Source organism: Pristiophorus japonicus, chromosome 13 (assembly GCF_044704955.1).
Source record: "Pristiophorus japonicus isolate sPriJap1 chromosome 13, sPriJap1.hap1, whole genome shotgun sequence".
Taxonomy (NCBI): domain Eukaryota; kingdom Metazoa; phylum Chordata; class Chondrichthyes; family Pristiophoridae; genus Pristiophorus; species Pristiophorus japonicus.
In genome coordinates this window covers 97,821,780-97,965,958 of record NC_091989.1, presented here as the reverse complement: position 1 = coordinate 97,965,958, position 144,179 = coordinate 97,821,780, and positions in this window count along the sequence as shown.

The following is a 144,179-nucleotide window of genomic DNA, read 5'->3' as shown; positions in this document are numbered from 1 at the left end:
ACGCCAGCTGCACATTTAGTGAGTGGTGGCCTTTGCAGTTACGGAATACCTCAGGATTGTGATGCAGTGCCTACAAAGTGACATGGGTGCGGTCAATGGCGCCCTGCACCATGGGGAAGCTCGCTACCCTGGCAAAGCCACATGCACACTCGTGCTGATTCTCTCTGGTCATGGGGAAGGAAATGTAGTCACTTCTCCCTCTGTAGAGATCATCTGTGACCTCGCGGATGCAGCAATGGACGACAAACTGAGATGTCTCCTGTTGCACACCGGAAGAAATTAAGTGCAATGGTGACCTTGACTGCCACTCAGAGAGCCATCCTCACACTGGTCTGTGGCTCGAGGTCTGGTTGCAGGGGGTGCCAGAGCTCTGTGACCATGTCATTGCCGAACACACTGTTCCTCAGTCAAATTAATGTAGGAGAACAACTGCCGGAATACCCTGGGAGAGTAAGGTCTCCTGTTGAGAACCCTGTTGGCCCTCTGGCCACATTTTGCTGCCTTTCTCTCGGCCTAAGTTGCCTCCGACAGTGACGTCGGAGCAGGAGGTCGAATGCTAACACAGCCCCCATGAAACGGTATAAATCTTGGACTTTCAAATCTGCCCTCAGTGAAAATCACGAATATTTGACAGGCAGAACAGCCTTTCAACTGAAAATCGCTGAAATCTGCTTCTAACAGCTATCTGTCTCTGGGAAGTAAGCACCAACCATTATTGGCTGACTAAAACATTTCCTGAAAATGGCACCTTTAAAATAGCGCTCCTCCAACCGACACCCGACTGAAACACGACAGCTGAAGCTGTCATTGTCGGTGCCAGGCGGGAACTCGGGGCGAGAGCGAATTTAGCTTCTGGGGCAGTAATGGGGTGCTGTGCACATTTAGCGGGAGGCGCTGTTCTCTCCATACCCGAGCAAAAACTCATTTGTGCTTCGTTAGCGCCCCGGGGGCACTACGGGAAGAGCAAACTACCCCAATTTTGCCCCCACAGTCTCTTCTATATTCTACTTAATAAAAATCCTACAATTGTACTACAAATGGTATTCATGCTATATACCAAGGTGGGGCATATGAATCAAATGTCTTGCTCCTGATTGCTGTTCCATTAGCACTGTTGGACTGTACACATATGTAGATACTGAGGGATGACAGTATGTGATAACTCCCATGGTCAAGTAGCTTACTGACATTCACGATCGAGGCTCTTTATGCTCTGACACCACTATATTTGAGAGTCTCCAAATCAAACTTTGAGAATTCCATGTAGGGTAGACTTTCTGTTTTCTAAAGGAATACACAGGCCCCACTTACCAAAGCCAAGATAGGTGAGGCAGGGGTGCAGCGCTAATGCTTGGGGGGGGGGGCGGGCGGACTCCCAAGTATGCATTGGTGTGCTGCTGGAGTTTAACATGCTAAAACAGCAGTGCTTACCAGCACAATGCACTGAAATGTATGTACATTGGTTTCTCACACTGAAGGGGTATTTAAGGCACTGTACAGTGCAGTGGGATGAGGTGAATGGGCAGGTGTTGCATCTCATGCCAGAAGATAAGGACAAGGGACCTTGTACCTCATCAACTTCTGCATTCGGCAACCCATCTTCTGCCATCTCCAATACACTCCCATATCTCCGCCCAGCCCCCAGCATTCCAACACCACCGGTCCTTATGTGACTCTCTGGTTCATTTTTCCAACACAACTGCCACTTGCTCTCCTCTGCCTGTATCGTCCCGTGCAAGAGAAGGAGATGCAAGACCTGCCCATTCATCGTGTGCTCCTTCCGGCCTAGTGCACGGTATTTGCTGCTCGCGGTGCAGTCTCCTCCACATCCCGAGACCAAACGCCGATTCGGGGACTAGTGTTTTTCTAAACACCTCTGTTCTGCCCTCAAGTCCGAACCTGAGCTCCCTCTCTTTTGCCATTTCAATTCTCTGACTCTGCCCGTCCTGTCTTTAGGTATTCGCGTGCCCTGTGTCTCATACAGCTCTTCAATGTCCCTCAACGTGCATCCTTTTGTCTCCTGCTAATAGCACATCTGCCACGTAACCACTCCCCACCGGAGCACGTCCCAGGCAATTCCACTCCCGCTGTGTGCCTGCGTGTGTTGTCGGCCCCTTTGTTCTGTTCCTTTTTAAAATGCTGCTCATCTGCATATTCTTCCAAGCCAGGACGCCTGAGGAAGAGTGGAGGAGTCTAATCACCCGTCTCTCCAGAAATGCCGAGTACTTAATTTATTATGAAAAGGACAATGTTTTCATGTTTTTGTATGCAAGTTATGCCAAATTCAGATAACGTTAAATATTTTACGTTCTAAAATGCAAAGGTTTGTAGATTTCTCTTCAGGGAGTGGATCTTGAATTAAAATAGCTGTGCAGCTTTAATAGTGGGCTAAATCATAAAACATGTTCTTTTGAAAGCCTTTTCTCACAGTTTCAAACCGAGGAACCTAAACTGGCTACTCTGCTACCCGTAGTTTGTGTTTGTGCATTGCTGAGGTGACTGCCTTAAGATAAAACAAATACAGTGTTTACTGGGCGCTTTTAGAGCCGTGCAGGCGGCATCATATTGGGCCAGTATTTGGTGGCTTTGGGCTACAAAGGAACAGTGATTGTAGTTTCTAGGAACCCTGGCCCATTGCCCCCTCTTTGGCTGCAGTCTAACTACAGCCCCAGAGACCACCTGATCGGATTCCCGGCATTGGCTGGGTCAAGAACAGACACAATAGGATGGGGGAGGGGATGTATAGTCTGGGGGAAAGGAGGCAGGTACATACATTACAGTGTGTAAAACAAAAAACAAACTTCAACTGCTTCATTTGTGAGATCATTTCCGCATTTAAACAGTTACTTAACAAATAAATGTCAGCATCAAAATAATCAGAGCGATCTCCTGTGGCAAAATTAGACTCACGAGTGCAGAAAAACTTTGTATAAAACGTCCGTCCCTCACAATGGCCCATCTGCCGGTTGTTAAATGAACAAATTGTTGGACAATGCCGATCTGCACAGCGCAGGACGGGACTCGCTCCCACAATAAGCGATCCCCCCATTTCTCTATTTCTCACATATACACACACGCGGTCGAAGGGCTGGTGCTCAGTCTCCCTCGGTCAATGAGACACCCCTTGCTTATAACCGCGGTCCCATCTGCCGCAGATGTTTCCCGAATATGGGCACAAACAGCGGCAATTACACTAAAAATATCTGTATAACAAAAAAAACCCCAACAGTCAAACGTGTGTCTGGGGCAAAGTGCTTTCACATCTGGGCTACTTTCTTTGGTCGAATGGCATCCCCCCGAAAGGCAGAAATAAAATCGTCCAACTTACATGTCAGTCGTTAAAAGAGCGTGTTGCCAAAATACACACACACAGACACAGACTGGGAGGGTGTGTCTGGTTTAAATGCCTTACATTGCAGTCCTTATCTTCTTCCCGTGGGCTGTGGAGGCTGCTGGAAGCGGCGGAGGTGCTGATCATGGACAGACCAGGGAAGGGATATAGAAGCGATAGCAGCTGACCCTCTGGCTGACAGCCCCAGCCACACTCGCTATTATTAACCCAGCCTGCGAGCTGGCGGTCGCACTGCATTCAGTTGCATCTTCGCAAAGCAGCGGGACTTGGGAGAAAAGGGAAGCGGGCGGCACTGAGGACTTGCGCTGAGATGGTTGATCCCACCACACACACACTGCCCGGGGTGGGGAGAGGTGCTGCTGCTGGGTGAATGGAGAGCGGTAACCAACAATAAAACTGAGCCCGTGTCACGGGTTCGAGCTCAGTCCGGCCTGGGCAATGTGCTGCTGATTCGCCTTTCTCACCGAGCACCATCTCTCATTCTCAACTGGTACCAGCGCATCGGCCACAAGCTGCTGGCATCACAATGACGCATTAACGCATTAACACATTCGGCAATTTGAGATACGCTGCGAGTTCCGATTCGCCACTCCTTTGCTGGACAATTTGCGCCAGTCCGCCGTTCACTCCGCCAAAGCCCACCTTATCGCGGTGAGACTCCCAGGGTGGGGGGGATCTGCAACCACAGTGGCCCAGAAATTAATGGGCCGGAATTTACAGTCTCGGTGTCTGCGGCCGCTCAGAGTATGCCGACATAAGCCTTCAAAGGCTCCGCAAGTTATGCGTTTCCCTGTGCGCTGCAACCTGGAACTTGCGATCTGTCAAAGGTAGCCTTGACTGATCATAGAAATCATAGAAATTTACAGCACAGAAGGAGGCCATTTCAGCCCATGTGTCCCTCCCGCGACGAAGAGCTATCCAGCCTAATCCCACTTTCCAAATCTTGGTCCTTCGCCCTGGCGCTTCAGGTGCACATCCAAGTACTTATTAAATGTGGTGAGGGCTTCTGCCTCTACCACCCTTTCAGGCACTGAGTTCCAGACCCCTACCATCCACTGGGTGAAAAAAGTTCTCCTCAAATCCCCTCTAAACCGCCAACCAATTACTTTAAATCTATGCCCCCTGATTGTTGACACCTCTGCTAAGGGAAATAAGTCCTTCCTATCAACTCCAGCTATGCCCCTCATAATTTTATGCACCTCAGCCTCCTCTGTTTCAAAGAAAACAACCCCAACCTATTCAATCGTTCCTCATAGCTAAAATTCTCCAGTCCAGGCAACATCCTTGTAAATCTCCTCTGCACCCTCTCCAGTGCAATCACATCCTTTCTGTAATGTGGTGACCAGAACTGCACGCAATACTCCAGCTGTGGCCTAAGTAGTGTTTTATACAATTCAAGCATCCCAACCGAATGGAAAGTCACTTTTGCTGGCATAGAGTTCTGCCCAACAATTGACCATAAAACTTACGGCTGGTAAAAGCAGGCTAGGGCCAGCTTTCACCAACATAAGGGTTATTATAAATCTTAAATTAAAAATGTTAAAATAAAAAATGATGCACAGACACTTAAAATTAGTTTATGCAAATATTGGCCTGGATTATAATGTAAAATTATTTTTCAAAAATGAAATGTTTATTGTATTTGCTGTAATGAAAGGACTGTTAATTACATTTGAAAATCAGATCATTTATTTTAATTGCAGTCTATTTCAGGATTCCATTAAGGTTTATGAGGATTCTTTTCAGAAATGGAATCCTCCTTTCTCATTGGAGGACCTGGCCCACTTGATTCCTGGGATGCTTCTGTACTGCCTGCATCCCTGGGATCCACACGTCTTTAAGCAGGCGTATGCCTGGAGGCCCAGGACCCAAACTCTCCATAGCTTTGGAGCCACGGGGCAAGTTTGTAGATCTCTTGTGGGTCAGAGGCACACTACGGAGGTATGCCTCCGACCGCACATTTAGGGCCAGTGAAGCATGCGCTGTGAAATGGATATTTTCCTCTCACCCGTCAGATCATATTTTTATGCTGCAAGTTGCTGGAAGTGCAAGCTTCTAACAGCACGGCGAGGTCAGCGGGCATCTGGGATCTCCGAAATGTCAGGTCCAATGGTCTATCTCCTTAACCAATTAAGTTTCCGGATAGAGAAAGAAATGGAGCAAATGGCAGCGATGAATTAGAGTCAAATTATATACAGAAAGAGAAATACAGAGAGGGAAAGAAAGAAAGTGGATTAAGAGAGAGATTAAAAACAGAGAAAGGAAAAGTAAGAAAAAATTTTAAAAACTTTAAAATTTAACATTCACAAAACCTCCAGCAACAATTTATTACCTGCTAGAGAGAGACTCCACAGTTTCAATTGTTCCCTTTCTGGGCCTGCAAGGTTGAGTTTCATGTCAAGACTATAAATCATGTCATTAATAGGGTCCTTACAACATGAAATATCACCCTAAATCTCTGCGGCGAGATTAGTATTTACTGTGCAAATCCAGCAATTTCTGATACATGTTGATGGTGAGCTCATGTTTTTGCAAGGCTAACAGCAGAGCGATGTAAATCGTCCAGCAATTTGTGATGATTCGCAACTTATGGCGCATCTCTTCCTCGCCACAAATTGCTGGGCTTTTATGCATTAATACTGGTTGGTGCCATGAACTCACCGTTATTTTCCAGCAAGCTCTGGACCAATAGGCTATCCTGGATCTGACTTTATCAACGGTTTTAGTTCATTATTTAGCATATTGATATTTATAATGATTGGGAAGATTCAAGCACTGCTTGGGCTGTATTTTCTGCATTCTGCTGCCCCTGTTAGTGCCCCAGAGGGGTGGCAATGGCGGCGGTAATCTCTTCCGGGCAGACGACCAGCTTCCAGCGCCCCGCTGTACCTTCAGTGCCGGTTTTGACGGGGAGCGAAGCATTACCGCCTGGAAGTGGCGAGCCGGTCTGCAACGCCCCTTGTGGCGACGCCGGCTCGAATTTTGGCTGCTGCCCGACTCTTAGTGCTCCATAGAGCTCCCTGGTGGGAACACCTGTGAAAACTGGTGTTCTGAGCTGTAGTGGCTGCAGTGGGATAAGTAATGTTGACCTCAGGTATGTGTGATTGCTTTTTATTTTTATTTTTTTGCAATTTATGTTGTGATGGTGTGCGTTATTTATTTGGAATGTTTTTGGTGTTTTTTATTCAGGTACCCCCACCCACCTCCTCCCCCCCCCCCCCACTCTCACAGAACGCTCCGAGGCAGGCTGTTTAGCTCGGGATTTTCGCATGCTCAGCCGGCCTAGCGCCCTGAGAGGTGTGTGACACCTCCCTTAGCGCTCCGCCCCACACTCAGGGCCCAGCTGATGAATTTTGCTGACTGAGGCGCAAACTTTACCGCCCCGTCGCCATTGCTGCCCCGAAATGAGCAGAACTGAAAATCCAGCCCTTTGTATTTTCTTCATTTGTTGAATTCAGTTGTAGCACTCCTTACAATATTTTTTAGTGAATGCTTTGCACTCATTCAGGTTGGGGTTGTCAGTGCTGGAGATTTTCTAATCTGAGGCAATCAGTGTCAACTAGAAATGTGCTCACATCAGACAGGGCACTGGTCAGTGGCAGTACAACTCCTTCTACACAAATAACACACCTTAACTTCCACATCAGAAAATAACTAGTATGATATGATCCAATTCCCACACTCGTCATCTGCCCCCTCTGAGTGAGATGGCTCGTTTAGCACCAATCAGTTCTGAATTAGGGGCCATTTTGTGTTACGTGTCAGCACCCATGAAGAACTGTATTATGGCTACTCACCACATTTCACATAGAAACCTTACAACCAGCACAGAGGAGACTTTTGTCATATCAGTCTGGGCCACATTTAAAATAATATTGCCCCAAATTATGGGGAAGTTTTGAGAGACAGGCCAGTACTCACAAGGAACTACTCCAACTTATTTTGCACCCTTAAAGCCAACAGATTGAGAAATCTTTCATCCCATCCGTCTGGGTTGGACTCAAACCCACGTTTCTGAGGTGAAAAGTCAGTTCGGTAACTCACCATACCACTCAATCTCCCTCTGCACTGTCATGGTAGAATGGGACATCAATCCACTTACAATACAGATCTTAGTGCTTCATATACATAAGAACATAAGAACATAAGAATTAGGAACAGGAGTAGGCCATCTAGCCCCTCGAGCCTGCTCCGCCATTCAAAAAGATCACGGCTGATCTGGCCGTGGACTCAGCTCCACTTACCCGCCCACTCCCCATAACCCTTAATTCCCTTATTGGTTAAAAATCTATCTATCTGTGATTTGAATACATTCAATGAGCTAGCCTCAACTGTTTCCCTGGGCAGACAATTCCACAGATTCACAACCCTCTGGGAGAAGAAATTCCTTCTCAACTCAGTTTTAAATTGGCTCCCCTGTATTTTGAGGCTGTGCCCCCTAGTTCTAGTCTCCCCGACCAGTGGAAACAACCTCTCTGCCTCTATCTTGTCTATCCCTTTCATGATTTTAAATGTTTCTATAAGATCACCCCTCATCCTTCTGAACTCCAACAAGTAAAGACCCAACCTACTCAATCTATCATCATAAGGTAACCCCCTCATCTCCGGAATCAGCCTAGTGAATCGTCTCTGTACCCCCTCCAAGGCTAATATATCCTTCCTTAAATAAGGTGACCAAAACTGCACGCAGTACTCCAGGTGCGGCCTCACCAATACCCTGTGTTGCAGCAGGACCTCCCTGCTTTTGTACTCCATCCCTCTCGCAATGAAGGCCAACATTCCATTCACCTTCCTGATTACCTGCTGCACCTGCAAACTAACTTTTTGGGATTCATGCACAAGGACCCCCAGGTCCCTCTGCACCGCAGCATGTTATAATTTCTCCCCATTCAAATAATCTTCCCTTTTACTGTTTTTTTTCCAAGGTGGATGACCTCACATTTTCCGACATTGTATTCCATCTGCCAAACCTTAGCCCATTCACTTAACCTATCCAAATCTCTTTGCAGCCTCTCTGTGTCCTCTACACAACCCGCTTTCCCACTAATCTTTGTGTCATCTGCAAATTTTGTTACACTACACTTTGTCCCCTCTTCCAGATCATCTACGTATATTGTAAACAGTTGTGGTCCCAGCACTGATCCCTGTGGCACAAAACTAACCACCGATTTCCAACCCGAAAAGGACCCATTTATCCCGACTCTCTGCTTTCTGTTAGCCAGCCAATGCTCGATCCATGCTAATACATATCCTCTGACTCCGCGTACCTTTATCTTCTGCAGTAATCTTTTGTGTGGCATCTTATCGAATGCCTTTTGGAAATCTAAATACACCACATCCATCGGTACACCTCTATCCACCATGCTCGTTATATCCTCAAAGAATTCCAGTAAATTAGTGAAACATGATTTCCCCTTCATGAATCCATGTTGCGTCTGCTTGATTGCACTATTCCTATCTAGATGTCCCGCTATTTCCTCCTTAATGATAGCTTCAAGCATTTTCCCCACTACAAATGTTAAACTAACCGGCCTATAGTTACCTGCCTTTTGTCTGCCCCCTTTTTTAAACAGAGGCGTTACATTAGCTGCTTTCCAATCCGCTGGTACCTCCCCAGAGTCCAGACAATTTTGGTAGATTATAACGAATGCATCTGCTATAACTTCCGCCATCTCTTTTAATACCCTGGGATGCATTTCATCAGGACCGGGGGACTTGTCTACCTTGAGTCCCATTAGCCTGTCCAGCACTACCTCCCTAGTGACAGTGATTGTCTCAAGGTCCTCCCTTCCCACATTCCTGTGACCAGCAATTTTTGGCATGGTTTTTGAGTCTTCCACTGTGAAGACTGAAGCAAAATAATTGTTTAAGGTCTCAGCCATTTCCACATTTCCCATTATTAAATTCCCCTTCTCATCTTCTAAGGGACCAACATTTACTTTAGTCACTCTCTTCCGTTTTATATATCGGTAAAAGCTTTTACTATCTGTTTTTATGTTTTGCGCAAGTTTACTTTCGTAATGTATCTTTCCTTTCTTTATTGCTTTCTTAGTCATTCTTTGCTGTCGTTTAAAATTTTCCCAATCTTCTAGTTTCCCACTAACCTTGGCCACCTTATACGCATTGGTTTTTAATTTGATACTCTCCTTTATTTCCTTGGTTATCCACGGCTGGTTATCCCTTCTCTTACCGCCCTTCTTTTTCACTGGAATATATTTTTGTTGAGCACTATGAAAGAGCTCCTTAAAAGTCCTCCACTGTTCCTCAATTGTTTAGTCTGTGTTCCCAGTCTACTTTAGCTAACTCTGCCCTCATCCCACTGTAGTCCCCTTTGATTAAGCATAGTACGCTCGTTTGAGACACTACTTCCTCACCCTCAATCTGTATTACAAATTCAACCATACTGTGATCACTCATTCCGAGAGGATCTTTTACTCGGAAATTGTTTATTATTCCTGTCTCATTACACAGGACCAGATCTAAGATAGCTTGCTCCCTTGTAGGTTCAGTAACATACTGTTCTAAGAAACAATCCCATATGCATTCTATGAATTCCTCCTCAAGGCTACCCCGTGCGATTTGATTTGACATAATCGATATGTAGGTTAAAATCCCCCATGATTACTGCCATTCCTTTTTCACATGCCTCTATTATTCCCTTGATTATTGTCCGTCCCACCGTGAAGTTATTATTTGGGGCCCTATAAACTATGCCCACCAGTGACTTTTTCCCCTTACTATCTCTAATCTCCAAAAACAATGATTCAACATTTTGTTCATTAGAGCCAATATCATCTCTCACAACTGCCCTGATATCATCCTTTATTAACAGAGCTACCCCACCTCCTTTCCCTTCTTGTCTAACTTTCCGAATTGTCAGATATCCCTGTATGTTTAATTCCCAGTCTTGGCCACCCTGCAACCATGTTTCTGTAATGGCCACCAAATCATACCCATTTGTAATGATTTGTGCCGTCAACTCATTTATTTTATTTCGAATGCTGTGTGCATTTAGGTAAAATGTTTTAATACTAGTTTTTAAACCATGATTTTTAGTTTTGACCCCTCCTGCAGCCCCTTTATTTTCATACATATTGTCCCTTCCTATCACCTTGAGGTTTACACTTACCCCAGTGCTACTCTGCTCTGTTGCCTCCTGCCTTTTGCATTCTTTCTTGGGGTCCTGTTCATCTGCGCTCTCACCCACTCTAACTATCTCAGAGCCCTCTCCTGGGTTCCGAATACTCCTCGCATTGAGGCACCGAGCTTTCAGGCTTGCCTTTTTATTACACTTTGACCCTTTAGAATTTTGCTGTACTATGGCCCTTTTTGTTTTTTGCCTTGGGTTTCTCTGCTCCCCACTTTTACTCATCTCCTTTCTGTCTTTTGCTTCTGTCTCCATTTTGTTTCCCTCTGTCTCCCTGCATTGGTTCCCATCCCCCTGCCATATTAGTTTAACTCCTCTCCAACAGCACTAGCAAACACTCCCCCTTGGACATTGGTTCCGGTCCTGCCCAGGTGCAGACCGTCCGGTTTGTACTGGTCCCACCTCCCTCAGAACCAGTTCCAATGCCCCAGGAATTTGAATCCCTCCCTGCTGCACCACTGCTCAAGCCATGTATTCATCTGCGCTATCCTACGATTCCTACTCTGACTAGCATGTGGCATTGGTAGCAATCCCGAGATTACTACTTTTGAGGTCCTACTTTTTAATTTAGCTTCTAGCTCCTTAAATTCGTCTCGTAGGACCTCATCCCTTTTTTTACCTATGTCGTTGGTACCAATGTGCACCACGACAACTGGCTGTTCTACCTCCCTTTTCAGAATGTCCTGCACCCACTCCGAGACATCCTTGACCCTTGCACCAGGGAGGCAACATACCATTCTGGAGTCTCGGTTGCGGCCGCTGAAACGCCTATCTATTCCCCTTACAATTGAATCCCCTATCACTATCACTCTCCCACTCTTTTTCCTGCCCTCCTGTGCAACAGAGCCAGTCATGGTGCCATGAACTTGGCTGCTGCTGCCCTCCCCTGATGAGTCATCCCCCTCAACATTACTCAAAGCAGTGTATCTGTTTTGCAGGGGGATGACTGCAGGGGATCCCTGCACTACCTTCCTTGCACTGCTCTTCCTGCTGGTCTTCCATTCCCTAGCTGGCTGTGGACCCTTCACCTGCGGTAAGACCAACTCGCTACATGTGCTACTCACGTCATTCTCATCATCATGGATGCTCCAGAGTGAATCCACCCTCAGCTCCAAATCCGCAATGCGGTCCGTCAGGAGCTGGAGGCAAATACAATTCCCGCACACGTAGTCATCAGGGACACCAGAAGTGTCCCTGAGTTCCCACATGGTACAGGAGGAGCATATCACGTGACCGAGCTCTCCTGCCATGATTAACCCTTAGATACGCTTAATTTGGCGACAACAATGTTAACAGGTTACTTACTGATATAAAAAAGAAAAAGAAAACAATGTTAACGGCTTACTTACTGATATAAAAAAGAAAAAGAAAAGCTACTCACCAATCACCAGTCAATCACTTACAACTTTGGCTGTGACGTCACCTTTTGATTCCTTTCTACTTCTTTTTTGCTTTTTCTCCCGTCTGGAGCTGTACAAGTTGGGCCTTTGTCGGCCTCATCACGCACCCCGGACTCGCGCTGCTCGAACTGCCGCTCCTCCTCCGACATTGGGCCTTTATAGGCCTCTCCACGCACCCCGGACTCGCGCTGCTCGAACTGCCGCTCCTTGTCCGACGTTGGGCCTTTATAGGCCTCACCACGCACCCCGGACTCGCGCTGCTCGAACTGCCGCTCCTTGTCTGATGTTGGGCCTTTATAGGCCTCACCACGCACCCCGGACTTGCGCTGCTCGAACTGCCGCTCCTCCTCCGATGTTGGGCCTTTTTCGGCCTCACCACGCACCCCGGACTCGCGCTGCTCGAAATGCTGTAATATATTAATTTCTTTCTGTAACCATCTGTGAATAACTTTTTCTATTTCATGCGGTTTCACTCAGTCTCATTTCAGATGGTATCAGCTGCATCTCGTCCGTGCCTGTGTTGTATTGATACTTTGTCACTTGTGAGTTGGCTCTGGCTTTGTGTGCTTGATTCTAAGAAAACACTTCACACTGAATGAAATGGTGTGAAATGTAAGATAACAGAAATGGTAATGTTTACAACAGTCTGTGCGGAGATGCCAGAAATGTTGTCCCAGTGAAGCATAAGCATCTGTCAGGGACTGGTTGTCCTTCAATAATCAAAGGAAGCCATAACGATCTGTTCACAAGGTCATGGGTTCAAGTCCCACTGCAGAGACTTGGGCACATAATCTAGTCTTTCAGATGACATGTTAAACTGTGGTCCATGCTGCCTGCTCAGATGAACCTAAAAGATGCCACAGCACTATTCGAAGAGGAGCAGGGGAGTTATCCCCAATGTTCTGGCCAATATTTATTCCTCAACCAACATCACTAAAACAGATTATTTGGTCATGATCACAATCCTATGAGTGGGAGCTTGCTGTGTGCAAATTGGCTATCGCATTTCCCATAATGCAACCATGATAACACTTCAAAAGTACGTCATTGACTGTAAAGCACTTTGGGATGTGCTGAGGTCATGAAAGTCGCTATAGAAATGCAAGTTGTTTCTTCTCTAAGATTGATGGAAACCCCCAGGGAACCAGTTTTTACATCGTTTCTGCAAGGCTTCCGCTGATGGTACGAAATGGAGATCAGGAAAATGCATGAAACTTCCACCTCTAGATCTTTAAAAGCTTTGGTATTGTGAAGAGTTATCCCCTCACTGTCTGATGTCCCTTTTCCTTTATGACATTTCTGCAACATTTTAATTTGATGTGTGACATCCTGAATATAGTAAAAAGCTGAGAAGGTGTTTGGTGAAAGGCATAGAGGATTAGTGGTGGTGGTCTTTTGAAATTCTTTGGGCCAGACTTTCCATAATGGCCCTCAACTCCCGATTGCCCGCTGAGAAGGATCGCTAACACTCGGCAAAAAAAGTGGGCGAGAATTTCCATTTTGAGGGTAAAGGTGTGCAGAACTGATCATCCGGCGAAAAGAATCACCGTTGCACACTCATTCTCGACGGTTTTCTCAGCAGGTAAGTGGAAAGTTAGCCAAATGGGCGATCGTTACCGGAATGGACGGTAAGTGCAAAAATTTAGGCCGAAGCTGCAGTTGGCCCACGGAGAGGGTAAAACCTAAAGAAAAAATTATCATTAATACTTAAAGGACCAGATGTTCGGCTTCATTATCGGCGATTTTCTTGGCCTTACCGCTGGTTTTTCACCCGGTGAGAGTGTGCACGTAAGTTTTTTCCTTGATATCGCCCACATCTGAACATGCCCGCTGGGACCAAACCGCCCACGTACAACGTCAAGAATAACCACCAATAATGTAAGATTTGGACTCAACCGCCGACGTCCAGATCGCCGAGAGACCTGCCCTTAAAAAAAACACATACAAAGCATTCCCGACAGTTTTAACCCTAATCGCCATGGTAAAATGTTTTAAAAAGAATGAAATAACCTTTAACTTACCTTTCTTTGCAGGGTCCCCCCTTACCGCCCTGTTTAAGCAGCTTTTACAGGCCGGGTCCCTCGGCGATCTGGACGCCGGCGGTTGAGGCCAAACTTACGCACTGGCAATTGTTCCCGGAGCTGCACGTGGGCGGTCTGGTCCGGGCAGGCAACTTCAGATGTGAGCGATACCAAGGAAAAAACTTACGTGCAAACTCTCGCCGGGCGAAACACCAGCTGTAACGCCGAGAAAATCGCCGACAATGAAACCGAAAGTCTGGCCCTTTAAGTATTTTTGTACCAAGTGCAAAAATGAAATGATAATCAGAAAAAATATCAGTTAACCTCTGGAGTATGTCAGTGTCCTGACAAGTGACAAGATTTGGAGACGATATTGATCAGGCTGTCAATCTCACTCATCGACATAAGTGAGCGCAGACCTTAGCCCCCCCAGGACATTTGCTTTCAACACTGAAAAACAAAAAAGAGAAAGAAAATGAGGAGTTCCCCAGGCGACTCAATCGGTCGCAAGTTCCCTGACATAACGTGTAGGACAAACCCCCAGGGATACGATCAGGTAACGTGACATTTGTCTGCCTATTTCCTGAAAAAAAATCCCTCAGAATAATTGTTTATGGTAGCAATAACTATATCATAGCACGGGGCGTTCATTTAAGTGAGAAAATTCAGCTGTTTTTCTTACAGAAAGAGGGAAGGAGAAAGAATGAGACAGAGAGTCAGGGACAAATAGAGAGATGACAACAAGAGAAATAGTCTGAGCAGCAGAGAGAGAGAAAGAGGACAATGGTAAGAATGGAAGACAGAGAACAGGAGACAGTTAACTTTTAAAAACTTTTGTCCCTGAACATTATCATGAGAGACGAACTAGTTAATAATATATCTCAATATTAATTATTACGACTGAACAGCTGAAATCAGTTCCAATCAATAACTTTACGTACTGCACTGCCTGTATATCATCATTATAGGCGGTCCCTCGAACAAGGATGATTTGCTTCCACGAGAGTTCGCAGATGTTTCAATGAAGGACCCGATGTTCCAGTCCTGAACTCCAGTTGAAGGGGTGGAAGATCCCTGTGCGTGGATTGCTTTAACGTGTGGTGACCGTTGCACACCAGCCACCACACGGGCTTGACAGAGCTGGGCCTTTATCCAGTGGCAAGGGTTAACAGGACGACTGGAGACCTGCTCTGCTGCATAATGCCTGTGCTAACTGAGCTTGGCACAGCAAACTCTATAGGATAAAGCTTCCACTTGTTTACGCTCGTAATATCAGTGTAATCCGGGCGGAATCGACCGAGCTAGCGCAAGAGATTGAGGAATCTTAAATATAAGTCAGATACGGCTCAACTCAGTTAACTTTGTGTTTTCCGTGATCTTTTACACTGGTTCAAGTTTCAATTCACCTGGGTCAGGAAACACCCACAAAACCGGCTGCACACCGAAGTCAAAATTGTAAGATTCTGCCGATTGCGCTGGTTCGGGAAGGCTCTTCAAATTGCCTTGATTTTCTGAGGCGCACAGACACCAATAGTAAAGTTTTTAAAGTTTTATCATATCAAAACATATTTAATTTACCAAGAAACTGACTAGTATACACCAATGAAACTATTAAATAGTTCAGTTTAGTGTTTTTTAAAGTAATTTTCAGTGATTTTATATCAAGTTACTCACAGAGGACTGGACACCCTTATTAAAAATGCTTATTTTTGCTGATAAACCCATTTTCAGCTGTACCAACTTACCACTCCTAAATACATCAATGAATACTTTTTAATGCAGAGAAAAAAAGAAACAATGATATTTTATTACACTGCTGATTGCGCTGTGAATGGAAGGTTTTACATTTGTGATTATGCAAATGATTTTTAGCGGAAACTTGCATTGTAACCTAATCAGTGCAATTTCATGCGCATTTTGGCCGCAATGTCCCGGTTGCACCCAAACTGGAAAGTCTACCGCAATGTAGTACCAATACCAGCAACTCAACAAGGGCTTGTTTAATGGAGCCACTGAATTTATAGACATGAAATGAGGACATGACTCAGTCAGCTATAATTCCACCCCCCCATGGTTGACTTTTCCAATGATGCTCATAGTCCATGTTCAGACATGAAGAACGGTCACTGGGGTGAGGTAGCCGAGGCTGACTGGTTCCTGTGGAAGGATACTCTTCACTGCCTTTGGCAGAGATCGAGTACTATACGTCTGTATTCTCTGCAGTTTAGAAAAGTGAGAGGTGATCTCATTGAAATGTATAAAATTCTTGGCGAGCTTGATTGGGAAGATGCTGAGAAGTTGAGGTTGGAGAGTCTAGAACTCAGGGCCATAGTCTCAGGATAAAGAGTCAGCCATTTAGGACTAAGATGAGGAGACATTTCTTCACTCAAAGGGTTGTGAACCTTTGGAATTCTCCATCCCAGAGGGCTGTGAATGCTCAGTCATTGAGTATATTCAAGACTGAGATCGATAGAACCTTAAGCACTAAGGGAATAAAGGGATAGGGCAGGAAAAAGGAGTTAATGTAGAAGATCAGCCATGATCTTTTTGAATGGCGGAACAGGCTCAAGGGGCCGAATGGCCACCTCCTGCTCCTAATTCTTAGGAAGGTATAACAAAAGAAAGGGAAAAAAAACAAAGGTACTCATACCACAGAGACAGTGAGTGAACAAGATCACATTCAATCTACTTTGATTATCAAAAGTTTCTTCATGCACAGTAAATGCACAGCATGGACCAAGAGTATTTTGCTATGTTCCATTTAGCACCAAGAATGAGCTCAGAAAATGTTCCAAAAATAAACATTTCAAGAGTTTGAGATAATCTATGTTATAAATCCAGCACTTCAGGAAAGAACTCAAACAGGGAAAGCATCATTGTTAATGGCGCTTAGCAGAAGTGCAACAGGCCATTACTGATGATATATGGGTTAGACTTTCCACTTCACATTGCTGGGCTAGTGCCCATATATCGCCCAAAAAGGTCTGATATTGCCCAAAGATGGAAAGTTGGACACATCGCCGAGCTTATCGCTGAGTTGATCGCCCGGCCCAACTTTCGGCACATCGCCGGCACATCGCCGGGCTAATCGCTCACCGAGAACATCGCTGGAGAATAATTGCTATTGCCTGGCCTTCCTCACAGACCTCGGCACTACGGACGCCATTTTGAACATTAGAGGAAGAAAGGAGGTCTCTTACACAGGGGCTTAGATAGTTTGTGAATTATTTAAGGGCCTTTTAAAGATAGATACACTCACAATTAGATGTTTTATTATATTTATATAAATAAGTAATGTTTCATACTTTCTTGGTCTGGCCTGGACATTGTTTAACAACAGTTACACTAATGTTCTATTTTAACTTACATTATTAGAAGACACTGCACAACAATTGTAAAGTAAAATAAAATGGTTTTAATAAAATTACAACTTTTGAATGTTAATTTTCAATTACAAACACCAAAACACCCTCCCAACCCCCACCCCTCACCCCACCCACACCTCAACAGTGAAACGACAACACTAACAATAAATGTGAACAATATTAAAAAGAGTGCACCCCCCCTTCCTACCTACGGCCACGTTTCCCTCCAGATCCTGGACTCCCCGTGTCGTTGCCTCACCCACGCGTTTTGGTCCCCGGAAACTGCTTCGACGCCGGCGTGCAGTGGGCGATGGCAAGACTTCCTGCATGGTGGGGGACATGCTGGGACGATCGCCTATAGGGGGGGCTGTTGGAGGGGAAGACAAAACAGCGGGATCGCCTTCCGAGTCAGGAGGTGCTGCATCCTCCTGACCCACCTGTGAGCCGGTGCTTGTGGTCATGGGAGCTCGGGGTACAGCGCTATGTACCACCAAGAACGCATGCCGCAATGCATGGTTGGAGGCAGAGATTTCATGCAACTCCAGGATCATCTGCTGCGTTGCCTCCGCTTGGCGAGCAGACACCCGGCAGAATTCCTGCGTCAACCCCACAAACAGCTGGAGCTGCTCGCGCAGGATCGCAACAGACTCCTCACACAGTCATGCCAGGCGCCCCACGTGGTGGTCCAGGGTAGGCCTTTGCTCAAGCCGCTGACCCGGCCTCCGTGGGGTCTGCGACAGCAACAATGTGTGCCTTGTCATCGCCAACTGCATGCCGCTTGGTGCTGGTACCCCATCAGGGCCGCAGGTTCCCCAGACAGAGGGATGCAAGGGGCATCCTCCTCTGTCTCCAGATATTCTTCCTCCTCCTCGAGCTCGGTGGTCTCCTCCTCTTCACCACCTGTGGTGAATGACACATGCCGTGGGTCAGGTCCATGTGAATGTCTGTCCTGCCGGTGCGCCTCTGGAGCTGGTAAAGCTGCAAGACACAATTGAGATTATTCGAGCAGAAAGCATTGTTGCGCTGCGCTGGCATATGTCGGAGGAGCAGCACTAATCACATAAATGTGACCGAGAAATGTTACATATTATTGCATCAGATGGTGGTATCTCAGTACATCGATGTGGAAATCACTGCGCCAGAGAGCTGTGGAGGCTGGATCAGTCACAGATAGACTGAATGATAAGGGAGTGAGGGTTTATGGGGTGTGGACAGAGAAGGGGACAGGTGGCCAGATGGACTGCTCTTATGTTCTTATGTTGTCGACCTGAGCGTGTCAGAGAGTCGCACAGAGGCTGCATGCATAACATGACATCATTCGTCTATGATATGAGAATGAAATGATGTCACATAGCTTTTCCACGGTTTGACACATTACTCACGTGGTGCATGGGAGGGTCCAGCAACACCACTCAACTGTGGGCCCCCACCAGTGCTGCAGCACGTTCCTCCAGGTTGGTGAGAGTCTGTATTACAGCAGGGCCTCCCCCGGTGCACCTTTACTGAGCCCGATTATGAGATATCTTCCTCTGCAAATGTGAATAGAGCATGGCATAAGCTACTTAACGAGGTTATGTTATTTATACACAACAGTTTCAAACGTTATATGCTAATAGGGGTTGTGTCCACAATTGATGCATGGTTATAATAAAGATTGGCATGTTTAGAGGCTAACGATTGCCACATACATCTCTCTCGAATACAATCGACATTGAAGTCGGCAATGACAGTATCTAATGTCCAGAAGTGTCCCAGGCCAGACAGTGAGCAAAGGCAGCTCTCCCCCAGTCCCTGTGTAAGTGACAGCAGCTAGAGAGACTTCAACAGGCACAGGTTCATGGCCCTGTCCAGTGCTTAGTAGGGATGATATATGTTATCTAAGTTAGAATAACAAGTTTACATTCAATCCAGGAGAATTACCATTATAATGATTATTATACTTAGAACGTGCATCATTAAAATATAAATATGTACTTACTCTTGCTGAAGCAACGAGGCTGTTCCAGCGTTTGCGGAACTGGTCGGAGCCCCTGGGCTCATGGGACGCAGATGATACGACATCGGCTATCTCGCCCCATAACCTGCGGTACGCCCATGGAGGTGCTCCTCCCCGGTCAATTGGGCCCAGCAGGTATGCACCTCCACCACGAGGGCCTCATTGGCCTCCTCGGAGAAGGGTTTGGCCTGCTTCCTCCTCGTCTCCACACCTCTCCCACTTTCATCGCTGTCAGATATATTTCTCTGTCTTTCTTTCTCTATTTCTCTGTCTTTCTTTCTCTCTCTCTCTTTTCTCTCACCTCTCTGTCTCTGCCTTCCTCCTCTCGCTCTATCTCTCTCTCTCCCCATTTTGTGCACGTGTGGATGACCCCCGACCTCCTGAAATGCGGGAAAACATGGTTACCACAAAAAAAAATTGCGCTTGCGCAGAAGGCCGTTGCTAGGGAAGCTTTTGCCTTCACCATCACTGAGCTATCGCTGGCCGATATAGCATCGCTAGGCTCTCACGTTGCCCATTTCACATCGCTGGGCTGTCGCCGAGCCGAAAGTCACGATCCAAAAAATGAGTGATGGTCCAGCGATCATGAAGGCTGCAACATCGCTAAGGCTGGAACATCGCCCATTTTTTGGGCCCTAGCGAACAAAGTGGAAAGTCTAGCCCATCGACTTTTATTTTTGTAGTACAGTGCAGTTTTGTACCGCTTATAGCAGGTACGCTCGTGTAAACTCGATCTGCCCTCTATTGGCACCATCTGGTATAACGGCCATCACGTATATGTGCTATGTGGCTATTTTGTAAGCAGCGAACAAGAAATGAAAGATTTGCATTTATATTGCACCTTTCATGACCACCGGACGTCTCAAAGGGCTTTACAGCCAATTAAGTACTTGTTGAAGTGTAGTCACTGTTGTAATGTAGGAAACACGGCAGCCAAGCTCCCACAAATAGCAATGTGTGAATGACCAGATAATCAGCTGAAATGGGACACATTTATATAACAGAATATATTTTCCAGCAACAGTTTGGATCCACAGTTTATCTCCACAAACTATACAAGTTCTAAAACGTTCACTAAATGACAGACTTTTAGTGGGAAAGCAAACAAAGATAATTGTGATGGCCAATGATTGATACCAACTGACAACAGATTTACCAGGAAGGGAAAGAGTACTGGGAGATGAAGCTCTTTGTTTCGATACATATTCTGCAGCAGTCACAATGAAGTCCTGCAGTGGATTGGAAAGCCTCAGATTTACCTGCAAGCAAAACGTACCCTGCTATCATCAGACCGAACCATCTGCTTTACAGAAGACTTTCATAAAACTTGTGAATAAGGTGACTAGACACAAAAAAGCAATTTTCCATTGGAGGTTGTCAGCACCCATAGCCTGCAGTGGTGGCATCAGTCATTGGCTTATTACTAATAAAACACTGGCCTCCAGCTGTTTTTACCCAAAGTACGCAGAGCACTAATGACGCTATAATCCTCAACTTTGAAATTGGTGTTAATGCAAATGGTAAATGGTTTTGGCCGATATAAGGGATAGCCCGTTTTAAATGTGGACATTTTATGTGGTGTGGACTGAATTGCCAGTCCATGATGTTGGTCCCGGGTAGTCTCAGGTCTGAGATATTTAGCTGTGAACTGTGCCTGTGCCATTGAGGTTACTGCTCTAAATAGGTAAATCGAGATAATTACTGTGGTCAATCAGAGGGCAGCTGTAACTGCTTGTACATTTCAGCCTCCAGGTCATCGACTGGCATTCTTTTTTTCTTAAGATTGCTTCAAATCTATAAGAAAGTTGGGTATACCTGCTACATAGAAAACGCAAACCAAATGCAAAACATTTATGTATAGATTCGTGGATCTCCCAGAATATTGGTCATGATGAAGTTATGGGGAGGAGGGCAGCTCAGGGATGTGGCAATGGGGAAAGAAGAGTGCACATTTCTATTCAAAGGATTTGGAAAGGAGTTTGTAGCAGATGTGCACAGAGACAGCGACACAATTGTTTTGTGATTGGGTCCTGGAACAGTAAAAACTCAGAAGGCAATTTTCATCTTCACTGCATGGGACCAATCACTGGTCTATACAGAACCCGTCTGACTTTCATTACCAGTTATTTCAGTGGAACTGTGGGCAGGTTCCATAATGGGAAGATTCTACAATGGGAATGTTCCATAATGGGAAGATTCTATAACGGGAAGGTTCCATAACGGGAAGGTTCCATAACGGGAAGGTTCTATAATGGGAAGGTTCAAAAACGGGAAGGTTCTATAATGGGAAGGTTCCTTAATGGGAAGGTTCTGTAATGGGAAGATTCTATAATGGGGAGGTTCTATAATGGGAAGGTTCATTAATGGGAAGGTTCCATATGGGAAGGTTCCATAACGGGAAGGTTCTATAATGGGAAGGTTCAAAAACGGGAAGGTTCTATAATGGGAAGGTTCCTTAATGGGAAGGTTCTATAATGGGAAGATTCTATAATGGGGAGGTTCTATAATGGGAAGGTTCCATAATGGGAAGGTTCCATATGGGAAAGTTACATAATGGGAAGGTTCTACAATGGGAAGGTTCCATAAAAGGAAGGTTCTATAACGGGAAGGTTCTATAACAGTAAGGTTCAATAATGGGAAGGTTCTATAAAGGGAAGGTTCTATAACAGGAAGGTTCTATAACGGAAATGTTCAATAAAGGAAAGGTTCTATAAAGGGAAGGTTCCATAACGGGAAGGTTCTATAATGGGAAGGTTCTATAATGGGAAGGTTCAATAATGGGAAGGTTCTATAAAGGGAAGATTCTATAATGGGGAGGTTCTATAATGGGAAGGTTCCATAATGGGAAGGTTCCATATGGGAAAGTTACATAATGGGAAGGTTCTACAATGGGAAGGTTCCATAAAAGGAAGGTTCTATAACGGGAAGGTTCTATAACAGTAAGGTTCAATAATGGGAAGGTTCTATAAAGGGAAGGTTCTATAACAGGAAGGTTCTATAACGGAAATGTTCAATAAAGGAAAGGTTCTATAAAGGGAAGGTTCCATAACGGGAAGGTTCTATAATGGGAAGGTTCTATAATGGGAAGGTTCAATAATGGGAAGGTTCTATAAAGGGAAGGTTCTATAATGGGAAAGTTCCGGAATGGGAAGGTTCTATAACGGGAAGGTTCGATAATGGGAAGGTTCCTTAATGGGAAGGTTCTATAACGGGAAGATTCTATAATGGGGAGGTTCTATAATGGGAAGGTTCCATAATGGGAATGTTCCATATGGGAAGGTTCCATAACGGGAAGGTTCTATAATGGGAAGGTTCAAAAACGGGAAGGTTCTATAATGGGAAGGTTCCTTAATGGGAAGGTTCTATAACGGAAAGGTTCTATAACGGGAAGGTTCAATAACGGGAAGGTTCTATAATGGGAAGGTTCTATTACGGGAAGTTTCAATAATGGGAAGGTTCTATAAAGGGAAGGTTCTATAATGGGAAAGTTGCGTAATGGGAAGGTTCTATAACGGAAAGGTTCTTCAATGGGAAGGTTCTATAATGGGAAGTTTCAATACGGGAAGGTTCTGTAATGGGAAGTTTGTATAACGGGAAGTTTCAATAACGGGACCGTTCTATAATGGGAAGGTTCAATAACGGGAAGGTTCAATAATGGGAAGGTTGTATAACGGAAAGTTTCAATAATGGGAAGGTTCTATAATGGGAAGATTCTATAATGGGATGGTACAATAACAGGAATGTTCTATAATAGGAAGGTTCTATTAGGGGAAGCTTCAATAACGGGAAGGTTCTATAATGGGAAGTTTCTATAATGGGAAGGTTCTATAATGGGAAGGTTCTATAGTGGGAAGGTTCCATAACGGGAAGATTCTATAATGGGAAGGTTCCATAACCGGATGGTTCTATAATGGGAAAGTTCTATAATGGGAAGTTTCAATAATGGGAAGGTTCTATAATGGGATGGTTCTAAAACAGGAAGTTTCAATAACAGGAAGGTTCTATAATGGGAAGGTTCTATAATGGGAAGGTTCAATAATGGGAAGTTTCTATAATGGGAAGGTTCTATAACGGGAAGGTTCAATAACGGGAAGGTTCTATAATGGGTAGGTTCCATAACAGGAAGTTTATATAATGGGAATGTTCTTTAACCGGAAGATTCAATAACGGAAAGGTTCTATAATGGGAAGGTTCTATAACGGGAAGGTTTCATAATGGGAAGGTTCTATAATGGGAAGGTTCCATGACGGGAATGTTCTATAATGGGATGGTTCCATAACAGGAAGGTTCGATAATGGGAAGGTTCCACAACGGGAACGTTCTATAATGGTAAGGTTCCATAACGGGAAGGTTCTCTAATGGGAAGGCTCTCTAATGGGAAGGTTCTATAATGAGAACATTCTATAACGGGAAGGTTCTATAATGGGAACATTCTATAATGGGAAGGTTCTATATCGGGAAAGTTTCACAACAGGAATGTTCTAAAATGGGAATGTTCCATAATGGGAAGGTTCTATAATGGGATGGTTCCATTATGGGAAGGTTCCATAACGGGAAGGTTCTATAATGGGAATGTTCCAATGGGAAAGTTCCATAATGGGAACGTTCTATAACGGGAAGCCTCCACAATGGGAAGGTTCCATAACAGGATGCTTCCATAATGGGAAAGTTCTATAATGGGAACATTCTATAAAGGGAAGGTTCTATAACGGGAATGTTCAATAATGGGAAAGTTCTATAATGGGAAGGTTCAATAATGGGAAGGTTCTATAAAGGGAAGTTTTTATAATGGGAAAGTTCTGTAAAGGGAAGGTTCTATTATGGGAAGATTCTATAACGGGAAGGTTTCATAACCGGAAAGTTCTATAATGGGAAGGTTCTATAATGGGAATGTTCAATAACGGGAAGGTTCTATAATGGGAAGGTTCGATAACGGGAAGGTTCAATAACAGGAAGTTTCTATAATGGGAAGGTTCTTTAAGGGGAAGGTTCTATAACGGGAAGGTTCTATAATGGTAATGTTCAATAACGGGAAGGTTCTATAATGGGAAGGTTCTATAATGGGAAGGTTCTATAACGGGAAGGTTCTACAAAGGGAAGGTTCCATAACGGGAATGTTCTATAATGGGATGGTTCCATAACAGGAAGCTTCTATAATGGGAAGGTTCCATAACGGGAAGGTTCTATAATGGTAAGGTACTATAAAGGGAAGGTTCTATAACAGGAAGGTTCTATCACTGGAATGTTCCACAATGGGAAGGTTCTATAACAGGAAGGTTTTATAATGGAAACATTCTATAACTGGTAGGTCCTATAACGGGAAGGTTCTATGTTCTATAATGGAAACATTCTATAATGGTGAGCTTCCATAACGGGAAGGTGCTATACCGGGAAGGTTTCATAACGGAAAGATTCTATAACGGGAAGGTTCCATAACGGGAAGGTTCTATACCGGGAAGGTTCCATAACGGGAAGGTTCTATAATGAGAAGGTTCCGTAACGGGAACATTCTGTAACAGGAAGGTTCCATAATGGGAATATTCTGTAACATGAAGGTTCTATAAAGGGAAAGTTCTATAACGGGAATGTACCACAATGGGAAGGTTCCATAACAGGAATGTTCCATAATGGGAATGATCCATAATGGGAATATTCCATAAAATGAAGGTTCTATAACAGGAAGGTTCCACAACAGAAAGGTTGCATAATGGGAAGGTTCTAAATGGGAATGTTCTATAATGGGAAGGTTCTATAAAGGGAAAGTTCTATAATGGGAAAGTTCGGTAATGGGAAGATTCAATAATGGGAAGGTTCTATAATGGGAAGTTTCTATAATGAGAAGGTTCTATAAAGGGAAGGTTCAATAATGGGAAGGTTCTATAAAGGGAAGGTTCTATAATGGTAAAGTTCCGTAATGGGAAGCTTCTATAACGGGAAGGTTCTATAACGGGAAGGTTCCATAACCGGAAGTTTCTATAATGGGAAGGTTCTATAATGGGAAGGTTCAATAACGGGAAGGTTCTATAATGGGAAGGTTCGATAATGGGAAGGTTCAATAACAGGAAGGTTCTATAATGGGAAGGTTCTATAATGGTAAGTTTCAATAACAGGAATGTTCTATAATGGGATGGGTCAATAATGGGAAGGTTCTATAATGGGAAGGTTCCATAACGGGAAGGTTCTATAACGGTAAGATTCGAATAACGGAAGGTTCTATAACGGGAAGGTTCTATAACTGGAATGTTCTACAATGGGAAGGTTCTATAACAGGAAGGTTCTATAATAGGAACATTCTATAACGGGAAGGTCCTATAATGGGAAGGTTCTATAATGGGAACATTCAATAACGTGGAGGTTCCATAAAGGGAAGGTTCTATAGCGGAAATGTTCCATAACAGAAAGGTTCTATAACGGGAAGGTTCCTTAATGGGAATGTTCTATACCGGGAAGGTTCCATAACGGGAAGGTTCTATAATGGGTAGGTCCCATAACAGGAACATTCTGTAACTGGAAGGTTCTATAAAGGGAAGGTTCTATAATGGGAATGTTCCACAATGGGAAGGTTCCATAACAGGAACATTCTATAACGGGAAGGTTCTTTATTGGGAAGGTTCTATAATGGGAACATTCTATAACGGGAAGGTTCTATATCGGGAAAGTTCCACAGTAGGAATGTTCTAAAATGGGAATGTTCCATAACGGAAAGGTTCTATAATGGGATGGTTCCATTATGGGAAGATTCCATAACGGGAAGGTTCTCTAATGGGAATGTTCCATAACGGGAATGTTCCATAATGGGAATGTTCTATAACGGGAACATTCTATAACAGGAAGCTTCCATAATGAGAGGTTCTATAATGGGAAACTTCTATAACGGGAATGTTCTATAATGGAAACATTCTATAATGGGAAGGTTCTATAATGGGAACATTCTATAATGGGAAGGTTCTATAACGGGAAGGTTCCATAACAGGAATGTTCCATAATGGGAATGATCCATAATGGGAATATTCCATAACATGAAGGTTCTATAACAGGAAGGTTCCACAACAGAAAGGTTCCATAACGGGAAGTTTCTAAATGGGAATGTTCTATAATGGGTAGGTTCTATAAAGGGAAGGTTCTATAATGGGAAAGTTCGGTAATGGGAAGATTCAATAATGGGAAGGTTCTATAATGGGAAGTTTCTATAATGGGAAGGTTCCATAACGGGAAGGTTCTATAATGGTAAGGTTCTATAATGGGAAGGTTCAATAACGGGAAGGTTCTGTAATGGGAAGGTTCTAGCAAGAGAATGTTGTATAATGGGAAAGTTCCGTAATGGGAAGGTTCAATAATGGAAAGGTTCTATAAAGGGAAGGTTCTATAATGGGAAAGTTCCATAATGGGAAGGTTCAATAATGGGAAGTTTCTATAATGGGAAGGTTCTATAATGGAAAAGTTCCGTAATAGGAAGGTTCTATAAAGGGAAGGTTCTCTATCGGGAAGTTTCAAGAATGGGAAGATTCCATAATGGGAAGGTTCCATAACGGGAAAGTTCAATAACAGGAAGCTTCTATAATGGCAAGGTTCAATAACGGGAAGGTACTTTAATAGAGAGATTCTATAATGGGAATGTTCTATAATGGGAAGGTTCTATAACGGAAAGGTTCTGTAACGGGAAGGTTCAATAACGGGAAGGTTCTATAATGGGAAGGTTCTATAAAGGGAAGTTTCAATAATGGGAAGGTTCTATAAAGGGAAGGTTCTATAATGGGAAAGTTGCGTAATGGGAAGGTTCTATAATGGAAAGGTTCTTTAATGGGAAGGTTCTATAATGGGAAGTTTCAATAACGGGAAGGTTCAGTAATGGGAAGTTTGTATAACGGGAAGTTTCAATAACGGGACCATTCTATAATGGGAAGGTTCAATAACGGGAAGGTTCTATAATGGGAAGGTTCTATAATGGGAAGGTTCCATAACAGGAATGTTCCATAATGGGAATGATCCATAACTGGAATATTCCATAACATGAAGGTTCTATAACAGGAAGGTTCCACAACAGAAAGGTCCCCTAACGGAAGGTTCTAAATGGGAATGTTCTATAATGGGAAGATTCTATAAAGGGAAGGTTCTATAATGGGAAAGTTCGGTAATGGGAAGATTCAATAATGGGATGGTTCTATAAAGGGAAGGTTCAATAATGGGAAGGTTCTATAACGGGAAGGTTCTATAACTGGAATGTTCCACAATGGGAAGGTTCTATAACAGGAAGGTTCTATAAAAGGAACATTCTATGACGGGAAGGTCCTGTAACGGGAAGGTTCTATCATGGGAACATTCAATAACGGGGAGGTTCCATAACTGGAAGGTTCTATATCGGGAAGTTTCCATAACGGAAAGGTTCTATAACGGGAAGGTTCCTTAACGGGAAGGTTCTATACCGGGAAGGTTCCATAACGGGAAGGTTCTATAATGGGAAGGTTCCATAACAGGAACATTCTGTAACAGGAAAGTTCTATAAAGGGAAGGTTCTATAACGGGAATGTTCCACAATGGGAAGGTTCCATAACAGGAACATTCTATAATGGGAAGGTTCTATAATGGGAAGTTTCTATAATGGGAACATTCTATAATGGGAAGGTTCTATAATGGGAACATTCTATAATGGGAAGGTTCTATATCATGAAAATTCCACAGTAGGAATGTTCTAAAATGGGAATGTTCCATAATGGGAAGGTTCTATAATGGGATGGTTCCATAACGGGAATATTCCATAACATGAAGGTTTATAACAGGAAGGTCCAAAACAGAAAGGTTCCCTAACGGGAAGGTTCTAAATGGGAATGTTCTATAATGGGAAGATTCTATAAAGGGAAGGTTCTATAATGGGAAAGTTCCTAATGGGAAGATTCAATAATGGGTAGGTTCTATAATGGGAAGATTCATTAATGGGAAGGTTCTATAATGGGAAGGTTCTATAATGGGAAAGTTCCGCAATGGGAAGGTTCTATAACGGGAAGGTTCTATAACTGGAATGTTCCACAATGGTAAGTTTCTATAACAGGAAGGTTTTATAATAGGAACATTCTATAACGGGAAGGTCCTATAATGGGAAGGTTCTATAATGGAAACATTCAATAATGGGGAGGTTCCATAATGGGAAGGTTCTATACCGGGAAGATTCCATAAGGTAAATGTTCTATAACGGGAAGGTTCCTTAACGGGAAGGTTCTATCCCGGGAAGGTTCCATAACAGGAAGGTTCTATAACGGGAAGGTTCCGTAACAGGAACATTCTGGAACAGGAAGTTTCTATAAAGGGAAGGTTCTATAATGGGAATGTTCCACAATGGGAAGGTTCCATAACAGGAACATTCTATAACGGGAAGGTTCTATAATGGGAAGGTTCTATAAGGGGAACATTCTATAAAGGGAAGGTTCTATAATGGGAACATTCTATAATTTGAAGGTTCTATATCGGGAAAGTTCGACAGTAGGAATGTTCTAAAATGGGAATGTTCCATAACGGAAAGGTTCTATAATGGGATGGTTCCATTCTGAGAAGGTTCCATAACGGGAAGGTTCTATAATGGGAATGTTCCATAACGGGAATGTTCCATAATGGGAAGGTTCTATAACGGGAACAATCTATAGCAGGAAGCATCCATAACGGGAATGTTCCATAACGGGAAGCTTCCATAACGGGAAAGTTCTATAATGGGAACAATCTATAACGGGAAGGTTCTATAACGGTAACATTCTATAATGGGAAGGTTCCATAATGAGAAGTTTCTATAACGGGAAACTTCTATAACGGGAATGTTCTATAATGGAAACATTCTATAATGGGAAAGTTCTATAATGGGAACATTCTATAATGGGAAGGTTCTATAATGGGAAGGTTCCATAACAGGAATGTTCCATCATGGGAACGATCCATAACGGGAATATTCCATAACATGAAGGTTCTATAACAGGAAGGTTCCACAACAGAAAGGTTCCATAACGGGAATATTCAATAATGGTAAGGTTCTATAATGGGAAGGTTCTAGAAAGGGAAGGTTGTATAATGGGAAAGTTCCATAATGGGAAGGTTCAATATTGGGAAGGTTCTGTAAAGGGAAGGTTCTATAATGGGAAAGTTTCATAATGGGAAGGTTCAATAATGGGAAGTTTCTAGAATGGGAAGGTTCTATAATGGGAAAGTTCCGTAATGGGAAGGTTCTATAAAGGGAAGGTTCTCTAACGGGAAGTTTCAAGAATGGGAAGGTTCTATAATGGGAAGGTTCCATAATGGGAAAGTTCAATAACGGGAAGCTTCTATAATGACAAGGTTCAATAACGGGAAGGTTCTTTAATGGGGAGATTCTATAATGGGAAGTTTCTGTAATGGGAAGGTTCTATAACGGGAAGGTTCAATAAAGGGAAGGTTCTATAACGGGAAGGTTCAATAACAGGAAGGTTCTATAATGGGAAGTTTATTAATGGGAAAGTTCAATAACGGGAATGTTCTATAATGGGAAGGTTCTATAACGGAAAGGTTCTATAACGGGAAGGTTCCATAACGGGAAGATTCTATAATGGGAAGGTTCCATAACCGGATGGTTCTATAATGGGAAAGTTCTATAATGGGAAGTTTCAATAATGGGAAGGTTCTATAATGGGATGGTTCTAAAACAGGAAGTTTCAATAACAGGAAGGTTCTATAATGGGAAGGTTCTATAATGGGAAGGTTCAATAATGGGAAGTTTCTATAATGGGAAGGTTCTATAACGGGAAGGTTCAATAATGGGAAGGTTCTAAAATGGGTAGGTTCCATAACAGGAAGGTTATATAATGGGAATGTTCTTTAACTGGAAGATTCAATAAGCAAAGGTTCTATAATGGGAAGGTTCTATAACGGGAAGGTTCCATAACGGGAAGGTTCTATAATGTGAAGGTTCCATGATGGGAATGTTCTATAATGGGATGGTTCCATAACAGGAAGGTTCGATAATGGGAAGGTTCCACAATGGCAACGTTCTATAATGGTAAGGTTCCATAATGGTAAGGCTCTCTAATGGGAAGGTTCTATAATGAGAAAATTCTATAACGGGAAGGTACTATAATGGGAACATTCTATAATGGGAAGGTTCTATATCGGGAAAGTTTCACAACAGGAATGTTCTAAAATGGGAATGTTCCATAATAGGAAGGTTCCATAATGGGATGGTTCCATTATGGGAAGGTTCCATAACGGGAAGGTTCTATAATGGGAATGTTCCAATGGGAAAGTTCCATAATGGGAATGGTCTATAACGGGAACATTCTATAACGGGAAGCCTCCACAATGGGAAGGTTCCATAACGGGATGGTTCCATAATGGGAAAGTTCTATAATGGGAACATTCTATAAAGGGAAGGTTCTATAACGGGAATGTTCAATAATGGGAAAGTTCTATAATGGGAAGGTTCAATAATGGGAAGGTTCTTTAATGGGAAGGTTCCATAACGGGAAGGTTCTATAATGGCAAGGTTCTATAATGGGAAGGTTCAATAACGGGAAGGTTCTGTAATGGGAAAGTTCTAGCAAGAGAAGTTTGTATAATGGGAAAGTTCCGCAATGGGAAGGTTCAATAATGGGAAGGTTCTATAAAGGGAAGGTTCTATAATGGGAAAGTTCCATAATGGGAAGGTTCAATAATGGGAAGTTTCTAGAATGGGAAGGTTCTATAATGGAAAAGTTCCGTAATGGTAAGGCTCTATGAAAGGAAGGTTCTCGATCGGGAAGTTTCAACAATGGGAAGGTTCTATAATGGGAAGTTTCCATAACGGGAAAGTTCAATAACGGGAAGCTTCTATAATGGCAAGGTTCAATAACGGGAAGGTATTTTAATGGGGAGATTCTATAATGGGAAGTTTCTGTAATGGGAAGGTTCTATAATGGGAAGGTTCTATAACGGGAAGGTTCAATAACGGGAAGGTTCTATAATGGGAAGTTTATTAATGGGAAAGTTCAATAACGGGAATGTTCTATAATGGGAAGGTTCTATAACGGAAAGGTTCTATAACGGGAAGGTTCAATAACGGGAAGGTTCTATAATGGGAAGGTTCTATTACGGGAAGTTTCAATAATGGGAAGGTTCTATAAAGGGAAGATTCTATAATGGGAAAGTTGCGTAATGGGAAGGTTCTATAACGGAAAGGTTCTTTAATGGGAAGGTTCAATAATGGGAAGTTTCAATAACGGGAAGGTTCTGTAATGGAAAGTTTGTATAACGGGAAGTTTCAATAACGGGACCATTCTATAATGGGAAGGTTCAATAATGTGAAGGTTCTATAATGGGAAGGTTGTATAACGGGAAGGTTCCATAACAGGAATGTTCCATAATGGGAATGATCCATAACGGGAATATTCCATAACATGAAGGTTCTATAACAGGAAGGTTCCACAACAGAAAAGTTCCCTAATGGGAAGGTTCTAAATGGGAATGTTCTGTAGTGGGAAGATTCTATAAAGGGAAGGTTCTACAATGGGAAAGTTCGGTGATGGGAAGATTCAATAATGGGAAAGTTCCGTAATGGGAAGCTTCTATAATGGGAAGATTCTATAACTGGAATGTTCCAATATGGGAAGGTTCTATAACAGGAAGGTTCTATAATAGGAACATTATATAACGGAAAGGTCCTATAACGGGAAGGTTCTATAATGGGTACATTCAATAATGGGGAGGTTCCATAATGGGAAGGTTCTATACCGGGAAGGTTCCATAATGGAAAGGTTCTATAACGGGAAGGTTCCTTAATGGGAAGGTTCTATACCGGGAAGGTTCCATAACGGGAAGGTTCTATAATGGGAAGGTTCCATAACAGGAACATTCTGTAACAGGAAGGTTCTATAAAGGGAAGGTTCTATAATTGGAATGTTCCACAATGGGAAGGTTCCATAATAGGAACATTCTATAACGGGAAGTTTCTATAATGGGAAGGTTCTATAATGGGAACATTCTATAACGGGAAGGTTCTATATCGGGAATGTTCCATAGTAGGAATGTTCTAAAATGGGAATGTTCCATAACAGGAAGGTTCTATAATGGGATGGTTCCATTATGGGAAGATTCCATAACGGGAAGGTTCTATAATGGGACTGTTCCATAACGGGAATGTTCCATAATGGGAAGGTTCTATAATGGGAACAATCTATAACAGGAAGCTTCCATAATGGGAAGGTTCCATAACGGGAAGCTTCCATAACGGGAAAGTTCTATAATGGGAACATTCCATAACGGGAAGGTTCTATAACGGTAACATTCTATAATGGGAAAGTTCCATAATGAGAAGGTTCTATAACGGGAAACTTCTATAACGGGAATGTTCTATAATGGAAACATTCTATAACGGGAAGGTTCTATAATGGGAACATTCTATAATGGGAAGGTTCCATAATGAGAAGGTTCTATAACGGGAAACTTCTATAACAGGAATGTTCTATAATGGAAACATTCTATAACGGGAAGGTTCTATAATGGGAACATTCTATTATGGGAAGGTTCTATAACGGGAAGGTTCCATAACAGGAATGTTCCATAATGGGAATGATCCATAACTGGAATATTCCATAACATGAAGGTTCTATAACAGGAAGGTTCCACAACAGAAAGGTCCCCTAACGGGAAGGTTCTAAATGGGAATGTTCTATAATGGGAAGATTCTATAAAGGGAAGGTTCTATAATGGGAAAGTTCGGTAATGGGAAGATTCAATAATGGGATGGTTCTATAAAGGGAAGGTTCAATAATGGGAAGGTTCTATAAAGGGAAGGTTCTATAATGGGAAAGTTTCGTAATGGCAAGGTTCTATAACGGGAAGGTTCTATAACTGGTATGTTCCACAATGGGAAGGTTCTATAACAGGAAGGTTTTATAAAATGAACATTCGATGACGGGAAGGTCCTGTAACGGGAAGGTTCTATCATGGGAACATTCAATAATGGGGAGGTTCCATAACTGGAAGGTTCTATATCGGGAAGGTTCCATAACGGAAAGGTTCTATAATGGGAAGGTTCCTTAACGGGAAGGTTCTATACCGGGAAGGTTCCATAACGGGAAGGTTCTATAATGGGAAGGTTCCGTAACAGGAACATTCTGTAACAGGAAAGTTCTATAAAGGGAAGGTTCTATAACGGGAATGTTCCACAATGGGAAGGTTCCATAACAGGAACATTCTATAACGGGAAGGTTCTATAATGGGAAGTTTCTATAATGGGAACATTCTATAATGAGAAGGTTCTATAATGGGAACATTCTATAATGGGAAGGTTCTATATCGGGAAAATTCCACAGTAGGAATGTTCTAAAATGGGAATGTTCCATAATGGGAAGGTTCTATAATGGGATGGTTCCATTATGGGAAAGTTCCATAACATGAAGGTTCTATAACAGGAAGGTTCCACAACAGAAAGGTTCCCTAACGGGAAGGTTCTAAATGGGAATGTTCTGTAATGGGAAGATTCTATAAAGGGAAGGTTCTATAATGGGAAGGTTCGGTAATGGGAAGATTCAATAATGGGAAGGTTCTATAATGGGAAGGTTCAATAATGGGAAGGTTCTATAAAGGGAAGGTTCTATAATGGGAAAGTTCCGCAATGGGAAGGTTCTATAACGGGAAGGTTCTATAACTGGAATGTTCCACAATGGTAAGTTTCTATAACAGGAAGGTTCTATAATAGGAACATTCTATAACGGGAAGGTCCTATAATGGGAAGGTTCTATAATGGGAACATTCAATAACGGGAAGGTTCCATAATGGGAAGGTTCTATACCGGGAAGATTCCATAACAGAAATGTTCTATAACGGGAAGGTTCCGTAACAGGAACATTCTGGAACAGGAAGGTTCTATAAAGGGAAGGTTCTATAACGGGAATGTTCCACAATGGGAAGGTTCCATAACAGGAACATTCTATAACGGGAAGGTTCTATAATGGGAAGGTTCTACAATGGGAACATTCTATAACGGGAAGGTTCTATAATGGGAACATTCTATAATTTGAAGGTTCTATATCAGGAAAGTCCGACAGTAGGAATGTTCTAAAATGGGAATGTTCCATAACGGAAAGGATCTATAATGGGATGGTTCCATTCTGGGAACGTTCCATAACAGGAAGGTTCTATAATGGGAATGTTCCATAACGGGAATGTTCCATAATGGGAAGGTTCTATAACGGGAACAATCTGTAGCAGGAAGCATCCATAACGGGAAGGTTCCATAACGGGAAGCTTCCATAACGGGAAAGTTCTATAACGGGAAACTTCTATAACGGGAATGTTCTATAATGGAAACATTCTATAATGGGAAGGTTCTATAATGGGAAGGTTCTGTAATGGGAAGGTTCTAGAAAGGGAAGGTTGTATAATGGGAAAGTTCCATAATGGGAAGGTTCAATATTGGGAAGGTTCTATAAAGGAAGGTTCTATAATGGGAAAGTTTCATAATGGGAAGGTTCAATAATGGGACGTTTCTAGAATGGGAAGGTTCTATAATGGGAAAGTTCCGTAATGGGAAGGTTCTATAAAGGGAAGGTTGTCTAAAGGGAAGTTTCAAGAATGGGAAGGTTCTATAATGGGAAGGTTCCATAACGGGAAAGTTCAATAACGGGAAGGTTCTATACCGGGAAGATTCCATAACGTAAAGGTTCTATAACGGGAAGGTTCCTTAACGGGAAGGTTCTATCCCGGGAAGGTTCCATAACAGGAAGTTTCTATAACGGGAAGGTTCCGTAACAGGAACATTCTGGAACAGGAAGGTTCTATAAAGGGAAGGTTCTATAACGGGAATGTTCCACAATGGGAAGGTTCCATAACAGGAACATTCTATAACGGGAAGGTTCTATAATGGGAAGGTTCTATAATGGGAAGTTTCTATAACGGGAAGGTTCCATAATGGGAAGGTTCTATAATGGGAAGGTTCCATGACGGGAATGTTCTATAATGGGAAGGTTCCATAATGGGAAGGTTCTATAATGGGAATGTTCCATAACGGGAATGTTCCATAATGGGAAGGTTCTATAACGGGAACAATCTATAGCAGGAAGCATCCATAACGGGAAGGTTCCATAATGGGAAGCTTCCATAATGGGAAAGTTCTATAATGGGAACATTCTATAATGGGAAGGTGCTATAATGAGAAGTTTCTACAACGGAAAACTTCTATAACGGGAATGTTCTATAATGGAAACATTCTATAATGGGAAGGTTCTATAACGGTAACATTCTATAATGGGAAGGTTCCATAATGAGAAGTTTCTATAATGGGAAACTTCTATAACGGGAATGTTCTATAATGGAAACATTCTATAATGGGAAGGTTCTATAATGGGAACATTCTATAATGGGAAGGTTCTATAACGGGAAGGTTCCATAACAGGAATGTTCCATCATGGGAACGATCCATAACGGGAATATTCCATAACATGAAGTTTCTATAACAGGAAGGTTCCACAACAGAAAGGTTCCATAATGGGAATATTCAATAATGGTAAGGTTCTATAATGGGAAGGTTCAATAACGGGAAGGTTCTGTAATGGGAAGGTTCTAGAAAGGGAAGGTTGTATAATGGGAAAGTTCTGTAATGGGAAGGTTCAATAATGTGAAGGTTCTATAAAGGGAAGGTTCTATAATGGGAAAGTTCCATAATGGGAAGGTTCAATAATGGGAAGTTTCTAGAATGGGAAGGTTCTATAATGGGAAAGTTCCGTAATGGGAAGGTTCTATAAAGGGAAGGGTCTCTAACGGGAAGTTTCAAGAATGGGAAGGTTGTATAATGGGAAGATTCCATAACGGGAAAGTTCAATAACGGGAAGCTTCTATAATGGCAAGGTTCAATAACGGGAAGGTTCTTTAATGGGGAGATTCTATAATGGGAAGTTTCTGTAATGGGAAGGTTCTATAATGGGAAGGTTCAATAACGGGAAGGTTCTATAATGGGAAAGTTCAATAACGGGAATGTTCTATGATGGGAAGTTTCTATAACGGAAAGGTTCCATAACGGGAAGGTTCAATAACAGGAAGGTTCTACAATGGGAAGGTTCTATTACGGGAAGTTTCAATAATGGGAATGTTCTATAAAGGGAAGGTTCTATAATGGGAGAGTTGCGTAATGGGAAGGTTCCATAACGGGAAGGTTCTATAATGGGAAGGTTCCATAACCGGATGGTTCTATAATGGGAAGGTTCTATAATGGGAAGGTTCTATAATGGGAAAGTTCCATAATGGGAAGGTTCTATAAAGGGAAGGTTCTCTAACGGGAAGTTTCAAGAATGGGAAGGTTCTATAATGGGAAGGTTCCATAACGGGAAGGTTCTATAAAGGGAAGGTTCTCTAACGGGAAGTTTCAAGAATGGGAAGGTTCTATAATGGGAAGGTTCCATAACGGGAAAGTTCAATAACGGGAAACTTCTATAATGGCAAGGTTCAATAACGGGAAAGTTCTTTAATGGGGAGATTCGAAAATGGGAAGTTTCTGTAATGGGAAGGTTCTATAACGGGAAGGTTCAATAACGGGAAGGTTCTATAATGGGAAAGTTCAATAACGGGAATGTTCTATGATGGGAAGGTTCTATAACGGAAAGGTTCCATAACGGGAAGGTTCAATAACGGGAAGGTTCTACAATGGGAAGGTTCTATTACGGGAAGTTTCAATAATGGGAAGGTTCTATAAAGGGAAGGTTCTATAATGGGAAAGTTGCGTAATGGGAAGGTTCTATTACGGAAAGATTCTATAATGCGAAGGTTCTATAATGGGAAGTTTCATTAACGGGATAGTTCTACAATGGGAAGTTTGTATAACGGGAAGTTTCAATAACGGGACGGTTCTATAATGGGAAGGTTCAATAACGGGAAGGTTCTATAATGGGAAGGTTGTATAATGGGAAGTTTCAATAATGGGAAGTTTCTATAATGGGAAGGTTCTATAATGGGATGGTACAATAACGGGAATGTTCTATAATAGGAAGGTTCTATAAGGGGAAGAATCAATAACGGGAAGGTTCTATAATGGGAAGGTTCTATAACGGGAAGGTTCTGCAATGGGAAGGTTCTATAGTGGGAAGGTTCCATAACGGGAAGGTCCTATAATGGGAATGTTCCACAACCGGATGGTTCTATAATGGGAAGGTTCTATAATGGGAAGGTTCAATAACGGGAAGTTTCTATAATGGGAAGGTTCTATAACAGGAAGGTTCAATACTGAGAAGGTTATATAATGGGAATGTTCTTTAACGGGAAGGTTCAATAACGGGTAGGTTCTATAATGGGAAGGTTCTATAACGGGAAGGTTCCATAATGGGAAGGTTCTATAATGGTAAGGATCCATGACGGGAATGTTCTATAATGGGATGGTTCCATAACAGGAAGGTTCGATAACGGGAAGGTTCTATAATGGGAACATTCTATAATGGGAAGGTTCTATAACGGGAAGGTTCCATAACAGGAATGTTCCATAATGGGAATGATCCATAACTCGAATATTCCATAACATGAAGGTTCTATAACAGGAAGGTTCCACAACAGAAAGGTCCGCTAATGGGAAGGTTCTAAATGGGAATGTTCTATAATGGGAAGATTCTATAAAGGGAAGGTTCTATAAAGGAAAGGTTCAATAATGGGAAGGTTCTATAACGGGAAGGTTCTATAACTGGAATGTTCCACAATGGGAAGGTTCTATAACAGGAAGGTTCTATAAAAGGAACATTCTATGATGGGAAGGTCCTGTAACGGGAAGGTTCTATCATGGGAACATTCAATAACGGGGAGGTTCCAGAACTGGAAGGTTCTATATCGGGAAGGTTCCATAACGGAAAGGTTCTATAACGGAAAGGTTCCTTAATGGGAAGGTTCTATACCGGGAAGTTTCCATAACGGGAAGGGTGTATAACGGGAAGTTTCTATAATGGGAACATTCTACAATGGGAAGGTTCTATAATGGGAACATTCTGTAATGGGAAGGTTCTATATAAGGAGAATTCCACATTAGGAATGTTCTAAAATGGGAATGTTCCATAATGGGAAGGTTCTATAATGGGATGGTTCCATTATGGGAAGGTTCCATAACGGAAAGGTTCTATAATGGGTATGTTCCATAACGGGAATATTCCATAACATGAAGGTTCTATAACAGGAAGGTCCAAAACAGAAAGGTTCCCTAACGGGAAGGTTCTAAATGGGAATGTTCTATAATGGGAAGATTCTATAAAGGGAAGGTTCTACAATGGGAAAGTTCGGTAATGGGAAGATTCAATAATGGGAAGGTTCTATAACGGGAAGGTTCCGTAACAGGAACATTCTGGAACAGGAAGGTTCTATAACGGAAAGGTTCTATAATGCGAAGGTTCTATAATGGGAAATTTCATTAACGGGATGGTTCTACAATGGGAAGTTTGTATAACGGGAAGTTTCAATAACGGGACGGTTCTATAATGGGAAGGTTCAATAACGGGAAGGTTCTATAATGGGAAGGTTGTATAACGGGAAGTTTCAATAATGGGAAGGTTCAATAATGGGAAGTTTCTATAATGGGATGGTACAATAACGGGAATGTTCTATAATAGGAAGGTTCTATAAGGGGAAGAATCAATAACGGGAATGTTATATAATGGGAATGTTCTTTAACGGGAAGGTTCAATAACGGGTAGGTTCTATAATGGGAAGGTTCTATAACGGGAAGGATCCATAATGGGAAGGTTCTATAATGGGAAGGTTCCATGATGGGAATGTTCTATAATGGGATGGTTCCATAACAGGAAGGTTCGATAACGGGAAGGTTCTATAATGGGAACATTCTATAATGGGAAGGTTCTATAACGGGAAGGTTCCATAACAGGAATGTTCCATAATGGGAATGATCCATAACTGGAATATTCCTTAACATGAAGGTTCTATAACAGGAAGGTTCCACAACAGAAAGTTCCCCTAACGGGAAGGTTCTAAATGGGAATGTTCTATAAAGGGAAGGTTCTATAATGGGAAAGTTCGGTAATGGGAAGATTCAATAATGGGATGGTTCTATAAAGGGAAGGTTCAATAATGGGAAGGTTCTATAACGGGAATGTTCTATAACTAGAATGTTCCACAATGGGAAGGTTCTATAACAGGAAGGTTCTATAAAAGGAACATTCGATGACGGGAAGGTCATGTAACGGGAAGGATCTATCATGGGAACATTCAATAACGGGGAGGTTAAATAACTGGAAGGTTCTATATCGGGAAGGTTCCATAACGGAAAGGTTCTATAACGGGAAGGTTCCTTAACGGGAAGGTTCTATACCGGGAAGGTTCCATAACGGGAAGGTTCTATAATGGGAAGGTTCCATAACAGGAACATTCTGTAACAGGAAAGTTCTATAAAGGAAAGGTTCTATAACGGGAATGTTCCACAATGGGAAGGTTCCATAACAGGAACATTCTATAACGGGAAGGTTCTATAATGGGAAGTTTCTATAATGGGAACATTCTATAATGGGAAGGTTCTATAATGGGAACATTCTATAATGGGAAGGTTCTATATAAGGAAAATTCCACAGTAGGAATGTTCTAAAATGGGAATGTTCCATAATGGGAAGGTTCTATAATGGGATGGTTCCATTATGGGAAGGTTCCATAACAGAAAGGTTCTATAATGGTTATGTTCCATAACGGGAATATTCCATAACATGAAGGTTCTATAACAGGAAGGTCCAAAACAGAAAGGTTCCCTAACGGGAAGGTTCTAAATGGGAATGTTCTATAATGGGAAGATTCTATAAAGGGAAGGTTCTATAATGGGAAAGTTCGGTAATGGGAAGATTCAATAATGGGAAGGTTCTATAATGGGAAGGTTCAATAATGGGAAGGGTCTATAATGGGAAGGTTCTATAATGGGAAAGTTCCGCAATGGGAAGGTTCTATAACGGGAAGGTTCTATTACTGGAATGTTCCACAATGGTAAGTTTCTATAACAGGAAGGTTCTATAATAGGAACAATCTATAACGGGAAGGTCCTATAATGGGAATGTTCTATAATGGGAACATTCAATAACGGGGAGGGTCCATAACGGGAAGCTTCTATACCAGGAAGATTCCATAACGTAAAGGTTCTATAACGGGAAGGTTCCTTAACGGGAAAGTTCTATCCCGGGAAGGTTCCATAACAGGAAGGTTCTATAACGGAAAGGTTCCGTAACAGGAACATTCTGGAACAGGAAGTTTCTATAAAGGGAAGGTTCTATAACGGGAATGTTCCACAATGGGAAGGTTGCATAACAGGAACATTCTATAACGGGAAGGTTCTATAATGGGAAGGTTCTATAATGGGAACATTCTATAACGGGAAAGTTCTATAATGGGAACATTCTATAATTTTAAGGTTGTATATCGGGAAAGTTCGACAGTAGGAATGTTCTAAAATGGGAATGCTCCATAATGGAAAGGTTCTATAATGGGATGGTTCCATTCTGGGAAGGTTCCATAACGGGAAGGTTCTATAATGGGAATGTTCCATAATGAGAAGTTTCTATAACGGGAAACTTATATAACGGGAATGTTCTATAATGGAAACATTCTATAATGGGAAGGTTCTATAATGGGAACATTCTATAATGGGAAGGTTCTATAACGGGAAGGTTCCATAACAGGAATGTTCCATAATGGGAACGATCCATAACGGGAATATTCCAGAACATGAAGGTTCTATAACAGGAAGGTTCCACAACAGAAAGGTTCCATAACGGGAATATTCAATAATGGTAAGGTTCTATAATGGGAAGGTTCAATAACGGGAAGGTTCTGTAATGGGAAGGTTCTAGAAAGGGAAGGTTGTATAATGGGAAAGTTCTGTAATGGGAAGGTTCAATAATGTGAAGGTTCTATAAAGGGAAGGTTCTATAATGGGAAAGTTACATAATGGGAAGGTTCAATAATGGGAAGTTTCTAGAATGGGAAGGTTCTATAATGGGAAAGTTCAAGAATGGGAAGGTTCTATAATGGGAAGGTTCCATAAGGGGAAAGTTCAATAACGGGAAGCTTCTATAGTGGCAAGGTTCAATAACGGGAAGGTTCTTTAATGGGGAGATTCTATAATGGGAAGTTTCTGTAACGGGAAGGTTCTATAACGGGAAGGTTCAATAACGGGAAGGTTCTATAATGGGAAAGTTCAATAACGGGAATGTTCTATGATGGGAACGTTCTATAACGGAAAGGTTCCATAACGGGTAGGTTCAATAACAGGAAGGTTCTACAATGGGAAGGTTCTATTACGGGAAGTTTCAATAATGGGAAGGTTCTATAAAGGGAAGGTTCTATAATGGGAAAGTTGCGTAATGGGAAGGTTCTATAACGGAAAGGTTCTTTAATGCGAAGGTACTATAATGGGAAGTTTCATTAACGGGATGGTTCTACAATGGGAAGTTTGTATAACAGGAAGTTTCAATAACGGGACGGTTCTATAATGGGAAGGTTCAATAACGGGAAGGTTCTATAATGGGAAGGTTGTATAACGGGAAGTTTCAATAATGGGAAGGTTCTATAATGGGAATGTTCTATAATGGGATGGTACAATAATGGGAATGTTCTATAATAGGAAGGTTCTATAAGGGGAAGAATCAATAACGGGAAGGTTCTATAATGGGAAGGTTCTATAACGGGAAGGTTCTGCAATGGGAAGATTCTATAGTGGGAAGGTTCCATAACGGGAAGGTTCTATAATGGGAAGGATCAATAACCGGATGGTTCTATAATGGGAAGGTTCTTTAATGGGAAGGTTCAATAATGGGAAGGTTCTATAATGGGAAGGTTCTATAACAGGAAGGTTCAATAACGAGAAGGTTATATAATGGGAATGTTCTTTAACGGGAAGAATCAATAACGGGTAGGTTCTATAATGGGACGGTTCTATAACGGGAAGGTTCCATAATGGGAAGGTTCTATAATGGGAAGGTTCCATGATGGGAATGTTCTATAATGGGATGGTTCCATAACAGGAAGGTTCGATAACGGGAAGGTTCTATAATGGCAACATTCTATAATGGGAAGGTTCTATAACGGGAAGGTTCCATAACAGGAATGTTCCATAATGGGAATGATCCATAACTGGAATATTCCATAACATGAAGGTTCTGTAACAGGAAGGTTCCACAACAGAAAGGTCCCCTAACGGGAAGGTTCTAAATGGGAATGTTCTATAATGGGAAGATTCTATAAAGGGAAGGTTCTATAATGGGAAAGTTCGGTAATGGGAAGATTCAATAATGGGATGGTTCTATAAAGGGAAGGTTCAATAATGGGAAGGCTCTATAACGGGAAGGTTCTATAACTGGAATGTTCCACAATGGGAAGGTTCTATAACAGGAAGGTTCTATAAAAGGAACATTCTATGACGGAAAGGTCCTTTAACGGGAAGGTTCTATCATGGGAACATTCAATAACGGGGAGGTTCCATAACTGGAAGGTTCTATATCGGGAAGGTTCCATAACGGAAAGTTTCTATAACGGGAAGGTTCCTTAACGGGAAGGTTCTATACCGGGAAGGTTCCATAACGGGAAGGTTCTATAACGGGAAGTTTCCATAACAGGAACATTCTGTAACAGAAAAGTTCTATAAAGGGAAGGTTCTATAACGGGAATGTTCCACAATGGGAAGGTTCAATAACACGAACATTCTATAATGGGAAGGTTCTATAATGGGAAGTTTCTATAATGGGAACATTCTATAATGGGAAGGTTCTATAATGGGAACATTCTATAATGGGAAGGTTCTATATTAGGAAAATTCCACAGTAGGAATATTCTAAAATGGGAATGTTCCATAATGGGAAGGTTCTATAATGGGATAGTTCCATTATGGGAAGTTCCATAACGGAAAGGTTCTATAATGGGTATGTTCCATAACGGGAATATTCCATAACATGAAGGTTCTATAACAGGAAGGTCCAAAACAGAAAGGTTCCCTAACGGGAAGGTTCTAAATGGGAATGTTCTATAATGGGAAGATTCTATAAAGGGAAGGTTCTATAATGGGAAAGTTCGGTAATGGGAAGATTCAATAATGGGAAGTTTCTATAATGGGAAGGTTCAATAATGGGAAGGTTCTATAATGGGAAGGTTCTATAATGGGAAAGTTCCGCAATGGGAAGGTTCTATAATGGGAAGATTCTATAACTGGAATGTTCCACAACGGTAAGTTTCTATAACAGGAAGGTTCTATAATAGAAACAATCTATAACGGGAAGGTCCTATAATGGGAAGGTTCTATAATGGGAACATTCAATAACGGGGAGGGTCCATAACGGGAAGGTTCTATACCAGGAAGATTCCATAACATAAAGGTTCTATAACGGGAAGGTTCCTTAACGGGAAGGTTCTATCCCGGGTAGGTTCCATAACAGGAAGGTTCTATAACGGGAATGTTCCGTAACAGGAACATTCTGGAACAGGAAGGTTCTATAACGGGAATGTTCCACAATGGGAAGGTTGCATAACAGGAACATTCTATAACGGGAAGGTTCTATAATGGGAAGGTTCTACAATGGGAACATTCTATAACGGGAAGGTTCTATAATGGGAACATTCTATAATTTGAAGGTTCTATATCGGGAAAGTTTGACAGTAGGAATGTTCTAAAATGGGAATGCTCCACAACGGAAAGGTTCTATAATGGGATGGTTCCATTCTGGGAAGGTTCCATAACAGGAAGGTTCTATAATGGGAATATTCCATAACGGGAATGTTCCATAATGGGAAGGTTCTATAACGGGAACAATCTATAGCAGGAAGCATCCATAACGGGAAGGTTCCATAACGGGAAGCTTCCATAACGGGAAAGTTCTATAATGGGAACATTCTATAATGGGAAGGTTCCATAACGGTAACATTCTATAATGGGAAGGTTCCATAATGAGAAGGTTCCATAACAGGAATGTTCCATAATGGGAACGATCCATAACGGGAATATTCCATAACATGAAGGTTCTATAACAGGAAGGTTCCACAACAGAAAGGTTCCATAACGGGAATATTCAATAATGGTAAGGTTCTATAATGGGAAGGTTCAATAACGGGAAGGTTCTGTAATGGGAAGGTTCTAGAAAGGGAAGGTTGTATAATGGGAAAGTTCCGTAATGGGAAGGTTCAATAATGGGAAGGTTCTATAAAGGGAAGGTTCTATAATGGGACAGTTCCATAATGGGAAGGTTCAATAATGGGAAGTTTCTAGAATGGGAAGGTTCTAGAATGGGAAAGTTCCGTAATGGGAAGGTTCTATAAAGGGAAGGTTCTCTAACGGGAGGTTTCAAGAATGGGAAGGTTCTATAATGGGAAGGTTCCATAACGGGAAAGTTCAATAACAGGAAGCTTATATAATGGCAAGGTTCAATAACGGGAAGGTTCTTTAATGGGGAGATTCTATAATGGGAAGTTTCTGTAATGGGAAGGTTCTATAACGGGAAGGTTCAATAACGGGAAGGTTCTATAATGGGAAAGTTCAATAACGGGAATGTTCTATGATGGGAAGGTTCTATAACGGAAAGCTTCCATAACGGGTAGGTTCAATAATGGGAAGGTTCTACAATGGGAAGGTTCTATTACGGGAAGTTTCAATAACGGGAAGGTTCTATAAAGGGAAGGTTCTATAATGGGAAAGTTGTGTAATGGGTAGGTTCTATAAAGGAAAGTTTCTATAATGCGAAGGTTCTATAATGGGAAGTTTCATTAACGGGATGGTTCTACAATGGGAAGTTTGTATAACGGGAAGTTTCAATAACGGGACGGTTCTATAATGGGAAGGTTCAATAACGGGAAGGTTCTATAATGGGAAGGTTGTATAACGGGAAGTTTCAATAATGGGAAGGTTCTATAATGGGAAGGTTCTATAATGGGATGGTACAATAACGGGAATGTTCTATAATAGGAAGGTTCTATAAGGGGAAGAATCAATAACGGGAAGGTTCTATAATGGGAAGGTTCTATAACGGGAAGGTTCTGCAATGGGAAGGTTCTATAGTGGGAAGGTTCCATAATGGGAAGATTCTATAATGGGAAGGTTCCATAACCGGATGGTTCTATAATGGGAAGGTTCTATAATGGGAAGGTTCAATAACGGGAAGGTTCTATAATGGGAAGGTTCTATAACAGGAAGGTTCAATAACGAGAAAGTTATATAATGGGAATGTTCTTTAACGGGAAGGTTCAATAACGGGTAGGTTCTATAATGGGACAGTTCTATAACGGGAAGGTTCCATAATGGGAAGGTTCTATAATGGGAAGGTTCCATGACGGGAATGTTCTATAATGGGATGGTTCCATAACAGGAAGGTTCAATAACGGGAAGGTTCTATAATGGGAACATTCTATAATGGGAAGGTTCTATAACTGGAAGATTCCATAACAGGAATGTTCCATAATGGGAATGATCCATAACTGGAATATTCCATAACATGAAGGTTCTATAACAGGAAGGTTCCACAACAGAAAGGTCCCCTAACGGGAAGGTTCTAAATGGGAATGTTCTATAATGGGAAGATTCTATAAAGGGAAGGTTCTATAATGGGAAAGTTCGGTAATGGGAAGATTCAATAATGGGATGGTTCTATAAAGGGAAGGTTCAATAATGGGAAGGTTCTATAACGGGAAGGTTCTATAACTGGAATGTTCCACAATGGGAAGGTTCTATAAAGGAAGGTTCTATAAAAGGAACATTCTATGATGGGAAGGTCCTGTAACGGGAAGGTTCTATCATGGGAACATTCAATAACGGGGAGGTTCCATAACTGGAAGGTTCTATATCGGGAAGGTTCCATAACGGAAAGGTTCTATAACGGGAAGGTTCCTTAACGGGAAGGTTCTATACCGGGAAGGTTCCATAAAGGGAAGGTTCTATAACGGGAAGTTTCCATAACAGGAACATTCTGTAACAGGAAAGTTCTATAAAGGGAAGGTTCCATAACGGGAATGTTCCACAATGGGAAGGTTCCATAACACGAACATTCTATAACGGGAAGGTTCTATAATGGGAAGTTTCTATAATGGGAACATTCTATAATGGGAAGTTTCTATAATGGGAACATTCTATAATGGGAAGGTTCTATAATGGGAACATTCTATAATGGGAAGGTTCTATAAAAGGAAAATTTCACAGTAGGAATGTTCTAAAATGGGAATGTTCAATAATGGGAAGGTTCTATAATGGGATAGTTCCATTATGGGAAGGTTCCATAACGGAAAGGTTCTATAATGGGTATGTTCCATAACGGGAATATTCCATAACATGAAGGTTCTACAACAGGAAGGTCCAAAACAGAAAGGTTCCCTAACGGGAAGGTTCTAAATGGGAATGTTCTATAATGGGAAGATTCTATAAAGGGAAGGTTCTATAATGGGAAAGTTCGGTAATGGGAAGATTCAATAATGGGAAGGTTCTATAATGGGAAGGTTCAATAATGGGAAGGTTCTATAATGGGAAGGTTCTATAATGGGAAAGTTCCGCAATGGGAAGGTTCTATAACGGGAAGGTTCTATAACTGGAATGTTCCACAATGGTAAGTTTCTATAACAGGAAGGTTCTATAATAGGAACAATCTATAACGGGAAGGTCCTATAATGGGAAGGTTCTATAATGGGAACATTCAATAACGGGGAGGGTCCATAACGGGAAGGTTCTATAATGGGAAGATTCCATAACGTAAAGGTTCTATAACGGGAAGGTTCCTTAGCGGGAAGGTTCTATCCCGGGAAGGTTCCATAACAGGAAGGTTCTATAACGGGAAGGTTCCGTAACAGGAACATTCTGGAACAGGAAGGTTCTATAAAGGGAAGGTTCTATAACGGGAATGTTCCACAATGGGAAGGTTCCATAACAGAAACATTCTATCACGGGAAGGTTCTATAATGGGAAGGTTCTATAAGGGGAACATTCTATAACGGGAAGGTTCTATAATGGGAACATTTTATAATTTGAAGGTTCTATATCGGGAAAGTTCGACAGTAGGAATGTTCTAAAATGGGAATATTCCATAACGGAAAGGTTCTATAATGGGATGGTTCCATTCTGGGAAGGTTCCATAACGGAAAGGTTCTATAATGGGAATGTTCCAGAACGGGAATGTTCCATAATGGGAAGGTTCTATAACGGGAACAATCTATAGCAGGAAGCATCCATAACGGGAAGGTTCCATAACGGGAAGCTTCCATAATGGGAAAGTTCTATAATGGGAACATTCTATAATGGGAAGGTTCTATAACGGTAACATTCTATAATGGGAAGGTTCCATAATGAGAAGTTTCTATAACGGGAAACTTCTATAACGGGAATGTTCTATAATGGAACATTCTATAATGGGAAAGTTCTATAATGGGAACATTCTATAATGGGAAGGTTCTATAATGGGAACATTCTATAATGGGAAGGTTCTATAACGGGAAGGTTCCATAACAGGAATGTTCCATAATGGGAACGATCCATAACGGGAATATTCCATAACATGAAGGTTCTATAACAGGAAGGTTCCACAACAGAAAGGCTCCATAACGGGAATATTCAATAATGGTAAGGTTCTATAATGGGAAGGTTCAATAACAGGAAGGTTCTGTAATGGGAAGGTTCTAGAAAGGGAAGGTTGTATAATGGGAAAGTTCCGTAATGGGAAGGTTTAATAATGGGAAGGTTCTATAAAGGGAAGGTTCTATAATGGGAAAGTTCCATAATGGGAAGGTTCAATAATGGGAAGTTTCTAGAATGGGAAGGTTCTATAATGGGAAAGTTCCGTAATGGGAAGGTTCTATAAAGGGAAGGTTCTCTAACGGGAAGTTTCAAGAATGGGAAGGTTCTATAATGGGAAGGTTCCATAACGGGAAAGTTCAATAACGGGAAGCTTCTATAATGGCAAGGTTCAATAACGGGAAGGTTCTTTAATGGGGAGATTCTATAATGGGAAGTTTCTGTAATGGGAAGGTTCTATAACGGGAAGGTTCAATAACGGGAAGGTTCTATAATGGAAAAGTTCAATAACGGGAAGGTTCAATAACGGGAAGGTTCTACAATGGGAAGGTTCTATTACGGGAAGTTTCAATAACGGGAAGGTTCTATAATGGGAACATTCTATAATGGGAAGGTTCTATAACGGGAAGGTTCCATAACAGGAATGTTCCATAATGGGAATGATCCATAACTGGAATATTCCATAACATGAAGGTTCTATAACAGGAAGGTCCAAAACAGAAAGGTTCCCTAACGGGAAGGTTCTAAATGGGAATGTTCTATAATGGGAAGATTCTATAAAGGGAAGGTTCTATAATGGGAAAGTTCGGTAATGGGAAGATTCAATAATGGGAAGGTTCTATAATGGGAAGGTTCAATAATGGGAAGGTTCTATAATGGGAAGGTTCTATAATGGGAAAGTTCCGCAATGGGAAGGTTCTATAACGGGAAGGTTCTATAACTGGAATGTTCCACAATGGTAAGTTCCTATAACAGGAAGGTTCTATAATAGGAACAATCTATCACGGGAAGGTCCTATAATGGGAAGGTTCTATAATGGGAACATTCAATAACGGGGAGGTTCCATAATGCGAAGGTTCTATACCGGGAAGATTCCATAACGTAAAGGTTCTATAACGGGAAGGTTCCGTAACAGGAACATTCTGGAACAGGAAGGTTCTATAAAGGGAAGGTTCTATAACGGGAATGTTCCACAATGGGAAGGTTCCATAACAGGAACATTCTATAACGGGAAGGTTCTATAATGGGAAGGTTCTATAATGGGAACATTCTATAACGGGAAGGTTCTATAATGGGAACATTTTATAATTTGAAGGTTCTATATCGGGAAAGTTCGACAATAGGAATATTCTAAAATGGGAATGTTCCACAACGGTAAGGTTCTATAATGGGATGGTTCCATTCTGGGAAGGTTCCATAACGGGAAGGTTCTATAATGGGAATGTTCCATAATGGGAAGGTTCTATAACGGGAACAATCTATAGCAGGAAGCATCCATAATGGGAAGGTTCCATAACGGGAAGCTTCCATAACGGGAAAGTTCGATAATGGGAACATTCTATAATGAGAAGGTTCTATAACGGTAACATTCTATAATGGGAAGGTTCCATAATGAGAAGTTTCTATAACAGGAAACTTCTATAACGGGAATGTTCTATAATGGAAACATTCTATAATGGGAAGGTTCTATAATGGGAACATTCTATAATGGGAAGGTTCTATAACGGGAAGGTTCCATAACAGGAATGTTCCATCATGGGAACGATCCATAACGGGAATATTCCATAACATGAAGGTTCCACAACAGAAAGGTTCCATAACGAGAATATTCAATAATGGTAAGGTTCTATAATGGGAAGGTTGAATAACGGAAAGGTTCTGTAATGGGAAGGTTCTAGAAAGGGAAGGTTGTATAATGGGAAAGTTCCGTAATGGGAAGGTTCAATAATGGGAAGGTTCTATAAAGGGAAGGTTCTATAATGGGAAAGTTCCATAATGGGAAGGTTCAATAATGGGAAGTTTCTAGAATGGGAAGGTTCTATAATGGGAAAGTTCCATAATGGGAAGGTTCTATAAAGGGAAGTTTCTCTAACGGGAAGTTTCAAGAATGGGAAGGTTCTATAATGGGAAGGTTCCATAACAGAAAAGTTTAATAACGGGAAGCTTCTATAATGGCAAGGTTCAATAACGGGAAGGTTCTTTAATGGGGAGATTCTATAATGGGAAGTTTCTGTAATGGGAAGGTTCTATAACGGGAAGGTTCAATAATGGGAAGGTTCTATAATGGGAAAGTTCAATAACGGGAATGTTCTATGATGGGAAGGTTCTATAACGGAAAGGTTCCATAACGGGAAGGTTCAATAACGGGAAGGTTCTACAATGGGAAGGTTCTATTACGGGAAGTTTCAATAATGTGAAGGTTCTATAAAAGGAAGGTTCTATAATGGGAATGTTGCGTAATGGGAAGGTTCTATAACGGAAAGGTTCTATAATGCGAAGGTTCTATAATGGGAAGTTTCATTAACGGGATGGTTCTACAATGGGAAGTTTGTATAACAGGAAGTTTCAATAACGGGACGGTTCTATAATGGGAAGGTTCAATAACGGGAAGGTTCTATAATGGGAAGGTTGTATAACGGGAAGTTTCAATAATGGGAAGGTTCTATAATGGGAAGGTTCTATAATGGGATGGTACAATAACGGGAATGTTCTATAATAGGAAGGTTCTATAAGTGGAAGAATCAATAACGGGAAGGTTCTATAATGGGAAGGTTCTATAACGGGAAGGTTCTGTAATGGGAAGTTTCTATAGTGGGAAGGTTCCATAACGGGAAGGTTCTATAATGGGAAGGTTCCATAACCGGATGGTTCTATAAAGGGAAGGTTCTATAATGGGAAGGTTCAATAACGGGAAGGTTCTATAATGGGAAGGTTCTATAACAGGAAGGTTCAATAACGAGAAGGTTATATAATGGGAATGTTCTTTAATGGGAAGGTTCAATAACGGGTAGGTTCTATAATGGGAAGGTTCTATAACGGGAAGGTTCCATAATGGGAAGGTTCTATAATGGGAAGGTTCCATGACGGGAATGTTCTATAATGGGATGGTTCCATAACAGGAAGGTTCGATAACGGGAAGGTTCTATAATGGGAACATTCTATAATGGGAAGGTTCTATAATGGGAAGGTTCCATAACAGGAATGTTCCATAATGGGAATGATCCATAACTGGAATATTCCATAACATGAAGGTTCTATAACAGGAAGGTTCCACAACAGAAAGGTCCCCTAACGGGAAGGTTCTAAATGGGAATGTTCTATAATGGGAAGATTCTATAAAGGGAAGGTTCTATAATGGGAAAGTTCGGTAATGGGAAGATTCAATAATGGGATGGTTCTATAAAGGGAAGGTTCAATAATGGGAAGGCTCTATAACGGGAAGGTTCTATAACTGGAATGTTCCACAATGGGAAGGTTCTATAACAGGAAGGTTCTATAAAAGGAACATTCTATGACGGAAAGGTCCTTTAACGGGAAGGTTCTATCATGGGAACATTCAATAACGGGGAGGTTCCATAACTGGAAGGTTCTATATCGGGAAGGTTCCATAACGGAAAGTTTCTATAACGGGAAGGTTCCTTAACGGGAAGGTTCTATACCGGGAAGGTTCCATAACGGGAAGGTTCTATAACGGGAAGTTTCCATAACAGGAACATTCTGTAACAGAAAAGTTCTATAAAGGGAAGGTTCTATAACGGGAATGTTCCACAATGGGAAGGTTCAATAACACGAACATTCTATAATGGGAATGTTCCATAATGGGAAGGTTCTATAATGGGATAGTTCCATTATGGGAAGTTCCATAACGGAAAGGTTCTATAATGGGTATGTTCCATAACGGGAATATTCCATAACATGAAGGTTCTATAACAGGAAGGTCCAAAACAGAAAGGTTCCCTAACGGGAAGGTTCTAAATGGGAATGTTCTATAATGGGAAGATTCTATAAAGGGAAGGTTCTATAATGGGAAAGTTCGGTAATGGGAAGATTCAATAATGGGAAGTTTCTATAATGGGAAGGTTCAATAATGGGAAGGTTCTATAATGGGAAGGTTCTATAATGGGAAAGTTCCGCAATGGGAAGGTTCTATAATGGGAAGATTCTATAACTGGAATGTTCCACAACGGTAAGTTTCTATAACAGGAAGGTTCTATAATAGAAACAATCTATTACGGGAAGGTCCTATAATGGGAAGGTTCTATAATGGGAACATTCAATAACGGGGAGGGTCCATAACGGGAAGGTTCTATACCAGGAAGATTCCATAACATAAAGGTTCTATAACGGGAAGGTTCCTTAACGGGAAGGTTCTATCCCGGGTAGGTTCCATAACAGGAAGGTTCTATAACGGGAATGTTCCGTAACAGGAACATTCTGGAACAGGAAGGTTCTATAACGGGAATGTTCCACAATGGGAAGGTTGCATAACAGGAACATTCTATAACGGGAAGGTTCTATAATGGGAAGGTTCTACAATGGGAACATTCTATAACGGGAAGGTTCTATAATGGGAACATTCTATAATTTGAAGGTTCTATATCGGGAAAGTTCGACAGTAGGAATGTTCTAAAATGGGAATGCTCCACAACGGAAAGGTTCTATAATGGGATGGTTCCATTCTGGGAAGGTTCCATAACAGGAAGGTTCTATAATGGGAATATTCCATAACGGGAATGTTCCATAATGGGAAGGTTCTATAACGGGAACAATCTATAGCAGGAAGCATCCATAACGGGAAGGTTCCATAACGGGAAGCTTCCATAACGGGAAAGTTCTATAATGGGAACATTCTATAATGGGAAGGTTCCATAACGGTAACATTCTATAATGGGAAGGTTCCATAATGAGAAGGTTCCATAACAGGAATGTTCCATAATGGGAACGATCCATAACGGGAATATTCCATAACATGAAGGTTCTATAACAGGAAGGTTCCACAACAGAAAGGTTCCATAACGGGAATATTCAATAATGGTAAGGTTCTATAATGGGAAGGTTCAATAACGGGAAGGTTCTGTAATGGGAAGGTTCTAGAAAGGGAAGGTTGTATAATGGGAAAGTTCCGTAATGGGAAGGTTCAATAATGGGAAGGTTCTATAAAGGGAAGGTTCTATAATGGGAAAGTTCCATAATGGGAAGGTTCAATAATGGGAAGTTTCTAGAATGGGAAGGTTCTAGAATGGGAAAGTTCCGTAATGGGAAGGTTCTATAAAGGGAAGGTTCTCTAACGGGAGGTTTCAAGAATGGGAAGGTTCTATAATGGGAAGGTTCCATAACGGGAAAGTTCAATAACAGGAAGCTTATATAATGGCAAGGTTCAATAACGGGAAGGTTCTTTAATGGGGAGATTCTATAATGGGAAGTTTCTGTAATGGGAAGGTTCTATAACGGGAAGGTTCAATAACGGGAAGGTTCTATAATGGGAAAGTTCAATAACGGGAATGTTCTATGATGGGAAGGTTCTATAACGGAAAGCTTCCATAACGGGTAGGTTCAATAATGGGAAGGTTCTACAATGGGAAGGTTCTATTACGGGAAGTTTCAATAACGGGAAGGTTCTATAAAGGGAAGGTTCTATAATGGGAAAGTTGTGTAATGGGTAGGTTCTATAAAGGAAAGTTTCTATAATGCGAAGGTTCTATAATGGGAAGTTTCATTAACGGGATGGTTCTACAATGGGAAGTTTGTATAACGGGAAGTTTCAATAACGGGACGGTTCTATAATGGGAAGGTTCAATAACGGGAAGGTTCTATAATGGGAAGGTTGTATAACGGGAAGTTTCAATAATGGGAAGGTTCTATAATGGGAAGGTTCTATAATGGGATGGTACAATAACGGGAATGTTCTATAATAGGAAGGTTCTATAAGGGGAAGAATCAATAACGGGAAGGTTCTATAATGGGAAGGTTCTATAACGGGAAGGTTCTGCAATGGGAAGGTTCTATAGTGGGAAGGTTCCATAATGGGAAGATTCTATAATGGGAAGGTTCCATAACCGGATGGTTCTATAATGGGAAGGTTCTATAATGGGAAGGTTCAATAACGGGAAGGTTCTATAATGGGAAGGTTCTATAACAGGAAGGTTCAATAACGAGAAAGTTATATAATGGGAATGTTCTTTAACGGGAAGGTTCAATAACGGGTAGGTTCTATAATGGGACAGTTCTATAACGGGAAGGTTCCATAATGGGAAGGTTCTATAATGGGAAGGTTCCATGACGGGAATGTTCTATAATGGGATGGTTCCATAACAGGAAGGTTCAATAACGGGACGGTTCTATAATGGGAACATTCTATAATGGGAAGGTTCTATAACTGGAAGATTCCATAACAGGAATGTTCCATAATGGGAATGATCCATAACTGGAATATTCCATAACATGAAGGTTCTATAACAGGAAGGTTCCACAACAGAAAGGTCCCCTAACGGGAAGGTTCTAAATGGGAATGTTCTATAATGGGAAGATTCTATAAAGGGAAGGTTCTATAATGGGAAAGTTCGGTAATGGGAAGATTCAATAATGGGATGGTTCTATAAAGGGAAGGTTCAATAATGGGAAGGTTCTATAACGGGAAGGTTCTATAACTGGAATGTTCCACAATGGGAAGGTTCTATAAAGGAAGGTTCTATAAAAGGAACATTCTATGATGGGAAGGTCCTGTAACGGGAAGGTTCTATCATGGGAACATTCAATAACGGGGAGGTTCCATAACTGGAAGGTTCTATATCGGGAAGGTTCCATAACGGAAAGGTTCTATAACGGGAAGGTTCCTTAACGGGAAGGTTCTATACCGGGAAGGTTCCATAAAGGGAAGGTTCTATAACGGGAAGTTTCCATAACAGGAACATTCTGTAACAGGAAAGTTCTATAAAGGGAAGGTTCCATAACGGGAATGTTCCACAATGGGAAGGTTCCATAACACGAACATTCTATAACGGGAAGGTTCTATAATGGGAAGTTTCTATAATGGGAACATTCTATAATGGGAAGTTTCTATAATGGGAACATTCTATAATGGGAAGGTTCTATAATGGGAACATTCTATAATGGGAAGGTTCTATAAAAGGAAAATTTCACAGTAGGAATGTTCTAAAATGGGAATGTTCAATAATGGGAAGGTTCTATAATGGGATAGTTCCATTATGGGAAGGTTCCATAACGGAAAGGTTCTATAATGGGTATGTTCCATAACGGGAATATTCCATAACATGAAGGTTCTACAACAGGAAGGTCCAAAACAGAAAGGTTCCCTAACGGGAAGGTTCTAAATGGGAATGTTCTATAATGGGAAGATTCTATAAAGGGAAGGTTCTATAATGGGAAAGTTCGGTAATGGGAAGATTCAATAATGGGAAGGTTCTATAATGGGAAGGTTCAATAATGGGAAGGTTCTATAATGGGAAGGTTCTATAATGGGAAAGTTCCGCAATGGGAAGGTTCTATAACGGGAAGGTTCTATAACTGGAATGTTCCACAATGGTAAGTTTCTATAACAGGAAGGTTCTATAATAGGAACAATCTATAACGGGAAGGTCCTATAATGGGAAGGTTTTATAATGGGAACATTCAATAACGGGGAGGGCCCATAACGGGAAGGTTCTATAATGGGAAGATTCCATAACGTAAAGGTTCTATAACGGGAAGGTTCCTTAGCGGGAAGGTTCTATCCCGGGAAGGTTCCATAACAGGAAGGTTCTATAACGGGAAGGTTCCGTAACAGGAACATTCTGGAACAGGAAGGTTCTATAAAGGGAAGGTTCTATAACGGGAATGTTCCACAATGGGAAGGTTCCATAACAGAAACATTCTATCACGGGAAGGTTCTATAATGGGAAGGTTCTATAAGGGGAACATTCTATAACGGGAAGGTTCTATAATGGGAACATTTTATAATTTGAAGGTTCTATATCGGGAAAGTTCGACAGTAGGAATGTTCTAAAATGGGAATATTCCATAACGGAAAGGTTCTATAATGGGATGGTTCCATTCTGGGAAGGTTCCATAACGGAAAGGTTCTATAATGGGAATGTTCCAGAACGGGAATGTTCCATAATGGGAAGGTTCTATAACGGGAACAATCTATAGCAGGAAGCATCCATAACGGGAAGGTTCCATAACGGGAAGCTTCCATAACGGGAAAGTTCTATAATGGGAACATTCTATAATGGGAAGGTTCTATAACGGTAACATTCTATAATGGGAAGGTTCCATAATGAGAAGTTTCTATAACGGGAAACTTCTATAACGGGAATGTTCTATAATGGAACATTCTATAATGGGAAGGTTCTATAATGGGAACATTCTATAATGGGAAGGTTCTATAACGGGAAGGTTCCATAACAGGAATGTTCCATAATGGGAACGATCCATAACGGGAATATTCCATAACATGAAGGTTCTATAACAGGAAGGTTCCACAACAGAAAGGCTCCATAACGGGAATATTCAATAATGGTAAGGTTCTATAATGGGAAGGTTCAATAACAGGAAGGTTCTGTAATGGGAAGGTTCTAGAAAGGGAAGGTTGTATAATGGGAAAGTTCCGTAATGGGAAGGTTTAATAATGGGAAGGTTCTATAAAGGGAAGGTTCTATAATGGGAAAGTTCCATAATGGGAAGGTTCAATAATGGGAAGTTTCTAGAATGGGAAGGTTCTATAATGGGAAAGTTCCGTAATGGGAAGGTTCTATAAAGGGAAGGTTCTCTAACGGGAAGTTTCAAGAATGGGAAGGTTCTATAATGGGAAGGTTCCATAACGGGAAAGTTCAATAACGGGAAGCTTCTATAATGGCAAGGTTCAATAACGGGAAGGTTCTTTAATGGGGAGATTCTATAATGGGAAGTTTCTGTAATGGGAAGGTTCTATAACGGGAAGGTTCAATAACGGGAAGGTTCTATAATGGAAAAGTTCAATAACGGGAAGGTTCATTAACGGGAAGGTTCTACAATGGGAAGGTTCTATTACGGGAAGTTTCAATAACGGGAAGGTTCTATAATGGGAACATTCTATAATGGGAAGGTTCTATAACGGGAAGGTTCCATAACAGGAATGTTCCATAATGGGAATGATCCATAACTGGAATATTCCATAACATGAAGGTTCTATAACAGGAAGGTCCAAAACAGAAAGGTTCCCTAACGGGAAGGTTCTAAATGGGAATGTTCTATAATGGGAAGATTCTATAAAGGGAAGGTTCTATAATGGGAAAGTTCGGTAATGGGAAGATTCAATAATGGGAAGGTTCTATAATGGGAAGGTTCAATAATGGGAAGGTTCTATAATGGGAAGGTTCTATAATGGGAAAGTTCCGCAATGGGAAGGTTCTATAACGGGAAGGTTCTATAACTGGAATGTTCCACAATGGTAAGTTCCTATAACAGGAAGGTTCTATAATAGGAACAATCTATCACGGGAAGGTCCTATAATGGGAAGGTTCTATAATGGGAACATTCAATAACGGGGAGGTTCCATAATGCGAAGGTTCTATACCGGGAAGATTCCATAACGTAAAGGTTCTATAACGGGAAGGTTCCGTAACAGGAACATTCTGGAACAGGAAGGTTCTATAAAGGGAAGGTTCTATAACGGGAATGTTCCACAATGGGAAGGTTCCATAACAGGAACATTCTATAACGGGAAGGTTCTATAATGGGAAGGTTCTATAATGGGAACATTCTATAACGGGAAGGTTCTATAATGGGAACATTTTATAATTTGAAGGTTCTATATCGGGAAAGTTCGACAATAGGAATATTCTAAAATGGGAATGTTCCATAACGGTAAGGTTCTATAATGGGATGGTTCCATTCTGGGAAGGTTCCATAACGGGAAGGTTCTATAATGGGAATGTTCCATAATGGGAATGTTCCATAATGGGAAGGTTCTATAACGGGAACAATCTATAGCAGGAAGCATCCATAATGGGAAGGTTCCATAACGGGAAGCTTCCATAACGGGAAAGTTCGATAATGGGAACATTCTATAATGAGAAGGTTCTATAACGGTAACATTCTATAATGGGAAGGTTCCATAATGAGAAGTTTCTATAACAGGAAACTTCTATAACGGGAATGTTCTATAATGGAAACATTCTATAATGGGAAGGTTCTATAATGGGAACATTCTATAATGGGAAGGTTCTATAACGGGAAGGTTCCATAACAGGAATGTTCCATCATGGGAACGATCCATAACGGGAATATTCCATAACATGAAGGTTCCACAACAGAAAGGTTCCATAACGAGAATATTCAATAATGGTAAGGTTCTATAATGGGAAGGTTGAATAACGGAAAGGTTCTGTAATGGGAAGGTTCTAGAAAGGGAAGGTTGTATAATGGGAAAGTTCCGTAATGGGAAGGTTCAATAATGGGAAGGTTCTATAAAGGGAAGGTTCTATAATGGGAAAGTTCCATAATGGGAAGGTTCAATAATGGGAAGTTTCTAGAATGGGAAGGTTCTATAATGGGAAAGTTCCATAATGGGAAGGTTCTATAAAGGGAAGTTTCTCTAACGGGAAGTTTCAAGAATGGGAAGGTTCTATAATGGGAAGGTTCCATAACGGGAAAGTTTAATAACGGGAAGCTTCTATAATGGCAAGGTTCAATAACGGGAAGGTTCTTTAATGGGGAGATTCTATAATGGGAAGTTTCTGTAATGGGAAGGTTCTATAACGGGAAGGTTCAATAATGGGAAGGTTCTATAATGGGAAAGTTCAATAACGGGAATGTTCTATGATGGGAAGGTTCTATAACGGAAAGGTTCCATAACGGGAAGGTTCAATAACGGGAAGGTTCTACAATGGGAAGGTTCTATTACGGGAAGTTTCAATAATGTGAAGGTTCTATAAAAGGAAGGTTCTATAATGGGAATGTTGCGTAATGGGAAGGTTCTATAACGGAAAGGTTCTATAATGCGAAGGTTCTATAATGGGAAGTTTCATTAACGGGATGGTTCTACAATGGGAAGTTTGTATAACAGGAAGTTTCAATAACGGGACGGTTCTATAATGGGAAGGTTCAATAACGGGAAGGTTCTATAATGGGAAGGTTGTATAACGGGAAGTTTCAATAATGGGAAGGTTCTATAATGGGAAGGTTCTATAATGGGATGGTACAATAACGGGAATGTTCTATAATAGGAAGGTTCTATAAGTGGAAGAATCAATAACGGGAAGGTTCTATAATGGGAAGGTTCTATAACGGGAAGGTTCTGTAATGGGAAGTTTCTATAGTGGGAAGGTTCCATAACGGGAAGGTTCTATAATGGGAAGGTTCCATAACCGGATGGTTCTATAAAGGGAAGGTTCTATAATGGGAAGGTTCAATAATGGGAAGTTTCTATAATGGGAAGGTTCTATAACAGGAAGGTTCAATAACGAGAAGGTTATATAATGGGAATGTTCTTTAATGGGAAGGTTCAATAACGGGTAGGTTCTATAATAGGAAGGTTCTATAACGGGAAGGTTCCATAATGGGAAGGTTCTATAATGGGAAGGTTCCATGACGGGAATGTTCTATAATGGGATGGTTCCATAACAGGAAGGTTCGATAACGGGAAGGTTCTATAATGGGAACATTCTATAATGGGAAGGTTCTATAATGGGAAGGTTCCATAACAGGAATGTTCCATAATGGGAATGATCCATAACTGGAATATTCCATAACATGAAGGTTCTATAACAGGAAGGTTCCACAACAGAAAGGTCCCCTAACGGGAAGGTTCTAAATGGGAATGTTCTATAATGGGAAGATTCTATAAAGGGAAGGTTCTATAATGGGAAAGTTCGGTAATGGGAAGATTCAATAATGGGATGGTTCTATAAAGGGAAGGTTCAATAATGGGAAGGTTCTATAACGGGAAGGTTCTATAACTGGAATATTCCACAATGGGAAGGTTCTATAACAGGAAGGTTTTATAAAAGGAACATTCTATGACGGGAAGGTCCTGTAACGGGAAGGTTCTATCATGGGAACATTCAATAACGCGGAGGTTCCATAACTGGAAGGTTCTATATCGGGAAGGTTCCATAACGGAAAGTTTCTATAACGGGAAGGTTCCTTAACGGGAAGGTTCTATACCGCGAAGGTTCCATAACGGGAAGGTTCTATAACGGGAAGGTTCCATAACAGGAACATTCTGTAACAGGAAAATTCTATAAAGGGAAGGTTCTATAACGGGAATGTTCCACAATGGGAAGGTTCCATAACAGGAACATTCTATAACGGGAAGGTTCTATAATGGGAAGTTTCTATAATGGGAACATTCTATAATGGAAAGGTTCTATAATGGGAACATTCTATAATGGGAAGGTTCTATATCGGGAAAATTCCACAGTCGGAATGTTCTAAAATGGGAATGTTCCATAATGGGAAGGTTCTATAATGGGATGGTTCCATTATGGGAAGGTTCCATAACGGAAAGGTTCTATAATGGGTATGTTCCATAACGGGAATATTCCATAACATGAAGGTTCTATAACAGGAAGGTCCAAAACAGAAAGGTTCCCTAACGGGAAGGTTCTAAATGGGAATGTTCTATAATGGGAAGATTCAATAATGGGAAGGTTCTATAATGGGAAGGTTCAATAATGGGAAGGTTCTATAATGGGAAGGTTCTATAATGGGAAAGTTCCGCAATGGGAAGATTCTACAACGGGAAGGTTCTATAACTGGAATGTTCCACAATGGTAAGTTTCTATAACAGGAAGATTCTATAATAGGAACATTCTATAACGGGAAGGTCCTATAATGGGAAGGTTCTATAATGGGAACATTCAATAACGGGGAGGTTCCATAACGGGAAGGTTCTATACCGGGAAGATTCCATAACACAAAGGTTCTATATCGGGAAGGTTCCTTAACGGGAAGGTTCTATCCCGGGAAGGTTCCATAACAGGAAGGTTCTATAACGGGAAGGTTCCGCAACAGGAACATTCTGGAACAGGAAGGTTCTATAAAGGGAAGGTTCTATAACGGGAATGTTCCACAATGGGAAGGTTCCATAACAGGAAGGTTCTATAACGGGAAGGTTCCATAACCGGAAGGTTCTATAATGGGAATATTCTATAATGGGAAGCTTCAATAACGGGAAGGTTCTATCATGGGAAGGTTCGATAACGGGAAGGTTCCATAACGGGAAGGTTCAATAACGGGAAGGTTCTATAATGGGAAGGTTCTATTACGGGAAGTTTCAATAATGGGAAGGTTCTATAAAGGGAAGGTTCTATAATGGGAAAGTTGCGTAATGGGAAGGTTCTATAACGGAAAGGTTCTATAATGCGAAGGTTCTATAATGGGAAGTTTCATTAACGGGATGGTTCTACAATGGGAAGTTTGTATAACGGGAAGTTTCAATAACGGGACGGTTCTATAATGGGATGGTACAATAACGGGAATGTTCTATAATAGGAAGGTTCTATAAGGGGAAGAATCAATAATGGGAAGGTTCTATAATGGGAAGGTTCTATAACGGGAAGGTTCTGTAATGGGAAGGTTCTATAGTGGGAAGGTTCCATAACGGGAAGGTTCTATAATGGGAATGTTCCATAACTGGATGGTTCTATAATGGAAAGGTTCTATAATGGGAAGGTTCCATAACGGGAAGGTTCTATAATGGGAATGTTCCATAACCGGATGGTTCTATAATGGGAAGGTTCTATAATGGGAAGGTTCAATAACGGGAAGGTTCTATAATGGAAAGGTTCTATAACAGGGAGGTTCAATAACGAGAAGGTTATATAATGGGAATGTTCTTTAATGGGAAGGTTCAATAACGGGTAGGTTCTATAATGGGAAGGTTCTATAACGGGAAGGTTCCATAATGGGAAGGTTCTATAATGGGAAGGTTCCATGACGGGAATGTTCTATAATGGGATGGTTCCATAACAGGAAGGTTCGATAATGGGAGGGTTTCTATAATGGGAACACTCTATAATGGGAAGGTTCTATAATGGGAAAGTTCGGTAATGGGAAGATTCAATAATGGGATGGTTCTATAAAGGGAAGGTTCAATAATGGGAAGGTTCTATAACGGGAAGGTTCTATAACTGGAATGTTCCACAATGGGAAGGTTCTATAACAGGAAGGTTCTACAAAAGGAACATTCTATGACGGGAAGGTCCTGTAATGGGAAGGTTCTATCATGGGAACATTCAATAACGGGGAGGTTCCATAACTGGAAGGTTCTATATCGGGAAGGTTCCATAATGGAAAGTTTCTATAACGGGAAGGTTCCTTAACGGGAAGGTTCTATACCGGGAAGGTTCCATAACGGGAAGGTTCTATAAGGGGAAGGTTGCATAACAGGAACATTCTGTAACAGGAAAGTTCTATAAAGGGAAGGTTCTCTAACGGGAATGTTCCACAATGGGACGGTTCCATAACAGGAACATTCTATAACGGGAAGGTTCTATAATGGGAAGTTTTTATAATGGGAACATTCTATAATGGGAAGGTTCTATAATGGGAACATTCTATAATGGGAAGGTTCTATATCGGGAAAATTCCACAGTAGGAATGTTCTAAAATGGGAATGTTCCATAATGGGAAGGTTCTATAATGGGATGGTTCCATTATGGGAAGGTTCCATAACGGAAAGGTTCTATAATGGGTATGTTCCATAACGGGAATATTCCATAACATGAAGGTTTTATAACAGGAAGGTCCAAAACAGAAAGGTTCCCTAACGGGAAGGTTCTAAATGGGAATGTTCTATAATGGGAAGATTCTATAAAGGGAAGGTTCTATAATGGGAAAGTTCGATAATGGGAAGATTCAATAATGGGAAGGTTCTATAATGGGAAAGTTCAATAATGGGAAGGTTCGATAATGGGAAGGTTCTATAATGGGAAAGTTCCGCAATGGGAATGTTCTACAACGGGAAGGTTCTATAACTGGAATGTTCCACAATGGTAAGTTTCTATAACAGGAAGATTCTATAATAGGAACATTCTATAACTGGAAGGTCCTATAATGGGAAGGTTCTATAATGGGAACATTCAATAACGGGGAGGTTCCATAACGGGAAGGTTCTATACCGGGAAGATTCCATAACGTAAAGGTTCTACAACGGGAAGGTTCCTTAACGGGAAGGTTCTATCCCGGGAAGGTTCCATAACAGGAAGTTTCTATAACGGGAAGGTTCCGTAACAGGAACATTCTGGAACAGGAAGGTTCGATAAAGGGAAGGTTCTATAACGGGAATGTTCCACAATGGGAAGGTTCCATAACAGGAAGGTTCTATAACGGGAAGGTTCCATAACCGGAAGGTTCTATAACGGGAAGGTTCTATAATGGGAAGGTTCGATAACGGGAAGGTTCCATAACGGGAAGGTTCAATAACGGGAAGGTTCTACAATGGGAAGGTTCTATTACGGGAAGTTTCAATAATGGGAAGGTTCTATAAAGGGAAGGTTCTATAATGGGAAAATTGCGTAATGGTAAGGTTCTATAACGGAAAGGTTCTATAATGCGAAGGTTCTATAATGGGAAGTTTCATTAACGGGATGGTTCTACAATGGGAAGTTTGTATAACGGGAAGTTTCAATAACGGGATGGTTCTATAATGGGATGGTACAATAACGGGAAGGTTCTATAATGGGAAGGTTGTATAACAGGAAGATTCTATAATAGGAACATTCTATAACGGGAAGGTCCTATAATGGGAAGGTTCTATAATGGGAACATTCAATAACGGTGAGGTTCCATAACGGGAAGGTTCTATACTGGGAAGATTCCATAACGTAAAGGTTCTATAACGGAAAGGTTCCTTAACGGGAAGGTTCTATCCCGGAAAAGTTCCATAACAGGAAGGTTCTATAACGGGAAGGTTCCGTAACAGGAAAATTCTGGAACAGGAAGGTTCTATAAAGGGAAGGTTCTATAACGGGAATGTTCCACAATGGGAAGGTTCCATAATGGAAAGGTTCTATAATGGGTATGTTCCATAACGGGAATATTCCATAACATGAAGTTTCCATAACAGGAAGGTCCAAAACAGAAAGGTTCCCTAACGGGAAGGTTCTAAATGGGAACGTTCTATAATGGGAAAATTCTATAAAGGGAAGGTTCTATAATGGGAAAGTTCGGTAATGGGAAGATTCAATAATGGGTAGGTTCTATTATGGGAAGGTTCAATAATGGGAAGGTTCTATAATGGGAAGGTTCTATAATGGGAAAGTTCCGCAATGGGAAGGTTCTATAACGGGAAGGTTCTATAACTGGAATGTTCCACAATGGTAAGTTTCTATAACAGGACGGTTCTATAATAGGAACATTCTATAACGGGAAGGTCCTATAATGGGAAGGTTCTATAATGGGAACATTCTATAATTTGAAGGTTCTATATCGGGAAAATTCGACAGTAGGAATGTTCTAAAATGGGAATGTTCCATAACGGAAAGGTTCTATAATGGGATGGTTCCATTCTGGGAAGGTTCCATAACGGGAAGGTTCTATAATGGGAATGTTCCATAACGGGAATGTTCCATAATGGGAAGGTTCTATAACAGGAACAATCTATAGCAGGAAGCATCCATAACGGGAAGGTTCCATAATGGGAAGCTTCCATAACAGGAAAGTTCTATAATGGGAACATTCTACAACGGGAAGGTTCTATAATGGTAACATTCTATAATGGGAAGGTTCCATAATGAGAAGTTTCTATAACGGGAAACTTCTATAACGGGAATGTTCTATAATGGAAACATTCTATAATGGGAAGGTTCTATAATGGGAACATTCTATAATGGGAAGGTTCTATAACGGGAAGGTTCCATAACAGGAATGTTCCATCATGGGAACGATCCATAACGGGAATATTCCATAACATGAAGGTTCTATAACAGGAAGGTTCCACAACAGAAAGGTTCCATAACGGGAATATTCAATAATGGTAAGGTTCTATAATGGGAAGGTTCAATAACGGGAAGGTTCTATAATGGTAAGGTTCTAGAAAGGGAAGGTTGTATAATGGGAAAGTTCCATAATGGGAAGGTTCAATAACGGGAAGGTTCTGTAATGGGAAGTTTCTAGAAAGGGAAGGTTGTATAATGGGAAAGTTCCATAATGGGAAGGTTCAATATTGGGAAGGTTCTGTAAAGGGAAGGTTCTATAATGGGAAAGTTTCATAATGGGAAGGTTCAATAATGGGAAGTTTCTAGAATGGGAAGGTTCTATAATGGGAAAGTTCCGTAATGGGAAGGTTCTATAAAGGGAAGGTTCTCTAACGGGAAGTTTCAAGAATGGGAAGGTTCTATAATGGGAAGGTTCCATAACGGGAAAGTTCAATAACGGGAAGCTTCTATAATGGCAAGGTTCAATAACGGGAAGGTTCTTTAATGGGGAGATTCTATAATGGGAAGTGTCTGTAATGGGAAGGTTCTATAACGGGAAGGTTCAATAACGGGAAGGTTCTATAATGGGAATGTTCAATAACGGGAATGTTCTATGATGGGAAGGTTCTATAACGGAAAGGTTCCATAACGGGAAGGTTCAATAACGGGAAGGTTCTACAATGGGAAGGTTCTATCATGGGAAGTTTCAATAATGGGACGCTTCTATAAAGGGAAGGTTCTATAATGGGAAAGTTGCGTAATGGGAAGGTTCTATAACGGGAAGGTTCTACAATGAGAAGTTTGTATAACGGGAAGTTTCAATTACGGGACGGTTCTATAATGGGAAGGTTCAATAACGGGAAGATTCTATAATGGGAAGTTTGTATAACGGGAAGTTTCAATAATGGGAAGGTTCTATAATGGGATGGTACAATAACGGGAATGTTCTATAATAGGAAGTTTCTATAAGGGGAAGAATCAATAACGGGAAGGTTCTATAATGGGAAGGTTCTATAACGGGAAGGTTCTGTAATGAGAAGGTTCTATAGTGGGAAGGTTCCATAATGGGAAGGTCCTATAATGGGAAGGTTCCATAACTGGATGGTTCTATAATGGGAAGGTTCTATAATGGGAAGATTCAATAACGGGAAGGTTCTATAATGGGAAGGTTCTATAACAGGAAGGTTCAATAACGAGAAGGTTATATAATGGGAATGTTCTTTAACGGGAAGGTTCAATAACGGGTAGTTTCTATAATGGGAAGGTTCTATAACGGGAAGGTTCCATAATGGGAAGGTTCTATAATGGGAAGGCTTCATGATGGGAATGTTCTATAATGGGATGGTTCCATAACAGGAAGGTTCGATAACGGGAAGGTTCTATAATGGGAACATTCTATAATGGGAAGGTTCTATAACGGGAAGGTTCCATAACAGGAATGTTCCATAATGGGAATGATCCATAACTGGAATATTCCATAACATGAAGGTTCTATAACAGGAAGGTTCCACAACAGAAAGGTCCCCTAACGGGAAGGTTCTAAATGGGAATGTTCTATAATGGGAAGATTCTATAAAGGGAAGGTTCTATAATGGGAAAGTTTGGTAATGGGAAATTCAATAATGGGATGGTTCTATAAAGGGAAGGTTCAATAATGGGAAGGTTCTATAATGGGAAGGTTCTATAACTGGAATGTTCCACAATGGGAAGGTTCTATAACAGGAAGGTTCTATAAAATGAACATTCTATGACGGGAAGGTCCTGTAACGGGAAGGTTCTATCATGGGAACATTCAATAACGGGGAGGTTCCATATCTGGAAGGTTCTATATCGGGAAGGTTCTATAACGGGAAGGTTCTATAACCGGAACATTCTGTAACAGGAAAATTCTATAAAGGGAAGGTTCTATAATGGGAATGTTCTACAATGGGAAGGTTCCATAACAGGAACATTCTATAACGGGAAGGTTCTATAATGGGAAGTTTCTATAATGGGAACATTCTATAATGGGAAGGTTCTATAATGGGAACATTCTATAATGGGAAGGTTCTATATCGGGAAATTTCCACAGTAGGAATGTTCTAAAATGGGAATGTTCCATAATGGGATGGTTCTATAATGGGATGGTTCCATTATGGGAAGGTTCCATAACGGAAAGGTTCTATAATGGGTATGTTCCATAACGGGAATATTCCATAACATGAAGGTTCTATAACAGGAAGGTCCAAAACAGAAAGGTTCCCTAACGGGAAGGTTCTAAATGGGAATGGTCTATAATTGGAAGATTCTATAAAGGGAAGATTCAATAATGGGAAGGTTCTATAATGGGAAGGTTCAATAATGGGAAGGTTCTATAATGGGAAGGTTCTATAATGGGAAAGTTCCGCAATGGGAAGGTTCTATAACGGGAACGTTCTATAACTGGAATGTTCCACAATGGTAAGTTTCTATAAAAGGAAGGTTCTATAATAGGAACATTCTATAACGGGAAGGTCCTATAATGGGAAGGTTCTATAATGGGAACATTCAATAACGGGGAGGTTCCATAACGGGAAGGTTCTATACCGGGAAGATTCCATAATGTAAAGGTTCTATAACGGGAAGGTTCCTTAACGGGAAGGTTCTATCCCGGGAAGGTTCCATAACAGGAAGGTTCTATAACGGGAAGGTTCCGTAACAGGAACATTCTGGAACAGGAAGGTTCTATAAAGGGAAGGTTCTATAACGGGAATGTTCCACAATGGGAAGGTTCCATAATGGAAAGGTTCTATAATGGGTATGTTCCATAACGGGAATATTCCATAACATGAAGGTTCTATAACAGGAAGGTCCAAAACAGAAAGGTTCCCTAACGGGAAGGTTCTAAATGGGAATGTTCTATAATGGGAAAATTCTATAAAGGGAAGGTTCTATAATGGGAAAGTTCGGTAATGGGAAGATTCAATAATGGGGAGGTTCTATAATGGGAAGGTTCAATAATGGGAAGGTTCTATAATGGGAAGGTTCTATAATGGGAAGGTTCTATAATGGGAACATTCAATAACGGTGAGGTTCCATAACTGGAATGTTCCACAATAGTAAGTTTCTATAATAGGAAGGTTCTATAATAGGAACATTCTATAACGGGAAGGTCCTATAATGGGAAGGTTCTATAATGGGAACATTCAATAACGGGGAGGTTCCATAACGGGAAGGTTCTATACCAGGAAGATTCCATAACGTAAAGGTTCTATAACGGGAAGGTTCCATAACAGAAAGGTTCTATAACGGGAAGGTTCCGTAACAGGAACATTCTGGAACAGGAAGGTTCTATAAAGGGATGGTTCTATAACGGGAATGTTCCACAATGGGAAGGTTCCATAACAGGAACATTCTATAACGGGAAGGTTCTATAATGGGAAGGTGCTATAATGGGAACATTCTATAACGGGAACGTTCTATAATGGGAACATTCTATAATTTGAAGGTTCTATATCGGGAAAGTTCGACAGTAGGAATGTTCTAAAATGGGAATGTTCCATAACGGAAAGGTTCTATAATGGGATGGTTCAATTCTGGGAAGGTTCCATAACAGGAAGGTTCTATAATGGGAATGTTCCATAACGGGAATGTTCCATAATGGGAAGGTTCTATAACGGGAACAATCTATAGCAGGAAGCATCCATAATGGGAAGGTTCCATAACGGGAAGCTTCCATAACGGGAAAGTTCTATAATGGGAACAATCTATAACGGGAAGGTTCTATAACGGTAACATTCTATAATGGGAAGGTTCCATAATGAGAAGTTTCTATAACGGGAAACTTCTATAACGGGAATGTTCTATAATGGAAACATTCTATAATGGGAAGGTTCTATAATGGGAACATTCTATAATGGGAAGGTTCTATAATGGGAAGGTTCCATAACAGGAATGATCCATCATGGGAACGATCCATAACGGGAATATTCCATAACATGAAGGTTCTATAACAGGAAGGTTCCACAATAGAAAGGTTCCATAACGGGAATATTCAATAATGGTAAGTTTCTATAATGGGAAGGTTCAATAACGGGAAGGTTCTGTAATGGGAAGTTTCTAGAAAGGGAAGGTTGTATAATGGCAAAGTTCCATAATGGGAAGGTTCAATATTGGGAAGGTTCTGTAAAGCGAAGGTTCTATAATGGGAAAGTTTCATAATAGGAAGGTTCAATAATGGGAAGTTTCTAGAATGGGAAGGTTCTATAATGGGAAAGTTCCGTAATGGGATGGTTCTATAAAGGGAAGGTTCTCTAACGGGAAGTTTCAAGAATGGGAAGGTTCTATAATGGGAATGTTCCACAATGGGAAGGTTCCATAACAGGAACATTCTATAACGGGAAGGTTCTACAATGGGAAGTTTCTATAATGGGAACATTCTATAATGGGAAGGTTCTATAATGGGAACATTCTGTAATGGGAAGGTTCTATATCGGGAAAATTCCACAGTAGGAATGTTCTAAAATGGGAATGTTCCATAATGGGATGGTTCTATAATGGGATGGTTCCATTATGGGAAGGTTCCATAACGGAAAGGTTCTATAATGGGTATGTTCCATAACGGGAATATTCCATAACATGAAGGTTCTATAACAGGAAGGTCCAAAACAGAAAGGTTCCCTAACGGGAAGGTTCTAAATGGGAATGTTCTATAATTGGAAGATTCTATAAAGGGAAGGTTCAATAATGGGAAGGTTCTATAATGGGAAGGTTCAATAATGGGAAGGTTCTATAATGGGAAGGTTCTATAATGGGAAAGTTCCGCAATAGGAAGGTTCTATAACGGGAAGGTTCTATAACTGGAATGTTCCACAATGGTAATTTTCTATAAAAGAAAGGTTCTATAATAGGAACATTCTATAACGGGAAGGTCCTATAATGGGAAGGTTCTATAATGGGAACATTCAATAACGGGGAGGTTCCATAACGGGAAGGTTCTATACTGGGAAGATTCCATAATGTAAAGTTACTATAACGGGAAGGTTCCTTAACGGGAAGGTTCTATCCCAGGAAGGTTCCATAACAGGAAGGTTCTATAATGGGAAGGTTCCGTAACAGGAACATTCTGGAACAGGAAGGTTCTATAAAGGGAATGTTCCACAATGGGAAGGTTCCATAATGGAAAGGTTCTATAATGGGTATGTTCCATAACGGGAATATTCCATAACATGAAGGTTCTATAACAGGAAGGTCGAAAACAGAAAGGTTCCCTAACGGGAAGGTTCTAAATGGGAATGTTTTATAATGGGAAAATTCTATAAAGGGAAGGTTCTATAATGGGAAAGTTCGGTAATGGGAAGATTCAATAATGGGGAGGTTCTATAATGGGAAGGTTCAATAATGGGAAGGTTCTATAATGGGAAGGTTCTATAATGGGAAGGTTCCGCAATGGGAAGGTTCTATAATGGGAAGGTTCTATAACTGGAACATTCTATAACGGGAAGTTCCTATAATGGGAAGGTTCTATAATGGGAACATTCAATAACGGGGAGGTTCCATAACGGGAAGGTTCTATACCAGGAAGATTCCATAATGTAAAGGTTCTATATCGGGAAGGTTCCTTAGCGGGAAGGATCTATCCCGGGAAGGTTCCATAACAGAAAGGTTCTATAACGGGAAGGTTCCGTAACAGGAACATTCTGGAACAGGAAGGTTCTATAAAGGGAAGGTTTTATAACGGGAATGTTCCACAATGGGAAGGTTCCATAACAGGAACATTCTATAACGGGAAGGTTCTATAATGGGAAGGTTCTATAATGGGAACATTCTATAACGGGAAGGTTCTATAATGGGAACATTCTATAATTTGAAGGTTCTATATCGGGAAAGTTCGAGAGTAGGAATGTTCTAAAATGGGAATGTTCCATAACGGAAAGGTTCTATAATGGGATGGTTCCATTCTGGGAAGGTTCCATAATGGGAAGGTTCTATAATGGGAATGTTCCATAACGGGAATGTTCCATAATGGGAAGGTTCTATAACGGGAACAATCTATAGCAGGAAGCATCCATAATGGGAAGGTTCCATAATGGGAAGCTTCCATAACGGGAAAGTTCTATAATGGGAACAATCTATAACGGGAAGGTTCTATAACGGTAACATTCTATAATGGGAAGGTTCCATAATGAGAAGTTTCTATAACGGGAAACCTCTATAACGGGAATGTTCTATAATGGAAACATTCTATAATGGGAAAGTTCTATAATGGGAACATTCTATAATGGGAAGGTTCTATAATGGGAAAGTTCCGTAATGGGAAGGTTCTATAAAGGGAAGGTTCTCTAACGGGAAGTTTCAAGAATGGGAAGGTTCTATAATGGGAAGGTTCCATAACGGGAAAGTTCAATAACGGGAAGCTTCTATAATGGCAAGGTTCAATAACGGGAAGGTTCTTTAATGGGGAGATTCTATAATGGGAAGTTTCTGTAATGGGAAGGTTCTATAACGGGAAGGTTCAATAACGGGAAGGTTCTATAATGGAAAAGTTCAATAACGGGAAGGTTCAATAACGGGAAGGTTCTACAATGGGAAGGTTCTATTACGGGAAGTTTCAATAACGGGAAGGTTCTATAATGGGAACATTCTATAATGGGAAGGTTCTATAACGGGAAGGTTCCATAACAGGAATGTTCCATAATGGGAATGATCCATAACTGGAATATTCCATAACATGAAGGTTCTATAACAGGAAGGTCCAAAACAGAAAGGTTCCCTAACGGGAAGGTTCTAAATGGGAATGTTCTATAATGGGAAGATTCTATAAAGGGAAGGTTCTATAATGGGAAAGTTCGGTAATGGGAAGATTCAATAATGGGAAGGTTCTATAATGGGAAGGTTCAATAATGGGAAGGTTCTATAATGGGAAGGTTCTATAATGGGAAAGTTCCGCAATGGGAAGGTTCTATAACGGGAAGGTTCTATAACTGGAATGTTCCACAATGGTAAGTTCCTATAACAGGAAGGTTCTATAATAGGAACAATCTATCACGGGAAGGTCCTATAATGGGAAGGTTCTATAATGGGAACATTCAATAACGGGGAGGTTCCATAATGCGAAGGTTCTATACCGGGAAGATTCCATAACGTAAAGGTTCTATAACGGGAAGGTTCCGTAACAGGAACATTCTGGAACAGGAAGGTTCTATAAAGGGAAGGTTCTATAACGGGAATGTTCCACAATGGGAAGGTTCCATAACAGGAACATTCTATAACGGGAAGGTTCTATAATGGGAAGGTTCTATAATGGGAACATTCTATAACGGGAAGGTTCTATAATGGGAACATTTTATAATTTGAAGGTTCTATATCGGGAAAGTTCGACAATAGGAATATTCTAAAATGGGAATGTTCCATAACGGTAAGGTTCTATAATGGGATGGTTCCATTCTGGGAAGGTTCCATAACGGGAAGGTTCTATAATGGGAATGTTCCATAATGGGAATGTTCCATAATGGGAAGGTTCTATAACGGGAACAATCTATAGCAGGAAGCATCCATAATGGGAAGGTTCCATAACGGGAAGCTTCCATAACGGGAAAGTTCGATAATGGGAACATTCTATAATGAGAAGGTTCTATAACGGTAACATTCTATAATGGGAAGGTTCCATAATGAGAAGTTTCTATAACAGGAAACTTCTATAACGGGAATGTTCTATAATGGAAACATTCTATAATGGGAAGGTTCTATAATGGGAACATTCTATAATGGGAAGGTTCTATAACGGGAAGGTTCCATAACAGGAATGTTCCATCATGGGAACGATCCATAACGGGAATATTCCATAACATGAAGGTTCCACAACAGAAAGGTTCCATAACGAGAATATTCAATAATGGTAAGGTTCTATAATGGGAAGGTTGAATAACGGAAAGGTTCTGTAATGGGAAGGTTCTAGAAAGGGAAGGTTGTATAATGGGAAAGTTCCGTAATGGGAAGGTTCAATAATGGGAAGGTTCTATAAAGGGAAGGTTCTATAATGGGAAAGTTCCATAATGGGAAGGTTCAATAATGGGAAGTTTCTAGAATGGGAAGGTTCTATAATGGGAAAGTTCCATAATGGGAAGGTTCTATAAAGGGAAGTTTCTCTAACGGGAAGTTTCAAGAATGGGAAGGTTCTATAATGGGAAGGTTCCATAACAGAAAAGTTTAATAACGGGAAGCTTCTATAATGGCAAGGTTCAATAACGGGAAGGTTCTTTAATGGGGAGATTCTATAATGGGAAGTTTCTGTAATGGGAAGGTTCTATAACGGGAAGGTTCAATAATGGGAAGGTTCTATAATGGGAAAGTTCAATAACGGGAATGTTCTATGATGGGAAGGTTCTATAACGGAAAGGTTCCATAACGGGAAGGTTCAATAACGGGAAGGTTCTACAATGGGAAGGTTCTATTACGGGAAGTTTCAATAATGTGAAGGTTCTATAAAAGGAAGGTTCTATAATGGGAATGTTGCGTAATGGGAAGGTTCTATAACGGAAAGGTTCTATAATGCGAAGGTTCTATAATGGGAAGTTTCATTAACGGGATGGTTCTACAATGGGAAGTTTGTATAACAGGAAGTTTCAATAACGGGACGGTTCTATAATGGGAAGGTTCAATAACGGGAAGGTTCTATAATGGGAAGGTTGTATAACGGGAAGTTTCAATAATGGGAAGGTTCTATAATGGGAAGGTTCTATAATGGGATGGTACAATAACGGGAATGTTCTATAATAGGAAGGTTCTATAAGTGGAAGAATCAATAACGGGAAGGTTCTATAATGGGAAGGTTCTATAACGGGAAGGTTCTGTAATGGGAAGTTTCTATAGTGGGAAGGTTCCATAACGGGAAGGTTCTATAATGGGAAGGTTCCATAACCGGATGGTTCTATAAAGGGAAGGTTCTATAATGGGAAGGTTCAATAACGGGAAGGTTCTATAATGGGAAGGTTCTATAACAGGAAGGTTCAATAACGAGAAGGTTATATAATGGGAATGTTCTTTAATGGGAAGGTTCAATAACGGGTAGGTTCTATAATAGGAAGGTTCTATAACGGGAAGGTTCCATAATGGGAAGGTTCTATAATGGGAAGGTTCCATGACGGGAATGTTCTATAATGGGATGGTTCCATAACAGGAAGGTTCGATAACGGGAAGGTTCTATAATGGGAACATTCTATAATGGGAAGGTTCTATAATGGGAAGGTTCCATAACAGGAATGTTCCATAATGGGAATGATCCATAACTGGAATATTCCATAACATGAAGGTTCTATAACAGGAAGGTTCCACAACAGAAAGGTCCCCTAACGGGAAGGTTCTAAATGGGAATGTTCTATAATGGGAAGATTCTATAAAGGGAAGGTTCTATAATGGGAAAGTTCGGTAATGGGAAGATTCAATAATGGGATGGTTCTATAAAGGGAAGGTTCAATAATGGGAAGGTTCTATAACGGGAAGGTTCTATAACTGGAATATTCCACAATGGGAAGGTTCTATAACAGGAAGGTTTTATAAAAGGAACATTCTATGACGGGAAGGTCCTGTAACGGGAAGGTTCTATCATGGGAACATTCAATAACGCGGAGGTTCCATAACTGGAAGGTTCTATATCGGGAAGGTTCCATAACGGAAAGTTTCTATAACGGGAAGGTTCCTTAACGGGAAGGTTCTATACCGCGAAGGTTCCATAACGGGAAGGTTCTATAACGGGAAGGTTCCATAACAGGAACATTCTGTAACAGGAAAATTCTATAAAGGGAAGGTTCTATAACGGGAATGTTCCACAATGGGAAGGTTCCATAACAGGAACATTCTATAACGGGAAGGTTCTATAATGGGAAGTTTCTATAATGGGAACATTCTATAATGGAAAGGTTCTATAATGGGAACATTCTATAATGGGAAGGTTCTATATCGGGAAAATTCCACAGTCGGAATGTTCTAAAATGGGAATGTTCCATAATGGGAAGGTTCTATAATGGGATGGTTCCATTATGGGAAGGTTCCATAACGGAAAGGTTCTATAATGGGTATGTTCCATAACGGGAATATTCCATAACATGAAGGTTCTATAACAGGAAGGTCCAAAACAGAAAGGTTCCCTAACGGGAAGGTTCTAAATGGGAATGTTCTATAATGGGAAGATTCAATAATGGGAAGGTTCTATAATGGGAAGGTTCAATAATGGGAAGGTTCTATAATGGGAAGGTTCTATAATGGGAAAGTTCCGCAATGGGAAGATTCTACAACGGGAAGGTTCTATAACTGGAATGTTCCACAATGGTAAGTTTCTATAACAGGAAGATTCTATAATAGGAACATTCTATAACGGGAAGGTCCTATAATGGGAAGGTTCTATAATGGGAACATTCAATAACGGGGAGGTTCCATAACGGGAAGGTTCTATACCGGGAAGATTCCATAACACAAAGGTTCTATATCGGGAAGGTTCCTTAACGGGAAGGTTCTATCCCGGGAAGGTTCCATAACAGGAAGGTTCTATAACGGGAAGGTTCCGCAACAGGAACATTCTGGAACAGGAAGGTTCTATAAAGGGAAGGTTCTATAACGGGAATGTTCCACAATGGGAAGGTTCCATAACAGGAAGGTTCTATAACGGGAAGGTTCCATAACCGGAAGGTTCTATAATGGGAATATTCTATAATGGGAAGCTTCAATAACGGGAAGGTTCTATCATGGGAAGGTTCGATAACGGGAAGGTTCCATAACGGGAAGGTTCAATAACGGGAAGGTTCTATAATGGGAAGGTTCTATTACGGGAAGTTTCAATAATGGGAAGGTTCTATAAAGGGAAGGTTCTATAATGGGAAAGTTGCGTAATGGGAAGGTTCTATAACGGAAAGGTTCTATAATGCGAAGGTTCTATAATGGGAAGTTTCATTAACGGGATGGTTCTACAATGGGAAGTTTGTATAACGGGAAGTTTCAATAACGGGACGGTTCTATAATGGGATGGTACAATAACGGGAATGTTCTATAATAGGAAGGTTCTATAAGGGGAAGAATCAATAATGGGAAGGTTCTATAATGGGAAGGTTCTATAACAGGAAGGTTCTGTAATGGGAAGGTTCTATAGTGGGAACGTTCCATAACGGGAAGGTTCTATAATGGGAATGTTCCATAACTGGATGGTTCTATAATGGAAAGGTTCTATAATGGGAAGGTTCCATAACGGGAAGGTTCTATAATGGGAATGTTCCATAACCGGATGGTTCTATAATGGGAAGGTTCTATAATGGGAAGGTTCAATAACGGGAAGGTTCTATAATGGAAAGGTTCTATAACAGGGAGGTTCAATAACGAGAAGGTTATATAATGGGAATGTTCTTTAATGGGAAGGTTCAATAACGGGTAGGTTCTATAATGGGAAGGTTCTATAACGGGAAGGTTCCATAATGGGAAGGTTCTATAATGGGAAGGTTCCATGACGGGAATGTTCTATAATGGGATGGTTCCATAACAGGAAGGTTCGATAATGGGAGGGTTTCTATAATGGGAACACTCTATAATGGGAAGGTTCTATAATGGGAAAGTTCGGTAATGGGAAGATTCAATAATGGGATGGTTCTATAAAGGGAAGGTTCAATAATGGGAAGGTTCTATAACGGGAAGGTTCTATAACTGGAATGTTCCACAATGGGAAGGTTCTATAACAGGAAGGTTCTACAAAAGGAACATTCTATGACGGGAAGGTCCTGTAATGGGAAGGTTCTATCATGGGAACATTCAATAACGGGGAGGTTCCATAACTGGAAGGTTCTATATCGGGAAGGTTCCATAATGGAAAGTTTCTATAACGGGAAGGTTCCTTAACGGGAAGGTTCTATACCGGGAAGGTTCCATAACGGGAAGGTTCTATAAGGGGAAGGTTGCATAACAGGAACATTCTGTAACAGGAAAGTTCTATAAAGGGAAGGTTCTCTAACGGGAATGTTCCACAATGGGACGGTTCCATAACAGGAACATTCTATAACGGGAAGGTTCTATAATGGGAAGTTTTTATAATGGGAACATTCTATAATGGGAAGGTTCTATAATGGGAACATTCTATAATGGGAAGGTTCTATATCGGGAAAATTCCACAGTAGGAATGTTCTAAAATGGGAATGTTCCATAATGGGAAGGTTCTATAATGGGATGGTTCCATTATGGGAAGGTTCCATAACGGAAAGGTTCTATAATGGGTATGTTCCATAACGGGAATATTCCATAACATGAAGGTTTTATAACAGGAAGGTCCAAAACAGAAAGGTTCCCTAACGGGAAGGTTCTAAATGGGAATGTTCTATAATGGGAAGATTCTATAAAGGGAAGGTTCTATAATGGGAAAGTTCGATAATGGGAAGATTCAATAATGGGAAGGTTCTATAATGGGAAAGTTCAATAATGGGAAGGTTCGATAATGGGAAGGTTCTATAATGGGAAAGTTCCGCAATGGGAATGTTCTACAACGGGAAGGTTCTATAACTGGAATGTTCCACAATGGTAAGTTTCTATAACAGGAAGATTCTATAATAGGAACATTCTATAACTGGAAGGTCCTATAATGGGAAGGTTCTATAATGGGAACATTCAATAACGGGGAGGTTCCATAACGGGAAGGTTCTATACCGGGAAGATTCCATAACGTAAAGGTTCTACAACGGGAAGGTTCCTTAACGGGAAGGTTCTATCCCGGGAAGGTTCCATAACAGGAAGTTTCTATAACGGGAAGGTTCCGTAACAGGAACATTCTGGAACAGGAAGGTTCGATAAAGGGAAGGTTCTATAACGGGAATGTTCCACAATGGGAAGGTTCCATAACAGGAAGGTTCTATAACGGGAAGGTTCCATAACCGGAAGGTTCTATAACGGGAAGGTTCTATAATGGGAAGGTTCGATAACGGGAAGGTTCCATAACGGGAAGGTTCAATAACGGGAAGGTTCTACAATGGGAAGGTTCTATTACGGGAAGTTTCAATAATGGGAAGGTTCTATAAAGGGAAGGTTCTATAATGGGAAAATTGCGTAATGGGAAGGTTCTATAACGGAAAGGTTCTATAATGCGAAGGTTCTATAATGGGAAGTTTCATTAACGGGATGGTTCTACAATGGGAAGTTTGTATAACGGGAAGTTTCAATAACGGGATGGTTCTATAATGGGATGGTACAATAACGGGAAGGTTCTATAATGGGAAGGTTGTATAACAGGAAGATTCTATAATAGGAACATTCTATAACGGGAAGGTCCTATAATGGGAAGGTTCTATAATGGGAACATTCAATAACGGTGAGGTTCCATAACGGGAAGGTTCTATACTGGGAAGATTCCATAACGTAAAGGTTCTATAACGGAAAGGTTCCTTAACGGGAAGGTTCTATCCCGGAAAAGTTCCATAACAGGAAGGTTCTATAACGGGAAGGTTCCGTAACAGGAAAATTCTGGAACAGGAAGGTTCTATAAAGGGAAGGTTCTATAACGGGAATGTTCCACAATGGGAAGGTTCCATAATGGAAAGGTTCTATAATGGGTATGTTCCATAACGGGAATATTCCATAACATGAAGTTTCCATAACAGGAAGGTCCAAAACAGAAAGGTTCCCTAACGGGAAGGTTCTAAATGGGAACGTTCTATAATGGGAAAATTCTATAAAGGGAAGGTTCTATAATGGGAAAGTTCGGTAATGGGAAGATTCAATAATGGGTAGGTTCTATTATGGGAAGGTTCAATAATGGGAAGGTTCTATAATGGGAAGGTTCTATAATGGGAAAGTTCCGCAATGGGAAGGTTCTATAACGGGAAGGTTCTATAACTGGAATGTTCCACAATGGTAAGTTTCTATAACAGGACGGTTCTATAATAGGAACATTCTATAACGGGAAGGTCCTATAATGGGAAGGTTCTATAATGGGAACATTCTATAATTTGAAGGTTCTATATCGGGAAAATTCGACAGTAGGAATGTTCTAAAATGGGAATGTTCCATAACGGAAAGGTTCTATAATGGGATGGTTCCATTCTGGGAAGGTTCCATAACGGGAAGGTTCTATAATGGGAATGTTCCATAACGGGAATGTTCCATAATGGGAAGGTTCTATAACAGGAACAATCTATAGCAGGAAGCATCCATAACGGGAAGGTTCCATAATGGGAAGCTTCCATAACAGGAAAGTTCTATAATGGGAACATTCTACAACGGGAAGGTTCTATAATGGTAACATTCTATAATGGGAAGGTTCCATAATGAGAAGTTTCTATAACGGGAAACTTCTATAACGGGAATGTTCTATAATGGAAACATTCTATAATGGGAAGGTTCTATAATGGGAACATTCTATAATGGGAAGGTTCTATAACGGGAAGGTTCCATAACAGGAATGTTCCATCATGGGAACGATCCATAACGGGAATATTCCATAACATGAAGGTTCTATAACAGGAAGGTTCCACAACAGAAAGGTTCCATAACGGGAATATTCAATAATGGTAAGGTTCTATAATGGGAAGGTTCAATAACGGGAAGGTTCTATAATGGTAAGGTTCTAGAAAGGGAAGGTTGTATAATGGGAAAGTTCCATAATGGGAAGGTTCAATAACGGGAAGGTTCTGTAATGGGAAGTTTCTAGAAAGGGAAGGTTGTATAATGGGAAAGTTCCATAATGGGAAGGTTCAATATTGGGAAGGTTCTGTAAAGGGAAGGTTCTATAATGGGAAAGTTTCATAATGGGAAGGTTCAATAATGGGAAGTTTCTAGAATGGGAAGGTTCTATAATGGGAAAGTTCCGTAATGGGAAGGTTCTATAAAGGGAAGGTTCTCTAACGGGAAGTTTCAAGAATGGGAAGGTTCTATAATGGGAAGGTTCCATAACGGGAAAGTTCAATAACGGGAAGCTTCTATAATGGCAAGGTTCAATAACGGGAAGGTTCTTTAATGGGGAGATTCTATAATGGGAAGTGTCTGTAATGGGAAGGTTCTATAACGGGAAGGTTCAATAACGGGAAGGTTCTATAATGGGAATGTTCAATAACGGGAATGTTCTATGATGGGAAGGTTCTATAACGGAAAGGTTCCATAACGGGAAGGTTCAATAACGGGAAGGTTCTACAATGGGAAGGTTCTATCATGGGAAGTTTCAATAATGGGACGCTTCTATAAAGGGAAGGTTCTATAATGGGAAAGTTGCGTAATGGGAAGGTTCTATAACGGGAAGGTTCTACAATGAGAAGTTTGTATAACGGGAAGTTTCAATTACGGGACGGTTCTATAATGGGAAGGTTCAATAACGGGAAGATTCTATAATGGGAAGTTTGTATAACGGGAAGTTTCAATAATGGGAAGGTTCTATAATGGGATGGTACAATAACGGGAATGTTCTATAATAGGAAGTTTCTATAAGGGGAAGAATCAATAACGGGAAGGTTCTATAATGGGAAGGTTCTATAACGGGAAGGTTCTGTAATGAGAAGGTTCTATAGTGGGAAGGTTCCATAATGGGAAGGTCCTATAATGGGAAGGTTCCATAACTGGATGGTTCTATAATGGGAAGGTTCTATAATGGGAAGATTCAATAACGGGAAGGTTCTATAATGGGAAGGTTCTATAACAGGAAGGTTCAATAACGAGAAGGTTATATAATGGGAATGTTCTTTAACGGGAAGGTTCAATAACGGGTAGTTTCTATAATGGGAAGGTTCTATAACGGGAAGGTTCCATAATGGGAAGGTTCTATAATGGGAAGGCTTCATGATGGGAATGTTCTATAATGGGATGGTTCCATAACAGGAAGGTTCGATAACGGGAAGGTTCTATAATGGGAACATTCTATAATGGGAAGGTTCTATAACGGGAAGGTTCCATAACAGGAATGTTCCATAATGGGAATGATCCATAACTGGAATATTCCATAACATGAAGGTTCTATAACAGGAAGGTTCCACAACAGAAAGGTCCCCTAACGGGAAGGTTCTAAATGGGAATGTTCTATAATGGGAAGATTCTATAAAGGGAAGGTTCTATAATGGGAAAGTTTGGTAATGGGAAATTCAATAATGGGATGGTTCTATAAAGGGAAGGTTCAATAATGGGAAGGTTCTATAATGGGAAGGTTCTATAACTGGAATGTTCCACAATGGGAAGGTTCTATAACAGGAAGGTTCTATAAAATGAACATTCTATGACGGGAAGGTCCTGTAACGGGAAGGTTCTATCATGGGAACATTCAATAACGGGGAGGTTCCATATCTGGAAGGTTCTATATCGGGAAGGTTCTATAACGGGAAGGTTCTATAACCGGAACATTCTGTAACAGGAAAGTTCTATAAAGGGAAGGTTCTATAATGGGAATGTTCTACAATGGGAAGGTTCCATAACAGGAACATTCTATAACGGGAAGGTTCTATAATGGGAAGTTTCTATAATGGGAACATTCTATAATGGGAAGGTTCTATAATGGGAACATTCTATAATGGGAAGGTTCTATATCGGGAAATTTCCACAGTAGGAATGTTCTAAAATGGGAATGTTCCATAATGGGATGGTTCTATAATGGGATGGTTCCATTATGGGAAGGTTCCATAACGGAAAGGTTCTATAATGGGTATGTTCCATAACGGGAATATTCCATAACATGAAGGTTCTATAACAGGAAGGTCCAAAACAGAAAGGTTCCCTAACGGGAAGGTTCTAAATGGGAATGTTCTATAATTGGAAGATTCTATAAAGGGAAGATTCAATAATGGGAAGGTTCTATAATGGGAAGGTTCAATAATGGGAAGGTTCTATAATGGGAAGGTTCTATAATGGGAAAGTTCCGCAATGGGAAGGTTCTATAACGGGAACGTTCTATAACTGGAATGTTCCACAATGGTAAGTTTCTATAAAAGGAAGGTTCTATAATAGGAACATTCTATAACGGGAAGGTCCTATAATGGGAAGGTTCTATAATGGGAACATTCAATAACGGGGAGGTTCCATAACGGGAAGGTTCTATACCGGGAAGATTCCATAATGTAAAGGTTCTATAACGGGAAGGTTCCTTAACGGGAAGGTTCTATCCCGGGAAGGTTCCATAACAGGAAGGTTCTATAACGGGAAGGTTCCGTAACAGGAACATTCTGGAACAGGAAGGTTCTATAAAGGGAAGGTTCTATAACGGGAATGTTCCACAATGGGAAGGTTCCATAATGGAAAGGTTCTATAATGGGTATGTTCCATAACGGGAATATTCCATAACATGAAGGTTCTATAACAGGAAGGTCCAAAACAGAAAGGTTCCCTAACGGGAAGGTTCTAAATGGGAATGTTCTATAATGGGAAAATTCTATAAAGGGAAGGTTCTATAATGGGAAAGTTCGGTAATGGGAAGATTCAATAATGGGGAGGTTCTATAATGGGAAGGTTCAATAATGGGAAGGTTCTATAATGGGAAGGTTCTATAATGGGAAGGTTCTATAATGGGAACATTCAATAACGGTGAGGTTCCATAACTGGAATGTTCCACAATAGTAAGTTTCTATAATAGGAAGGTTCTATAATAGGAACATTCTATAACGGGAAGGTCCTATAATGGGAAGGTTCTATAATGGGAACATTCAATAACGGGGAGGTTCCATAACGGGAAGGTTCTATACCAGGAAGATTCCATAACGTAAAGGTTCTATAACGGGAAGGTTCCATAACAGAAAGGTTCTATAACGGGAAGGTTCCGTAACAGGAACATTCTGGAACAGGAAGGTTCTATAAAGGGATGGTTCTATAACGGGAATGTTCCACAATGGGAAGGTTCCATAACAGGAACATTCTATAACGGGAAGGTTCTATAATGGGAAGGTGCTATAATGGGAACATTCTATAACGGGAACGTTCTATAATGGGAACATTCTATAATTTGAAGGTTCTATATCGGGAAAGTTCGACAGTAGGAATGTTCTAAAATGGGAATGTTCCATAACGGAAAGGTTCTATAATGGGATGGTTCAATTCTGGGAAGGTTCCATAACAGGAAGGTTCTATAATGGGAATGTTCCATAACGGGAATGTTCCATAATGGGAAGGTTCTATAACGGGAACAATCTATAGCAGGAAGCATCCATAATGGGAAGGTTCCATAACGGGAAGCTTCCATAACGGGAAAGTTCTATAATGGGAACAATCTATAACGGGAAGGTTCTATAACGGTAACATTCTATAATGGGAAGGTTCCATAATGAGAAGTTTCTATAACGGGAAACTTCTATAACGGGAATGTTCTATAATGGAAACATTCTATAATGGGAAGGTTCTATAATGGGAACATTCTATAATGGGAAGGTTCTATAATGGGAAGGTTCCATAACAGGAATGATCCATCATGGGAACGATCCATAACGGGAATATTCCATAACATGAAGGTTCTATAACAGGAAGGTTCCACAATAGAAAGGTTCCATAACGGGAATATTCAATAATGGTAAGTTTCTATAATGGGAAGGTTCAATAACGGGAAGGTTCTGTAATGGGAAGTTTCTAGAAAGGGAAGGTTGTATAATGGCAAAGTTCCATAATGGGAAGGTTCAATATTGGGAAGGTTCTGTAAAGCGAAGGTTCTATAATGGGAAAGTTTCATAATAGGAAGGTTCAATAATGGGAAGTTTCTAGAATGGGAAGGTTCTATAATGGGAAAGTTCCGTAATGGGATGGTTCTATAAAGGGAAGGTTCTCTAACGGGAAGTTTCAAGAATGGGAAGGTTCTATAATGGGAATGTTCCACAATGGGAAGGTTCCATAACAGGAACATTCTATAACGGGAAGGTTCTACAATGGGAAGTTTCTATAATGGGAACATTCTATAATGGGAAGGTTCTATAATGGGAACATTCTGTAATGGGAAGGTTCTATATCGGGAAAATTCCACAGTAGGAATGTTCTAAAATGGGAATGTTCCATAATGGGATGGTTCTATAATGGGATGGTTCCATTATGGGAAGGTTCCATAACGGAAAGGTTCTATAATGGGTATGTTCCATAACGGGAATATTCCATAACATGAAGGTTCTATAACAGGAAGGTCCAAAACAGAAAGGTTCCCTAACGGGAAGGTTCTAAATGGGAATGTTCTATAATTGGAAGATTCTATAAAGGGAAGGTTCAATAATGGGAAGGTTCTATAATGGGAAGGTTCAATAATGGGAAGGTTCTATAATGGGAAGGTTCTATAATGGGAAAGTTCCGCAATAGGAAGGTTCTATAACGGGAAGGTTCTATAACTGGAATGTTCCACAATGGTAATTTTCTATAAAAGAAAGGTTCTATAATAGGAACATTCTATAACGGGAAGGTCCTATAATGGGAAGGTTCTATAATGGGAACATTCAATAACGGGGAGGTTCCATAACGGGAAGGTTCTATACTGGGAAGATTCCATAATGTAAAGTTACTATAACGGGAAGGTTCCTTAACGGGAAGGTTCTATCCCAGGAAGGTTCCATAACAGGAAGGTTCTATAATGGGAAGGTTCCGTAACAGGAACATTCTGGAACAGGAAGGTTCTATAAAGGGAATGTTCCACAATGGGAAGGTTCCATAATGGAAAGGTTCTATAATGGGTATGTTCCATAACGGGAATATTCCATAACATGAAGGTTCTATAACAGGAAGGTCGAAAACAGAAAGGTTCCCTAACGGGAAGGTTCTAAATGGGAATGTTTTATAATGGGAAAATTCTATAAAGGGAAGGTTCTATAATGGGAAAGTTCGGTAATGGGAAGATTCAATAATGGGGAGGTTCTATAATGGGAAGGTTCAATAATGGGAAGGTTCTATAATGGGAAGGTTCTATAATGGGAAGGTTCTGCAATGGGAAGGTTCTATAATGGGAAGGTTCTATAACTGGAACATTCTATAACGGGAAGTTCCTATAATGGGAAGGTTCTATAATGGGAACATTCAATAACGGGGAGGTTCCATAACGGGAAGGTTCTATACCAGGAAGATTCCATAATGTAAAGGTTCTATATCGGGAAGGTTCCTTAGCGGGAAGGATCTATCCCGGGAAGGTTCCATAACAGAAAGGTTCTATAACGGGAAGGTTCCGTAACAGGAACATTCTGGAACAGGAAGGTTCTATAAAGGGAAGGTTTTATAACGGGAATGTTCCACAATGGGAAGGTTCCATAACAGGAACATTCTATAACGGGAAGGTTCTATAATGGGAAGGTTCTATAATGGGAACATTCTATAACGGGAAGGTTCTATAATGGGAACATTCTATAATTTGAAGGTTCTATATCGGGAAAGTTCGAGAGTAGGAATGTTCTAAAATGGGAATGTTCCATAACGGAAAGGTTCTATAATGGGATGGTTCCATTCTGGGAAGGTTCCATAATGGGAAGGTTCTATAATGGGAATGTTCCATAACGGGAATGTTCCATAATGGGAAGGTTCTATAACGGGAACAATCTATAGCAGGAAGCATCCATAATGGGAAGGTTCCATAATGGGAAGCTTCCATAACGGGAAAGTTCTATAATGGGAACAATCTATAACGGGAAGGTTCTATAACGGTAACATTCTATAATGGGAAGGTTCCATAATGAGAAGTTTCTATAACGGGAAACTTCTATAACGGGAATGTTCTATAATGGAAACATTCTATAATGGGAAAGTTCTATAATGGGAACATTCTATAATGGGAAGGTTCTATAATGGGAAGGTTCCATAACAGGAATGTTCCATCATGGGAACGATCCATAACGGGAATATTCCATAACATGAAGGTTCTATAACAGGAAGGTTCCACAACAGAAAGGTTCCATAACGGGAATATTCAATAATGGTAAGGTTCTATAATGGGAAGGTTCAATAACGGGAAGGTTCTGTAATGGGAAGGTTCTTGAAAGGGAAGGTTGTATAATGGGAAAGTTCCATAATGGGAAGGTTCAATATTGGGAAGGTTCTGTAAAGGGAAGGTTCTATAATGGGAAAGTTTCATAATGGGAAGGTTCAATAATGGGAAGTTTCTAGAATGGGAAGGTTCTATAATGGGAAAGTTCCGTAATGGGAAGGTTCTATAAAGGGAAGGTTCTCTAACGGGAAGTTTCAAGAATGGGAAGGTTCTATAATGGGAAGGTTCCATAATGGGAAAGTTCAATAACGGGAAGCTTCTATAATGGCAAGGTTCAATAACGGGAAGATTCTTTAATGGGGAGATTCTATAATGGGAAGTTTCTGTAATGGGAAGGTTCTATAACGGGAAGGTTCAATAAAGGGAAGGTTCTATAATGGGAATGTTCAATAACGGGAATGTTCTATGATGGGAAGGTTCTATAACGGAAAGGTTCCATAATGGGAAGGTTCAATAACGGGAAGCTTCTACAATGGGAAGGTTCTATTATGGGAAGTTTCAATAATGGGAAGGTTCTATAAAGGGAAGGTTCTATAATGGGAAAGTTGCATAATGGGAAGGTTCTATAACGGGAAGGTTCTACAATGGGAAGTTTGTATAACGGGAAGTTTCAATAACAGGACGGTTCTATAATGGGAAGGTTCAATAATGGGAAGGTTCTATAATGGGAAGGTTGTATAACGGGAAGTTTCAATAATGGGAAGGTTCTATAATGGGAAGGTTCTATAATGGGATGGTACAATAACGGGAATGTTCTATAATAGGAAGGTTCTATAAGGGGAAGAATCAATAACGGGAAGGTTCTATCATGGGAAGGTTCTATAAAGGGAAGGTTCTGTAATGGGAAGGTTCTATAGTGGGAAGGTTCCATAACGGGAAGGTTCTATAATGGGAAGGTTCCATAACCGGATGGTTCTATAATGGGAAGGTTCTATAATGGGAAGGTTCAATAACGGGAAGGTACTATAATGGGAAGGTTCTATAACAGGAAGGTTCAATAACGAGAAAGTTATATAATGGGAATGTTCTTTAACGGGAAGGTTCAATAACGGGTAGGTTCTATAATGGGAAGGTTCTAAAACGGGAAGGTTCCATAATGGGAAGGTTCTATAATGGGAAGGTTCCATGACGGGAATGTTCTATAATGGGATGTTTCCATAACAGGAAGGTTCGATAATGGGAAGGTTCCATAACGGGAACATTCTATAATGGTAAGGTTCCATAACGGGAAGGTTCCATAACCGGAAGGCTCTCTAATGGTAAGGTTCTATAATAAGAACATTCTATAACGGGAAGATTCTATAATGGGAACATTCTATAATGGGAAGGTTCTATATTGGGAAAGTTCCACAACAGGAATGTTCTAAAATGGGAATTTTCCATAACGGGTAGGTTCTATAATGGGATGGTTCCATTATGGGAAGGTTCCATAACGGGAAGGTTCTGTAATGGGAATGTACCTACGGGAAAGTTCCATAATGGGAACGTTCTATAACGGGAACATTCTATAACGGGAAGCTTCCATAATGGGAAGGTTCCATAACGGGATGGTTCCATAATGGGAAAGTTCTATAATGGGAACATTCTAAAAAGGTAAGGTTTTATAATGGGAAAGTTCTGTAATGGGAAGATTCTATAACAGGAAGGTTCTATAACGGGAAGGTTCCATAAAGGGAAGGTTCTATAATGGGACGGTTCTATAATGGGAAGCTTCAATAACGGGAAGGTTCTATAATGGGAAGGTTCGATAACGGGAAGGTTCAATAACAGGAAGGTTCTATAATTGGTAAAAAGGTTCTATAAAGGGAAGATTCAATAATGGGAAGGTTCTATAACGGGATTGTTGAATAATGGGAATGTTCTATAATGGGAAGGTTCTATAGGGGAAGGTTCTATAATGGGAAGGTTCTATAATGGGAATGTTCAATGACGGGAAGGTTCTATAATGGGGAGGTTCTATAATGGGAAGCTTCAATAACGGGAATGTTCTATAATAGGAAGGTTCCATAAGAGGAAGAATCAATAACGGGAAGGTTCTATAATGGGAAGGTTCTATAAAGGGAAGGTTCTGTAATGGGAAGGTTCTATAGTGGGAAGGTTCCATAACGGGAAGGTTCTATAATGGGAAGGTTCCATAACCGGATGGTTCTATAATGGGAAGTTTCTATAATGGGAAGGTTCAATAACGGGAAGGTTCTATAATGGGAAGGTTCTATAACAGGAAGGTTCAATAACGAGAAGGTTATATAATGGGAATGTTCTTTAATGGGAAGGTTCAATAACGGGTAGGTTCTATAATGGGAAGGTTCAATAACGGGTAGGTTCTATAATGGGAAGGTTCTATAACGGGAAGGTTCCATAATGGGAAGGTTCTATAATGGGAAGGTTCCATGACGGGAATGTTCTATAATGGGATGGTTCCATAACAGGAAGGTTCGATAATGGGAAGGTTCCATAACGGGAACATTCTATAATGGTAAGGTTCCATAATGGGAAGGTTCTATAATGGGAAGGCTCTCTAATGGTAAGGTTCTATAATGAGAACATTCTATAACGGGAAGATTCTATAATGGGAACATTCTATCATGGGAAGGTACTATATTGGGAAAGTTCCACAACAGGAATGTTCTACAATGGGAATGTTCCATAACGGGAAGGTTCTATAATGGGATGGTTCCATTAAGGGAAGGTTCCATAACGGGAAGGTTCTGTAATGGGAATGTACCTATGGGAAAGTTCCATAATGGGAACGTTCTATAACGGGAACATTCTATAACGGGAAGCTTCCATAATGGGAAGGTTCCATAACGGGATGGTTCCATAATGGGAAAGTTCTATAATGGGAACATTCTAAAAAGGTAAGGTTTTATAATGGGAAAGTTCTGTAATGGGAAGGTTCTATAACAGGAAGGTTCTATAACGGGAAGGTTCCATAACCGGAAGGTTCTATAATGGGAAGGTTCTATAATGGGAAGCTTCAATAACGGGAAGGTTCTATAATGGGAAGGTTCGATAACGGGAAGGTTCAATAACAGGAAGTTTCTATAATGGGAAGGTTCTATAATGGGAAGATTCAATAATAGGAAGGTTCTATAACGGGAATGTTGAATAATGGGAATGTTCTATAATGGGAAGGTTCTATAAGGGGAAGGTTCTATAACGGGAAGGTTCTATAACGGGAATGTTCAATGACAGGAAGGTTCTATAATGGGAAGGTTCTATAATGGGAAGGTTCTATAACTGGAAGGTTCTATAAAGCGAAGGTTCCATAACGGGAATGTTCTATAATGGGATGGTTCCATAACGGGAAGGTTCTATAATGGGAAGGTTCCATAATGGGAAGGTTCTATAACGGTAAGGTTCTATAAATGGAAGGTTCTATAACGGGAAGTTTCTATAACTGGAATGTTCCACAATGGGAAGGTTCTATAACAGGAAGGTTTTATAATGGAAACATTCTATAATGGTTAGGTCCTATAACGGGAAGGTTCTATAATGGGAACATTCTATAACGGGGAGGTTCCATAACGGGAAGGTTCTATACCGGGAAGATTCCATAACGTAAAGGTTCTATAACGGGAAGGTTCCTTAACGGGAAGGTTCTATCCCGGGAAGGTTCCATAACAGGAAGGTTCTATAACGGGAAGGTTCCGTAACAGGAACATTCTGGAACAGGAAGGTTCTATAATGGGAAAGTTCCGTAATGGGAAGGTTCTATAAAGGGAAGGTTCTCTAACGGGAAGTTTCAAGAATGGGAAGGTTCTATAATGGGAAGGTTCCATAACGGGAAAGTTCAATAACGGGAAGCTTCTATAATGGCAAGGTTCAATAACGGGAAGGTTCTTTAATGGGGAGATTCTATAATGGGAAGTTTCTGTAATGGGAAGGTTCTATAACGGGAAGGTTCAATAACGGGAAGGTTCTATAATGGGAATGTTCAATAACGGGAATGTTCTATGATGGGAAGGTTCTATAACGGAAAGGTTCCATAACGGGAAGGTTCAATAACGGGAAGGTTCTACAATGGGAAGGTTCTATCATGGGAAGTTTCAATAATGGGACGCTTCTATAAAGGGAAGGTTCTATAATGGGAAAGTTGCGTAATGGGAAGGTTCTATAACGGGAAGGTTCTACAATGAGAAGTTTGTATAACGGGAAGTTTCAATTACGGGACGGTTCTATAATGGGAAGGTTCAATAACGGGAAGATTCTATAATGGGAAGGTTGTATAACGGGAAGTTTCAATAATGGGAAGGTTCTATAATGGGATGGTACAATAACGGGAATGTTCTATAATAGGAAGTTTCTATAAGGGGAAGAATCAATAACGGGAAGGTTCTATAATGGGAAGGTTCTATAACGGGAAGGTTCTGTAATGAGAAGGTTCTATAGTGGGAAGGTTCCATAATGGGAAGGTCCTATAATGGGAAGGTTCCATAACTGGATGGTTCTATAATGGGAAGGTTCTATAATGGGAAGATTCAATAACGGGAAGGTTCTATAATGGGAAGGTTCTATAACAGGAAGGTTCAATAACGAGAAGGTTATATAATGGGAATGTTCTTTAACGGGAAGGTTCAATAACGGGTAGTTTCTATAATGGGAAGGTTCTATAACGGGAAGGTTCCATAATGGGAAGGTTCTATAATGGGAAGGCTTCATGATGGGAATGTTCTATAATGGGATGGTTCCATAACAGGAAGGTTCGATAACGGGAAGGTTCTATAATGGGAACATTCTATAATGGGAAGGTTCTATAACGGGAAGGTTCCATAACAGGAATGTTCCATAATGGGAATGATCCATAACTGGAATATTCCATAACATGAAGGTTCTATAACAGGAAGGTTCCACAACAGAAAGGTCCCCTAACGGGAAGGTTCTAAATGGGAATGTTCTATAATGGGAAGATTCTATAAAGGGAAGGTTCTATAATGGGAAAGTTTGGTAATGGGAAATTCAATAATGGGATGGTTCTATAAAGGGAAGGTTCAATAATGGGAAGGTTCTATAATGGGAAGGTTCTATAACTGGAATGTTCCACAATGGGAAGGTTCTATAACAGGAAGGTTCTATAAAAGGAACATTCTATGACGGGAAGGTCCTGTAACGGGAAGGTTCTATCATGGGAACATTCAATAACGGGGAGGTTCCATATCTGGAAGGTTCTATATCGGGAAGGTTCTATAACGGGAAGGTTCTATAACCGGAACATTCTGTAACAGGAAAGTTCTATAAAGGGAAGGTTCTATAATGGGAATGTTCTACAATGGGAAGGTTCCATAACAGGAACATTCTATAACGGGAAGGTTCTATAATGGGAAGTTTCTATAATGGGAACATTCTATAATGGGAAGGTTCTATAATGGGAACATTCTATAATGGGAAGGTTCTATATCGGGAAATTTCCACAGTAGGAATGTTCTAAAATGGGAATGTTCCATAATGGGATGGTTCTATAATGGGATGGTTCCATTATGGGAAGGTTCCATAACGGAAAGGTTCTATAATGGGTATGTTCCATAACGGGAATATTCCATAACATGAAGGTTCTATAACAGGAAGGTCCAAAACAGAAAGGTTCCCTAACGGGAAGGTTCTAAATGGGAATGTTCTATAATTGGAAGATTCTATAAAGGGAAGATTCAATAATGGGAAGGTTCTATAATGGGAAGGTTCAATAATGGGAAGGTTCTATAATGGGAAGGTTCTATAATGGGAAAGTTCCGCAATGGGAAGGTTCTATAACGGGAAGGTTCTATAACTGGAATGTTCCACAATGGTAAGTTTCTATAAAAGGAAGGTTCTATAATAGGAACATTCTATAACGGGAAGGTCCTATAATGGGAAGGTTCTATAATGGGAACATTCAATAACGGGGAGGTTCCATAACGGGAAGGTTCTATACCGGGAAGATTCCATAATGTAAAGGTTCTATAACGGGAAGGTTCCTTAACGGGAAGGTTCTATCCCGGGAAGGTTCCATAACAGGAAGGTTCTATAACGGGAAGGTTCCGTAACAGGAACATTCTGGAACAGGAAGGTTCTATAAAGGGAAGGTTCTATAACGGGAATGTTCCACAATGGGAAGGTTCCATAATGGAAAGGTTCTATAATGGGTATGTTCCATAACGGGAATATTCCATAACATGAAGGTTCTATAACAGGAAGGTCCAAAACAGAAAGGTTCCCTAACGGGAAGGTTCTAAATGGGAATGTTCTATAATGGGAAAATTCTATAAAGGGAAGGTTCTATAATGGGAAAGTTCGGTAATGGGAAGATTCAATAATGGGGAGGTTCTATAATGGGAAGGTTCAATAATGGGAAGGTTCTATAATGGGAAGGTTCTATAATGGGAAGGTTCTATAATGGGAACATTCAATAACGGGGAGGTTCCATAACTGGAATGTTCCACAATAGTAAGTTTCTATAACAGGAAGGTTCTATAATAGGAACATTCTATAACGGGAAGGTCCTATAATGGGAAGGTTCTATAATGGGAACATTCAATAACGGGGAGGTTCCATAACGGGAAGGTTCTATACCAGGAAGATTCCATAACGTAAAGGTTCTATAACGGGAAGGTTCCATAACAGAAAGGTTCTATAACGGGAAGGTTCCGTAACAGGAACATTCTGGAACAGGAAGGTTCTATAAAGGGATGGTTCTATAACGGGAATGTTCCACAATGGGAAGGTTCCATAATGGAAAGGTTCTATAATGGGAAGGTTCTATAATGGGAAGGTGCTATAATGGGAACATTCTATAACGGGAACGTTCTATAATGGGAACATTCTATAATTTGAAGGTTCTATATCGGGAAAGTTCGACAGTAGGAATGTTCTAAAATGGGAATGTTCCATAACGGAAAGGTTCTATAATGGGATGGTTCAATTCTGGGAAGGTTCCATAACAGGAAGGTTCTATAATGGGAATGTTCCATAACGGGAATGTTCCATAATGGGAAGGTTCTATAACGGGAACAATCTATAGCAGGAAGCATCCATAATGGGAAGGTTCCATAACGGGAAGCTTCCATAACGGGAAAGTTCTATAATGGGAACAATCTATAACGGGAAGGTTCTATAACGGTAACATTCTATAATGGGAAGGTTCCATAATGAGAAGTTTCTATAACGGGAAACTTCTATAACGGGAATGTTCTATAATGGAAACATTCTATAATGGGAAAGTTCTATAATGGGAACATTCTATAATGGGAAGGTTCTATAACAGGAAGGTTCCACAACAGAAAGGTTCCATAACGGGAATATTCAATAATGGTAAGGTTCTATAATGGGAAGGTTCAATAACGGGAAGGTTCTGTAATGGGAAGGTTCTTGAAAGGGAAGGTTGTATAATGGGAAAGTTCCATAATGGGAAGGTTCAATATTGGGAAGGTTCTGTAAAGGGAAGGTTCTATAATGGGAAAGTTTCATAATGGGAAGGTTCAATAATGGGAAGTTTCTAGAATGGGAAGGTTCTATAATGGGAAAGTTCCGTAATGGGAAGGTTCTATAAAGGGAAGGTTCTCTAACGGGAAGTTTCAAGAATGGGAAGGTTCTATAATGGGAAGGTTCCATAATGGGAAAGTTCAATAACGGGAAGCTTCTATAATGGCAAGGTTCAATAACGGGAAGATTCTTTAATGGGGAGATTCTATAATGGGAAGTTTCTGTAATGGGAAGGTTCTATAACGGGAAGGTTCAATAAAGGGAAGGTTCTATAATGGGAATGTTCAATAACGGGAATGTTCTATGATGGGAAGGTTCTATAACGGAAAGGTTCCATAATGGGAAGGTTCAATAACGGGAAGCTTCTACAATGGGAAGGTTCTATTATGGGAAGTTTCAATAATGGGAAGGTTCTATAAAGGGAAGGTTCTATAATGGGAAAGTTGCATAATGGGAAGGTTCTATAACGGGAAGGTTCTACAATGGGAAGTTTGTATAACGGGAAGTTTCAATAACAGGACGGTTCTATAATGGGAAGGTTCAATAATGGGAAGGTTCTATAATGGGAAGGTTGTATAACGGGAAGTTTCAATAATGGGAAGGTTCTATAATGGGAAGGTTCTATAATGGGATGGTACAATGACGGGAATGTTCTATAATAGGAAGGTTCTATAAGGGGAAGAATCAATAACGGGAAGTTTCTATCATGGGAAGGTTCTATAAAGGGAAGGTTCTGTAATGGGAAGGTTCTATAGTGGGAAGGTTCCATAACGGGAAGGTTCTATAATGGGAAGGTTCCATAACCGGATGGTTCTATAATGGGAAGGTTCTATAATGGGAAGGTTCAATAACGGGAAGGTACTATAATGGGAAGGTTCTATAACAGGAAGGTTCAATAACGAGAAAGTTATATAATGGGAATGTTCTTTAACGGGAAGGTTCAATAACGGGTAGGTTCTATAATGGGAAGGTTCTATAACGGGAAGGTTCCATAATGGGAAGGTTCTATAATGGGAAGGTTCCATGACGGGAATGTTCTATAATGGGATGTTTCCATAACAGGAAGGTTCGATAATGGGAAGGTTCCATAACGGGAACATTCTATAATGGTAAGGTTCCATAACGGGAAGGTTCCATAACCGGAAGGCTCTCTAATGGTAAGGTTCTATAATAAGAACATTCTATAACGGGAAGATTCTATAATGGGAACATTCTATAATGGGAAGGTTCTATATTGGGAAAGTTCCACAACAGGAATGTTCTAAAATGGGAATTTTCCATAACGGGTAGGTTCTATAATGGGATGGTTCCATTATGGGAAGGTTCCATAACGGGAAGGTTCTGTAATGGGAATGTACCTACGGGAAAGTTCCATAATGGGAACGTTCTATAACGGGAACATTCTATAACGGGAAGCTTCCATAATGGGAAGGTTCCATAACGGGATGGTTCCATAATGGGAAAGTTCTATAATGGGAACATTCTAAAAAGGTAAGGTTTTATAATGGGAAAGTTCTGTAATGGGAAGATTCTATAACAGGAAGGTTCTATAACGGGAAGGTTCCATAAAGGGAAGGTTCTATAATGGGACGGTTCTATAATGGGAAGCTTCAATAACGGGAAGGTTCTATAATGGGAAGGTTCGATAACGGGAAGGTTCAATAACAGGAAGGTTCTATAATTGGTAAAAAGGTTCTATAAAGGGAAGATTCAATAATGGGAAGGTTCTATAACGGGATTGTTGAATAATGGGAATGTTCTATAATGGGAAGGTTCTATAGGGGAAGGTTCTATAATGGGAAGGTTCTATAATGGGAATGTTCAATGACGGGAAGGTTCTATAATGGGGAGGTTCTATAATGGGAAGCTTCAATAACGGGAATGTTCTATAATAGGAAGGTTCCATAAGAGGAAGAATCAATAACGGGAAGGTTCTATAATGGGAAGGTTCTATAAAGGGAAGGTTCTGTAATGGGAAGGTTCTATAGTGGGAAGGTTCCATAACGGGAAGGTTCTATAATGGGAAGGTTCCATAACCGGATGGTTCTATAATGGGAAGTTTCTATAATGGGAAGGTTCAATAACGGGAAGGTTCTATAATGGGAAGGTTCTATAACAGGAAGATTCAATAACGAGAAGGTTATATAATGGGAATGTTCTTTAATGGGAAGGTTCAATAACGGGTAGGTTCTATAATGGGAAGGTTCAATAACGGGTAGGTTCTATAATGGGAAGGTTCTATAACGGGAAGGTTCCATAATGGGAAGGTTCTATAATGGGAAGGTTCCATGACGGTAATGTTCTATAATGGGATGGTTCCATAACAGGAAGGTTCGATAATGGGAAGGTTCCATAACGGGAACATTCTATAATGGTAAGGTTCCATAATGGGAAGGTTCTATAATGGGAAGGCTCTCTAATGGTAAGGTTCTATAATGAGAACATTCTATAACGGGAAGATTCTATAATGGGAACATTCTATCATGGGAAGGTACTATATTGGGAAAGTTCCACAACAGGAATGTTCTACAATGGGAATGTTCCATAACGGGAAGGTTCTATAATGGGATGGTTCCATTAAGGGAAGGTTCCATAACGGGAAGGTTCTGTAATGGGAATGTACCTACGGGAAAGTTCCATAATGAGAACGTTCTATAACGGGAACATTCTATAACGGGAAGCTTCCATAATGGGAAGGTTCCATAACGGGATGGTTCCATAATGGGAAAGTTCTATAATGGGAACATTCTAAAAAGGTAAGGTTTTATAATGGGAAAGTTCTGTAATGGGAAGGTTCTATAACAGGAAGGTTCTATAACGGGAAGGTTCCATAACCGGAAGGTTCTATAATGGGAAGGTTCTATAATGGGAAGCTTCAATAACGGGAAGGTTCTATAATGGGAAGGTTCGATAACGGGAAGGTTCAATAACAGGAAGTTTCTATAATGGGAAGGTTCTATAATGGGAAGATTCAATAATAGGAAGGTTCTATAACGGGAATGTTGAATAATGGGAATGTTCTATAATGGGAAGGTTCTATAAGGGGAAGGTTCTATAACGGGAAGGTTCTATAACGGGAATGTTCAATGACAGGAAGGTTCTATAATGGGAAGGTTCTATAATGGGAAGGTTCTATAACTGGAAGGTTCTATAAAGCGAAGGTTCCATAACGGGAATGTTCTATAATGGGATGGTTCCATAACGGGAAGGTTCTATAATGGGAAGGTTCCATAATGGGAAGGTTCTATAACGGTAAGGTTCTATAAATGCAAGGTTCTATAACGGGAAGTTTCTATAACTGGAATGTTCCACAATGGGAAGGTTCTATAACAGGAAGGTTTTATAATGGAAACATTCTATAATGGTTAGGTCCTATAACGGGAAGGTTCTATAATGGGAACATTCTATAACGGGGAGGTTCCATAACGGGAAGGTTCTATACCGGGAAGATTCCATAACGTAAAGGTTCTATAACGGGAAGGTTCCTTAACGGGAAGGTTCTATCCCGGGAAGGTTCCATAACAGGAAGGTTCTATAACGGGAAGGTTCCGTAACAGGAACATTCTGGAACAGGAAGGTTCTATAATGGGAAAGTTCCGTAATGGGAAGGTTCTATAAAGGGAAGGTTCTCTAACGGGAAGTTTCAAGAATGGGAAGGTTCTATAATGGGAAGGTTCCATAACGGGAAAGTTCAATAACGGGAAGCTTCTATAATGGCAAGGTTCAATAACGGGAAGGTTCTTTAATGGGGAGATTCTATAATGGGAAGTTTCTGTAATGGGAAGGTTCTATAACGGGAAGGTTCAATAACGGGAAGGTTCTATAATGGGAATGTTCAATAACGGGAATGTTCTATGATGGGAAGGTTCTATAACGGAAAGGTTCCATAACGGGAAGGTTCAATAACGGGAAGGTTCTACAATGGGAAGGTTCTATCATGGGAAGTTTCAATAATGGGACGCTTCTATAAAGGGAAGGTTCTATAATGGGAAAGTTGCGTAATGGGAAGGTTCTATAACGGGAAGGTTCTACAATGAGAAGTTTGTATAACGGGAAGTTTCAATTACGGGACGGTTCTATAATGGGAAGGTTCAATAACGGGAAGATTCTATAATGGGAAGGTTGTATAACGGGAAGTTTCAATAATGGGAAGGTTCTATAATGGGATGGTACAATAACGGGAATGTTCTATAATAGGAAGTTTCTATAAGGGGAAGAATCAATAACGGGAAGGTTCTATAATGGGAAGGTTCTATAACGGGAAGGTTCTGTAATGAGAAGGTTCTATAGTGGGAAGGTTCCATAATGGGAAGGTCCTATAATGGGAAGGTTCCATAACTGGATGGTTCTATAATGGGAAGGTTCTATAATGGGAAGATTCAATAACGGGAAGGTTCTATAATGGGAAGGTTCTATAACAGGAAGGTTCAATAACGAGAAGGTTATATAATGGGAATGTTCTTTAACGGGAAGGTTCAATAACGGGTAGTTTCTATAATGGGAAGGTTCTATAACGGGAAGGTTCCATAATGGGAAGGTTCTATAATGGGAAGGCTTCATGATGGGAATGTTCTATAATGGGATGGTTCCATAACAGGAAGGTTCGATAACGGGAAGGTTCTATAATGGGAACATTCTATAATGGGAAGGTTCTATAACGGGAAGGTTCCATAACAGGAATGTTCCATAATGGGAATGATCCATAACTGGAATATTCCATAACATGAAGGTTCTATAACAGGAAGGTTCCACAACAGAAAGGTCCCCTAACGGGAAGGTTCTAAATGGGAATGTTCTATAATGGGAAGATTCTATAAAGGGAAGGTTCTATAATGGGAAAGTTTGGTAATGGGAAATTCAATAATGGGATGGTTCTATAAAGGGAAGGTTCAATAATGGGAAGGTTCTATAATGGGAAGGTTCTATAACTGGAATGTTCCACAATGGGAAGGTTCTATAACAGGAAGGTTCTATAAAAGGAACATTCTATGACGGGAAGGTCCTGTAACGGGAAGGTTCTATCATGGGAACATTCAATAACGGGGAGGTTCCATATCTGGAAGGTTCTATATCGGGAAGGTTCTATAACGGGAAGGTTCTATAACCGGAACATTCTGTAACAGGAAAGTTCTATAAAGGGAAGGTTCTATAATGGGAATGTTCTACAATGGGAAGGTTCCATAACAGGAACATTCTATAACGGGAAGGTTCTATAATGGGAAGTTTCTATAATGGGAACATTCTATAATGGGAAGGTTCTATAATGGGAACATTCTATAATGGGAAGGTTCTATATCGGGAAATTTCCACAGTAGGAATGTTCTAAAATGGGAATGTTCCATAATGGGATGGTTCTATAATGGGATGGTTCCATTATGGGAAGGTTCCATAACGGAAAGGTTCTATAATGGGTATGTTCCATAACGGGAATATTCCATAACATGAAGGTTCTATAACAGGAAGGTCCAAAACAGAAAGGTTCCCTAACGGGAAGGTTCTAAATGGGAATGTTCTATAATTGGAAGATTCTATAAAGGGAAGATTCAATAATGGGAAGGTTCTATAATGGGAAGGTTCAATAATGGGAAGGTTCTATAATGGGAAGGTTCTATAATGGGAAAGTTCCGCAATGGGAAGGTTCTATAACGGGAAGGTTCTATAACTGGAATGTTCCACAATGGTAAGTTTCTATAAAAGGAAGGTTCTATAATAGGAACATTCTATAACGGGAAGGTCCTATAATGGGAAGGTTCTATAATGGGAACATTCAATAACGGGGAGGTTCCATAACGGGAAGGTTCTATACCGGGAAGATTCCATAATGTAAAGGTTCTATAACGGGAAGGTTCCTTAACGGGAAGGTTCTATCCCGGGAAGGTTCCATAACAGGAAGGTTCTATAACGGGAAGGTTCCGTAACAGGAACATTCTGGAACAGGAAGGTTCTATAAAGGGAAGGTTCTATAACGGGAATGTTCCACAATGGGAAGGTTCCATAATGGAAAGGTTCTATAATGGGTATGTTCCATAACGGGAATATTCCATAACATGAAGGTTCTATAACAGGAAGGTCCAAAACAGAAAGGTTCCCTAACGGGAAGGTTCTAAATGGGAATGTTCTATAATGGGAAAATTCTATAAAGGGAAGGTTCTATAATGGGAAAGTTCGGTAATGGGAAGATTCAATAATGGGGAGGTTCTATAATGGGAAGGTTCAATAATGGGAAGGTTCTATAATGGGAAGGTTCTATAATGGGAAGGTTCTATAATGGGAACATTCAATAACGGGGAGGTTCCATGACTGGAATGTTCCACAATAGTAAGTTTCTATAACAGGAAGGTTCTATAATAGGAACATTCTATAACGGGAAGGTCCTATAATGGGAAGGTTCTATAATGGGAACATTCAATAACGGGGAGGTTCCATAACGGGAAGGTTCTATACCAGGAAGATTCCATAACGTAAAGGTTCTATAACGGGAAGGTTCCATAACAGAAAGGTTCTATAACGGGAAGGTTCCGTAACAGGAACATTCTGGAACAGGAAGGTTCTATAAAGGGATGGTTCTATAACGGGAATGTTCCACAATGGGAAGGTTCCATAACAGGAACATTCTATAACGGGAAGGTTCTATAATGGGAAGGTGCTATAATGGGAACATTCTATAACGGGAACGTTCTATAATGGGAACATTCTATAATTTGAAGGTTCTATATCGGGAAAGTTCGACAGTAGGAATGTTCTAAAATGGGAATGTTCCATAACGGAAAGGTTCTATAATGGGATGGTTCAATTCTGGGAAGGTTCCATAACAGGAAGGTTCTATAATGGGAATGTTCCATAACGGGAATGTTCCATAATGGGAAGGTTCTATAACGGGAACAATCTATAGCAGGAAGCATCCATAATGGGAAGGTTCCATAACGGGAAGCTTCCATAACGGGAAAGTTCTATAATGGGAACAATCTATAACGGGAAGGTTCTATAACGGTAACATTCTATAATGGGAAGGTTCCATAATGAGAAGTTTCTATAACGGGAAACTTCTATAACGGGAATGTTCTATAATGGAAACATTCTATAATGGGAAGGTTCTATAATGGGAACATTCTATAATGGGAAGGTTCTATAATGGGAAGGTTCCATAACAGGAATGATCCATCATGGGAACGATCCATAACGGGAATATTCCATAACATGAAGGTTCTATAACAGGAAGGTTCCACAATAGAAAGGTTCCATAACGGGAATATTCAATAATGGTAAGTTTCTATAATGGGAAGGTTCAATAACGGGAAGGTTCTGTAATGGGAAGTTTCTAGAAAGGGAAGGTTGTATAATGGCAAAGTTCCATAATGGGAAGGTTCAATATTGGGAAGGTTCTGTAAAGCGAAGGTTCTATAATGGGAAAGTTTCATAATAGGAAGGTTCAATAATGGGAAGTTTCTAGAATGGGAAGGTTCTATAATGGGAAAGTTCCGTAATGGGATGGTTCTATAAAGGGAAGGTTCTCTAACGGGAAGTTTCAAGAATGGGAAGGTTCTATAATGGGAATGTTCCACAATGGGAAGGTTCCATAACAGGAACATTCTATAACGGGAAGGTTCTACAATGGGAAGTTTCTATAATGGGAACATTCTATAATGGGAAGGTTCTATAATGGGAACATTCTGTAATGGGAAGGTTCTATATCGGGAAAATTCCACAGTAGGAATGTTCTAAAATGGGAATGTTCCATAATGGGATGGTTCTATAATGGGATGGTTCCATTATGGGAAGGTTCCATAACGGAAAGGTTCTATAATGGGTATGTTCCATAACGGGAATATTCCATAACATGAAGGTTCTATAACAGGAAGGTCCAAAACAGAAAGGTTCCCTAACGGGAAGGTTCTAAATGGGAATGTTCTATAATTGGAAGATTCTATAAAGGGAAGGTTCAATAATGGGAAGGTTCTATAATGGGAAGGTTCAATAATGGGAAGGTTCTATAATGGGAAGGTTCTATAATGGGAAAGTTCCGCAATAGGAAGGTTCTATAACGGGAAGGTTCTATAACTGGAATGTTCCACAATGGTAATTTTCTATAAAAGAAAGGTTCTATAATAGGAACATTCTATAACGGGAAGGTCCTATAATGGGAAGGTTCTATAATGGGAACATTCAATAACGGGGAGGTTCCATAACGGGAAGGTTCTATACTGGGAAGATTCCATAATGTAAAGGTACTATAACGGGAAGGTTCCTTAACGGGAAGGTTCTATCCCAGGAAGGTTCCATAACAGGAAGGTTCTATAATGGGAAGGTTCCGTAACAGGAACATTCTGGAACAGGAAGGTTCTATAAAGGGAATGTTCCACAATGGGAAGGTTCCATAATGGAAAGGTTCTATAATGGGTATGTTCCATAACGGGAATATTCCATAACATGAAGGTTCTATAACAGGAAGGTCGAAAACAGAAAGGTTCCCTAACGGGAAGGTTCTAAATGGGAATGTTTTATAATGGGAAAATTCTATAAAGGGAAGGTTCTATAATGGGAAAGTTCGGTAATAGGAAGATTCAATAATGGGGAGGTTCTATAATGGGAAGGTTCAATAATGGGAAGGTTCTATAATGGGAAGGTTCTATAATGGGAAGGTTCCGCAATGGGAAGGTTCTATAATGGGAAGGTTCTATAACTGGAACATTCTATAACGGGAAGTTCCTATAATGGGAAGGTTCTATAATGGGAACATTCAATAACGGGGAGGTTCCATAACGGGAAGGTTCTATACCAGGAAGATTCCATAATGTAAAGGTTCTATAACGGGAAGGTTCCTTAGCGGGAAGGATCTATCCCGGGAAGGTTCCATAACAGAAAGGTTCTATAACGGGAAGGTTCCGTAACAGGAACATTCTGGAACAGGAAGGTTCTATAAAGGGAAGGTTCTATAACGGGAATGTTCCACAATGGGAAGGTTCCATAACAGGAACATTCTATAACGGGAAGGTTCTATAATGGGAAGGTTCTATAATGGGAACATTCTATAACGGGAAGGTTCTATAATGGGAACATTCTATAATTTGAAGGTTCTATATTGGGAAAGTTCGAGAGTAGGAATGTTCTAAAATGGGAATGTTCCATAACGGAAAGGTTCTATAATGGGATGGTTCCATTCTGGGAAGGTTCCATAATGGGAAGGTTCTATAATGGGAATGTTCCATAACGGGAATGTTCCATAATGGGAAGGTTCTATAACGGGAACAATCTATAGCAGGAAGCATCCATAATGGGAAGGTTCCATAATGGGAAGCTTCCATAACGGGAAAGTTCTATAATGGGAACAATCTATAACGGGAAGGTTCTATAACGGTAACATTCTATAATGGGAAGGTTCCATAATGAGAAGTTTCTATAACGGGAAACTTCTATAACGGGAATGTTCTATAATGGAAACATTCTATAATGGGAAAGTTCTATAATGGGAACATTCTATAATGGGAAGGTTCTATAATGGGAAGGTTCCATAACAGGAATGTTCCATCATGGGAACGATCCATAACGGGAATATTCCATAACATGAAGGTTCTATAACAGGAAGGTTCCACAACAGAAAGGTTCCATAATGGGAATATTCAATAATGGTAAGGTTCTATAATGGGAAGGTTCAATAACGGGAAGGTTCTGTAATGGGAAGGTTCTTGAAAGGGAAGGTTGTATAATGGGAAAGTTCCATAATGGGAAGGTTCAATATTGGGAAGGTTCTGTAAAGGGAAGGTTCTATAATGGGAAAGTTTCATAATGGGAAGGTTCAATAATGGGAAGTTTCTAGAATGGGAAGGTTCTATAATGGGAAAGTTCCGTAATGGGAAGGTTCTATAAAGGGAAGGTTCTCTAACGGGAAGTTTCAAGAATGGGAAGGTTCTATAATGGGAAGGTTCCATAATGGGAAAGTTCAATAACGGGAAGCTTCTATAATGGCAAGGTTCAATAACGGGAAGATTCTTTAATGGGGAGATTCTATAATGGGAAGTTTCTGTAATGGGAAGGTTCTATAACGGGAAGGTTCAATAAAGGGAAGGTTCTATAATGGGAATGTTCAATAACGGGAATGTTCTATGATGGGAAGGTTCTATAACGGAAAGGTTCCATAATGGGAAGGTTCAATAACGGGAAGCTTCTACAATGGGAAGGTTCTATTATGGGAAGTTTCAATAATGGGAAGGTTCTATAAAGGGAAGGTTCTATAATGGGAAAGTTGCATAATGGGAAGGTTCTATAACGGGAAGGTTCTACAATGGGAAGTTTGTATAACGGGAAGTTTCAATAACAGGACGGTTCTATAATGGGAAGGTTCAATAATGGGAAGGTTCTATAATGGGAAGGTTGTATAACGGGAAGTTTCAATAATGGGAAGGTTCTATAATGGGAAGGTTCTATAATGGGATGGTACAATAACGGGAATGTTCTATAATAGGAAGGTTCTATAAGGGGAAGAATCAATAACGGGAAGGTTCTATCATGGGAAGGTTCTATAAAGGGAAGGTTCTGTAATGGGAAGGTTCTATAGTGGGAAGGTTCCATAACGGGAAGGTTCTATAATGGGAAGGTTCCATAACCGGATGGTTCTATAATGGGAAGGTTCTATAATGGGAAGGTTCAATAACGGGAAGGTACTATAATGGGAAGGTTCTATAACAGGAAGGTTCAATAACGAGAAAGTTATATAATGGGAATGTTCTTTAACGGGAAGGTTCAATAACGGGTAGGTTCTATAATGGGAAGGTTCTATAACGGGAAGGTTCCATAATGGGAAGGTTCTATAATGGGAAGGTTCCATGACGGGAATGTTCTATAATGGGATGTTTCCATAACAGGAAGGTTCGATAATGGGAAGGTTCCATAACGGGAACATTCTATAATGGTAAGGTTCCATAACGGGAAGGTTCCATAACCGGAAGGCTCTCTAATGGTAAGGTTCTATAATAAGAACATTCTATAACGGGAAGATTCTATAATGGGAACATTCTATAATGGGAAGGTTCTATATTGGGAAAGTTCCACAACAGGAATGTTCTAAAATGGGAATTTTCCATAACGGGTAGGTTCTATAATGGGATGGTTCCATTATGGGAAGGTTCCATAACGGGAAGGTTCTGTAATGGGAATGTACCTACGGGAAAGTTCCATAATGGGAACGTTCTATAACGGGAACATTCTATAACGGGAAGCTTCCATAATTGGAGCTGAAGGTGGATTCACTCTGGAGCATCCACGATGCTGAGAATGACGTGAGTATCACGTGTAGTGAGTTGGTCTTACCGCAGGAGAAGGGTCCACAGCCAGATATGGAATGGAAGACCAACAGGAAGAGCAGTGCAAGAAAGATAGTGCAGGAGTCCCCTGTGGTCATCCCCCTGCAAAACAGATACACTGCTTTGAGTACTGTTGGGGAGGATGACTCATCAGGGGAGGGCAGCAGCAGCCAAGTTCATGGCACCGTAGGTGGCTCTGCTGCAAAGGAGGGCAGGAAAAAGAGTGGGAGCGCGATAGTGATAGGGGATTCGATGGTGAGGGGAATAGATAGGCGTTTCTGCGGACGCAACCGAGACTCCAGGATGGTATGTTGCCTCCCTGGTGCAAGGGTCAAGGATGTCTCGGAGCGGGTGCAGGACATTCTGAAATGGGAGGGAGAACAGCCAGTTGTCGTGGTGCACATTGGTACCAACGACATAGGTAAAAAAAGGGATGAGGTCCTACGAAAAGAATTTAAGGAGCTAGGAGCTAAATTAAAAAGTAGGACCTCAAAAGTAGTAATCTCGGGATTGCTACCAGTGCCACGTGCTAGTCAGAGTAGGAATCGCAGGATAGCGCAGATGAATACATGGCTTGAGCAGTGGTGCAGCAGGGAGGGATTCAAATTCTTGGGGCATTGGAACCGGTTCTGGGGGAGGTGGGACCAGTACAAACCGGACGGTCTGCACCTGGGCAGGTCCGGAACCAATGTCCTAGGGGGAGTGTTTGCTAGTGCTGTTGGGGAGGAGTTAAACTAATATTGCAGGGGGATGGGAACCTATACAGGGAGACAGAGGGAGACAAAAAGGAAGCAAAAGCAAAAGACAGAAAGGAAATGAGGAAAAGTGGAGGGCAGAGAAACCCAAGGCAAAGAACAAAAAGGGCCACTGTACAGCAAAATTCTAAAAGGACAAAGGGTGTTAAAAAAACAAGCCTGAAGGCTTTGTGTCTTAATGCAAGGAGTATCCGCAATAAGGTGGATGAATTAATTGTGCAAATAGATGTTAACAAATATGATGTGATTGGGATTACGGAGACGTGGCTCCAGGATGATCAGGGCTGGGAACTCAACATCCAGGGGTATTCAACATTCAGGAAGGATAGAATAAAAGGAAAAGGAGGTGGGGTAGCATTACTGGTTAAAGAGGAGATTAATGCAATAGTTAGGAAAGACATTAGCTTGGATGATGTGGAATCTATATGGGTGGAGCTGCAGAACACTAAAGGGCAAAAATCGTTAGTGGGAGTTGTGTACAGACCTCCAAACAGTAGTAGTGATGTTGGGGAGGGCATCAAACAGGAAATTAGGAGTGCATGCAATAAAGGTGCAGCAGTTATAATGGGTGACTTTAATATGCACATAGATTGGGCTAGCCAAACTGGAAGCAATACGGTGGAGGAGGATTTCCTGGAATGCATAAGGGATGGTTTTCTAGACCAATATGTCGAGGAACCAACTAGGGGGGAGGCCATCTTAGACTGGGTGTTGTGTAATGAGAGAGGATTAATTAGCAATCTCATTGTGCGAGGCCCCTTGGGGAAGAGTGACCATAATATGGTGGAATTCTGCATTAGGATGGAGAATGAAACAGTTAATTCAGAGACCATGGTCCAGAACTTAAAGAAGGGTAACTTTGAAGGTATGAGGCATGAATTGGCTAAGATAGATTGGCTAATGATACTTAAGGGGTTGACTGTGGATGGGCAATGGCAGACATTTAGAGAACGCATGGATGAATTACAACAATTGTACATTCCTGTCTGGCGTAAAAATAAAAAAGGGAAGGTGGCTCAACCGTGGCTATCTAGGGAAATCAGGGATAGTATTAAAGCCAAGGAAGTGGCATACAAATTGGCCAGAAATAGCAGCGAACCTGAGGACTGGGAGAAATTTAGAACTCAGCAGAGGAGGACAAAGGGTTTGATTAGGGCAGGGAAAATAGAGTACGAGAAGAAGCTTGCAGGGAACATTAAGGCGGATTGCAAAAGTTTCTATAGGTATGTAAAGAGAAAGAGGTTAGTAAAAACAAACGTAGGTCCCCTGCAGTCAGAATCAGGGGAAGTCATAACGGGGAACAAAGAAATGGCAGACCAATTGAACAAGTACTTTGGTTCAGTATTCACTAAGGAGGACACAAACAACCTTCCGGATATAAAAGTGGTCAGAGGGTCTATTAAAGAGGAGGAACTGAGGGAAATCTTTATTAGTCGGGAAATTGTGTTGGGGAAATTGATGGGATTGAAGGCCGATAAATCCCCAGGGCCTGATGGACTGCATCCCAGAGTACTTAAGGAGGTGGCCTTGGAAATAGCGGATGCATTGACAGTCATTTTCCAACATTCCATTGACTCTGGATCAGTTCCTATCGAGTGGAGGGTAGCCAATGTAACCCCACTTTTTAAAAAAGGAGGGAGAGAGAAAACAGGGAATTATAGACCGGTCAGCCTGACCTCAGTAGTGGGTAAAATGATGGAATCAATTATTAAGGATGTCATAGCAGCGCATTTGGAAAATGGTGACATGATAGGTCCAAGTCAGCATGGATTTGTAAAAGGGAGATCATGCTTGACAAATCTTCTGGAATTTTTTGAGGATGTTTCCAATAAAGTGGACAAAGGAGTACCAGTTGATGTGGTATATTTGGACTTTCAGAAGGCTTTCGACAAGGTCCCACACAGGAGATTAATGTGCAAAGTTAAAGCACATGGGATTGGGGGTAGTGTGCTGACGTGGATTGAGAACTGGTTGTCAGACAGGAAGCAAAGAGTAGGAGTAAATGGGTACTTTTCGGAATGGCAGGCAGTGACTAGTGGGGTACCGCAGGGTTCTGTGCTGGGGCCCCAGCTGTTTACATTATACATTAATGATTTAGACGAAGGGATTAAATGTAGTATCTCCAAATTTGCGGATGACACTAAGTTGGGTGGCAGTGTGAGCTGCGAGGAGGATGCTATGAGGCTACAGAGTGACTTGGATAGGTTAGGTGAGTGGGCAAATGCGTGGCAGATGAAGTATAATGTGGATAAATGTGAGGTTATCCACTTTGGTGGTAAAAACAGAGAGACAGACTATTATCTGAATGGTGACAGATTAGGAAAAGGGAAGGTGCAACGAGACCTGGGTGTCATGGTACATCAGTCATTGAAGGTTGGCATGCAGGTACAGCAGGCGGTTAAGAAAGCAAATGGCATGTTGGCCTTCATAGCGAGGGGATTTGAGTACAGGGGCAGGGAGGTGTTGCTACAGTTGTACAGGGCCTTGGTGAGGCCACACCTGGAGTATTGTGTACAGTTTTGGTCTCCTAACTTGAGGAAGGACATACTTGCTGTTGAGGGAGTGCAGCGAAGATTCACCAGACTGATTCCCGGGATGGTGGGACTGACCTATCAAGAAAGACTGAATCAACTGGGCTTGTATTCACTGGAGTTCAGAAGAGTGAGAGGGGACCTCATAGAAACGTTTAAAATTCTGACGGGTTTGGACAGGTTGGATGCAGGAAGAATGTTCCCAATGTTGGGGAAGTCCAGAACCAGTGGTCACAGTCTAAGGATAAGGGGTAAGCCATTTAGGACCGAGATAAGGAGAAACTTCTTCACCCAGAGAGTGGTGAACCTGTGGAATTCTCTACCACAGGAAGTAGTTGAGGCCAATTCACTAAATATATTCAAAAGGGAGTTAGATGAAGTCCTTAGTACTCGGGGGATCAAGGGGTATGGCGTGAAAGCAGGAAGTGGGTACTGAAGTTTCATGTTCAGCCATGAACTCGTTGAATGGCGGTGCAGGCTAGAAGGGCTGAATGGCCTGCTCCTGCACCTATTTTCTATGTTTCTATGTTTCTATAATGGGAAGGTTCCATAACGGGATGGTTCCATAATGGGAAAGTTCTATAATGGGAACATTCTAAAAAGGTAAGGTTTTATAATGGGAAAGTTCTGTAATGGGAAGATTCTATAACAGGAAGGTTCTATAACGGGAAGGTTCCATAAAGGGAAGGTTCTATAATGGGATGGTTCTATAATGGGAAGCTTCAATAACGGGAAGGTTCTATAATGGGAAGGTTCGATAACGGGAAGGTTCAATAACAGGAAGGTTCTATAATTGGTAAAAAGGTTCTATAAAGGGAAGATTCAATAATGGGAAGGTTCTATAACGGGATTGTTGAATAATGGGAATGTTCTATAATGGGAAGGTTCTATAGGGGAAGGTTCTATAACGGGAAGGTTCTATAATGGGAATGTTCAATGACGGGAAGGTTCTATAATGGGGAGGTTCTATAATGGGAAGCTTCAATAACGGGAATGTTCTATAATAGGAAGGTTCCATAAGAGGAAGAATCAATAACGGGAAGGTTCTATAATGGGAAGGTTCTATAAAGGGAAGGTTCTGTAATGGGAAGGTTCTATAGTGGGAAGGTTCCATAACGGGAAGGTTCTATAATGGGAAGGTTCCATAACCGGATGGTTCTATAATGGGAAGTTTCTATAATGGGAAGGTTCAATAACGGGAAGGTTCTATAATGGGAAGGTTCTATAACAGGAAGGTTCAATAACGAGAAGGTTATATAATGGGAATGTTCTTTAATGGGAAGGTTCAATAACGGGTAGGTTCTATAATGGGAAGGTTCTATAACGGGAAGGTTCCATAATGGGAAGGTTCTATAATGGGAAGGTTCCATGACGGGAATGTTCTATAATGGGATGGTTCCATAACAGGAAGGTTCGATAATGGGAAGGTTCCATAACGGGAACATTCTATAATGGTAAGGTTCCATAATGGGAAGGTTCTATAATGGGAAGGCTCTCTAATGGTAAGGTTCTATAATGAGAACATTCTATAACGGGAAGATTCTATAATGGGAACATTCTATCATGGGAAGGTACTATATTGGGAAAGTTCCACAACAGGAATGTTCTACAATGGGAATGTTCCATAACGGGAAGGTTCTATAATGGGATGGTTCCATTAAGGGAAGGTTCCATAACGGGAAGGTTCTGTAATGGGAATGTACCTACGGGAAAGTTCCATAATGGGAACGTTCTATAACGGGAACATTCTATAACGGGAAGCTTCCATAATGGGAAGGTTCCATAACGGGATGGTTCCATAATGGGAAAGTTCTATAATGGGAACATTCTAAAAAGGTAAGGTTTTATAATGGGAAAGTTCTGTAATGGGAAGGTTCTATAACAGGAAGGTTCTATAACGGGAAGGTTCCATAACCGGAAGGTTCTATAATGGGAAGGTTCTATAATGGGAAGCTTCAATAACGGGAAGGTTCTATAATGGGAAGGTTCGATAACGGGAAGGTTCAATAACAGGAAGTTTCTATAATGGGAAGGTTCTATAATGGGAAGATTCAATAATAGGAAGGTTCTATAACGGGAATGTTGAATAATGGGAATGTTCTATAATGGGAAGGTTCTATAAGGGGAAGGTTCTATAACGGGAAGGTTCTATAACGGGAATGTTCAATGACAGGAAGGTTCTATAATGGGAAGGTTCTATAATGGGAAGGTTCTATAACTGGAAGGTTCTATAAAGCGAAGGTTCCATAACGGGAATGTTCTATAATGGGATGGTTCCATAACGGGAAGGTTCTATAATGGGAAGGTTCCATAATGGGAAGGTTCTATAACGGTAAGGTTCTATAAATGGAAGGTTCTATAATGGGAAGTTTCTATAACTGGAATGTTCCACAATGGGAAGGTTCTATAACAGGAAGGTTTTATAATGGAAACATTCTATAATGGTTAGGTCCTATAACGGGAAGGTTCTATAATGGGAACATTCTATAACGGGGAGGTTCCATAACGGGAAGGTTCTATACCGGGAAGATTCCATAACGTAAAGGTTCTATAACGGGAAGGTTCCTTAACGGGAAGGTTCTATCCCGGGAAGGTTCCATAACAGGAAGGTTCTATAACGGGAAGGTTCCGTAACAGGAACATTCTGGAACAGGAAGGTTCTATAAAGGGAAGGTTCCATAACGGGAAGGTTCTGTAATGGGAATCTACCTACGGGAAAGTTCCATAATGGGAACGTTCTATAAGGGGAACATTCTATAACGGGAAGCTTCCATAATGGGAAAGTTCTATAATGGGAACATTCTAAAAAGGTAAGGTTTTATAATGGGAAAGTTCTGTAATGGAAAGGTTCTATAACAGGAAGGTTCTATAACAGGAAGGTTCCATAACCGGAAGGTTCTAAAATGGGAAGGTACTATAATGGGAAGCTTCAATAACGGGAAGGTTCTATAATGGGAAGGTTCGATAACGGGAAGGTTCAATAACAGGAAGTTTCTATAATGGGAAGGTTCTATAATGGGAAGATTCAATAATGGGAAGGTTCTATAACGGGAATGTTGAATAATGGGAATGTTCTATAATGGGAAGGTTCTATAAGGGGAAGGTTCTATAACGGGAAGGTTCTATAACGGGAATGTTCAATGACGGGAAGGTTCTATAATGGGAAGGTTCTATAACTGGAAGGTTCTATAAAGCGAAGGTTCCATAACGGGAATGTTCTATAATGGGATGGTTCCATAACGGGAAAGTTCTATAATGGGAAGTTTCCATAACGGGAAGGTTCTATAACGGTAAGGTTCTATAAATGGAAGGTTCTAAAACGGGAAGTTTCTATAACTGGAATGTTCCACAATGGGAAGGTTCTATACCGGGAAGATTCCATAACGTAAAGGTTCTATAACGGGAAGGTTCCTTAACGGGAAGGTTCTATCCCGGGAAGGTTCCATAACAGGAAGGTTCTATAACGGGAAGGTTCCGTAACAGGAACATTCTGGAACAGGAAGGTTCTATAAAGGGAAGGTTCTATAACGGGAAGGTTCTATAATGGGAACATTCTATAACGGGGAGGTTCCATAACGGGAAGGTTCTATACCGGGAAGATTCCATAACGTAAAGGTTCTATAACGGGAAGGTTCCTTAACGGGAAGGTTCTATCCCGGGAAGGTTCCATAACAGGAGGGTTGTATAACGGGAAGGTTCCGTAACAGGAACATTCTGGAACAGGAAGGTTCTATAAAGGGAAGGTTCTATAACGGGAATGTTCCACAATGGGAAGGTTCCATAACAGGAAGGTTCTATAACTGGAAGGTTCCATAACCGGAAGGTTCTATAATGGGAAGGTTCTATAATGGGAAGCTTCAATAACGGGAAGGTTCTATAATGGGAAGGTTCGATAACGGGAAGGTTCAATAACAGGAAGTTTCTATAATGGGAAGGTTCTATAATGGGAAGATTCAATAATGGGAAGGTTCTATAACGGGAATGTTGAATAATGGCAATGTTCTATAATGGGAAGGTTCTATAATGGGAAGGTTCTATAACGGGAAGGTTCTATAACGGGAATGTTCAATGACGGGAAGGTTCTATAAAGGGAAGGTTCTATAACGGGAAGGTTCTATAATGGGAACATTCTATAATGGGGAGGTTCCATAACGGGAAGGTTCTATAACGGGAAGATTCCATAACGTAAAGGTTCTATAACGGGAAGGTTCCTTAACGGGAAGGTTCTATCCCGGGAAGGTTCCATAACAGGAAGGTTCTATAACAGGAAGGTTCCGTAACAGGAACCTTCTGGAACACGAAGGTTCTATAAAGGGAAGGTTCTATAACGGGAATGTTCCACAATGGGAAGGTTCCATAACAGGAACATTCTATAACGGGAAGGTTCTATAATGGGAAGGTTCTATAATGGGAACACTCTATAACGGGAAGGTTCTATAATGGGAACATTCTATAATTTGAAGGTTCTATATCAGGAAAGTTCGACAGTAGGAATGTTCTAAAATGGGAATGTTCCATAACGGAAAGGTTCTATAATGGGATGGTTCCATTCTGGGAAGGTTCCATAACGGGAAGGTTCTATACTGGGAATGTTCCATAACGGGAATGTTCCATAATGGGAAGGTTCTATAACGGGAACAATCTATAGCAGGAAGCATCCATAACGGGAAGGTTCCATAACGGGAAGCTTCCATAATGGGAAAGTTCTATAATGGGAACATTTTATAATGGGAAGGTTCTATAACGGTAACATTCTATAATGGGAAGGTTCCATAATGAGAAGTTTCTATAACGGGAAACTTCTATAACGGGAATGTTCTATAATGGAAACATTCTATAATGGGAAGGTTCTATAATGGGAACATTCTATAATGGGAAGGTTCTATAACAGGAAGGTTCCACAACAGAAAGGTTCCATAACGGGAATATTCAATAATGGTAAGGTTCTATAATGGGAAGGTTCAATAACGGGAAGGTTCTGTAATGGGAAGGTTCTAGAAAGGGAAGGTTGTATAATGGGAAAGTTCCGTAATGGGAAGGTTCAATATTGGGAAGGTTCTATAAAGGGAAGATTCTATAATGGGAAAGTTTCATAATGGGAAGGTTCAATAATGGGAACTTTCTAGAATGGGAAGGTTCTATAATGGGAAAGTTCCGTAATGGGAAGGTTCTATAAAGGGAAGGTTCTCTAACGGGAAGTTTCAAGAATGGGAAGGTTCTATCATGGGAAGGTTCCATAATGGGAAAGTTCAATAACGGGAAGCTTCCATAATGGCAAGATTCAATAACGGGAAGGTTCTTTAATGGGGAGATTCTATAATGGGAAGTTTCTGTAATGGGAAGGTTCTATAATGGGAAGGTTCAATAACGGGAAGGTCCTATAATGGGAAGGTTCGATAACGGGAAGGTTCAATAACAGTTAGTTTCTATAATGGGAAGGTTCAATAATGGGAAGGTTCTATAATGGGAAGGTTGTATAACGGGAAGTTTCAATAATGGGAAGGTTCTATAATGGGAAGGTTCTATAATGGGATGGTACAATAACGGGAATGTTCTATAATAGGAAGGTTCTATAAGGGGAAGAATCAATAACGGGAAGGTTCTATCATGGGAAGGTTCTATAAAGGGAAGGTTCTGTAATGGGAAGGTTCTATAGTGGGAAGGTTCCATAACGGGAAGGTTCTATAATGGGAAGGTTCCATAACCGGATGGTTCTATAATGGGAAGGTTCTATAATGGGAAGGTTCAATAACGGGAAGGTACTATAATGGGAAGGTTCTATAACAGGAAGGTTCAATAACGAGAAAGTTATATAATGGGAATGTTCCACAATGGGAAGGTTCTATACCGGGAAGATTCCATAACGTAAAGGTTCTATAACGGGAAGGTTCCTTAACGGGAAGGTTCTATCCCGGGAAGGTTCCATAACAGGAAGGTTCTATAACGGGAAGGTTCCGTAACAGGAACATTCTGGAACAGGAAGGTTCTATAAAGGGAAGGTTCTATAACGGGAAGGTTCTATAATGGGAACATTCTATAACGGGGAGGTTCCATAACGGGAAGGTTCTATACCGGGAAGATTCCATAACGTAAAGGTTCTATAACGGGAAGGTTCCTTAACGGGAAGGTTCTATCCCGGGAAGGTTCCATAACAGGAGGGTTGTATAACGGGAAGGTTCCGTAACAGGAACATTCTGGAACAGGAAGGTTCTATAAAGGGAAGGTTCTATAACGGGAATGTTCCACAATGGGAAGGTTCCATAACAGGAAGGTTCTATAACTGGAAGGTTCCATAACCGGAAGGTTCTATAATGGGAAGGTTCTATAATGGGAAGCTTCAATAACGGGAAGGTTCTATAATGGGAAGGTTTGATAACGGGAAGGTTCAATAACAGGAAGTTTCTATAATGGGAAGGTTCTATAATGGGAAGATTCAATAATGGGAAGGTTCTATAACGGGAATGTTGAATAATGGCAATGTTCTATAATGGGAAGGTTCTATAATGGGAAGGTTCTATAACGGGAAGGTTCTATAACGGGAATGTTCAATGACGGGAAGGTTCTATAAAGGGAAGGTTCTATAACGGGAAGGTTCTATAATGGGAACATTCTATAATGGGGAGGTTCCATAACGGGAAGGTTCTATAACGGGAAGATTCCATAACGTAAAGGTTCTATAACGGGAAGGTTCCTTAACGGGAAGGTTCTATCCCGGGAAGGTTCCATAACAGGAAGGTTCTATAACAGGAAGGTTCCGTAACAGGAACCTTCTGGAACACGAAGGTTCTATAAAGGGAAGGTTCTATAACGGGAATGTTCCACAATGGGAAGGTTCCATAACAGGAACATTCTATAACGGGAAGGTTCTATAATGGGAAGGTTCTATAATGGGAACATTCTATAACGGGAAGGTTCTATAATGGGAACATTCTATAATTTGAAGGTTCTATATCAGGAAAGTTCGACAGTAGGAATGTTCTAAAATGGGAATGTTCCATAACGGAAAGGTTCTATAATGGGATGGTTCCATTCTGGGAAGGTTCCATAACGGGAAGGTTCTATACTGGGAATGTTCCATAACGGGAATGTTCCATAATGGGAAGGTTCTATAACGGGAACAATCTATAGCAGGAAGCATCCATAACGGGAAGGTTCCATAACGGGAAGCTTCCATAATGGGAAAGTTCTATAATGGGAACATTTTATAATGGGAAGGTTCTATAACGGTAACATTCTATAATGGGAAGGTTCCATAATGAGAAGTTTCTATAACGGGAAACTTCTATAACGGGAATGTTCTATAATGGAAACATTCTATAATGGGAAGGTTCTATAATGGGAACATTCTATAATGGGAAGGTTCTATAACAGGAAGGTTCCACAACAGAAAGGTTCCATAACGGGAATATTCAATAATGGTAAGGTTCTATAATGGGAAGGTTCAATAACGGGAAGGTTCTGTTATGGGAAGGTTCTAGAAAGGGAAGGTTGTATAATGGGAAAGTTCCGTAATGGGAAGGTTCAATATTGGGAAGGTTCTATAAAGGGAAGATTCTATAATGGGAAAGTTTCATAATGGGAAGGTTCAATAATGGGAACTTTCTAGAATGGGAAGGTTCTATAATGGGAAAGTTCCGTAATGGGAAGGTTCTATAAAGGGAAGGTTCTCTAACGGGAAGTTTCAAGAATGGGAAGGTTCTATCATAGGAAGGTTCCATAATGGGAAAGTTCAATAACGGGAAGCTTCCATAATGGCAAGATTCAATAACGGGAAGGTTCTTTAATGGGGAGATTCTATAATGGGAAGTTTCTGTAATGGGAAGGTTCTATAATGGGAAGGTTCAATAACGGGAAGGTCCTATAATGGGAAGGTTCGATAACGGGAAGGTTCAATAACAGTTAGTTTTTATAATGGGAAGGTTCTATAATGGGAAGATTCAATAATGGGAAGGTTCTATAACGGGAATGTTGAATAATGGGAATGTTCTATAATGGGAAGGTTCTATAAGGGGAAGGTTCTATAACGGGAAGGTTCTATAACGGGAATGTTCAATGACGGGAAGTTTCTATAATAGGAAGGTTCTATAATGGGAAGGTTCTATAAAGCGAAGGTTCCATAACGGGAATGTTCTATAATGGGATGGTTCCATAACGGGAAGGTTCTATAATGGGAAGCTTCCATAACGGGAAGGTTCTATAACGGTAAAGTTCTATAAATGGAAGGTTCTATAACGGGAAGTTTATATAACTGGAATGTTCCACAATGGGAAGGTTCTATAACAGGAAGGTTTTATAATGGAAACATTCTATAATGGGTAGGTCCTATAACGGGAAGGTTCTATAATGGGAACATTCTATAATGGGGAGGTTTCATAATGGGAAGGTTCTATACCGGGAAGATTCCATAACGTAAATGTTCTATAATGGGAAGTACCTTAACGGGAAGGTTCTATCCCGGGAAGGTTCCATAACAGGAAGGTTCTATAACGGGAAGGTTCTGTAACAGGAACATTCTGGAACAGGAAGGTTCTATAAAGGGAAGGTTCTATAACGGGAATGTTCCACAATGGGAAGGTTCCATAATAGGAACATTCTATCACGGGAAGGTTCTATGATGGGAAGGTTCTATAATGGGAACATTCTATAACGGGAAGGTCTATAATGGGAACATTCTATAATTTGAAGGTTCTATATTGGGAAAGTTCGACAGTAGGAATGTTCTAAAATGGGAATGTTCCATAACGGAAAGGTTCTATAATGGGATGGTTCCATTCTGGGAAGGTTCCATAACGGGAAGGTTCTATAATGGGAATGTTCCATAACGGGAATGTTCCATAATGGGAAGGTTCTATAACGGGAACAATCGATAGCAGGAAGCATCCATAACGGGAAGGTTCCATAACGGGAAGCTTCCATAATGGGAAAGTTCTATAATGGGAACATTCTATAATGGGAAGGTTCTATAACGGTAACATTCTATAATGGGAAGGTTCCATAATGAGAAGTTTCTATAACGGGAAACTTCTATAACGGGAATGTTCTATAATGGAAACATTCTATAATGGGAAGGTTCTATAATGGGAACATTCTATAATGGGAAGGTTCTATAACGGGAAGGTACCTTAACAGGAAGGTTCTATCCCGGGAAGGTTCCATAACAGGAATGTTCTATAACGGGAAGGTTCTATAATGCAAACATTCTATAATGGGAAGGTTCTATAATGGGAACATTTTATAATGGGAAGGTTCTATAACAGGAAGGTTCCACAACAGAAAGGTTCCATAACGGGAATATTCAATAATGGTAAGGTTCTATAATGGGAAGGTTCAATAACGGGAAGGTTCTGTAATGGGAAGGTTCTAGAAAGGGAAGGTTGTATAATGGGAAAGTTCCATAATGTGAAGGTTCAATATTGGGAAGGTTCTATAAAGGGAAGGTTCTATAATGGGAAAGTTTCATAATGGGAAGGTTCAATAATGGGAAGTTTCTAGAATGGGAAGGTTCTATAATGGGAAAGTTCCATAATGGGAAGGTTCTATAAAGGGAAGGTTCTCTAACGGGAAGTTTCAAGAATGGGAAGGTTCTATAATGGGAAGGTTCCATAATGGGAAAGTTCAATAACGGGAAGCTTCTATAATGGCAAGGTTCAATAACAGGAAGGTACTTTAATGGGGAGATTCTATAATGGGAAGTTTCTGTAATGGGAAGGTTCTATAACGGGAAGGTTCAATAACGGGAAGTTCCTATAATGGGAAAGTTCAATAATGGGAATGTTCTATGATGGGTAGGTTCTATAATGGAAAGGTTCCAGAACGGGAAGGTTCAATAACGGGAAGGTTCTACAATGGCAAGGTTCTATTACAGGAAGTTTCAATAATGGGAAGGTTCTATAAAGGGAAGGTTCTATAATGGGAAAGTTGCGTAATGGGAAGGTTCTATAACGGGAAGGTTCTACAATGGGAAGTTTGTATAACGGGAAGTTTCAATAACGGGACGGTTCTATAATGGGAAGGTTCAATAATGGGAAGGTTCTATAATGGGAAGGTTGTATAACGGGAAGTTTCAATAATGGGAAGGTTCTATAATGGGAAGGTTCTATAATGGGATGGTACAATAACGGGAATGTTCTATAATAGGAAGTTTCTATAAGGGGAAGAATCAATAACGGGAAGGTTCTATAATGGGAAGGTTCTATAAAGGGAAGGTTCTGTAATGGGAAGGTTCTATAGTGGGAAGGTTCCATAATGGGAAGGTTCTATAATGGGAAGGTTCCATAACCGGATGGTTCTATAATGGGAAGGTTCTATAATGGGAAGGTTCAATAACGGGAAGGTTCTATAATAGGAAGGTTCTATAACAGGAAGGTTCAATAACGAGAAGGTTATATAATGGGAATGTTCTTTAACGGGAAGGTTCAATAACGGGTAGGTTCTATAATGGGAAGGTTCTATAACAGGAAGATTCCATAATGGGAAGCTTCTATAATGGGAAGGTTCCATAACGGGATGGTTCCATAATGGGAAAATTCTATAATGGGAGCATTCTAAAAAGGTAAGGTTTTATAATGGGAAATTTCTGTAATGGGAAGGTTCTATAACAGGAAGGTTCTATAACGGGAAGGTTCCATAACCGGAAGGTTCTATAATGGGAAGGTTCTATAATTGGAAGCTTCAATAACGGGAAGTTTCTATAATGGGAAGGTTCGATAACGGGAAGGTTCAATAACAGGAAGTTTCTATAATGGGAAGGTCCTATAATGGGAAGATTCAATAATGGGAAGGTTCTATAACGGGAATGTTGAATAATGGGAATGTTCTATAATGGGAAGGTTCTATAAGGGGAACGTTCTATAACGGGAAGGTTCTATAATGGGAATGTTCAATGACGGGAAGGTTCTATAATGGGAAGGTTCTATTATGGGAAGGTTCTATAACTGGAAGGTTCTATAAAGCGAAGGTTCCATAACGGGAATGTTCTATAATGGGATGGTTCCATAACGGGAAGGTTCTTTCATGGGAAGGTTCCATAATGGGAAGGTTCTATAACGGTAAGTTTCTATAAATGGAAGGTTCTATAACGGGAAGTTTCTATAACTGGAATGTTCCACAATGGGATGGTTCTATAACAGGAAGGTTTTATAATGGAAACATTTGATAATGGGTAGGTCTTATAACTGGAAGGTTCTATAATGGGAACATTCTATAACGGGGAGGTTCCATAATGGGAAGGTTCTATACCGGGAAGATTCCATAACTTAAAGGTCCTATAACGGGAAGGTTCCTTAACGGGAAGGTTCTATCCCGGGAAGGTTCCATAACAGGAAGGTTCTATAATGGGAAGGTTCCGTAACAGGAACATTCTGGAACAGGAAGGTTCTATAAAGGGAAGGTTCTATAACGGGAATGTTCCACAATGGAAAGGTTCCATAACAGGAACATTCTATAACGTAGAGGTTCTATAATGGGAAGGTTCTATAATGGGAACATTCTATAACGGGAAGGTTCTATAATGGGAACATTCTATAATTTGAAGGTTCTATATCGGGAAAGTTCGACAGTAGGAATGTTCTAAAATGGGAATGTTCCATAACGGAAAGGTTCTATAATGGGATGGTTCCATTCTGGGAAGGTTCCATAAAGGGAAGGTTCTATAATGGGAATGTTCCATAACGGGAATGTTCCATAATGGGAAGGTTCTATAACGGGAACAATCTGTAGCAGGAAGCATCCATAATGGGAAGGTTCCATAACGGGAAGCTTCCATAATGGGAAAGTTCTATAATGGGAACATTCTATAACGGGAATGTTCTATAATGGAAATATTCTATAATGGGAAGGTTCTATAATGGGAACATTCTATAATGGGAAGGTTCTATAACGGGAAGGTTCCATAACAGGAATGTTCCATCATGGGAACGATCCATAACGGGAATATTCCACAACATGAAGGTTCTATAACAGGAAGGTTCCACAACAGAAAGGTTCCATAACGGGAATATTCAATAATGGTAAGGTTCTATAATGGGAAGGTTCAATAATGGGAAGGTTCTGTAATGGGAAGGTTCTAGAAAGGGAAGGTTGTATAATGGGAAAGTTCTGTAATGGGAAGGTTCAATATTGGGAAGGTTCTATAAAGGGAAGGTTCTATAATGGGAAAGTTTCATAATGGGAAGGTTCAATAATGGGAAGTTTCTAGAATGGGAAGGTTCTATAATGGGAAAGTTCCATAATGGGAAGGTTCTATAAAGGGAAGATTCTCTAACGGGAAGTTTCAAGAATGGGAAGGTTCTATAATGGGAAGGTTCCATAATGGGAAAGTTCAATAACGGGAAGCTTCTATAATGGCAAGGTTCAATAACGGGAAGGTTCTTTAATGGGGAGATTCTATAATGGGAAGTTTCTGTAAAGGGAAGGTTCTATAACGGGAAGGGTCAATAACGGGAAGGTCCTATAATGGGAAAGTTCAATAACGGGAATGTTCTATGATGGGAAGGTTCTATAATGGAAAGGTTCCATAACGGGAGGGTTCAATAACGGGAAGGTTCTACAATGGGAAGGTTCTATTACGGGAAGTTTCAATAATGGGAAGGTTCTATAAAGGGAAGGTTCTATAATGGGAAAGTTGCGTAATGGGAAGGTTCTATAATGGGAAGGTTCTACAATGGGAAGTTTGTATAACGGGAAGTTTCAATAATGCGACGGTTCTATAATGGGAAGGTTCAATAATGGGAAGGTTCTATAATGTGAAGGTTGTATAACGGGAAGTTTCAATAATGGGAAGGTTCTATAATGGGAAGGTTCTATAATGGGATGGTACAATAACGGGAATGTTCTATAATAGGAAGGTTCTATAAGGGGAAGAATCAATAACGGGAAGGTTCTATAATGGGAAGGTTCTATAAAGGGAAGGTTCTGTAATGGGAAGGTTCTATATTGGGAAGGTTCCATAATGGGAAGGTTCTATAATGGGAAGGTTCCATAACCGGATGGTTCTATAATGGGAAGGTTCTATAATGGGAAGGTTCAATAACGGGAAGGTTCTATAATAGGAAGGTTCTATAACAGGAAGGTTCAATAACGAGGAGGTTATAGAATGGGAATGTTCTTTAACGGGAAGGTTCAATAACGGGTAGGTTCTATAATGGGAAGGTTCTATAACGGGAAGGTTCCATAATGGGAAGGTTCTATAATGGGAAGGTTCCATGACGGGAATGTTCTATAATGGGATGGTTCCATAACAGGAAGGTTCGATAATGGGAAGGTTCCATAACGGGAACATTCTATAATGGTAAGGTTCCATAACGGGAAGGTTCTATAATGGGAAGGCTCTCTAATGGGAAGGTTCTATAATGAGAACATTCTATAAAGGGAAGATTTTATAATGGGAACATTCTATAATGTGAAGGTTCTATATTGGGAAAGTTCCACAACAGGAATGTTCTAAAATGGGAATGTTCCATAACGGGAAGGTTCTATAATGGGATGGTTCCATTATGGGAAGGTTCCATAACGGGAAGGTTCTGTAATGGGAATGTACCTACGGGAAAGTTCAATAATGGGAACGTTCTATAACGGGAACATTCTATAACGGGAAGCTTCCATAATGGGAAGGTTCCATAACGGGATGGTTCCATAATGGGAACGTTCTATAATGGGAACATTCTAAAAAGGTAAGGTTTTATAATGGGAAAGTTCTGTAATGGGAAGGTTCTATAACAGGAAGGTTCTATAACAGGAAGGTTCCATAACCGGAATGTTCTATAATGGGAAGGTTCTATAATGGGAAGTTTCAATAACGGGAAGGTTCTATAATGGGAAGGTTCGATAACGGGAAGGTTCAATAACAGGAGGTTTCTATAATGGGAAGGTTATATAATGGGAGGATTCAATAATGGGAAGGTTCTATAACGGGAATGTTGAATAATGGGAATGTTCTATAATGGGAAGGTTCTATAAGGGGAAGGTTCGATAACAGGAAGGTTCTATAACGGGAATGTTCAATGACGGGAAGGTTCTATAATGGGAAGGTTCTATAATGGGAAGGTTCTATAACTGGAAGGTTCTATAAAGCGAAGGTTCCATAACGGGAATGTTCTATAACAGGAAGGTTCCATAACCGGAAGGTTCTATAATGGGAAGGTACTATAATGGGAAGCTTCAATAACGGGAAGGTTCTATAATGGGAAGGTTCGATAACGGGAAGGTTCAATAACAGGAAGTTTCTATAATGGGAAGGTTCTATAATGGGAAGATTCAATAATGGGAAGGTTCTATAACGGGAATGTTGAATAATGGGAATGTTCTATAATGGGAAGGTTCTATAAGGGGAAGGTTCTATAACGGGAAGGTTCTATAACAGGAATGTTCAATGACGGGAAGGTTCTATAATGGGAAGGTTCTATAATGGGAAGGTTCTATAACTGGAAGGTTCTATAAAGCGAAGGTTCCATAACGGGAATGTTCTATAATGGGATGGTTCCATAACGGGAAAGTTCTATAATGGGAAGTTTCCATAACGGGAAGGTTCTATAATGGTAAGGTTCTATAAATGGAAGGTTCTAAAACGGGAAGTTTCTATAACTGGAATGTTCCACAATGGGAAGGTTCTATAACAGGAAGGTTTTATAATGGAAACATTCTATAATGGGTAGGTCTTATAACTGGAAGGTTCTATAATGGGAACATTCTATAACGGGGAGGTTCCATAACGGGAAGGTTCTATACCGGGAAGATTCCATAACGTAAAGGTTCTATAACGGGAAGGTTCCTTAACGGGAAGGTTCTATCCTGGGAAGGTTCCATAACAGGAAGGTTCTATAATGGGAAGGTTCCGTAACAGGAACATTCTGGAACAGGAAGGTTCTATAAAGGGAAGGTTCTATAACGGGAATGTTCCACAATGGGAAGGTTCCATAACAGGAAGGTTCTATAACTGGAAGGTTCCATAACCGGAAGGTTCTATAATGGGAAGGTTCTATAATGGGAAGCTTCAATAACGGGAAGGTTCGATAACGGGAAGGTTCAATAACAGGAAGTTTCTATAATGGGAAGGTTCTATAATGGGAAGATTCAATAATGGGAAGGTTCTTATAACGGGAATGTTGAATAATGGGAATGTTCTATAATGGGAAGGTTCTATAATGGGAAGGTTCTATAACGGGAAGGTTCTATAACGGGAATGTTCAATGACGGGAAGGTTCTATAAAGGGAAGGTTCTATAACGGGAAGGTTCTATAATGGGAACATTCTATAATGGGGAGGTTCCATAACGGGAAGGTTCTATAACGGGAAGATTCCATAACGTAAAGGTTCTATAACGGGAAGGTTCCTTAACGGGAAGGTTCTATCCCGGGAAGGTTCCATAACAGGAAGGTTCTATAACAGGAAGGTTCTGTAACAGGAACATTCTGGAACAGGAAGGTTCTATAAAGGGAAGGTTCTATAACGGGAATGTTCCACAATGGGAAGGTTCCATAACAGGAACATTCTATAACGGGAAGGTTCTATAATGTGAAGGTTCTATAATGGGAACATTCTATAACGGGAAGGTTCTATAATGGGAACATTCTATAATTTGAAGGTTCTATATCGGGAAAGTTCGACAGTAGGAATGTTCTAAAATGGGAATGTTCCATAACGGAAAGGTTCTATAATGGGATGGTTCCATTCTGGGAAGGTTCCATAACGGGAAGGTTCTATACTGGGAATGTTCCATAACGGGAATGTTCCATAATGGGAAAGTTCTATAACGGGAACAATCTATAGCAGGAAGCATCCATAACGGGAAGGTTCCATAACGGGAAGCTTCCATAATGGGAAAGTTCTATAATGAGAACATTTTATAATGGGAAGGTTCTATAACGGTAACATTCTATAATGGGAAGGTTCCATAATGAGAAGTTTCTATAACGGGAAACTTCTATAACGGGAATGTTCTATAATGGAAACATTCTATAATGGGAAGGGTCTATAATGGGAACATTCTATAATGGGAAGGTTCTATAACAGGAAGGTTCCACAACAGAAAGGTTCCATAACGGGAATATTCAATAATGGTAAGGTTCTATAATGGGAAGGTTCAATAACGGGAAGGTTCTGTAATGGGAAGGTTCTAGAAAGGGAAGGTTGTATAATGGGAAAGTTCCGTAATGGGAAGGTTCAATATTGGGAAGGTTCTATAAAGGGAAGATTCTATAATGGGAAAGTTTCATAATGGGAAGTTTCAATAATGGGAACTTTCTAGAATGGGAAGGTTCTATAATGGGAAAGTTCCGTAATGGGAAGGTTCTATAAAGGGAAGGTTCTCTAACGGGAAGTTTCAAGAATGGGAAGGTTCTATCATGGGAAGGTTCCATAATGGGAAAGTTCAATAACGGGAAGCTTCCATAATGGCAAGGTTCAATAACGGAAAGGTTCTTTAATGGGGAGATTCTATAATGGGAAGTTTCTGTAATGGGAAGGTTCTATAATGGGAAGGTTCAATAACGGGAAGGTCCTATAATGGGAAGGTTCGATAACGGGAAGGTTCAATAACAGTTAGTTTCTATAATGGGAAGGTTCTATAATGGGAAGATTCAATAATGGGAAGGTTCTATAACGGGAATGTTGAATAATGGGAATGTTCTATAATGGGAAGGTTCTATAAGGGGAAGGTTCTATAACGGGAAGGTTCTATAACGGGAATGTTCAATGACGGGAAGGTTCTATAATAGGAAGGTTCTATAATGGGAAGGTTCTATAAAGCGAAGGTTCCATAACGGGAATGTTCTATAATGGGATGGTTCCATAACGGGAAGGTTCTATAATGGGAAGCTTCCATAACGGGAAGGTTCTATAACGGTAAAGTTCTATAAATGGAAGGTTCTATAACGGGAAGTTTATATAACTGGAATGTTCCACAATGGGAAGGTTCTATAACAGGAAGGTTTTATAATGGAAACATTCTATAATGGGTAGGTCCTATAACGGGAAAGTTCTATAATGGGAACATTCTATAATGGGGAGGTTCCATAATGGGAAGGTTCTATACCGGGAAGATTCCATAACGTAAATGTTCTATAATGGGAAGGTACCTTAACGGGAAGGTTCTATCCCGGGAAGGTTCCATCCCAGGAAGGTTCTATAACGGGAAGGTTCTGTAACAGGAACATTCTGGAACAGGAAGGTTCTATAAAGGGAAGGTTCTATAACGGGAATGTTCCACAATGGGAAGGTTCCATAATAGGAACATTCTATCACGGGAAGGTTCTATGATGGGAAGGTTCTATAATGGGAACATTCTATAACGGGAAGGTCTATAATGGGAACATTCTATAATTTGAAGGTTCTATATTGGGAAAGTTCGACAGTAGGAATGTTCTAAAATGGGAATGTTCCATAACGGAAAGGTTCTATAATGGGATGGTTCCATTCTGGGAAGGTTCCATAACGGGAAGGTTCTATAATGGGAATGTTCCATAATGGGAATGTTCCATAATGGGAAGGTTCTATAACGGGAACAATCGATAGCAGGAAGCATCCATAACGGGAAGGTTCCATAACGGGAAGCTTCCATAATGGGAAAGTTCTATAATGGGAACATTCTATAATGGGAAGGTTTTATAACGGTAACATTCTATAATGGGAAGGTTCCATAATGAGAAGTTTCTATAACGGGAAACTTCTATAACGGGAATGTTCTATAATGGAAACATTCTATAATGGGAAGGTTCTATAATGGGAACATTCTATAATGGGAAGGTTCTATAACGGGAAGGTACCTTAACAGGAAGGTTCTATCCCGGGAAGGTTCCATAACAGGAATGTTCTATAACGGGAAGGTTCTATAATGCAAACATTCTATAATGGGAAGGTTCTATAATGGGAACATTCTATAATGGGAAGGTTCTATAACAGGAAGTTTCCACAACAGAAAGGTTCCATAACGGGAATATTCAATAATGGTAAGGTTCTATAATGGGAAGGTTCAATAACGGGAAGGTTCTGTAATGGGAAGGTTCTAGAAAGGGAAGGTTGTATAATGGGAAAGTTCCATAATGGGAAGGTTCTATAAAGGGAAGGTTCTCTAACGGGAAGTTTCAAGAATGGGAAGGTTCTATAATGGGAAGGTTCCATAATGGGAAAGTTCAATAACGGGAAGCTTCTATAATGGCAAGGTTCAATAACGGGAAGGTTCTTTAATGGGGAGATTCTATAATGGGAAGTTTCTGTAAAGGGAAGGTTCTATAACGGGAAGGGTCAATAACGGGAAGGTCCTATAATGGGAAAGTTCAATAACGGGAATGTTCTATGATGGGAAGGTTCTATAATGGGAAAGTTCTATAACGGGAACAATCTATAGCAGGAAGCATCCATAACGGGAAGGTTCCATAACGGGAAGCTTCCATAATGGGAAAGTTCTATAATGAGAACATTTTATAATGGGAAGGTTCTATAACGGTAACATTCTATAATGGGAAGGTTCCATAATGAGAAGTTTCTATAACGGGAAACTTCTATAACGGGAATGTTCTATAATGGAAACATTCTATAATGGGAAGGGTCTATAATGGGAAGGTTCCATAATGGGAAAGTTCAATAACGGGAAGCTTCTATAATGGCAAGGTTCAATAACGGGAAGGTTCTTTAATGGGGAGATTCTATAATGGGAAGTTTCTGTAATGGGAAGGTTCTATAACAGGAAGGTTCAATAAGGGGAAGGACCTATAATGGGAAAGTTCAATAATGGGAATGTTCTATGATGGGAAGGTTCTATAATGGAAAGGTTCCATAACGGGAAGGTTCAATAACGGGAAGGTTCTACAATGGCAAGGTTATATTACAGGAAGTTTCAATAATGGGAATGTTCTATAAAGGGAAGGTTCTATAATGGGAAAGTTGCGTAATGGGAAGGTTCTATAACGGGAAGGTTCTACAATGGGAAGTTTGTATAACGGGAAGTTTCAATAACGGGACGGTTCTATAATGGGAAGGTTCAATAATGGGAAGGTTCTATAATGGGAAGGTTGTATAACGGGAAGTTTCAATAATGGGAAGGTTCTATAATGGGAAGGTTCTATAATGGGATGGTACAATAACGGGAATGTTCTATAATAGGAAGGTTCTATAAGGGGAAGAATCAATAACGGGAAGGTTCTATAATGGGAAGGTTCTATAAAGGGAAGGTTCTGTAATGGGAAGGTTCTATAGTGGGAAGGTTCCATAATGGGAAGGTTCTATAATGGGAAGGTACCATAACCGGATGGTTCTATAATGGGAAGGTTCTATAATGGGAAGGTTCAATAACGGGAAGGTTCTATAATAGGAAGGTTCTATAACAGGAAGGTTCAATAACGAGAAGGTTATATAATGGGAATGTTCTTTAACGGGAAGGTTCAATAACGGGTAGGTTCTATAATGGGAAGGTTCTATAACGGGAAGATTCCATAATGGGAAGCTTCTATAATGGGAAGGTTCCATAACGGGATGGTTCCATAATGGGAAAGTTCTATAATGGGAACATTCTAAAAAGTTAAGGTTTTATAATGGGATATTTCTGTAATGGGAAGGTTCTATAACAGGAAGGTTCTATAACGGGAAGGTTCCATAACCGGAAGGTTCTATAATGGGAAGGTTCTATAATGGGAAGCTTCAATAACGGGAAGTTTCTATAATGGGAAGGTTCGATAACGGGAAGGTTCAATAACAGGAAGTTTCTATAATGGGAAGGTTCTATAACGGGAATGTTGAATAATGGGAATGTTCTATAATGGGAAGGTTCTATAAGGGGAACGTTCTATAACGGGAAGGTTCTATAACGGGAATGTTCAATGACGGGAAGGTTCTATAATGGGAAGGTTCTATAATGGGAAGGTTCTATAACTGGAAGGTTCTATAAAGCGAAGGTTCCATAACGGGAATGTTCTATAATGGGATGGTTCCATAACGGGAAGGTTCTATAATGGGAAGGTTCCATAACGGGAAGGTTCTATAACGGTAAGTTTCTATAAATGGAAGGTTCTATAACGGGAAGTTTCTATAACTGGAATGTTCCACAATGGGATGGTTCTATAACAGGAAGGTTTTATAATGGAAACATTTGATAATGGGTAGGTCCTATAACTGGAAGGTTCTATAATGGGAACATTCTATAACGGGGAGGTTCCATAACGGGAAGGTTCTATACCGGGAAGATTCCATAACGTAAAGGTCCTATAACGGGAAGGTTCCTTAACGGGAAGGTTCTATCCCGGGAAGGTTCCATAACAGGAAGGTTCTATAACGGGAAGGTTCCGTAACAGGAACATTCTGGAACAGGAATGTTCTATAAAGGGAAGGTTCTATAACGGGAATGTTCCACAATGGGAAGGTTCCATAACAGGAACATTCTATAACGTAGAGGTTCTATAATGGGAAGGTTCTATAATGGGAACATTCTATAACGGGAAGGTTCTATAATGGGAACATTCTATAATTTGAAGGTTCTATATCGGGAAAGTTCGACAGTAGGAATGTTCTAAAATGGGAATGTTCCATAACGGAAAGGTTCTATAATGGGATGGTTCCATTCTGGGAAGGTTCCATAACGGGAAGGTTCTATAATGGGAATATTCCATAACGGGAATGTTCCATAATGGGAAGGTTCTATAATGGGAACAATCTATAGCAGGAAGCATCCATAACGGGAAGGTTCCATAACGGGAAGCTTCCATAATGGGAAAGTTCTATAATGGGAACATTCTATAACGGGAATGTTCTATAATGGAAATATTCTATAATGGGAAGGTTCTATAATGGGAACATTCTATAATGGGAAGGTTCTATAACGGGAAGGTTCCATAACAGGAATGTTCCATCATGGGAACGATCCATAACGGGAATATTCCACAACATGAAGGTTCTATAACAGGAAGGTTCCACAACAGAAAGGTTCCATAACGGGAATATTCAATAATGGTAAGGTTCTATAATGGGAAGGTTCAATAATGGGAAGGTTCTGTAATGGGAAGGTTCTAGAAAGGGAAGGTTGTATAATGGGAAAGTTCCGTAATGGGAAGGTTCAATATTGGGAAGGTTCTATAAAGGGAAGGTTCTATAATGGGAAAGTTTCATAATGGGAAGGTTCAATAATGGGAAGTTTCTAGAATGGGAAGGTTCTATAATGGGAAAGTTCCATAATGGGAAGGTTCTATAAAGGGAAGGTTCTCTAACGGGAAGTTTCAAGAATGGGAAGGTTCTATAATGGGAAGGTTCCATAATGGGAAAGTTCAATAACGGGAAGCTTCTATAATGGCAAGGTTCAATAACGGGAAGGTTCTTTAATGGGGAGATTCTATAATGGGAAGTTTCTGTAAAGGGAAGTTTCTATAACGGGAAGGGTCAATAACGGGAAGGTTCTACAATGGGAAGGTTCTATTACGGGAAGTTTCAATAATGGGAAGGTTCTATAAAGGGAAGGTTCTATAATGGGAAAGTTGCGTAATGGGAAGGTTCTATAATGGGAAGGTTCTACAATGGGAAGTTTGTATAACGGGAAGTTTCAATAATGCGACGGTTCTATAATGGGAAGGTTCAATAATGGGAAGGTTCTATAATGTGAAGGTTGTATAACGGGAAGTTTCAATAATGGGAAGGTTCTATAATGGGAAGGTTCTATAATGGGATGGTACAATAACGGGAATGTTCTATAATAGGAAGGTTCTATAAGGGGAAGAATCAATAACGGGAAGGTTCTATAATGGGAAGGTTCTATAAAGGGAAGGTTCTGTAATGGGAAGGTTCTATAGTGGGAAGGTTCCATAATGGGAAGGTTCTATAATGGGAAGGTTCCATAACCGGATGGTTCTATAATGGGAAGGTTCTATAATGGGAAGGTTCAATAACGGGAAGGTTCTTTAATAGGAAGGTTCTATAACAGGTAGGTTCAATAACGAGGAGGTTATATAATGGGAATGTTCTTTAACGGGAAGGTTCAATAACGGGTAGGTTCTATAATGGGAAGGTTCTATAACGGGAAGGTTCCATAATGGGAAGGTTCTATAATGGGAAGGTTCCATGACGGGAATGTTCTATAATGGGATGGTTCCATAACAGTAAGGTTCGATAATGGGAAGGTTCCATAACGGGAACATTCTATAATGGTAAGGTTCCATAACGGGAAGGTTCTATAATGGGAAGGCTCTCTAATGGGAAGGTTCTATAATGAGAACATTCTATAAAGGGAAGATTTTATAATGGGAACATTCTATAATGTGAAGGTTCTATATTGGGAAAGTTCCACAACAGGAATGTTCTAAAATGGGAATGTTCCATAACGGGAAGGTTCTATAATGGGATGGTTCCATTATGGGAAGGTTCCATAACGGGAAGGTTCTGTAATGGGAATGTACCTACGGGAAAGTTCAATAATGGGAACGTTCTATAACGGGAACATTCTATAACGGGAAGCTTCCATAATGGGAAGGTTCCATAACGGGATGGTTCCATAATGGGAAAGTTCTATAATGGGAACATTCTAAAAAGGTAAGGTTTTATAATGGGAAAGTTCTATAATGGGAAGGTTCTATAATGGGAAGTTTCAATAACGGGAAGGTTCTATAATGGGAAGGTTCGATAACGGGAAGGTTCAATAACAGGAGGTTTCTATAATGGGAAGGTTATATAATGGGAAGATTCAATAATGGGAAGGTTCTATAACGGGAATGTTGAATAATGGGAATGTTCTATAATGGGAAGGTTCTATAAGGGGAAGGTTCGATAACGGGAAGGTTCTATAACGGGAATGTTCAATGACGGGAAGGTTCTATAATGGGAAGGTTCTATAATGGGAAGGTTCTATAACTGGAAGGTTCTATAAAGCGAAGGTTCCATAACGGGAATGTTCTATAATGGGATGGTTCCATAACGGGAAGGTTCTATAATGGGAAGGTTCCATAACGGGAAGGTTCTATAATGGTAAGTTTCTATAAATGGAAGGTTCTATAACGGGAAGTTTCTATAACTGGAATGTTCCACAATGGGAAGGTTCTATAACAGGAAGGTTTTATAATGGAAACATTCTATAATGGGTAGGTCCTATAACTGGAAGGTTCTATAATGGGAACATTCTATAACGGGGAGGTTCCATAACGGGAAGGTTCTATACCGGGAAGATTCCATAACGTAAAGGTTCTATAACGGGAAGGTTCCTTAACGGGAAGGTTCTATCCCGGGAAGGTTCCATAACAGGAAGGTTCTATAATGGGAAGGTTCCGTAACAGGAACATTCTGGAACAGGAAGGTCCTATAAAGGGAAGGTTCTATAACGGGATTGTTCCACAATGGGAAGGTTTCATAACAGGAATATTCTATAACGTAGAGGTTCTATAATGGGAAGGTTCTATAATGGGAACATTCTATAACGGGAAGGTTCTATAATGGGAACATTCTATAATTTGAAGGTTCTATATCGGGATAGTTCGACAGTAGGAATGTTCTAAAATGGGAATGTTCCATAACGGAAAGGTTCTATAATGGGATGGTTCCATTCTGGGAAGGTTCCATAACGGGAAAGTTCTATAATGGGAATGTTCCATAACGGGAATGTTCCATAATGGGAAGGTTCTATAACGGGAACAATCTATAGCAGGAAGCATCCATAATGGGAAGGTTCCATAACGGGAAGCTTCCATAACGGGAAAGTTCTATAATGGGAACAATCTATAACGGGAAGGTTCTATAACGGTAACATTCTATAATGGGAAGGTTCCATAATGAGAAGTTTCTATAACGGGAAACTTCTATAACGGGAATGTTCTATAATGGAAACATTCTATAATGGGAAGGTTCTATAATGGGAACATTCTATAATGGGAAGGTTCTATAATGGGAAGGTTCCATAACAGGAATGTTCCATCATGGGAACGATCCATAACGGAAATATTCCATAACATGAAGGTTCTATAACAGGAAGGTTCCACAACAGAAAGGTTCCATAATGGGAATATTCAATAATGGTAAGGTTCTATAATGGGAAGGTTCAATAACGGGAAGGTTCTGTAATGGGAAGGTTCTAGAAAGGGAAGGTTGTATAATGGGAAAGTTCCGTAATGGGAAGGTTCAATATTGGGAAGGTTCTATAAAGGGAAGGTTCTATAATGGGAAAGTTTCATAATGGGAAGATTCAATAATGGGAAGTTTCTAGAATGGGAAGGTTCTATAATGGGAAAGTTCCATAATGGGAAGGTTCTATAAAGGGAAGGTTCTCTAACGGGAAGTTTCAAGAATGGGAAGGTTCTATAATGGGAAGGTTCCATAACGGGAAAGTTCAATAACGGGAAGCTTCTATAATGGCAAGGTTCAATAACGGGAAGATTCTTTAATGGGGAGATTCTATAATGGGAAGTTTCTGTAATGGGAAGGTTCTATAACGGGAAGGTTCAATAACGGGAAGGACCTATAATGGGAAAGTTCAATAACGGGAATGTTCTATGATGGGAAGGTTCTATAATGGAAAGGTTCCATAACGGGAAGGTTCAATAACGGGAAGGTTCTACAATGGGAAGGTTCTATTATGGGAAGTTTCAATAATGGGAAGGTTCTATAAAGGGAAGGTTCTATAATGGGAAAGTTGCGTAATGGGAAAGTTCTATAACGGGAAGATTCTACAATGGGAAGTTTGTATAACGGGAAGTTTCAATAACGGGACGGTTCTATAATGGGAAGGTTCAATAATGGGAAGGTTCTATAATGGGAAGGTTGTATAACAGGAAGTTTCAATAATGGGAAGGTTCTATAATGGGAAGGTTCTATAATGGGATGGTACAATAACGGGAATGTTCTATAATAGGAAGGTTCTATAAAGGGAAGGTTCTGTAATGGGAAGGTTCTATAGTGGGAAGGTTCCATAACGGGAAGATTCTATAATGGGAAGGTTCCATAACCAGATGGTTCTATAATGGGTAGGTTCTATAATGGGAAGGTTTAATAACGGGAAGGTTCTATAATGGGAAGGTTCTATAACAGGAAGGTTCAATAACGAGAAGGTTATATAATGGGAATGTTCTTTAACGGGAAGGTTCAATAACGGGTAGGTTCTATAATGGGAAGGTTCTATAACGGGAAGGTTCCATAATGGGAAGGTTCTATAATGGGAAGGTTCCATGACGGGAATGTTCTATAATGGGAAGGTTCCATAACGGGAAGATTCTATAATGGGTAGGTTCCATAACCAGATGGTTCTATAATGGGTAGGTTCTATAATGGGAAGGTTTAATAACGGGAAGGTTCTATAATGGGAAGGTTCTATAACAGGAAGGTTCAATAACGAGAAGGTTATATAATGGGAATGTTCTTTAACGGGAAGGTTCAATAACGGGTAGGTTCTATAATGGGAAGGTTCTATAACGGGAAGGTTCCATAATGGGAAGGTTCTATAATGGGAAGGTTCCATGACGGGAATGTTCTATAATGGGATGGTTCCATAACAGGAAGGTTCAATAATGGGAAGGTTCCATAACGGGAACATTCTATAATGGTAAGGTTCCATAACAGGAAGGTTCTATAATGGGAAGGCTCTCTAATGGTAAGGTTCTATAATGAGAACATTCTATAACGGGAAGATTCTATAACGGGAACATTCTATCATGGGAAGGTTCTATATTGGGAAAGTTCCGCAACAGTAATGTTCTAAAATGGGAATGTTCCATAACGGGAAGGTTCTATAATGGGATGGTTCCATTATGGGAAGGTTCCATAACGGGAAGGTTCTGTAATGGGAATGTACCTACGGGAAAGTTCCATAATGGGAACGTTCTATAACGGGAACATTCTGTAACGGGAAGCTTCTATAGTGGGAAGGTTCCATAACGGGATGGTTCCATAATGGGAAAGTTCTATAATGGGAACATTCTAAAAAGGTAAGGTTTTATAATGGGAAAGTTCTGTAATGGGAAGGTTCTATAACAGGAAGGTTCTATAACGGGAAGGTTCCATAACTGGAAGGTTCTATAATGGGAAGGTTCTATAATGGGAAGCTTCAATAACGGGAAGGTTCTATAATGGGAAGGTTCGATAACGGGAAGGTTCAATAACAGGAAGTTTCCATAATGGGAAGGTTCTATAATGGGAAGATTCAATAATGGGAAGGTTCTATAACGGGAATGTTGAATAATGAGAAGGTTCTATACCGGGAAGGTTCCATAACGGGAAGGTTCCATAACGGAAAGGTTCTATACCGGGAAGGTTCCATAACGGGAAGGTTCTATCATGGGAAGGTTCCGTAACGGGAACATTCTGTAACAGGAAGGTTCCATAACGGGAATATTCTGTAACAGGAACGTTCTATAAAGGGAAGTTTCTATAATGGGAATGTTTCACAATGGGAAGGTTCCATAACAGGAACATTCTATAATGGGAAGGTTCTATAATGGGAAGGTTCTATAATGGGAACATTCTATAACCAGAAGGTTCTATAATGGGAACATTCTATAATGGGATGGTTCTATATCGGGAAAGTTCCACAGTAGGAATGTTCTAAAATGGGAATGTTCCATAACGAGAAGGTTCTATAAAGGGATGGTTCCATTATGGGAAGGTTCAATAACGGGAAGAATCTATAATGGGAAGGTTCTATATCGGGAAAGTTCCACAGTAGGAATGTTCTAAAATGGGAATGTTCCATAACGGGAAGGTTCTATGAAGGGATGGTTCCATTATGGGAAGGTTCCATAACGGGAAGATTCTATAATGGGAATGTTCCATAACGGGAATGTTCCATAATGGGAAGGTTCTATAACAGGAACATTCTAAAACGGGAACCTTCCATAACGGGAAGGTTCCATAACGGGAAGGTTCCATAACGGGAAAGTTCTATAATGGGAACATTCTATAATGGGAAGGTTCTATAACGGTAACATTCAATAATGGGAAGGTTCCATAAGGGGAAGGTTCCATAACGGGAAGCTTCTATAACGGGAATGTTCTATCATGGAAACATTCTATAACGGGAAGGTTCTATAATGGGAACATTCTATAATGGGAAGGTTCTATAACGGGAAGTTTCCATAACAGAAATGTTCCATCATGGGAATGATCCATAACGGGAATATTCGATAAAATTAAGGTTCTATAACAGGAAGGTTCCACAACAGAAAGGTTCCATAACGGGAAAGTTCTAAATGGGAATGTTCTATAATGGGAAGGTTCTATAAAGGGAAGGTGCTATAATAGGAAAGTTCGGTAATGGAAAGATTCAATAATGGGAAGGTTCTATAATGGGAAGTTTCTATAATGGGAAGGTTCTATAAAGGGAAGGTTCAATAATGGGAAGGTTCTATAAAGGGAAGGTTCTATAATGGGAAAGTTCCGTTTTGGGAAGGATCTATAATGGGAAGGTTCCATAACGGGAAGGTTCTATAATGGGAATGTTCCATAATGGGAAGTTTCTATAACGGGAAGCTTCTATAATGGGAATGTTTTATAATGGAAACATTCTATAACGGGAAGGTTCTATAATGGGAACCTTATATAATGGGAAGGTTCTATAACAGGAAGGTTCCATAACAGGAATGTTCCATAATGGGAATTTTCCATAACGGGAATATTCCATAACATGAAGGTTCTATAACGGGAAGGTTCCATAATGGGAAGGTTCTATAATGGGAATGTTCCACGGGAATGTTCTATAATGGGAAGGTTCTATAACGTGAACATTCTATAATGGCAAGGTTCCATAACGGGAAGGTTCCATAATGGGAAGGTTCTATAACAGGAATGTTCTATAATTGGAATGTTACATTATGGGAATGATCCATAATGGGAAGATTCTATAACGGGAACATTCCATAACAGGATGGTTCCATAATGAGAAGGTTCCATAATGGGAAGGTTCTATTATGGGAATGTTCCATAATGGGAACATTCCATAATGGGAAGGTTCTATAACGGGAACATCTTATAACGGGAAGGTTCTATAACGGGAAGGTTCTATAATGGGAACATTCTATCATGGGAAGGTTCTATAACAGGAAGGTTCTATAATGGGAACATTCTATAATGGGAAGGTTCTATAATGGGAAGGTTCCATAATGGTAAGGTTCCATAACGGGAAGGTTCTATAACGGGAAGATTCCATAACAGGAAGGTTCTATAATGGGAACATTCTATAAAGGGAAGGTTCTATAATGGGAAGGTTCTATAATGGGAACATTCTATAATGGGAAGGTTCTATAATGGGAACATTCTATAATGGGAAGGTTATATATCGGGAAGGTTCCATAACAGGACTGTTCTATAACGGGAATGTTCCATAATGGAAATGTTCCATAACGGGAAGCTTCTATAATGGGAACATCCTATAATGGGAAGATTCTATAACAGGAACATTCTATAATTGGAAGGTTCCATAATGGAAAGTTTCTATAACGGGAAGGTTCTATAACGGGAACATTCTATAACGGGAATGTTCTATAATGTGAAGGTTCCATAACGGGAAGGTTCTATAAAGGGAAGGTTCTATAATGGGAACATTTTATAATGGGAAGATTCCATAATGGGAAGATTCTATAATGGGAAGGTTCCATAACAGGAAGATTCCATTACGGGAAGGTTCTATAATGGGAACATTCTATAACGGGAATGTTCTATAACAGGAAGGTTCAATAACGGGAATGTTCCATAACGGGGAGCTTCTGTAACAGGAATGTTCTCTAACGAGAACGTTCTATAACGGGAAGGTTCCATAATGGAAAGGTTCCATAATGGGAAGGTTCTATAACAGGAATGTTCTATAATGGGAATGTTCCATTACGGGAATGATCCATAATGGGAAGGTTCTATAACAGGAACATTCCATAACAGGATGGTTCCATAATGAGAAGGTTCCATAACTGGAAGGTTCTATAATGGGAATGTTGCATAATGGGAATGTTCCATAATGGGAATGTTCTATAACGGGAACATCTTATAACGGGAAGGTTCTATAATGGGAAGGTTCTATAATGGGAACATTCTATAATGGGAAAGTTCCATAATGGGAAGGTTCTATAATGGGAAGGTTCTATAAATGAAATGTTCCACAATGGGAAGTTTCCATAACAGGAAGGTTCTATAATGGGAACATTCTATAATGGGAAGTTTCTATAATTGGAAGGTTCCATAATGGTAAGGTTCCATAACAGGAAGGTTCTATAATGGAAACATTCTATAACGGGAAGGTTCTATAATGGGAAGGTTCTATAATGGGAACATTCTATAATGGGAAGGTTCTATAATGGGAACATTCTATAATGGGAAGGTTATATATCGGGAAGATTCCATAACAGGACTGTTTGATAACGGGAATGTTCCATAACGGAAATGTTCCATAACGGGAAGCTTCTATAATGGGAACATCCTATAACGGGAAGGTTCTATAACAGGAACATTCTATAATGGGAAGGTTCCATGATGGGAAGTTTCTATAATGGGAAGGTTCTATAACGGGAACATTCTATAACGGGAATGTTCTATAATGGGAAGGTTCCATAACGGGAAGGTTCTATAACGGGAAGGTTCTATAATGGAAACATTCTATAATGGGAAGATTCCATAATGGGAAGGTTCTATAATGGGAAGTTTCTATAATGGGAAGCTTCCATAACAGGAAGGTTCCATAATGGGAAGGTTCTATAACGGGAACATTCTATAACGGGAAGGTTCTATAACGGGAATGTTCCATAACGGGGAGGTTCTATAACGGGAATGTTCTATAACGAGAACATTTCTATAACGGGAAGGTTCCATAACGGGAAGGTTCTATAACGGGAATGTTCTATAATGGGAAGGTTCCATAACGGGAATGTTCTATAATGGGAATATTCCATAACGGGAAGCTTCTATAACGGGAAGGTTCTATAACGGGAAGGTTCTATAACGGGAAGGTGTTTTGGGGCTTGAGCGGCAGCTGGGGTCACCGCAGTGCATCCGCGAGACTGAGAGCAATGTGGATAGCACATTTCTAGAGGTGGTCAGCTTAAGAGTGTGCAGGCAGAGAGGAAGTGGGTGACTGCCAGACAGAAGAGGAGGACTAGGCAGGTAGTGCAGGAGTCCCCTGAGTCCATCTCCCTGTCCAACCGGTATTCTGTTCGGAGTACCAGTGGGGGCAATGGTGGCTCTGGGGAGTGCAGCCAGAGCCAAGTCCACGGCACCACGGGCGGCTCAGCTGCACAGGGGAAGGGAGGAGGAAGAAGAATGGAAGAGCGATAGTGGTAGGGGATTCAATAGTCAGGGGAGCAGACAGGTGTTGCTGCGGCTGCAGACATGACTCCACGATGATATGTTGCCTCCCTGGTGCCAGGGTCAAGGATGTCACTGAGCAGCTGCAGGGCATTCTGGGGGGAGAGGGTGAACAGCCAGGGGTCATGGTCCATATCAGGACCAATGACATAGGTCGGAAAAGGGATGAGATCCTGTAGGCAGAGTTTAGGGAGCTAGGTGAGAGATTAAAAAGCAGGACATCAAAAGGTAGTAATCTCTGGATTACTCCCGGTGCCACGACCTAGTGAGTACAGAAATAGAAGGATAGAGCAGAAGAATACGTAGCTGGAGAGATGGTGCAGGCGGGAGGGCTTTAGTTTTCTGAGGCATTGGGACCGCTTCTGGGAGAGGTGGGACCTGTACAAGCCGGACGGGTTGTACCTCAACAGAGCCGGGACCAATATCCTCGCGGGGTAGCCGGGGGTAAGGTGGGTTGCTAGTGCTGTTGGGGAGGGTTTAAACTAGCTTGGCAGGGGAATGGGAACCTGAAAATAGATTCAGTAGGGAAGGGAGTAAAGCTGGAATTAGAAAGCAAAAATAAAGAAAGTGAGTTTGAAGGAGAGAGGAAGCAAGCAGGAAAAAAAGGGTAAAAAAAACCACTTTAAAGGCTCTTTGTCTAAATGCACATAGCATTTGTAACAAAATAGATGAGTTGATGGCACAAATTGAGACAAATGGGTATGATCTGATAGCCAGTACAGAGACATGGTTGCAAGGTGATAAGGACTGGGAATTAAATATTCAGGGGTATTTGACAATCCAGAAGGACAGACAGAAAGGAAAAGGAGGTGGGGTAACTCTATTGATGAAGGATGGAATCACTGCAATAGTGAGAAACGATATTGGCTCAAATGATCAGGCTGTTGAAACAGTTTGGGTGGAGATAAGGAATAATAAGAGGAAAAGGTCACTGGTGGGCATAGTCTATAGGCCCCCTAACAGTAGCAACTCTGTTGGTCGGAGCATAAACCAGGAAATAGTGGGGGCTTGTTAAAAGGGAACAGCAATAATCATGGGTGATTTTAATCTCCATAGTGATTGGACAAATCAAATTGGTCAGGGTAGCCTTGAGGAAAAGTTCATAGAGTGCATCAGGGACAGAACCAACTAGGGGGCAGGCTATCTTAGATCTGCTCCTGTGTAATGAGACAGGATTAATAACCAATCTCCTAGTAAAGGATCCCCTTGGAATGAGTGATTATAGCATGATTGAATTTCAAATTCAGATGGAGGGTGAGAAAGTTTGATTTCTAACCAGCGTACTAAGCTTAAATAAAGGAGACTATGAAGGGATGAGGGCAGAGTTGGTTAAAGTGGACTGGGAAAATAGATTAAAGTGTAGGACGGTTGATGAACAGTGGTGTACATTTCAGGAGATATTTCACACGAAAAATATATTCCAGTGAGGAGGAAAGGGTGTAAGAGAAAATATAGTCACCCTTGGCTAACTAAAACAATAAAAACAAGGTATCCAATTAAAAACAAAGGCATACAAAGTGGTCAAAACTAGTGGGAGGACAGAAGATTGGGAAACTTTTAAAAGCCGGCAAAGAATGACTAAAAAAATGATTAAGAAAGGGAAGAAAGACGATGAAAGTAAACTAGCATGAAATATAAAAACAGATAGCAAGAGTTTCTATAGGTATATAAAAAGGAAAATAGTGGCTAACGTAAATGTTGGTCCCTTAGAGGACAAGACCGGGGAATTAGTAATGGGGAACATGGAGATGGCAGAAACTCTGAACAAATATTTTGTATCAGCTTTTACGGTAGAGGACACTAACAATATCCCAACAGTGGATAGTCAAGGGGCTATAGGGGTAGAGGAACACAATCATAATCACTAAGGAGATGGTACGCAGTAAGATAATGGGACTAAAGGCGAATAAATCCCCTGGACCTGATGGCTTGCATCCTAGAGTCTTAAGAGAAATAGCGGCAGGGATAGTGGTAATTTACCAAAATTCCCTGGATTCTGGGGAGGTCCCAGCAGATTGGAAAACTGCAAATGTAACACCCCTATTTAAAAAAGGAGGCAGACAAAAAGCAGAAAACTATAGACCAGTTAGCCTAACATCCGTGGTTGAGAAAATGTTGGAGTCCATTATTAAAGAAGCAGTAGCAGAACATTTTAAAAGCAACATTTGGGCAGGCAGAGTCAGCATGGATTTATGAAGGGGAAGTCATGTTTGACAAATTTGCTGGAGTTCTTTGAGGATGTAACAAACAGAGTGGATACAGAGGAACCAGTGGATGTGGTGTATTCGGACTTCCAAAAGGCATTTGACAAGGTGCCACATAAATGGTTACTGCACAAGATAAAAGTTCACGGGGTGGGGGGTAATATATTAGCATGGATAGAGAATTAGCTAACTAACAGAAAACAGAGAGTCGGGATAAATGGTTCATTCTCGGGTTGGCAATCAGTAACTAGTGGGGTGCTGCAGGGATCAGTGCTGGGACCCCAACTATTTACAATCTACATTAACAACTTAGAGAAAGGGACTGAGTGTAACATAGCCAAGTTTGCTGATGATACAAAGATGGGAGGAAAAGCAATGTGTGAGGAGGACACAAAAACTCTGCAAAAGGACATAGACAGGCTAAGTGAGTGGGTAAAAAATTGGCAGATGGAATATAATTTTGGAAAATATGAGGTCATGCACTTTGGCAGAAAAAAATCAAAGAGCAAGTTGTTATTTAAATGGAGAAAGATTGCAAAGTGCCACAGTACAGCGGGACCTGGGGGTACTTGTGCATGACACACAAAAGGATAGTATGCAGGTACAGCAAGTGATCAGGAAGGCCAATGGTATCTTGGCCTTTATTGAAAAGAGGATGGAGTATAAAAGCAGGGAAGTCTTACTACAGCTACATAAGGTATTGGTGAGGCCACACCTGGAATACTGCGTGCAGTTTTGGTTTCTATATTTACGAAAGGGTATACTTGCTTTGAAAGCAGTTCAGAGAAGGTTCACTAGGTTGATTCCAGGGATGAGGGTTTGACTTATGAGGAAAGTTGAGTAGATTGGGCCTCTGCTCATTGGAATTCAGAAGAATGAGAGGTGATCTTATCGAGACGTATAAGATTATGAGGGGGCTTGACAGGGTGGATGCAGAGAGGATGTTTTCACTGATGGGGAGACTCGAACTAGAGGGCACGATCTTAGAATAAGGGGCCTCCCATTTAAAACAGAGATGAGGAGAAATTTATTCTCTTAAAGGGTTGTGAATCTGTGGAATTCGCTGCCTCAGAGAGCTGTGGAAGCTGGGTCATTGAATAAATTTAAGACAGAAATAGACAGTTTCTTAAACGATAAGGAGATAAGGGGTTATGGGGAGCGGGCAGGGAAGTGGAGCTGAGTCCATGATCAGATCAGCCATGATCTTATAAAATGGAGGAGCAGACTCGAGGGACTGTATGGCCTACTCCTGCTCCTATTTCTTATGTTCTTATAACGGGAGAGTTCTATAACGGGAAGGTTCTATAACGGGTGGGTTCTGTGACAGTCCAGTTTCTCATCTACCTTGTTTCCTTAAAGTATCTCATATAGTTTTCAAACATTTGCGTTTTAATGTGTTTCATGTTTCACACCCTGAAATGCATAACTGTGATTAATTGCTCTTTCAGCAATTTCCTCACACTTGTGTGAGAGAGGAAGAACGTTGTTGTGGTGGGGGGACAGGCTTACAAAAAGCAAGTTCTCGCGCATTCTTTAAATGCCTTCCTTGCATCCTTGTTTTTAATCATTTCTAGATCTTAACTCAGATAAAAATCTCAAAGATCATATATATTGTTTTAGAGTTTTAGTCCAAAAAATAAATTCAGTCGCCTCATACTGCCACTGGCTTTTCCATTGGAGACATATTGAGGTGTCAGCTATGCCTCAGTGGGTAGCACTGTTGCCTCTGAGTCGGAAGATTGTGCGTTCAAGTCCCATACCAGAGACAGAGTAGCGAGGGAGTGTTGCATCGTCTTTCAAATGAAGCGTTAAACCAAGGCCCTGTCTGCCCTCTCAGGTGGATCTAAAAGATCCCATGGTACTATTCACTATGCGTTAGGGGACCAACAGCCAATATCGGTCATCTAGCACAATGGCAATGTGAAGCGGGATTTGGTACGGGATGGATGACAAGCACCAGTGTTTTGGATGAGCTCAAGTTCACGGAGGGTGGAGGATGGCATGATGGCCAGGAGAGCGTTGGAATAGTTGGGTCTGAAGGTAACAAGGACATGGATGAGGATTTCAGCAGCAGAAGCCCTGAGGCAGGGACAGAGACGGGCGCTATTATGGAGATGGAAGTAGGCGGTGTTTGTGATGGAGAGTATTTGTGGTCGAAAGCAGAGCTCAGAATCGAATGAGATGCCATGGCTGCAAACAGTCTGGTCTTACCTGAGACAGTGGCCGGGGAGGGGATGAAATTAAATCCTGGGTAAGTGGAGAGTTCGAGTGAGGTGATGGAGAGATAGCGATGGGTGTCACCACCGTACATCTGGAAGCTAACTTCATGCTTTTGAATGATGTTTCCGGGGGCAGCGTGGAGATGAGAAAGAGGAGTGAGCGAAGAACAGACCCTTGGGGAACTCCAGCCATAAGCAGTAATCCAGAGTCGGGGAAGGAGAGGGTGCAGATTACAATGTATGGTAGAAAAAGATAAATCAGAATTGATGGAGCAAGACCATGGAGGGATTCTAAAATAGGAAGAAGAAAAATAGGTAAATAAAATATTATAAAGTTGTCATTAAATTTAGAAAAGGTTAGATTGGATAGAGTAGACAAAGGGTCAGAGAGAGTGGGTTTGAAATGTTTATTTTCATAGTTTAGGGTTAATATTATGTTAATGATTGCGCCCGTGTGTGAGCTTAAGAGGCTGGGTTGCCCAGGGACGTAGCCAGTGCGCTGGAACCTTGGGCAGCCCAAGGGTTATATTTGTGATCGGCTGTAATTCTGACTGAAGCATTGACCCTGGAAAGGCAACAGCTGGCGGCGCGTGTGCAGCTGTGCCGCCTGTAGCAGGTGGTGTTGAGTGGGCGGCGCGCGGAATGCCAGGCTCGCAGCGCTCACAGATTGCTGGCAGCTGTCTCGGGGATATCTTTGCCGTGCAAAGTGAATCACACAAACAGCTGCTGGGATCGTCAGAAAGAAAGAAAACAACAAATTCAGAGCACAGCACTCTAAAATGGAGGAATCCTTCATTCGGAGTAGATACTCCACCGTAATCGTCCTGCAAGGAGTTTAACCATCTGAGCTGCTAACATTGGTTCCATCAGTGGGATTAATGTTCTTTTCCCGAGGTTTCGTCCTGAAATCGTCTCTCCTTATCCCTCTCCGGCGGGAGCTGCCGGTGACTGTGGTCCAGGTACAGTTGCACGGATGTTGTCAGCATCTCCACACTCTCGGCCATAGTGGCCAGTGGAAGGCTGGACGGTGAACGCGAGGACCATCACGGCCAAGCCCGATGTTACCCTCACCTGCAATGCGTGCTCATTCCCGGCACGGGCACGGAGCAGTGATCAGGACGAGGGATCCTAACTGATTTCCCCCTCCTTCAGCCTGAGATTGTGGGGTCAATTGTATAACGTCCGCTCCCAACACCCAACTCATCACAGACCAGGCACCAAACTCAGGGCCATCCTGATCTGCTGATGTAGCTCACGGTCAGCCGTGGTTCAGTGAATGCACTTTCCCCCCTGAGTTAGAAGATCACGGGTTCAAGTCCAACTCCAAAGACTTGAGGCTGACACTCCAGTGCAGTACTGATGGCGGGGCTGCACTGTCGGAGGTGCCGTCTTTCAGATGAAATAGGAAACCGAGGTCCCGTCTGCCCTCTTGGGTGGACATAAAATATCCCATGGCTTTATTCTAAGAGAAGCAGGGGAGTTCTCCCCGCTGTCCTGGCCCATGTAATACTCAACCAACACCACTTATTATATGGTCATTTACTTCATGTTTGTGGGAGCTTGCTGTGTGCAATTTGGTGGCCACGTTTCCTACATTACAACCATGATTATACCTCAACAAATTATTTTATTGGCTGTAAAGCGCTCTGGGACGTCCTGAGGTCATGAAAAGTGCTTTATTTTCCGTTACCACATCTCAATGATACATTTATCCAATAAGCAAATTGAGAGAAGCTGATAAATATGGATTACATAGAGTTACAACACAGAAATAGGCCTGACCAGGCCGTGTTGGTGTTTATCCCCTACACGAGCCGTTGTCCTACACCCATGTGTCCAACCTCTTTCCACATCCCTTTATTTCCTTTCCTTCAACCAGCTATTCTTAAATGTTCATCTGAGGGATGACTTCCCTCACCATGTCCAGCCCGTTAGCGGCATTGAAAC